Source organism: Acanthochromis polyacanthus, chromosome 21 (assembly GCF_021347895.1).
Source record: "Acanthochromis polyacanthus isolate Apoly-LR-REF ecotype Palm Island chromosome 21, KAUST_Apoly_ChrSc, whole genome shotgun sequence".
NCBI classification, from domain to species: domain Eukaryota; kingdom Metazoa; phylum Chordata; class Actinopteri; family Pomacentridae; genus Acanthochromis; species Acanthochromis polyacanthus.
In genome coordinates this window covers 16,658,296-16,780,191 of record NC_067133.1, presented here as the reverse complement: position 1 = coordinate 16,780,191, position 121,896 = coordinate 16,658,296, and the positions used below count along the sequence as shown (strand labels likewise).

General features: G+C 39.7%; 1 protein-coding gene across 2 annotated transcripts; it reads left to right on the top strand.

Moving 5' to 3' along the window:
* The first annotated feature begins 14,654 nt into the window (after positions 1 to 14,654).
* Positions 14,655 to 97,671, top strand: elfn1a (extracellular leucine-rich repeat and fibronectin type III domain containing 1a). Of its 2 annotated transcripts, none has more exons than XM_051941257.1 (3): positions 14,655 to 14,809; positions 70,230 to 70,320; positions 91,721 to 97,671. In XM_051941257.1, the coding sequence occupies exon 3, from the start codon at positions 92,109 to 92,111 to the stop codon at positions 94,476 to 94,478; it is 2,370 nt and encodes a 789-aa protein (XP_051797217.1). In that variant the 5' UTR covers positions 14,655 to 14,809; positions 70,230 to 70,320; positions 91,721 to 92,108; the 3' UTR covers positions 94,479 to 97,671. The 2 variants fall into 2 exon arrangements, with proteins under 2 accessions (XP_051797217.1, XP_022056028.1); XM_022200336.2 differs by having other exon boundaries at positions 14,655 to 15,292.
* The last annotated feature ends 24,225 nt before the right edge of the window (positions 97,672 to 121,896 follow it).

Sequence of the window (121,896 nt, the reverse complement as noted above, 5' to 3'; positions counted from 1 at the left end):
TGTATTTGCCTTTTATAAATACTGCATGTGGAAGTATTCAGAAGTCTTCCTGGCAAACTGAATAGTACCGGAGAGTTAGAGCAATTTTTAAAATGTACAGTAATTATTAAAATGTTGCTTTTGCAAGTAGAAGAGACCCTCTGATTTATCTTCCTTTGGCTTCTGTACAGTCTCCTTTAAGGGACCCCCCAGTGATGTAGTCACTCGATTCAAAGTGTTTTCCTCTGAGTGCGTCTCTTTTCAGAAAGTGATCTCCGCGAATCACAATCCTAATCAAAATAAAGTTCAGACGTACCGCGGCGCCAGCTTTATGGGAGACGCGCAGATGTTTCAGATGCTAAGAATCAGGTGTTACTCCTATTCTGCTGCGAACAAATGATGTGATTTGCAAAAATTGAAGAAAACATTTCAAATTTTATATGAGGTGCGAGGCCTGAGAGTGCTTTTCTGGGACTTTTAGTAGCAACATCGGGGTATCCGTCCAACTGCTGCGGTGTGCAGGGTTGGGAAAACACAGCCTGCCAGAGTATTTGTGGCAGAGGCTGTCAGGCAGTTAATACCTCATAAAATAATCCAGAGTTAAACAGGTGAGACCTGAGGAGCTATCAATATTTTATGACACTGTCAACAAAATATTAGCCTAGTGGAGCAACTGTGTAGTCTAACACACTGGCACACGCACACACACTATTGTTTTTGTCTATTCAGGACTACAGAAAGAGAACTTGGAGTGTTGTAAGATACATAAGGAACTTTATAGACCTGCCAACATTTATAGGTCCGACAAGGTTCACATAACTGCATCCCCCAATGAGGAAAGCAGGTCTGTTAAAATCCCTGAGCACTGGGCTCATTTTTGTGCAGAACCTAAGATCTCTTTGGCGGAAACTCACTATTCTGTATGAATGAAACATCCTTCATACTAATGTCACAGATCAGTAAGTGGAACTATCTCCAAAAAGACCCTGCAGTCCCTGTCTGTGCCATATCAGTGTTTGTCTATCCTTGTGGTGACTAAAGCCCCAGTGCCCAGATGCCAATTTGCAGTTTGTGCCACACAGGGCTCATGCATGACTTCATTTCATTCATAATTGTATTTCATTGTAAGCAGCCGTATCATATTTGCTCAGGATGGCATAGCTGGAGTTCGGGTGCAGCAAAAGTTCACCAGAAGCATTTTGCTGCACAATACATCATTGAATTATGAAACAAGTTCCTTGAATTCTGCATTGTAGTTTAATTAAGCTGTGCTGCAGGCCTGAAGCTATGGTTTCTTCAAATTAAAGCAAAGGAGGCTTTTTTTTTTTAAAAAAAGAGCTACACACAGAATATTAAAAACACATCCCTCCAAAATCCCTCTCGTGTAAAAACTTGGCAACCCACATGGAAGCAGCAAATGGTTGTATTTTCAATATTTGGATGACTTGGCAAGCAAAAGAGTCACATATCCTCACAACATAAGGCTGAATGCAGATGAGTTAAGCTTGCCGCTCATTCAATCAAAAGCAGACATACTTCGGCTGTGGAAGCAGACTGTTTAGTGGCCATAGAATCATGTGGCCTTGAATATTATTATTAATAAGTGATCTGCTGCAGTGAGGTATTTTTACCAGCATCTCTAGATTAATATTGAAAAACGGGTAATCTAAAATGAACAAAGTTATTACAAATAATGTACAATCTAATATGAGTTCATGAATAAATTCCTGTGTTAATGAGCTGTAATTAACATGTCAAACTAATAGGCTTATGAGGGATTTCGTGGTGCATCGGAACCTTGATGGAAATTTCTGCTGAGACTGAAGCAGTAACAGGGCTGTCAACTTAACAGAGACACATGTGCGGGGCTGTGTGTATGTTCATCCATGCCTTTTATTTTTGTGCGACCACCATGCTTTTATGCTTTATAGCTTCAATAACACCACCTGCAATAATAGCCGAACATGTGCCTGCTGCGTGTGAGTGCACTTCACTTGCCCTCTTGTCACCTTCGCAGAAGCAATGATGTTCAAAAGAATGAAGCGCTTTTAGGCCGAGTTTATCAAAACAATCCCTTTTCTCTGCACCATCTGTCAGAAATCATACACCGGCTCACAACCTTTAACCCGCCTCTCTTTATTCAACCAACTCTGCAGTGCGGTAATGAAAAGTTTTAGAGGAACTGAGGCAAGTATTTCTCTAAACACTTTCCAACCTCCACTGATCATACACTTCACAATCTGCTGCGCTTTTTTTCACCGTTACGTGAGCTGGGGAATCATTTAGACAACACAGTGTAGGCGGATGTCCTTTTGTCGGTATGCACAGCATCTGTGTGGGCTGCCTGCTGGGCTCAGCTCTCTTATGGATAGGGCACTGGAAGGCACCGGCTCCCTGGCTGCAGTCAGACAGATGCAGACTGGTGGGCGCCTCATTGCTAACTGCCTCCAGACAGACGCACAAACAGTGCACCGACGCTCAGTTTGAAACCACTGCCAGAGTGATGTGGGCATACCGCACATGTGTGCCGGAGTCCACTTCCCTGGCCTATGACCCGCCATCAGTCTGTTTACATCCTATACGATGAGTCAGATATTGTGAATGAAAAAAACAACACTGTGTAGGATGAAGGGGGCGTCATCAGCATGTATGCATTCATTAATATCTGAACTGTTTTGTTTGTTTGGACTCTCATTAAACTACAAAGACAAAAATGAATGTGGATTCAAAATAGCTCATCATTTTGGAAAATTCGATTTTTTGGTTTGTTGTCGAGACTTAGGAGAGAATATCAGTATCTCTCATGTATGTATGTATGATCAATATGAGGCTTCATTCAGCAGGAGGGCTTTGCACAAACCCTGGATTTTTTTTCTTCCATTTTCATGTTGTTTTTCTGATGGATTAACGCTAGCTAGCGTGAACAAATCCATGAATCCAAACTATAAGCCGCATCACTGTAAAAATCTAATGAGGTGGTCCTTGTGTCATTTCTGACCTTCCCTGAGAATTTCATCCAAATCCGTCATTCAATTTTTGAGTAATGTGCACAGACAAGTGTACGCTAAATATCACGTAACTCCGCCGCGTTGCTTGGTGGAGTAATAATGGAAAGAATCATCAGATTTTCACCTATACCATAGTCTTTGAACTAATTATGTGTGATGTGAAATTCCAACTGTAAAATTAACTAAATTTCAGCATACAATGGTGACATTTCATCAAAATCATGCTATACTACATTTAAACATTTGCAAAAAAGAAATAGTTTGCAGAACCAACATTCTAAAGAAAGCAAAAAATTCTGTGCTTCATGGCACAACCAAGAAGTCATTATGAACTCAATTCAATTCAAACACTTTGTTTATCCCCGAGGGGCAATTATAAAGGACACAAAGAGCAGCATCAACAAAGAACAGGATAAGCACAAACAGAACATCAGACAATAAACACAAAGTTCTATAATTTATACATTTTAAAAATTGCAACTGTGGCCAACAGTCACATAAGAAAAATTCTGAAACTTGTTAGCTGAACTGGGCTGATCTACAGTGCCTTGTGAAAGTATTCGGCCCCCTTGAACTTTTCAACCTTTCGCCACATTTCAGGTTTCAAACATAAAGATATAAAATTCTAATTTTTTGTCAAGAATCAACAACAAGTGGGACACAATCGTGAAGTGGAACGAAATTTATTGGATATTTTATACTTTTTTAAAAAACTGAAAAGTGGGGCGTGCAATATTGTTCGGCCCCCTTGCATTAATACTTTGTAGCGCCACCTTTTGCTGCAATTACAGCTGCAAGTCGCTTGGGGTATGTCTCTATCAGTTTTGCACATCGAGAGACTGAAATTCTTGCCCATTCTTCCTTGTAAAACAGCTCGAGCTCAGTGAGGTTGGATGGATAGCGTTTGTGAACAGCAGTCTTCAGCTCTGCCCACAGATTCTCGTTTGGATTCAGGTCTGGACTTTGACTTGGCCATTCTAACACCTGGATACATTTATTTGTGAACCATTCCATTGTAGATTTGGCTTTATGTTTTAGATCATTGTCCTGTTGGAAGATAAATCTCCGTCCCAGTCTCAGGTCTTTTGCAGACTCCAACAGGTTTTCTTCCAGAATGCTCCTGTATTTGGCTCCATTCATCTTCCCATCAATTTTAACCATCTTCCCTGTCCCTGCTGAAGAAAAGCAGGCCCAAACCATGAGGCTGCCACCACCATGTTTGACAGTGGGGATGGTGTGTTCAGGGTGATGAGCTGTGTTGCTTTTACGCCAAACATATCGTTTTGCATTGTGGCCAAAAAGTCCAATTTTGGGTTCATCTGACCAGAGCACCTTCTTCCACATGTTTGGTGTGTCTCCCAGGTGGCTTGTGGCAAACTTCAAACCAGACTTTTTATGGATATCTTTGAGAAATGGCTTTCTACTTGCCACTCTTCCATAAAGGCCAGATTTGTGCAGTGTACGACTGATTGTTGTCCTATGGACAGACTCTCCCACCTCAGCTGTAGATCTCTGCAGTTCATCCAGAGTGATCATGGGCCTCTTGGCTGCATCTCTGATCAGTCTTCTCCTTGTTGGAGGTGAAAGTTTAGAGGGACGGCCGGGTCTTGGTAGATTTGCAGTGGTCTGATACTCCTTCCATTTCAATATGATTGCTTGCACAGTGCTCCTTGAGATGTTTAAAGCTTGGGAAATCTTTTTGTATCCAAATCCGGCTTTAAACTTCTCCACAACAGTATCTGGGACCTGCCTGGTGTGTTCCTTGGTCTTCATGATGCTCTCTGCACTTTAAACAGAACCCTGAGACTATCACAGAGCAGGTGCATTTATACAGAGACTTGATTACACACAGGTGGATTCTATTTATCATCATCAGTCATTTAGGACAACATTGGATCATTCAGAGATCCTCACTGAACTTCTGGAATGAGTTTGCTGCACTGAAAGTAAAGGGGCCGAATAATATTGCACACCCCACTTTTCAGTTTTTTTATTTGTTAAAAAAGTTTAAAATATCCAATAAATTTCGTTCCACTTCACGATTGTGTCCCAACTGTTGTTGATTCTTGACAAAAAATTAAAATTTTATATCTTTATGTTTGAAGCCTGAAATGTGGCGAAAGGTTGAAAAGTTCAAGGGGGCCGAATACTTTCACAAGGCACTGTACATTACACAGGGCAATGATCAAAGATTAAAAATATAAATAGTAAAATATCTGATACATAGAGCCACTGTGTATCCCAATATTGGTTAAACCTGTGTGCACTTGAAAAAATGTCCTTTTTTTTTGCGAAATAAGTAGTGAGAAAGAACTTTTAATTTTTTTCCACTTTTATAATTTCTGGCATTATAACCTCATCACACTACACAAAAGACTTTAAAATTTCTCTCCACTTCCATCTACTTTTTTGCCGTTTCCATAGTGAACAACGAGTAACACAGTGAGTAAATGTGACAAGGGCAAAAAAATAAATAAAAAAAATCACAGAAACCACTTGAGGAATCGCATGTTAACTACTGAGCTTCAGCAGTCCTCGTAAGTGGAGGCTGTTACCATTAGACAGAACCTTGTCACTCATTTCCAACTGTTCCCAGTCTTTATGGGAAGTTAACCTAACTGAATTCATATTTAGGATACACGAATGTTTGTGGTATCAATCTCCACAACAAGAAAAACACATTATCCATATTTAACCAGAATGACATGAAGCTATTTGTTAACTTCCATCACTTGGCATTAATGAAACCCTTAAAATGCTATCTCCAATATGTTTACAAGTTTGTTTTTTTTGCCATGAAGATAATCCTTTCAAGCATTTTAAAGCTTAGATGTAACTCTACAGCGTTGCCTCTGTTACAAGTCTCCGCCTCTTCCTCCACCCACACCTCTGCTGCCGGCCTGCAGCTTGAGCATACCTGTGGCAAGTTGCATTATTGGAGTGATTCAAATTGAATGTGTGGGTGTGAAAGTGAGTCTCAGTATGCTTTTGTTTTGTTTGTTGTTTTGCATTCCTGGATATGCTGCCGCTCTATCGCAGCAATATATCCAAGAATACAAAGGAACACATGGATGCACGGATCAATGGCTGTAATATTGATCAATGTGTCACGTAATTGTTCAGGGAATAGTAGTCATGTGTTCTGCCTGCATTTTAAACTAAAAACTTAATATGATAGTGTCAGCAGTAATTATTTTTTGTACAAGGCCAGCATTTTCCTGGAAGCTACGGGTCTGGCATAAAATATTGGCTGATAGTAGCAGGTTTGTCTTAAGTCGGCTCAAATAATTACCACTAAAGAGGAAAGTATGTGAATGGGCAGCACATCCTTCTCGACCGAGAGCTCCCACCCTCCGCTACATCTCCATTGGTATACTGTATGTCTGTCTAGTTGAGATGTTTCTCAGGACATTCCGTGTGATGAAAGAAGGCATCAGTTCCACAAGATGAATAATTAACTAGTTATTTTTACCCCTCTGGGGCATGAAGCGGCTGCCAGTGTGTGTGCAGACAGGTGAGAGGATTGCTGACTGTATAAACGACGGCATTGAGTCAGAGGATCTCATGGCTTCACAGGCATGCAGCCAAGCTTGTTAATAAAAGGCACTAGTACGGGAATTGCGCTGCATTCCGAGTTTCAAATTTGAATAATTCAAATATAGAAGTTTGTATATCCTGTGTTGCTGTCCTTGCATATAAAACCCCTAAAGGCATTAGGAGGGAATCTAATAAACTGGTTTCCATTGTTCGGCTCTTAATGAAGCTATCAGGGCAAAGTTATCAACTTGATGGGAAACAACATGCAAAGCAGGCACTTTCCTTTCTCAAATTGTCATGACATTCAGGATAAATCACTCTGTCACAGTACCTCAAATGCGAGTCAAGTCCTTGTACTTATTGATGACGGATAAATTGAACCTACAAGGCAGAGCAGGTCTCTGAATCATGCGTGTAGTGCAATTCTCATCGGTGTGATGTGCAAAAATACAGGCATGGACCAATTTCCCCTTCTTGCCTCCAAGCTAATGGATGGGGAAGGAGTAGTAGGTAAAAAAAAAAAAATGACCAGAGCAGGCACATAGGCACTTAGGCATTTTTTAATTATATATGTTTTGCATTCCCTGTCAAAAATAAACCCCACTTTGAATTCCCTGTAAGCGTATATGAGCCGGACACTATTTAGAGATCTCCCTTGGTTGCCGGGGGGGAGGGGAAGGGCAGCCAACCCTAAACCTCAACTAGAGTAGCTCAGCTGGGAGAGCTGAAAGTACCAGCGTCAGGTATTTTCAGCCTTTCTTCCATCTAAACCATAAATAAACCTCGTTCGTTGCAGAGTCACAGGGTACAGGCTGCATGTCACAGCTGTTGGAATAGCCGTGTCTCTTTTGTAAGGCTTTTAGTGTAGGTGGTGTGTTTATCCCACCGGTCACGCTGAGGCAGCCACCATGGGGCCTCAGCCCTCCTCGCTGAGTGTTGGCTCGGAGTTTGCCCACGCTCTGCTCTCCACTGTGAGCAGTCTGTATCTTCCAGTACCCGAGCTGTCAACTATCTTCAGAGGAAGCACACAGCGAGGAGGGCCGCTGAAAGGGGACACCGTTTTCGCTAAATTATAGAGCAAGCGTGACCCCCACGCTTTAGTTTTCTCTCTAGCTCTTGGGGAAATTATGAGGTAAGTTTGACACCTTGACTGCTGGATGACGAGTGTAGACACACTCAAAGCTATGAGACAATAAACTTCACTGAGGGTAATACCTCCAGTTCAGCCACATCTCACTACCCCTGAAGAGCCGCTGATAAGACGATAAAATCTGAAATTGCTCTTCTCGTCTTCGTGGATGCACGATTGATTATTTCAGCAGAACAAAAGATGTTTCTAACCGGCTGAACCCATACCTGTGGAGCTCCATGAAATGAAAACAATTCCTTCATCACTGACAAGACTGTTAAGTCCCTTTTTCAGATCAGTAAAAAAAAAGTTTTTAAAGTGGCTTTCATGAGAGGCATTATTATCTCAGTTTATCTGTGCTGACTAAATATTTAAATGAATGCAAATGGTACTCCCACAATGGCTCATGGCTTGGGTTCTGTGTCGTAACCTAGTTCCCACTCAGTGCTCTACCTAGTGGTTATGCAAATGAATTCTTCGGAGTTGGTTCGCTCACTGCAATTTTTTGCTTGGTTCGGCACAGGTTAAACTGGTAGCTGCACGCATATTTCTTCTGCCTTTTAGTGCTCTGACTGGTTCTTCTTTTGCTGTTTGTTATGTCCGCTCAGTGCAATTTTACAGTTGAGCCCTTGAGGAGGAAAGACTTCCACATCTTTTGGTGAACTCGTGCATTGCTGTGTTAATGTTTAGTGGTGGAATGTAATTAACTATCAGTTCATTTTTATTAAATGCAGCTACAGTGTCTGAGGTAAAGTGAAAGCCACATTTAAAGGCATTATGGAGGATGTTTTTTTTTTGTTTAATTTGTCTGACTCACATAAAATGAATATACTGACCTTTAGTGGACTTGTATGTATGGTCTCTAAAAGAATAAAAAATAAAAGAAAATAACTGTGGACATGGCAGGACCTGAAAAACATCAGCCAATCAACGCGCTCGGACCGAGGCGTTTGGTTTGCTCCCTTTCCTGTCAATCAAAAATCTTCCGGCTCAGGCCTAGTTACGTAGATTACGTACGCCTTGGACTTACGTGTTTTCTGTATGTGTTGCTTTGGTATAGCTTCGTAGTTAGCTGGAGACTTGTTTTGGTCATTTTTTTAACATAATGGCAGATAAAGATCCAGGGGGACCCAGCCGTAAAAGACAACTTCACGAGTCCTACGCAAGTTTCTGGAGGGGGGCGTTTCTTCGTAAATGTTAAGAGGAGGGAGGTTAGAGGGGGGTGAGGGAGAGGTTGTATGTGCGCATGCGCATGCTACGTTCAAAGTCGTAGGAAATTAAATCTGCTCTAATGCCTTTAAGACTGTTGAAAACAACAGATTGCACCTTTAGTTGATGAGGAACAGAGATCTCAGAATGTTAACACAAGCTGAGATTCAGTTTGTTGCTTTCAGGTGTTTGCAGGAGTCTTTCCTCTGAGGTTATTAAAAGTTTACATCCACTTATAAAGACCATGTTCGTCATGCTAGTCTTGTGTTTCCAGTAACTCCTCCTATTCGTGGTGGGGTTTAAATCAGGATTTTTGTAAGGCCTGTTTAAACCATGACTGTATTCTGATTTAGCAATTTAATTGCCACCTTCATGAGCATTTGGGGTCATTGTCGTGTTGGAACACAAACTGTGTCCAAGACCAAATTTTCTGGCTGCTGATTTTAGGTTATTCTGAACAATGTGGAGAGAATCCTCCTTTTTCATTATTCAGTTTACATTGTGTGAATCATTATTTCCACCGGCACCAAAACAGCCACAGAGCATGATACTGCCACCACCATGCTTGACAAAAGGTATAATGTTCTTGGGGTTAAGGCTTCACCCTCTCTACTGATCAGATAGCTACATTTTTTTGTTTCATCTGAACACAGAACTTTCCTCCAGAAGGCCTTTTCTTTGTTCTGTTAATCAGCAGAAAAATTTCAGATGAGCATTTCTGGAGGATGAAGTTCCTTCTTGCACAGCAGCCTCTCAGCCAATGGCGATGTAAAACATGTTTGACTGTGCACACTTGATTTTGGGATCTGTACCTGCTTTGAAATGGCCTCAAATCTAGACTTGCTGAAGTCAATTATTAGATTTTTCAGATCAGACTTTCCCACTGTACTGTTTGCAGTTAAGTCTGATGAGAATATCAAATGGGCCCTATTTAATATGGTTATGGTCGTTTTAGTTAATTGTAACTCACAAACCACTCACAAGATGTAAAGAGCCAATGCAATAAGAAAATTTAACACAACTTTTTACATCACCAAAATTAATCATTCAAGTTGTTGTTGTAATATTTCTTGAGCACCAGTAATAAATCTAAGAAAGATCCAAAATTGATTGTTTTTCTTCACAAAGATGCATGTGTTTCAATGATTCCATCACAGAAAATTAAGAGTTAAAAGAGTCATTGGGAACTCAAGATATGCAGCGTCTTTACAAGTGCATGTAAACTTTTGTTCATGACTGTACTTTTCCCTCCAACATTACATCCAGAGATATTTATGGTGTTATTAAATAACATGATTTTCATTGCTGAATGGACAAAACAAAGCAATTAAAGGCACTACTTAAAGCTATGGCAACCCAAACAGTGAATTAATTTGTCTGTATTAAGTTAACCAGAAGCTTAATTACCTCAATAGCTGCAACTCCATGGAATTTTATTTGAAACAATTATCTTTACCTCAACTATAGGAATAGGCTGCATTCATCAATGATTAATTATGTAATAGTATTAAGTATACAGTGTATATCGAATGTTTAAATATACTACTAATATATACACATATTTTTTGGGGGGGAACTATCATTTTGGTAATTTAAATACATTTTCCTCATGGTTTTTATGCACATTAACTTTTGACTTTAAGATTTTGAATGCAGGACTTATAACTAAATAAGGTGGTTTTGCTACTTTTACTGAAGTGTAGGATTAAGTATTTTTATAACTGTATGTCTACATCCTTTACATGGTTTCCTAAAAACTTTTAAAGATTCAGAGCTAGCAATGTTGTCACTGGGTCAGAGTTTTGTATTTTACCAGAATTAAGTGACTGTGTTGTTTCTGTTTCTTACAATATTTGCCACGTTATTAATGTTGTCTTGCCTTTGTCTTTTGTTTTGTTCCTGGATTTGTTAGCTGTAAACAGGTGTGATGACAGAGAAAACGGTAACAACACAAAAACATTAGTGCCATCTCATTTGGACGCCTTTCCAAGGTGCAGCACTCCATCTGTTTGCTGTGTTTGTCCACTGTGTGGAGGACAATAACAAGGTATGTAAGTATGTAAGTCTGCAAGGCTGAGTGCAGCTTCCTGCCTCTTCCACAAAATATTATCATTGATGAGGGAGCTCCAGATGTCCCTCCCACCGCTTAGCCAGTAAGATAGATCTCCTGCACTTCCCTGACAGCAGATATTCCATTATATTACCCAGCAGTCACCGTCTCCTCCCCTGAATTATTGCCGGCCCTGTCACTTGCCTCAGCATCAAATTGGCTTAGCCAGTAAATGAAGGATTTGAATAATACAGTCCACCTTTATTCTCCACCCAGACTGCCGCGACTTCATTTAGTGACATTATAATCTTTTCATTTGTAGCAGTTTCTCCAGATACACAAAGCATTACCAGCGCTCCCCAGTGCAAAATGAGTCGAACTACCTGATAGGGAAAGAAGCATTACTGTCATTATTAAAAAATTGGTATTAGAGGTAAGTATGAGAAGTCTGAATTAAAGTTGTATTTGCTTTGATCTTCATGAAAACATCTAGTATTAGATGCTGTTATTCTACTTCATCTCAAACACAGCTGAGCATGAAACAAAGACCCCCTCTAATGTAAATCATCTTTTTTTCTACCTCAGTAGCATGTCCATATGAGTATTTTTTTTGTATGAGAATTATGAGGGAAATAAGCAGTCAACACCATAACTAAGCATTTCCACCTTAAAACTGGAGTGACAGGCCCCAAAACACAAACACACACCTTCAGGGTTTCATATGCAAGAAACCTAAGGAACCAATCCTGTCGACTTGTCGGGTCGGGTTTCCATATTACTACTCTGTTGCAGAATCAGTTCCTGGTTGAAATAGTTTTACTTTGTTTGATCAGAGCAGATGAGCTCGAGCTGCGGTGAGTGGGGAGTTCTTAGTCGAAGGAAAGGTGGATTCGCACATTCTAAAGGAAACAATGGTGCAGAGTTAGGTAGGTAGGATCTATTTTCATGGATAAAAATCTAAATATGCAACTTAGATACACAGATATGAGTTGTAGGGGTTTGTAATATTTACAGTTAAGTTTGGATCAGTTCCAACATCAGCTTCATAATAAATTCTTGTGTTGAACTTGCTTTTTATAAAAACAAAAACAATAAAACAAACAAACAAACACAATTTAAGTAGTTTCTTGTTTATTAAATGTATGTTGAAGTTAACCTAAGGAGAATTCAAATCTATATTGTTTGGTGTGTATATTGCAAATTTAGATTTTGCTTTGCATTTCAAAAAAACTTTTGAATATGAAATTGCTATTTGCCAAAAGAGTCAGAAAATGCACACTACCATTCAAAAGTTTGGTGTCACCCAGGCAATTTCACATTTTCCATGAAACTCACACTTTCATCCATGTGCTAACATAATTGCACAAGGATTTTCTAATAATCAATGAGCCTTTCAACATGATTAGCTAACACAGTGCACTGTTAGAACACAGGAGTGATGGCTGCTGGAAATGTTCCTCTGTACCCCTATGTAGATATTTTATTAAAAAGCAGCCATTTCCAGCTAGAATAGTCATTTACCACAATGTCTAGACTGTATTTCTGATTCATTTAATGTCATCTTCATTGAAAAAAAAATGCTTTTCTTTCAAAAATAAGGACATTTCTAATTGACCAAAAACTTTTGAATGCTAGTGTAGCTTTGAGAATACATAGACTGTCAAAGAGAGACAAACTAATAGCTGTGCTTCATGGTTTTAAATAGACAATTACATTGAACATAATGTGCAGCATCAACCTAAACCCCCCCAACAGTGAGATTAATAGAAAATGTCATTAAGCCATAAGTAGTAGGAATGAAACAGTTGCTGTATTGGAAATAAAGCAAATGTCACCAATAATTATATGGAAAATCAAGTATGATTTAACTTATTTCAATCCTTAATGTCAATAAAGCTAGCCGTGAATTGCCATTGGGTTGTATGATAAGAGATACACTCCCTTATATGTATTTACTCTGCAGTGTACATAATAAATTATTACCTTGTTATGAACAGACAGTTTTATCTACTGGGAATCAAAGCTTATACATGGATGACATGAAAGCAATTGTGCCCTGAAGGTAAATTGAGCTGGAACGGTTCATTATGACAGTCCATCAAACCCTCCCCATCTGCTGCACTTTGGATGGAGCAGAGTCCTCATTTTGAATCAGAATTAAAAATCAGCACAACAAAAAGCAATTATAAAGACTTCATTAAAAAGCAGGAACCTATGAGTCTTCTCTTAAGTATCGTTAAAAAAAATAAATTGTCATGCGAAGCTTCAGAGCTGAGGCAGACCACTGTTATTTGTCAGAATTCTTGTAGCTTTCCCTCTTCAAAAGAAGAATAAGACCTTTTGGCAGCGACCTGCTCTTCTTTATTCTGCCAGCTGCAGGTCCTGATATCTTTAAACCTTTTTTTTATTTTTTTTGGAATTTCGGGTGGTGTGCAGTGACAGCAGCGGGCTCAAAGGCGACGTCTGTGTGGGGTCACGTATCAGGCTCTCCTCAGGGTTGTGCAGATATTAGGGCGAATGATACAGCGTGTCTGTCATTCTTGGAGCTGCAGCTGCAGTGCTGTGACTTCCTGGGCCGGGCTGTCCATCTCCACATTTCACAGCTCCAACGTGACTGCTGCAATGAGACAAGGAATTGCGGCGCCTGTGCCAAGTCCTCACACAACCACTTGCTCCCTCTCAGAGAAGAGCATCTGCATCCTGGCTGCCACTTCCCGACTTGCTCGGGTCATCCCCCAGACTACGTCATTACAGAGGACATCAGGCTGCACTCTCCATAAATTAAATCTGGGACTGCATTTACACAGGGACAGACGATCTGGCTTTAACCCTTGAGGCACAGATCACATTTTGCCACAGCTAAGATGGAAATGTCATGTTTTCTTCTGTTTTCTGTATATTTACGGCTCTTTTTGGACCGTTCCTATTGAGTTTAGCGACATTATCACATCTCAATACCACATTTAGTATTTTAGCTCTGTTTAAAAACTCTGACATATCCTTAGATAGATCTCTTGTTTCTTTTTAAATGCCATCCTATATCACAGTGTCCGCATGGGTGGGAATTTGTATTCTGGAGCTTCTTGTATTCAATAATTTATCAATGATGTGTATTGATTTGTTCTCACAGAGCCCAGGGCTTGACCTCTTCTGTGAAGTATGGGCTACTTCAATAGTTTCCCTGGCTCCTCCCTTTCCTCCCACCTCAGTTTAACCCTGGAATGTACAGACCACTGCCATACCAATGGGGCGTTTTTCACTTGTCTAAGGAGACTCTTTAAAGGGTTCCATTTAAATGAGTGCATCTGCCATGGCACAAGCCTGTGATCCCATGAATAAATATATATATATATATATATATATATATATATATATATATATATATATATATATATATACACACACAAAGACATATCCATGCGCCCTGCAGGGACATTTCTAAAGTACAGTTGCCAAATGGCCATATTAAGCACTTATTTTGATCACTGAGAGGCCCCCTGCTGGTTGGAGCAGCATACCTTCATGAGAGGAAGAAAATTATCTCCTTTCACGCAACAGCAAATTAAACATACATCCAACCAGACTGTGAAATTGAGCGATTCAAAATCATCTCCAGCGCGGTGGTGCAGCCCAAATACGCAGAGGAGGAAAAGTTTTGCCCACAGATATGCTGCTCAAGCCCTGAAGCCCCCATGTGACGCAACTGACACTTTTCTCTTTTTTTTCTCCCCCCTCCCCTCCTCTCCCCTGACTGTCTTCATTAACTCGAAACTATTTTTTTTTCATCATCCTTTAGAAGACCCTGGCTATCATGCGCTTTTACGCTCCAGTCACAGGAGTTGCCGTCACCCTCCCGGCGTCCGTGTGTCGGAGCAGCCACCATTTATAGCCCTGGCGGTGAGAAACAATCTTATTATGAGATTTAAACTTTGCCAGACGGATCAACATGCGCTCCCTCTCGCAGTTATTCCCCGCAACTGATACAGTAATACCGAGCCTACCTACACGTCTCACTGTGATTGTGGTTAAACGCCGGTGTCAGCTCTCGGTGTAATAGAAGAGAGAGGAGGGGGGAAAGACACAAGCAGGGCTTCAGCATACATAAAGGCGAGCAATGAGAGGAGCTCAGCCCTGAATTAAATCGCTCACCGCTAAATGGATCTTTGAGACTCTCCTCCTTGAGGCAGGCTGCAGTCGCGTCTCCAAAACAGTCAACTGGGATTCTTTTTTGTTTTTATTTTTATTTTTGTATTATTCCTGTTGTTTTGCTTTTGCACCATCTACCAGAAACATCTCCTGTGTCTTTGAATATGTCTTGTGTTCGTGGTGAGCTACAGTAAGCTGCCAGCTTTGTATCGGGAAGAGGCGATCGTTAAGCAGGTAAGCTGTTACCGGTTTTTGCACTTTAAAATTGCAGACTTTACGCACAGGATTCTGCGCTCTGTGTTTCTGCATGCGCATATGAATTGAGGTGGATTTTTTTCAGATGAAAATGAGCAGTGGTGTTAGAATTTGAATATAACTGTTGGACTCGTGTGCATATAGAAAAAGAAAATATCTCAAAGCTCAACTTGTGCACTTGCAACCTGAAGTCGGAGCATGTCTTTCTGTGACATCTCCATGCGTAAGGAACTGCTTTTTTCGATCTACGTTGCGTTAACTTTCTTCCTTTCCACTTCTATCTCTGTCTTTTTCATCCGTCTAAACACTGATGCCTTTAAGGACACAGTAGATTTGCATTTTACCCACAAGCCTTCAATCTGATACAGCCCCCAGTTAAAGTATACCGGCTACTTTGCAACTGTAAACCCTCCAGTCTGCTCCAAATACCGCTTCAGCACCACGGACAGCTCCACAGCCGCTTCTCTCAAGCAGGAACTTATACTTCCCACCACAAATTAAAAAATAATACGAAGAATAAAAATAACATTACTTAGCATGAAAGTGCGAACTGGCTGCTAATGGGAAGCTTGGCTGTTACTTTGTCTAATTATAAACTGAAATAAATAAATAAATAAAATAAAGCTTCCTACATGGGCAGGCCTACTCACAAATCTGCACAGTCAGTGCGATTCGGGCAACTTAAATGCACAAATACTAAATGATTAGTGCATTGCATGGTCTGAACATACAGTACTGTATTGTCATTACATGCTCTTGTACTTAGAGCAGCCCTGTGCAGTCTCACTCAGATTAGCTGAGGATTTCACTGCATCTGTGCCATCTGTCTGGGAAGTGAATTCTATGTATGCATGCTAGATGTGTTGATTTATTTCACTTTGGCTTCATGTGGATTGATTTATCACTAATATTCAAGGATGTTTGGCCAGCTCTAGAGCTCTTTAGCACAGTTGAAGCTGGAGGAGGAGGTGGTGTTTTGTGGGTGGGTGGGGGGCATTTATAGTCTCCAGCATAGGGGGAGTTTAAAAAAAAATGTTGAAACGATGCCAGGTTTGATACAACCTAGACCTGTTGTCACACAGTCAAAAGAAACTACAAGCCTATAGGATAAGTTCTCCCCCTTTTCCACTCACTGTGGATGTAGGAATGCTGTATCACTCCTGCTAAGTAATGTGTTACAGCCCCAGTGACATTTAAAGTCTGAAAAAGCATCAATGATATAAAGCTCGGACAATCTGTCTTATGTCACTGAAACTGCAGGCGTTTTTGTATTAATTGTGAGTGTTCCGCCCTCGTTCCGGTCATTTCATAAAGCAAGATGAGCCACAGCCTCAGCCTCTACCATCAGCATGAATCACCATCTTCAAAACTTCCGATGTCAAGAGTTACAACTGTGTGAAAACATCTCAGTTTTGCTGCTGTTGCCAAAGCTGTCTCTCGCATTAGCCTTCACATCTCCCTTTTTCCTGTCCCCCGTCTCCCTTATCTTGATTATGCAGCTGGATGATTGAGTCAGCTATTTTGTATGCAAGTTGCCTTAGCTTGGTTCTTTGTGGAGGAGAGAGAGAGAAAGAGAGAGAGAGATCGTGCTGAGGATACTGAGAGAGAATTACAGCTTCTCATGACGATGAAGAGCAGAAAAGACGAGGTTGCCCTGTTCGATAAATTGCTATTTGAGAGAGATAGATATCCTGGGGGGACATCGGTTTTGGAAATGTGACCAACCTTTCTAAATGGAAATGGCAGTGCGCATTATAGTTTCCCGCAGCTCTGTGCTGTAGATGATTTGAAGCATCCAAAACTCTTCATTACCAAGCTAGCCTGATATAAAGTCATTTCTCCTTGAGAAAGACTGTAAAACCAACTCAATTTGCACTGCAAGCACAGATATTTCTGTAGAGAGGATGGTCCAAAAATCTCTATTTGTAGCATCATCTACACAAAATCCTTGTTTTGTTGAGACGTTTGTTTTTTTTTTGTCTTCTAGCACAAACTCACAGCCAAAAATGCCCATAAAGTGATGTTGCAGCACTTCTTGTGTCACCTAATCTGCTCATATCAACGTGTAGCATTTACAGAGAGTTGGTCTGTGTATTCGTTTGCTGAGATGCACATTTCGGAACACAAAACATTTCACATACAACACAAATATGGTTACATTTCACGCTGGTTTTATGTTGCAGACAAAGTCACTAAGGCTCAGCCAACTGTATGTCGAAGTGGCATCGCTTTGGTTGTCTGGTTAACAATGTGTAAAGTGTAATCAAAGGGACCGGGCAGGGTTTGTAGACAAAGCTGTGAAACATATGGTCCAACAGCATGCTATACTTCAGTTCCACAGCTCCCCTCAACCATTACATTGCATTCAAACCGAAACTTCCTGGTGCTGAGAGTAGTGTGTGCCATTTTTATTTTATTTTATTTTATTTTTTTTACATGAGTATCACACCACCTCAGTCTGAAGCGGCCCATGTGACACAGAGCCTTTTTATAAAAGGAGGAATGAGCAGGTTTGGGAACAATACTGAAAAAAGTAAGAAAATAGCAAGACAAAAATGCAATCTGTATGTTCAAATGGATTGAAGATGTAGTTTTCTAATGTTACTATTCATGGTTTGCATGTCATCAGCACTGTTTAGTATTTACACTCCATAGTTCTGTATTCACATGCAGCATTAGCTTTTATTGTTATGGGAAAGGTTTGCCATTCACGTGCTGCATTCAAATCACCTTCATTACAAAGAAAATGATGCATGTATGTAGCACAACTGTATGAATGAATTAACCAAGACTTGCTGCTTCAGTCTAACACCATTCAACTTGCATCACATTGTCGTCTGTTGTTGTGAAGGCCTCAATGGAACTGCAAAGTACCATCAACTAATCGCTCTTGTTCTGCTGTGTTGCTGCTCCTCTCTTGCTGTTTTGTTAAACTGCGTTTGCTTTTTACTGCCAGAATCTACAGGTGAACCTGAAACCGGTAGCCTGTTTGCACCATCTGTAGCTATCAGCCATTTATTACATCAAAAATATATAGTAATTCTTGCAGTCTGAAAGTTGCATTGAATTTTGTACTTCTAAACATTTCAGATTCAGCTGTTTTTCCAGTGCTAAGAGTTCTTTGTGGTGAAGGACAGGACCATCAATGGTGCTGTCAGAGTTCTGCCTGAGGACAACAGGCATTAAAGGGAAACGTTATTGACAGTCACTTTGCATTCAGGAAAGGAAGGCAATTGGTTGACGATGTCCAATGTCTAACGAAGGCTGTAACGAGCAGATAAGGGCGAGAATAGAAACTGCTGCCCCTCAAATGAAGCCGCCCTTGGACACATTTTGTTCAGCTGATGCAAAACTAAGATGCACCTTTTTGCTGAGATGATATCACTGGGAATGCATGCAAAACCATTAGCAAAACTTCACCTTGAATCAGCACCTCATGAGTCATTAACTGCCCATTGCATCCACAGAGCCCTGGCCTGGTCTCATCTCAGGGATGTATTTGAATTTACTCAGGTGGGCTGATTGAAAATGGCAGCAGTGGAACTCTGGATTCCAGGTGCATTTTAAGGAAGAAAAAAAAAAACATGGCAGGTGTTAACATTATCTCTTGGTAGCTCTTTTTCCCCCCTATTATTTCATGTGTTGATTACGGTCGAGAGGAAAATGAGATGACGGCCATTTCTGGTGTTTTGAACAGATTCCCTGAAAAACCTTTCAGTCTAAAGCAACAAGGAATATATATGCACTTCAGAGGAGAGCTGTAGAAAGACAACTATGAGTTACTGTACCACTGACAGATTGTGGGGATCAACCCAGAGATGTAGGGATTCACTGGAGGGTGTGAATCAGTCATAATTAATTTAGGAGAGCACAAAAATTAATCCACCGGAGAATGCCAGAAACGTTTCTGTGTAGTTTCCTCAGCCACCTGCTGACTGCCTTATGATAGACGAAAGCCTTTAGTAAACAAGCTTCGCAAAATGGCAGAGTGAGGCGTATTAAACATCGCTCTGTCGCTTACTTGCCATCTTCTCTGTGGAGTAATTAGATGCTGGGGATGCAAAACACTAAGCAGTGAATCTGCAGGCACCTGCGCCGCTTGATGAAGATCCTTTACATGAGAGCCCGTTAAAGCCGGCACAGCGGTCCTGTCGAAGCTCAGCTCAGAAGCAGGATGGTGGCGTGTCAGAGGACATCACTGATCACCTTCTATTAATGCTTTTTGTGACTGCACATTATGCATACGATGATGAACATAGCAGAGTGCAGCACATTATGCCGTGTGGGTCACCTTTTTATTGTAGTGTCGAGAGGACAGGCTGGGAAACTTTCAAAACTTCCAACGAAGTGGGGTTTGAGGATATACTGTACGCAAACATAGAGCTGGCTTATATATGTAGGGCTGTCGCAGCTTTGTGAGGCGTGCTGCTTATTTCCTCTGTGCATTGTGCACCGCACGGCACAAACAAATACACTGTACATAAATACACAATGCACAAGCACGGAAATCTCTATTTTCTTAGATATTTTATTTCATGAAACTTATATGGCTACTTTTAGTTTCACTTTTTGAGTTCTGGAATCAAACCGTAGCAGATGGTGGTTATGGTTTTCTAAGGGATCAGACTGGATATTAGTAATCAAAGAAACGGATACACATTTGCAGTGAAAATGAAAATCTATGTCTCAAAAATTCATAATTGTAACACAAACTCAAACACAAATTATTAAGAATCTTTTTTGGTTGTTTATGTTTTACATATGCAACATATACAATTTTAAAAAAAAGATTTATTCTTCACTGTTTATATGTTATTACTTATGATATCTAACCAATTGGGTAGTGCTGTGGGTGGGACATTGCTTGAGATCAAAGCCAAATTGGTTAAAATATTGGAAATTCATTGAAAAAAATGACAATAATCAGAAAGATGGTGAACTGGATAATCAACCAATAATCAGTGAAGCTCTATCTGATTGTGAGACTCAATAATATGCATGTTATATATAAAATATGGCTAAGAAAAAGCAGATATTTATAAGAGCACAAGATGAGATATGGTTGGTAATTAATTGATGAAGCCAGTTCTTTAAAAATCAAGCTTTATTAACTATGTTGTATTGTCTCGTTTTATTTTTCTTCATGTTGTGTTTGCGCTACGAGAGCTTTTCCTGAATATCTGAATAGTGTATTTAAATTTGTCACTGGCCTCATGACTTGAAGTAAAGCAAGTTATATAAATTATCGCACTTAAAGAATGTTTTATTTTAAATCAGGACTTTGATTTAGTTTTGACTCAATGAAATTACAGCTCTGGCAAAGACCAGCGTTCCTTACAGTCACACACTGTAAGCCGTCAATCTTAAAAGTAACAGCAGTTCTAGGGGATATTTTTAGCTGTCATTAAGGTACTTATGTGGATACAGGTGTAATTATGCTCATTTTTTTGTTTTGTTTTTGTTTGTCATGCCGGAAAAGAATGAAAACTAAATGTGATCCGATGACGCTCGCTCAAAGGCTTCGCCTTTTTGTAGCAGTTTGACAAACAAAGAGAGGATGAATAAATAGGTGAATGTGAGACAGCATACAGCAACTGAAGAGGAGGTGTTAAAAAAAAAAAGACAACACATCCTATTCTGCAGCTTGATGATGGAAAGAATGAATCATAACACTGTATCCTCCAGTGCTGACCACTGTCAACACTAAATGAACATGTGCAATACACACATTAGTAGAACACCTGGAATGGGATTAATAAGAAAAGTATTTCTATTTAATTTGCCCAAACTACACACACAGTCACATCAGACATGGGAATCTGGCCAATCATGTGGAGCCCTGGACACATGGGTGATTCATTTACACAATTTGACCAATCAGATGGAGCCTGATGTAACTGACCTGCAGGTTAATATGTGTCAATATGGTGGTGACTGCCAGGTTTGCTGGAATGATGGGAAAGAAAGGAGAGAAGAGTGGGGAGATATCAAAATAAGCAGTGGAAATTAAACTTTATTTCTTAGAATTTCCTATCTAAATGAATTTTCCGGCTCCCTGGTTGTATATTCATGTGAAGTTATTATTCAGTGGGCATACATTTTTCAAACTTTTTTTTTGTGGCCCAGAAAAAAACATAGATAATATGACAAAAGCGAATATGCACACTTTAATACTTATTTACTGCAAGACAAGTCAAACATTGTTACTGCATATTACAGATTCTCCTCATATCATACCGTGTCTTCTCATGTTTTCAGCACAAACCAGAGTTTTATTTTTTTAGTCTTGGAGTGCACTTGAGTTTGAATAGCTGTGCTCTCACCTGCTCTATCCAGCAAACTGAAAGATGAAATACTGAAGGATTTTCATGAATTAAATTCAACTGGCTGGGTGTGAATGCACCGTCAGGTGTGAATGAACAATGTGACATGATGACATTTTTTTTTCACTTATTGGATGTAGCGGGGAAAGTTGAAAGGAAACACAGCTTCGTAGCACAATACGGATTAGAGCTTAACATCTTAAGAATCACGAGAATGTTCGGTGCTCCATTCACTGACCGACATTTTAATGACTCATGACTACTAGAAGGAAGTCCTTGTATTCTGTTCTCAGACACACAACGAGGCGTACATGTGCAGAGGACACACACAGAAACTCTCTCCTTCTCACTCTCTTCTCTGTCACTGAAAAGACAGGACACCAAACACATTAATTGGTTCCTTGGGGAAATATAAAAAGCATGGATTGGACCTGTAAAGTCCAAGACACTCCAAGTCAAACAAGAATAATGGTAATCAGCTCAGATGGTAGAAACCAGCAAGTGTAGACTGGATTTTGAAAACATAACACTCAGTGTAGCATTTGCAACATTCAGAAGCTAAGCTAAGCTACAATACACACATAGATACGTCTAAATATACCCCCCAAAAGACACTGGAGGAGGGTCACGATCACAAAGAAAGACGCACAAACACAAATTGGTGCTGTCATTTAGCATATTTACCAGTGCAATATGTTTCAGATTTAGGTGGAAGTGTAAATCGTGGATGCATTCTGCTCACTTCGCTTTAGCAATGTGTCCGCCTGGCCGTGTGGAACTCCAGTGATGCCCAAAGAAGGCATGCAGGTAGGCAGCACAGAGTTAGACATGCAGTTAGGCCATCCAATCACAGGCTTGTAACAGGTGCGTAACTGCCAGAGCAGTTGATTTATTGATTGCTATCAGGATGTGAAGACACTTTCAACAAATACTACAATAAATTGCCGCTAGAATACATTACATATTCAAGCTTTAGCGCTATGAGCTGCCACTCAGTCAAACTAAAGCCACGCAGGAGACTTGATATCCTGCAAGCCGTGGATCTTCCGCTCAGATAATTACATTAGATTTCTGTGCAGCTACAAATAGTTGCGAGAAGATGCCACTGATTAGATCGCTGATTGGTAATGTGGCATGATTAGGCAGTTTGCAGTTTCCTACCAATTATAAAATTTAAACCAACAAGCCTTTAAAGATGACAGATGCTTGGTGAATAAAGCTGCTCCCACACGCTACACTGAAGGCAAAGCGCCTTTCATCAGGCAGGGAGAAAATGCTTTAAGGTTAATCGGTGCCAAAAGTGGCATCATGATAATCGATACACGGCCCTCCTTCCTATGAATGTCAACCAACTCCGGTTTGTGCTTGTACGCAGCTTCAGAAGTGCACTAAAGATGCACTTGAGGAAATTAACCCGTTCGATCAATTCTGTAAATATATACCGCTAAATATGTTGCATGCAGTAGTGCAGATATTTACAATTTGGACCCTCTGTACTTCCTTTTATTATCAAATAGTATTATTTTTCTTTTAGATTTTTAATTTCTTTGATATTAGTTTATAGTTTTTCTGTTTATGCCCCTCGTTTCATATTAATTCATGCAAAACATGAGAGCGAAGTCGCGTCAGGAGAGGACTTTGCACTTTGGCTTTCCCCTTGCAAACAGTCACACTGCTTCCAGGTTCCATTTTGTGTCTTTACCACCAAAAAGGTAAAAAAAAATAGTGCTCCTGTCAATCACAATCCATTCGGGCTGACATCTGCAAACTAACTTTTTTGCCGTATTTGACTGCACCGTTGCAGCTGATGTCGTCTGTAAAATGGAGCCTAAAATAAAACTCAGTAGAACTAAAAATTGCTTGACTTTTCGAAAAAGGAGTGTAGTAAAATGGATGTTCCATCAACACAGGCAGTCAATGAGCCCAACTTCTAGGTCAAAGAGCCTCTACACCTCCTGTATTGGATCAAACAGGCAGCCTTAAGAGATGCTTCAAAGTCTCCGACAAAGATCCACGATAAAAGAAAAAATTCAAGTGTGTTCTAATGTAATCAAAGAACTTTAGGGAGCAGACTTTTTTTGGGGAAAAAAAAACCTTTTAGATGCCAGAGGTGCCTGTTCGCATTTCTACAACAAACTTAAGGACCTCTGCCCCTCAGAGTCAAATCACACAGTTCTTGGATAACGTCCCTACTTCGTAACCTCGAGCATTGATTTCGAAGCAGTTTTTTTTCTTTACTCTGCGTGCCCAATTGCTCCTCAACAAGTGAACAAACATTTCTTTTAGCGGACAATCATGTGAAGTGAAAGCCACGAAGACAAGGAGCAATCAGATGATCAGCCCAGGACTAATCTACACTTTGATGCTATGTGAAGGTCGTGCCTTAATCTTCCGCCACACAGCGGCAGAGCACATTGTGGAAAAGTTTGATGGATGATTTGAGCAAGTCGATTGCTTCACATTGAGCCGACTGCAGAAAAACCACTCAGGGGACACATTGCAACGGTCGTGAGTGCTTGACGCGTGATGGGCAACCCCCGCAAACATCCAGCGGACCCATACGACAAAGTTACCTCTGTCAGCATCAAACAGGCTTCTTGTGATCACAGAAATGTATAGACTGTGGCTAAAACTTCTGAGTTGCTAACATTATTTTTTTTATCACTTTGCTTTGAAACCCATATGAGGAAGGAGCCTTATGTTGATTCAGAGGAAAAGAGGGGAAAAAACGAGCTAATACTACTAGCATGATGTTAGAGTCACCAAAACTACTAAAGATAATGTTTGTGAGCACATAAATGCATACTTTTTGGTTTAAAGGTAGTGTTAGATTGCCTGCCGCTTCAAATGCAACAAATAAATAAGTAGGTTAATCAGGAATGCAGTGACAAGAATGACTTTCAAGAGTAGATTTCTCTCAATCAGTAGATATCTCTAATTACCTCTAATTGAAGGCTTTTAGAATGAAGAAATAACAAAAGGCTGAAGTTTGAATAGGATTCTGAAATAGAAATATCTAAACAATAGTAAACAAATATTTATATCCAGGTCGTCTGTTAAATCCCCAAGTGTTTTTTTTGTTTGTTTTTTAAATCACAAAATGAAATGTAGTAAAGGGCATTTACTTCAGTAAACTCAACCGTATCATGTTTATCATATATTATATTTTATTTGTTTTCTTTATATCCGTGGTTACTTTTTTAGATTAGAAGTTTAGAAGTACAAAAACTAGCACTGATACAAATTAAAGTACCTAAATTAGCTAAATTAGCTCCACCTCCATCAGCTAAAACAGTAAAATGCTGATTCCAGAATAATGCGTCTACTTTAGCAATCCAGTTAATTAATATTTGACTCTGAAACATTCACATGGACACAGATATACTTCTTGATTTGCAACGTGGCATGCACATTTCATTCTCACTCGTAATGAAGAACAATGTCACACAAGTGATTGCAAGTGACAATTTACCCTTCCTGCAATAACAGCCTCCTGACTCAGTGTGCGGCTGCTGGAACAGAAGGCTTTTATCTCACAACAATCCCAGGATCTGCTTTACTACCCAAGTTCTGTATATCTGGCGGGAAAACAGCGTAAAAGCAAAAAAATCCTTACGTTTTGGTTTCCTGGACAGTTCTCTTACAGCAGGACTGATGCTGTTCTAAGTGTTTAAGGTTGGAGAAAAGCTGAGGTTTTTAACAAGCCGTCAGTAGCTGAACTGAGCTTTAAGCAGAGGCCAACAGCTTACAAGATCACAACAAACAGGATCTAGAAAGTCAAGCTGCACTGAGTAAGAAGATGGCTGCTGTAAAGCCCAGCAGAGAAGGGCAGGTTGTAAATAATGGGATGACTGACTCATCGATAATTTCATCAGCCATATGTCTAGCCTTTGCAACCTGCCAATGTCCTTGTTGGCTTTACTGCGTGGATCAAAGGTCAGTTTTGTGAGAAAATATCTAAGTGAAATGTCCTTTAATAGCAGCAGACTTACAGCAAGCTGCCTGAATACGTCTAATGCTTTCCTACATCTTTAAGCGCTTCTGTCAAGCTGGTGCACAGCCTTTAGGTTTTGGCTAGCGGGTAGTTTCGTTTATTTGAGCATGTGTCTCCTCATGATCATAGGGTGTAATATGTTCCATGTCCTTGCAATAACGCCTCAGTTGAGTTAATTGGTTTTCTGCTGGTTAAAATCTACAGATTGTCAGTAAGAAAGTGAAGCTAGGACGTTGTTACCATAGAAACTGCTTCCAAACTTGGAGCAAACATACTAGCATCTACTTATAAAAATGTGCCAGTATTCACACCATTAGCAGGCCACAGTGTACCATAACACTCATGTTGGAGAGCATCGCTGCATACTTGACTTACTGTTCAATGACACCATCAGGAGGCTTTAATATGATGCAAATTATGCAAAGAGCCCGATTTCGACACAGTCATCTCGCTGAAATCTCGAAAAGGTCTCGGTGTAAGTTCCCGAACAAAATGACAACCATAAGGGACCCTGAAGTAGCTAACATGATAAATTAATTAGTCCTCACACTGTAAAGAATCCCACTGAGTCACTCGTGTTTTCATCTTTGCTGCGGATTAAACAATGCAGCTGTTTGAAAAATGTGTCCTTTACAGGGAAGATTGATTGCAGAGCAACAAATAGAGGCAGAACACTGGACTTTCAAAGCAATAACTGAACCGAGCCACGTCAACTGGAAAAGAAAAAAAAAATCACTATATTCGGTGTGCCCAGAGCAGTGAAGTCAGAGTAGCGCCGTGCCAAGTTTTGAGAGTGCTGTTACCAAATACTACAGATCATGATTCAGATAGGATGCAAGACCTTTCCTGGCAGCTTCTTGGTGCTTACAGCAGCAAATCAGAAACATATCAATATTTACCTGGAAAAGTGCCATGCTGAGAGCTGATGTCTCTGAACAACAGCCAGATGAAGAACATCTTGTGAATAAAACTTACTTCTCCCAACAGCTGATAGAAATCACAGACTGATACCTCGGTAGCATGAACACTTTTCGCCAACATACTTTTTTAATGATTATCATCGAGGCCGACAGCTGGCAAGAGAAGCGGTCCATCCCCAGCTGCAGAGCATCAATCTGACGCTCCACCTGTTGTCTTTTCACTCACGCCCTCCATTGCTCATTAAACAGCGCTGCCTTTCAGGCCGAATCAGCTCAGACTGGTGATCACCCACTGTGAGACCAGAGCACAGAGAAAGAGAAAGAGAGAGAGAGAGAGAGAGAGAGAGAGAGAGATGATCTGGGGTGCCAGATTGTCAGGCCTGTGAGGTGCTATTCCTCAAATAAATATGGAGATTATGTGTAAAGCCTGTGTGCCAATTATGCTTTCCCACTTCTTCAGCGAGGCCACTTGGAATCTGTGTGAAGCTATGCACAATGAATAAAATCTACAGATAGGGCTTTTTGTGATTTGATGAATATGTGCAATAAAAGTGACCACAACCCAGAGAAAATTTATAATTGGGTTCTTTTGGTGGATACTTGTCAGCGCAAAAACAGACTTTCTGCACATCCTCTGTTGGAGTGTCAACAATCAAATTCGCTGGGACAATGAGTGCTTTTCATGACTCTGCCCTTCCTCGTGGGCATACATAACAGTCTTTTCACACTCTCCCTGTAATAACGTGTGCTGTGCTTCATCACCAAATCAAATCAAAACATACTTTATTCATCTCAATGGAAATTGAGGTGTCCAGCAAGTCAGAGATGTGCCATGCCAAGTTTAGAGAGTGCTGTTACCAAACACTCATGATTCAAGAAAATAGGATTTTCTGTTGTCTGATTCCAATTTGTTGCTCAAAATGGTGTCCACAGTGCACATATCTCCTAGGAAGGAGTTCGCTAGTCCGCCTGACCGAGCCTCTAAAACATTTTACTGCACGTTAGAACAATGAAGAGACGAGCTGGGGTCAAGATTCAAACATTTTTACTACCATGTTGTGCAAAGATATAAATAACAGAACTCTTTCATGGGTGCAGCCCACACATCCAAAAGCCCCATATTCATGTAATGGATCGCAACAAGCAATCATGGGTAAACAACAACACACAGCTGTTTTCAAGTCGCCGTTTATGAGATTCAATTTTAAAAAATGGCCCCCGTTGCAAACGGAGGGTCATAATCTTCTGCACAGTGTGATTCAACAGTACAAACGACTGTCTGCAGACTGTAATGATTCTCAACCACCGTCCCTTCATTGTTCTCTCTCATTGGTAGCAACGTTGGGGTTGTTGCTCTTACGTTTATTATAATTAGTTACACTACTCACTGCACGACTTTTGCATCACTCTGCACTATTGCCTGAGATGCATTTTCACACAATTGTCAGACCTTATGTGTCCACATATCTGCAGAAATTCATATTCTGATAAGACATGCACTACCGTTCCAATGTTTGGGGTCACTTAGAAATGTCCTTATTTTTGAAAGAAAAGCAGTTTTGTTCTGTGAAGATAACATTAAATGAATCAGAAATACAGTCCAGACATCGTTAATGTGGTCAATGACTATTCTAGCTGGAAATGGCTGATCCCGAATGGATATCTACATAGAGGAACATTTCCAGCAACCATCCCTCCTGTGCTCTAACGCTACATCGTGTTAACTAATGGTGTTGAAAGGCTAAGTGATGATGAGAAAACCCTTGCACAATTATGTTAACACATGAATAATAATGTGTTCTCACGGAAAACATGAAAATTCCTGGGTGACACCAAATCCTTGAACGGTAGCGTACATACATCACCTATTATATTTATTAAAATGTTATCACTAAACCAAAGACAAAGTTGATGCAAACAAGTCCAAAGAGCAATGAACAGAAAAATGTTGTGTCAAATTGACCTGTTTTAAAGTTTAAAAATTTGGAAGAATATATATATATTTTCACAGTGAAAATTTCCACATTTTCAAAATTTTTGGTGGAAAAAAAAAGAAATGGAAAAAAAAAAGTTTCTTTAAGAACATTCACCAAAAAATCAACCAAAATCCAGCGAAATTTGCTGGATTTTGGTTGATTTTTTTGAGGAATGTTTTTTAAAGAAAATATGAGAAGTTTTACTGATATATATGGAATCAATTTAGATATTTTTAGGATTTTTGGGGGCGAAGATTTTTATTCATTGTTTGAAAATATTTACAATTTTTACATTTTTTTTATTTTTCAAATTTTTATTTCTTGCCAAATTTGGGGACTTTTTTAAAAGTAAAACTTTTTAAGGAATTTTCTTCTTGAAGATTTTGCAAATTTTAATAAATTTGGGTAATTTTTTGCTGAATTTTTGGATTTCTTTCAGACAAGTCAACAGTATTTTTGGTGCCGTAAATGAGGACAACAGGAGGGTAAGGACACCTAAGCCTGACAATCCTGGTAAAATATAGCTTAAAATAAGTTTTCCCAGCTAATTTTAAGATCATAATATTCTAAATATCATATCTTATTTCAAGAAATCTTACCAAGCCATTTTTCACTTGTTCTATTGGCAGATTTTTTCACTTATTTCAAGCTAAAAGTTCTTTGAAATAAGTTTTTTTCCCCCTTGTTTTGAGAGGGGCATTTTTTTCCCTTGTGTAACCGTAACTCACTAGTAATCGTAATGAGATTACTGAATTTAGGAACTCAAATTTGTTGTATGACTGCATTTTAATGAAATGTATTGCTTCATGAATTACCCTGATATTCCTAGGGTAGCTTAATTTCTCTCTCCTATCAATGGTTCAACCTCTAAAATCTCATCATCATGTATCAAAGTTGAAGAACGTTCAGAGTTTCTCCACCAACCCCTCAGCTACTTGCCGCAGCTCAAGCACACCAGCTCACCCAGGATTCTGCTCAAACGTTGTAAAACTACTAAAATGTTTGTCCTAGATGCCAATTTTTAAGATTAGGGGAAAAGAAAACCTCGTCTTGCAAGTTGACAGGATTGGTTCCTTTTGTTTGTTACAAATGAAACCCTGAAAGTCTGAATCTGTGGTTTTTGGAGAGTCCATCTGATTTTTGTTGAAGAGAGCCTTTCAAAGCAAACCTGAAAACATTTTTCATTTGTAGTCACAGAGGTAAGACCTTTAAATACTGTAGATAAACATAAACACCTGGTGTGAAGCTACTCTTTAAAGGAGATGTATATTTTTTAACCCAAGACTCCGTCAGCATTAAGGCTCTGCATCCTCTGGGTTCTCTACACAGGCCAGTCTGAGTCACCAGCAAAATTCAGTCACACTGATCAAAATCTCAGGCACGGACCACTGAAAAGAAATTATTATCATCAGACATCTCTTCCTCAGTAATTTGCAGGAGCTAAATAATAATAGCAGTGTTCACTATGTAGCAATTTCAGCAAAGTGATTTCTGCCTTTCCCCAGAATGTTGTTGATCTGCTATTTAGGAAGCAGTTCAGGTTGGATGAAGACCATTTCAAGCTTTAACATGTCTAGAATTCTTTTTCATTTCATATTGCGTCATGCATCTCAATCTCAGTGAAATTTCACGAAGGATAGAATATTTTAAAAATATGTATGAGTAATGTGTGGAAAAGCAAGTTAACAAGCATCACGTTTTACACAAGCTTAATACAGAACTCTATGATTTGAATTTTTAAGAAATATTGGACTGGTATGTTGTTAGCTTTGAAGTAGCATTAAAAAAAAAGAAGAATCAAATTCTGGAAGCATTCCATAAACTGTCTGAATTTAGATTCAGTCCAACCACTTTAGGCAAAACACATGGGCCAGTGATCTTCACATTTACAAACTGCTGCCAACACTGCTGGCAAAGTCCACATAAACCTGAAAGAAGACATTTTTATGTAGGCGATGCACCATCAAAATCACGACGCTTGATAAAGGTATTAAAACTATAAAACAGATCATAGAAATGTCTTGAATACTGGGTGATTTCTCTATTCGATGCACATTATTTTCACTCCCTTCCATCCTACTGCACACACTGTGTCACTATGGTTCCTTAAAGTATTACTGACAAGTCCACCTCAGGATTTCGTATGAATCAAGAAGCTGTCTTAGTGTAAGTACACATTTGAAAGAGCAAGTCACACTTCACCCTGTCAGTGGGTGACTAACTTGATCAAATCTAGTGATAAAATCTATTCAAAGATGTAATAAGCAGTTGATCACAGATACAAAAGATCAAAAACCTGGACAAACTGAAAGAATCGGGGTGCTCCAGTGGTCAAAGTGCTACTTAGAGATACAAATAACAGTGTGTCTTAGTGTCAGCACACGAAAATAACCTGCAAATGAAGATTTGAGCAGAGTGCTGACCTCCTGACAGAACCGGATCCCTGCACCGTTGCACTAAGAGTTTTCATCAGCGACACGTCCCAACGCGGTGTCCTTGCAGGAGCAAATGTATATGTAAACAAGCAGAGGAAAAAATCATGCCATTTTCCATGCTACTCTTTGTTTCCTGGCATGGAACTTGGACCCTTTGTCACTGAATTGCCACACAAAGAGAAGAAGAACCCTCAGTGGGGCGAGAGTCCTCCCTCCAGAGGTCGCCTCACTATGGGAGCGAGTAGATGGCGTCAAAGAAAGGAAAGATTTCTAAAGAGCATTACAGCAACGTGGATCGGTTAACCTCCAGGGGAAATGAAGAAGTGGTTAAAGGAATCTAAGTAAAAGCAACCAGGCTTCAGCTAATGGTTTCTATTGCATAAAGCTCTATAATATGAAGGACGACACATACAGCTCCCTGCGCCAGACAAACAACACTCGAGCTCCTCAACATGCTCGGAGTGCTTCGTGGAGCGCTGGGTGAAACCGGCGGAATCAGTCTGAGCAGTGAATATTACCACGCTATACGCTGTGTGCTTTATTCGAGGACAGAGCCTCCCTTGAGGGCCAGAGTGCATATTAGCCCTGCGGGTGTGCCATGCTCAGACTTCAACCCTATCTGCCGCAGGCGCAGTCCCTCTGTCAATTCCTCTGTGCTGTGCCTCCAGTTCCTCCTCCAGGGAAGTTTTCAAAGAGGTACATCTGCCATGTCACAGCAAAGTCAGCGATAACACGATGATAAACTTGTTTTGGTTGTTTGTAGATGATTAATAAAAGGATTCGATTTAGATCTATTGCACAGACAAACTGGCCGACTGTAATGAACAGTTACTGTAATGATCGGTTCAATTCAAATGCGGTTTATGAATTTTAGCCGAGCCTTATGCACGAGGGAGCTGAAAAGCCTCCCTCTTAATCAATAATACATTCAAAATTAATTATGTATATTTGTAATATTTTAGTAATGGGAATAAACACATTCCTGGAAATGAGTGTGAGACAAGCCTTCAATACAGCATGCAATGTTAAAATTAGGTTTATTATAATTACATTAATCAGAGCATAAAAGAGGTTGAAATTTCAATTAATTTTTTTTCCTGATAGTCGGCTAAGATATGAGCCTGATTAAAAAGTATAATCCATTCTGACCAGCGTATAAATCCACATCAGAGGAAGCGGATATGTCCGTGAGGAAAAGTGCACACTGTAGTGAGTGTCGGGCTCTGTACCTTGTTATTAGAGGTTCAGGCTTGACTAACTTTATCCTTTTCTGTCTAATCTGATTTACACAGTTAAATGCTTATGCCTAGTGCTACGTGCCAGTGTCACTGCACTTTTAATTAGGTCCTTCACTTTTCATTATTCTTGCTGTTAAAGGATTTTCAGTATTCCCGTTTGCCTGATCTGATTACAAAGATACACAGTGCATCGGACTCTAGCAGGCAGGAAACACTGGGCAACACAAGCCAGTAGTCACTTCACTTTAATTAGAAATGTGTAATAACACTGGTGACTTACACAATATATTCCATAATCTGTATCCAACAACTGGCACAAAGAAGAAAACCGTGATAAGCCTTGTTTGCGTGCCAAAGTGGACTCACTTCTGGAACTGCGTGTCAGAATGCGGTTCAAAGCGGTACTTATCTTTTCCACATTAATTACTTGTGTGAAATCCGCTTGATGAAAATGTGTCGTCGGTGATGCATGGATCTTTTATGTGGACGGCGTTCAAAGCGATGACGCTGCAACTTCTATACAGAGAGCACAGGATGCATCGGTCGTTAAAAATGAAATATAAGTGGCCGGCGTGCACATCAAAGCTTTTAAAGTTTCTGCGTCTGAATACATCAGCGACTAAAGGCCGATGGACAGGAACTGGGTTCTGCAGGCGATCTTGGCTGTCGTCCCTGCAGCTCGGACTGTAGCCAGAGTTTCAACTGGGCTCCAAAGGATTGAAGGAACCTCCCATAAGAGAGATGCATTTGAACTTTGGATTTTATTGATTTAAAGAAGAGTTTTATGTGCAAATGAACTCCCTGATACAAAGTGACTTTGACCTTTTGTCCCAGCTTTTGTTTTATTCTTTGAAAAAATTCCCAATAAAGTGCACAAACTTGCAGTTTTGTCCAGCGGTCTATAATACATTACAAATTGGATGAGTGACAGCGAGAAAGGGCCTTGTCAAGCATGCGCTTCATGAATAACTTCACCCAGTTTAAACAGCGGGAAGAAAAGCTGTAGTGCAATCATTTTTGTTTGTGCCAAGAATTTCTAAAGAGGTCTGAGAGGTCAGTTAGCCTGTATGGGTCAGATGCTTATCATATAAATTGGCTGCTGCAAATGGTTTTACTGGGCTTAATGAGCTTATATGAGCTGTAAAGGAAGATTGAGTCATACGTGCTTGTATATTAACATATATTAGAGAGGTCAAAACAATATTTTGCTCAATCAAAATTCTTTTAAAATATTGAATATGATAATTTAAAGGATTGTGGGATCTGTGTGAAAGGAATTGTAATAAGATTAAGCAGTTTGTTGAACCACTGTGAGCTCATTACAACCCTTAGTTTAATCTGATTATTTTCACAAAGCACAACATTTGCTATCAAAACCGCTAATCTGCTTAAAAATGGCAAGTGGTAGCCTCTGTCCTGTATTGCTTTTATTACCATCTCAGAGCATAATGTCCAGTTTTAGCCGTTTATTCTTCTGATCCTCAGATTTAAATGATACTTATAAAATAATAAAGCAAAAGTCTTCTCCCAGTTCAATGTATTTTTATATATAAAGCCTAACGTCTGTGTCTGCTGTAGCCTGAACTGCCCTGCCATTGTTCATTTGCATTTATATGCATCACAAAAGATGCAAGCCCCAACCACACGGGGCTTCCTGGTGACCCATGTTGTAAGACCCGTACCATGTAATCACAGTGTCCTCAGTATGAATCTGGCTGTGGGGCTTTGTCACATGTCACGTCCTGTTCTGTCCCACCGCAGGGTTTGTCACTCTCCACAGCTAGCTGTCGAAGAAAGTAAAAAAAATGCTGAATAATGTACCCCCCCCAAAAAAAAAATTATTGAGAGAAACGGTATGTATTTGAACATGCCAGATACACAAATAATGAGCTGCAGTCTGGTAATCACACTGAATGCAGCAGTTATTCAGCATCAAGTTGGAGTTTTAAATTTTGCAACTGCTGCTTTACATATGAATGAGTTCATCCACTTATAGCAGGATAGACAGGCAGCGGTGGATGTTGCTGTACAGAATTCACCCCACTCTTGGTTTTGCAGCAAAAAAAAAAAAAAAAGCCAAAACAATGCTGTTCTTAAAGGTACAACCCATTGATTTCTGTTGTCGTTGCTCCTTGAAGCCTCTCGGGAGTGAAAAGACCAAAATTATAGGACAGCCTATAGATTTAAAGAAAGGACTCCACTTGCTCTGCTGAACATGTGTGCCGTTATGTTTATTTTTTTATGAGAACTGATGCTCATAGTAAAACATAGTACGTGCAGAATGCCCAGCTGCTGACTGATTCTTACGTTGCATGTGTGGCCCATATTCAAAAACAATACACTGTGTTCCTGGCATTATTCAACGCATGCACAAAGGCTACACAGAAGATTTATCTGGATTTACATTTCACTCGACAAGTTCACATTCACAGAAAAATCGTTGTGTCTGCCCATATTCTTTTATTTTGCTCTTTTCTTTTTGTTATTGAGCGGGTGGATTTTTTTGTCGACCGCCAGCCGTGTTGGTTTTAGCAATAGTCAAGTACGAGAAAACAGGCTCTTGTGAAATTACATAACAAGTCCTCTCACAAAACTGGAGAGATGCCAATGGCAGCTTTGAGGGACCAGCTAGACAGGGCTTCTCTTCTCTTTTTAATGTGTTCTGGATACACAGCCATGAGCCATCACACTTCCCCTGCTAGCCTACATAGACCCCCCCCCCACCACCACCACCACCCCCCCTTCCATTTATTTTTCTTTTTTCCTTCTGGATTTGGCCTCTATCTCCTGCAGTGTCTGCCTCTCACCAAAACAGCAGCATTAGTTTTAAATGGGCGAGTGGGAGGACAACACACCTGCGTATATTGTTTTTAGTGACTCAGACTGTTGAGGAACACAGAGTGAGAGACTTGGACAGGAAACAGAGCAGTCGGATACTGTACTGGAGGTAGTTTATGTTCTGTCAACAGATGCTATGACAATGTATTTTTTGTGCTGTATTGCTGAGTAGGGCACAATGGTAAATCTAAAATCTATAGCCTACAGTTTTTAGATTGCTGATGTGCTAGAATGTGTAAAAATGTACATATAGATAAACACAAAAGATTCTAGAACTTGTTCTGGCATCCTAATTCAGCCAAATCTCAACACAAAGACACAAAACACATATTCCCATATTCACTATGGGTCAAACTTTGCAGGATATCACTATCTTCAATGTCCATTGAAAATAAAACTCTCAAATAAGCACAGAAAAACATAGAAATCATCTTATTTTCTTTCCAAGTTTTTGCCAGTGTCAAAGAAAATGCAAACAGGACATAGCATTGGCTAATTCAATGTACTCTTCATGGTGTGAATTGATCAAATGTAAACAAATACAGCTAAAAAATGTCACAGAAGCTTCTCTGACATTGCATTTCCTTTTATTTTAATAAACCCTAGTTTTGAAAGCATGAGAAGCGAAAAATAGACAAATAATGCCCCATCAATGCATGTCATATATTCCTGAAATGCTAAAACTCACTTTTCTGGCTATCAACAAGCTGAAACTGCATACGATTTAATTTTATAATCACATTGCGAAAAGATTTTTACGTACAGTAGTCCTCTATTGTGAAAAAAGCCATGCCTAACTACGACTTACAGCAACTCTGCTAAAAGCCTAAAATAACAAAACCAAAAAGGAATAACTGAGTAGTAAAGCCTTGGTTTGTTAAGTTAACACTATGCACTGAATCCACTCAAAGTCTATGAACAACATATTGAATCCTGTACTAATATTCACTGGATTTTACTTCAGAACATGTCAAGGCAGTCATACAGCCACTGCCAAATGGACATGTAACCGTGATTTGAAAGATTTACTTTTTGCTCTCATTTATCATCATTAGAGCTCAGCCGAATTGGTTTTTAGCTCTTATAAAATACGCGTTTATCTGGACATGTATTGGAACTGTCAAGCACTTTGATTGCATGGAGTGTGGCAACCAAGGCCACACAAATGCCCTGCCACTCCTGCAAGCTGTGAGCTCTCCCATGCACTCCTCTGAATTACCTGTCAGCATCGATTACAGAGAGTCTATGTGGATGGGATCTTGGATTTTCTCTCCCTCAGAATTAAGATAAGCTCCTGCCTGCCTGTTTGAGATGCCCCTTGTTGACCCACCTGTTGAGTGTGATGCGAGATGTGTGTTCCGCCACTGTGGCCATATTATCCCCCAGCTACACACACAAACACATGAGCTCACGCCAAGCTGGCAGCACTCACTGTCCTCATCTGTTCATTTCTCCCCATCGCCCCTGCCCCTCATCTCTCCTCTCACCTTTGTTTTCAGTCCTTGTTTTTCTTCTCCCTTCTCTAACCCCTCTTGCTAAGCTATCTGTCAGCTCTTATTCAACCTCATCTCTCTCGCCACACCTCGTTGACAGCAAATTCCAAAGAGAATGTCCTATTTCTGCTGTTATCCGAGCAGATATATAGCATTCTGCTCATTTACTTTGTGAAATTGGAGAAGTAAAAATGTACATAGACTTTTACTGAACAATACTACCCGCCATGTCTTCTGAAAACAACAGATGTCTGCTTGTATGTGCAGTATCTGTCTGTATCTATATAAAAATCATACTGTACTTTAAGTTTGTCTTTAATATTTGACACCAAATTTCTGTTGAATTGTAGTTCAAGGTAGCAAGTTTACGCCAATCAGCAACAACCATTAAAACCACTGACAGGCGAAGTGAATAACATTGATTATTTGTTACAATGGCGCCTGTCATGTGGTGGGTTATATTAGGCAGCCAGTGAACAGCTTTTGAAGTTGACGTGTTGGAAGCAAGAAAAATGGGCAAGCGTAAGAATCTGAGTGACTTTGACAAGGGACAAATTGTGATGGCGAGATGACTGGGTCAGAACATCACCACAGTGGCAGCTTTTTGCGGAGGTGTTCCCAGTATGAAGTGTTGAGTGATTACCAGAGGTAATTCAAGGAAGGACAACAAGGGAATGGATTATGAGCACCCAAGACTCACTGATGTGGATTTGGAGCAAAGGCTGACCCATATGGTCCCATAGGGGAGCTATTGTAGGATATAGTTCTGAAAAACTCAATGGGAAACTTGGGTTCTGGATGGTACTTTGGCATCTGCCACCTACCTAAATATTACTGCAGATCATCTTCGTGCCCTCATGGCAATGGTGGTTGCTTTTAGCAGGAAAATGTACCATCCCACAGTACAAAAGTAGCTTAGATCTGGTCTGAGGAACTAGTTCAAGCTGTTGATTTGACCTCTACTGAACTATTTCTGGACCTTTTCCATCAGTGACGAAAATGCAGTATTACAGGAACAAACAGATTGGGGCAGCAGTAATGTGGACATTGTAATGTCAACATGGAGTTGAGCCAGAAGCCAAAGCTCTTAAGTTGGTCTTCCTTCCAGCCCTCATTTCTGGTCATGAACTTAGGGTAGTGACTGAAATAATGAGATTGTGTACACAACGGCCCAAATGGGTGACCTCTGTAGGGTGGCTGGGCTTAGACTTAGAGGTAGGGTGAGGAACTCAAACATCCGAAGGGAGCCAGTGTTCCTTTGGGTCAAATCCAGCACGCTAAGGCGATGCGGGTGTCTGATTAGGATGTCTCCTAGGTGCCTTGTTTTGGAGATTCTCTGGGCACATTCAACTTAAGAGGTAAACCCAGAACTTGATGAAAGGATTACGTATCTCACCTGACCTGGGGACAGAATAGGATCCTCTGGAAGGAACTTGAAAATGGTAAAAGAGAAGTCTCTGACACCATCATCCAACACCAATATGGATGGATGGATGGATGGATGCATGGACATTTCTGGTTCATGCATCTGCTCATGCTCAAAAAAGACATTGATCTATGGAAGCTCCACTTTGCAGGACTTTAAGGATGTTGTGCTAATGTCACATTCATTTGAGGTTCAACCATCATTCTTCTAATAACTATGTCATCTCTTTGTGCCCTTTGAAATTATTTAGTGCCACTTGACAATCGAATTAGTGCTAATAACTATCTTGATGCGTCAAAGTCCTAACATTCAGTCATCCTTTCATTTGTCACTTTTCCCATAAATGTACAATTTTGCCATATTTGAATGACAAATCATCACTGTCACACTGCTTCCTCTTTGTTCCTCACAGACAACAGTCACAATTCTTACAGCAGCTCTTTGTCACTTGTTCAACATACTGTATGTCGCTAATTTGCTGAAACAACTGATACTGTTATTTTGCTTGAAAAGACAGGCTTGAAAAGACAGTGTACACTTGACACTACAGGAATCCAGCACTGACAATTACTTCTACTCTCTGGAGGATGAATTGCAAGAAACTTCAGTAGCTATATATGTTGAGTAGCATTACTGGCAATCGAAAATAAATTAAAATATTTAAAAACTATGAATGTTAAAGATGAAAGCCTCTAAAGCTCTGCATCAGCACATACACTCAACAAAAATATAAACGCCACACTTTTGTTTTTGCTCCCATTTTTTATGAGATGAACTCAAAGATCTAAAACTTTTTCCACATACACAATATCACCATTTCTCTCAAATATTGTTCACAAATCTGTCTAAATCTGTGATAGTGAGCACTTCTCCTTTGCTGAGATAATCCATCCAGCCTCACAGGTGTTCCATATCAAGATGCTGATTAGACACCATGATTAGTGCACAGGTGTGCCTTAGACTGTCCACAATAAAAGGCCACTCTCAAAGGTGCGGTTTTATCACAGCACAATGTCACAGATGTGGCAAGATTTGAGGGAGCGTGCAATTGGGATGCTGACAGCAGGAATGTCAACCAGAGCTGTTGCTCATGGATTGAATGTTCATTTCTCTACCATAAGCCGTCTCCAAAGGCGTTTCAGAGAATTTGGCAGTACATCCAACCAGCCTCACAACCGCAGACCACATGTAACCACACCAGCCCAGGACCCCCACATCCAGCATGTTCACCTCCAAGATGGTCTGAGACCAGCCACTCGGACAGCTGCTGAAACAATGGGTTTGCATAACCAAAGAATTTCGGCACAAACTGTCAGAAACCGTCTCAGGGAAGCTCATCTGCATGCTCGTCGTCCTCATTGGGGTCTCGACCTGACTCCAGTTCGTCGTCATAACCAATTTGAGCGGGCAAATGCTCACATTCGATGGCGTCTGGCATGTTGGAGAGGTGTTGTCTTCACGGATGAATCCCGGTTTACACTGTTCAGGGCAGATGGAAGACAGCGTGTGTGGCGTCGTGTGGGTGAGCGGTTTTCTGATGTCAATGTTGTGGATGGAGTGGCCCATGGTGGCGGTGGGGTTATGGTATGGCCAGACTTCTGTTATGGATGAAGAACACAGGTGCATTTTATTGATGCATTTTGAATGCACAGAGATACCGTGACGAGATCTTGAGGCCCATTGTTGTGCTATACATCCAAGAACATCACCTCATGTTGCAGCAGGATAATGCACGGCCCCATGTTACAAGGATCTGTACACAATTCTTGGAATCTGAAAACGTCCCAGTTCTTGCATGGCCAGCATACTCACCGGACATGTCACCCATTGAGCATGTTTGGGATGCTCTGGATCGGCCCTTACCACAGCGTGTACCAGTTCCCGCCAATATTGCACACCTGTGCACTAATCATGGTGTCTAATCAGCATCTTGATATGGAACACCTGTGAGGTGGGATGGATTATCTCAGCAAAGGAGAAGTGCTCACTATCACAGATTTAGACAGATTTGTGAACAATATTTGAGAGAAATGGTGATATTGTGTATGTGGAAAAAGTTTTAGATCTTTGAGTTCATCTCATAAAAAATGGGAGCAAAAACAAAAGTGTAGCGTTTATATTTTTGTTGAGTGTGGATTTATACTGCCAGTTTGTTCGCACACCATGCATGATGGAGTTTCTAATATCTCTGGTGAAACCTCTGAAAGATCAGAGTGCAGCCTTAAAATATCATTGTTGCTTTAGAAGACTATGATCTGTTAACATTCAGTTTTTTCATGTCAGCAGGAAAAGACATTTTCCTGACCTCTAATCCAATGCACACTATGTTTCACTAATACACGGCCTGATAGAGAAAGAAAGTGATTAAACGATGGAAAAAGTGACACTGGCAGTAAAGAGAATATTCTATTCTTAGCACACAGATCAATTTCCTTACCACTGGAATAATGTAAATCTCCTTGAGCTGCAGTTCAGACAAACTATTTATGAGTCATCCAAGTTCGTTTCCTATTCATTATCAATGAGGGCGCTCCGGGCCGTGCATCAATATGACACTCCAGTTAAGTATTGGTTCTCTGGCTTTGAGAGGCAAGTTTTTCATCCTCACAGATTCTGATTATTCTCTCTAATACCCAAAGAAAATGATATGTGACTTTGTGGCGTTCCTAAACCATTGTAAAAGGTTTCATCAGAGAGACGAGAAGCCGGTGCTTAAATGAACGCTTTCCATGATTTGCGCGGCTTCAAGCCTAATGTTAAGTTGATGAGAGTCTCGCGGATGGGAGTCTGGAATCTAATATAATTTCAACAGAGGGCTGATTACACTCTAAATGGTGTGCGGACTTTTCAATATGTTGGGTTAAGGAGATACAGAGAAAAGGTATTCTTTGAATTCCTGAAGGATTTCAATTTTACACGTACTGATCGGACTTTTCAATGTGACGAAGACCAAAATGTGAGTTTGTAGGGGGTGTGTAAATACAATATCAATTGAAACATTGCACAATTGCTAAATATATGGATCTGGAACATACAAACAACAAAATATTGAAAATTAATTCAATTTGGGTTGCAATAATACCAAAACAACCTCAACAGAGGATTGTTTTGGCCTAGTATGTAGTATCCCAGCTCTTTTTGAACATTTATGTCACTATTTTTTACGGCTTGACAATCCCATGTGTATCCTTTGCAGTTTTGAATGCTATAATGTCACTAATAGTAGGTCAAAACAACATATTTATGCCTGGTAAAGTCTGCCAGGAGATTTTTTTGGTGAGCAGTCCAATTATTTGACCCTGTTGGAAAAATCTTATTTCCTCTCCATTTCCCTGTAGTAGCCCATTTTTAAATGTGACAGTGACTCAGGCTCCCACATCCACACAGCCTGCCTTTATCAGCTTGTCTCCAATGTGGCAGAGTAATTGTGTCCTCGTCAAGGCATTTTGTTATTGTACTTACAGTTCCTAATCCCTCCCAGGTAATCCCATCGACTTCACTGCAGCCACAACCTCCCTGCTTGAGCTCTCCTGGACAGCTGTCATCTGTTTCTATTTAACTGTCAAACGGTTTGGCCAAATATGAGTTTATTAGCAAGGCGTGAGGAGGTCAACATCTTCCTTTTTATATTTCTATTAGCTCTGGCTGGCTGACTAACTGCCCCTTTGAAGATGTAAGGACTTGTGAGGTGTGAGAACTGCCCTGTTATTGGATTCACTGGGACATGATCATTGTCCCCATTAGTGTCATTTGTGTACAGAGATGTAGACTCAGTCTTTCATTGCCTTTCATTGCCTCCTCTGTCTCCCCTTGGAAATGAACAATTATATGCCGTAAATTGATTTCTGCCACACACCGAGTCGCACATCAAACACATGCACATAAAAAAAAAAAACGCTCTGTCCAGCATGCCTTTTTCCTCTCACTTTGTGTCACATACAGGCACACCGGGCTTTATCCTTTCCTTTGTGCGAACACACATCTAGGTCACGAGGAAATTCAAAACATATGATTCTTTTCATGTTTGCCTGCTTCTAATCCCCTAATGATATTTGTCATGCTCAGAATGTGCTCCTCGTGTTTGAACTTCAGTTGGATCGAGTGATTCTGGAGGAGAAAGGGACTCAAGAACTCAGTGGCAATCGTTATCAGCTGATAGTCAACACCGCCTCGGGCACATCCTATCCCGAGGTTGACACCATTTCTTTTGGTGCCATCACTGATCTAATGTGTCTGGCTTGACTTGGAGGGTCAGTGTGTAAGCCAACTGTACAGAGAGGATTTTATAGTGCAGCTCCTGTGCAACAGAAAGACACCAAGATGCTCAAATCCTATTAGCTCCTGAATTGTCAGGAGCCCAAATCAGCTGATTCTGTAGCTTGGTTTGATTTCCTACAAAATAAAAGCGCAGAATACCATAAACCTAAATCACATTGTTACAAATGACATCAGAATGTTTTCTTGTATAACTGTAGTCTCTCAAATTGACTATCTTTCTTGAATATTTTATTGGTTGCTATGGATTGTTTACATATTTATTCTTAACCATTTCTGATGGATTTGTTGTCTGTAACTCCATTTCCAAAAAGTCAAAATAACTATTTATATATGTATATATAATTCTAATTTATCCATTGTGTCATTTTATCTTATTTGCTTTCTTGTTGATGAGATTAATACCATTCCTGCACTGTTTTGATGACCGCTTGTTAGTGCAGTTTAGCACAATGACTGGAAAGCAGCAGGCCTTGGCTCGGCACCATACTTCTAAAGCTCACTGAAGAGCATGCTACATGACATCCTGTTTGCTGCAACTACCTGTAAGTGTAAAAGCACGAGTTTAACAGCTTTCATGTATGTACCGGCCAGGCACAGACCTCACTGGGTGTTTAACAACTGCTCAAAGCTAAGAAACGGTCCAAAACACATGCTAACAAATGCACTTTTGAAGTATTGCATAGGTGGACTACTGTATGTTGCCTCTGGACAGAGAAAAGCGAGCCATTCACCCCTTTCTCCAGGCAAATAAGCTGCAGCTTTACAGGCATCATGCAGCTGTAAGAATGGATTTCTACCAATTAATACATCAATCGTCTCATCTAACATCAAAAAGCAAATAAATGTATTTCTTAATATTCTGCTTAAACCAATAACTGCATTTTTCTGCATCAGAGATGGGCAGAATGAGTTCTTTGTTCCTTGGCTCCGATTAACATAAATGTATTACTGTGATGCTGGTTATAACGCAAACTAAACAATGAAATTCTGTAGTAAATATCCCTGTGTCTTGTAGCCTTGTTTAAAAGATTAGAGGGAAAATCCACAGCAAAGTATAGCTTAATCTCTGCAAAAGGTCTTCATGATCTTGGGATTTTTCTTTACATGCAAACTGGGAAAGAAAGTTAAGCATTATAATAAAGCATTACTACACTGCCTGACGGTTTCTGAGCCCCAAAAGACAGTGTATGTTTAGTGCCTTTACAAGCTGAGCTAAGGGGCAGGAGGTGCTCTGGAGGTGCATAAGCTCGCCAGGTGTTGTCTAAGATGCAGTTTAGACCTCAGCCTCCCGTCTGCGGCTGCCTCCAGGCTGTCCAGCCTCGGCTTTACAACACAGACACACTGTCTCACTCTTTGTTTATCCTGAAGGCCTCCACAAATTTGCACCACTGAGAGAGAGAAGCACTGATCGCCACTGACAGAGAGAATGTCTAATATCGTCTGTAACATGAATGGGCTGCACAGCGGCTTGGTTAAACTTTCGCCTTGGAGTGAGAAGATCCTCAGTTCATGTACCCGTCTTCCCAGGATCTTTCTGCATGGAGTTTGCATGTTCTTCCTGTGCGTGCAAGGGTTTTCTCCAGGCACTCTGGCTACCTCCCTTCCTCAGTCCAAAACATGCTGAGGTTAACTGGTGATTCTAAATTGTCTGTAGGTGTGAATGTGAGTGTCCTTGTTTGTCTCTATATGTAGCCCTGTGATAGACTGGTGACTTGCCCAGGGTGTCCCCTGCCTTCACCCTAAGTCAGCTGGGATAGACTCCAGGCCCCTACAACCCTAATGTCGATTAAACGGTGTATAGATAATGGATGGATGGATGGATGTTACATGCATTGAGCCTCAGCCTGAAGAAAAACAGTTCACTCATTCTTGTGTGACTTTTTCCACTTCCAACCTCACACCGAGTGTTTACAGTGTTTTCTGCCTCTACTGAAAATCCAATCCTGTTTTTGTAGTTTATGTTTGTTGTTCTGTTGTTTGCACATTTTGAATTCATGACTGAATATATTCAAACTTTTTTTTTTCATTTTTTCCCCTATGTGAAACAAAAGCTGAAAAATAAATGATCGGAAAAGAATTCGAAAACTGCAGACTCTAACATAAATGAAATATGAAGGTGCAATTGTAATACACGTGCAACACTACCAGAATTTCTTAGAGGAACGTGGCAAAAGAGACTTGTGTTGGCATTTTTAGTTTTAATAGTTAAGATAGGGTCAGTTTAGGAAACTAAAACTAGTTGATTGAGGTTAAAATAATACCAGTATTCTCTAAAATGCAGCTTAGACAGGCTAAGAGAATGAGCTTAAATTTTGATGGCTATATTTTGAATTTCCTTCTTAGATATTCAGGTATGATTCATGTGACATACCTACTAAGCAACTAATGCTCCAACACCAGAATCCAATGCTGGTCTACACACTCCAGAACAACATTTTCTTTTTTTGTTGAACTTACTTTGTGGATTGTTAGTGTTATGCTTGAAATATGAATTCATTTTATAATAGTGCCAAAGCATGAAGGATGGTGTAATGCAGCCAAACAAAAAACTATAATTTGTTAAGCGGACTAAAGAAAACAAATAAAGAAAATTGTTTCAAAATAACTTTTGATTGTAATTAGGAAATAAGTGAGTCTCCAATAAAACAGAAAATGGTTGTTGGTGGAAAAGAGGACATAAAAAGTAGTAAACTAATGCTATGGTTACCGATACATTAACTCCAATCTATATTTTTTTTAAAAGTATGGTTGGGGTATTTGCTAGTAAGAGCTGATGCTGTTTATGATCTATGGAGAACAGTCTGCTACTAAGGTAGAGGCTGTAGCTGATGAAACCTTTCTCCAAAATCCATATCAAAAAAAGCCTTTTAGTGTTTTGTTAATGGCTGCAGGAGAGAGGCAGGAAATGGTTGGGTGAATTCTGAAGTACAAAAGTTCAGCAAGGGAAGTAAAAAGGTTGTGGCACAGCCCCCCGAAGTGTAACTTTTGCTCTGTATGTGGACAAACTCAATAGTCTGCCTGTCAAGTGCCAAGTAACCTAAAAGCTATGCCACGGTCCACTCACACTACTAGGAAGCAGTCATGGATGTCATGGAAATCCTACAGTATGATTCAGATGTATGGTATCTCTGACAAATTCAACCATTTTTTTTATTATTTTTTTGTCATTGCAAATTGTATTGTTCATTGAGTGCGTTAAAACAGTGCAAAAATGTGTTTGCGTATTTCTACACATGCAATCTTCACTGGCAAAAGCAAAAATCAATAGAAAAGCTGTGATAATTCTGCTGAAGTCCCTTTCAACTTACTTCTGTAATCATATGTCTTATTATTTTATGCAACTGATCAAAATAATGATCTTCAAAGTGTACACACTCCTAAAGAAGCATGTAAATTTCAGTGTACGTCGAAAAAAAATGGAATGGATTCACTTCACGTTATACTAGAGGGACAGATAATCTAGAGAATCAATTTGTTTGGCCTACAGTGACACTAGTAAGGACGTTTTATGGTTATCATTCACCGCAGCACTCCTGCTCTGGTGCTCAGGTGCCTCATTTGTTGCAGTATAATTTTACAGGATTTCAGACTTCTATATGTTAGGCTATGACCTGCATACTGAGATAACACGCTTGTCCTCCGACGCCTGTTTGGCTCCACAGCAGCTCACATAGTCGACAAGGCTGACGAGGAAGGGAGGAAGCAGTAAACTGTCACGGTGATTTTTTTTTCCCAGGCCCCGACAGACATGCAGCACCTTCCTGAGTACTAAGGCATGAGTCAATCAAAACTGGAAGCACAGGACATCTCTGCATATCCTATCGTCCCCAGAGCTCCTCCAGCACATTACAGTGATGGACATGTGTCAAGCGATGAGAGAAAAGTCAAGTGGCTTACACCACTCATTTGCTGCCTTACATCTCGGCGGTTCGGCGGCCTCATGTGAAAGGGAAGATAGACAGAAGTAAAGTGTTGCTCAGATTTCTTGGAGAAGACAGACCTCTTCCTACAGATCAGCTGTTAAACTCATTGAGCTGACAGTCGGCTCCTTCTTTTTCCTCAAAGAAGCCGTAGTCTGCGTCTGCCACGGTGTGAAAATGTTCCATTTTTGAAACGCCGTTTTTTTCCTCTGAGTACATTTCCTATTTGGATTGTTTTGTCTTTTACTGGCTTGTCGAGGAGGCTCAAATGTTCTGACAATTTGTGCAGCCAATAGGTACAATCCCACACTGCACCACGGCTGCTGTTTTAGGGGAAGCCGTGTTGGACTTTGGGGCATCATCGAGCACAAGTTTTGACAGTCGGGTTGCACAAGTTTGGACAATATGATGATATGAGCTGCGGGGATTTTGCCAAACCTGCTTTATCATTTCCATCACTGCTGTCAGAGGCCACTGAAGGAAACGTTACAAATCAATGGAGAGTGATTGATGGCAATACTTGATTTAGGATTTCTGCATCGATGCAGAGCTTAAAGGATCAGCCTGTCAGTCAGAATGACGGACAAAAAATGAGTCTGCAACTACTTTGAAAATCAATTGATCATTTTAGCTTTTTCTCCAAGCAGAATGTTGAACAATTTCATCGACACGTCTACTTCATAAACCGGACTTCTGGAGAAAAAACAACAAACAAACAAACAAAAAAGCAAATTAGAAAACACCCTACTGGGTTTTTGAAATTATTTTTCACTATTTGAAATTGAAAAATAGAAATAAATTTAATCAACTAAAAGAAAATATCCACAATAATTGAATATGAAAATATGCAACATCTCCATGTCCATAAAGTAACTTGATTGGTCGAGATTTTAAGTCAGCAGGTGGACATCTCTTTCAGCAAATTTAAATTTTCAAGTCACTTTTCAAAAAAAAAAAATTTTTACAATACACATAAAAGTATTATGATTTTCTTGAAAATATATTTATTTAATCTCAGTCTTCTGGCATCAATTAAACCCATAAAAACATCTCTGTTTTTGAAAAATTGCACATTTAACCCTCAAGCGACCAAGCTATTTTAGCGACTAAAATGACCGACTGGGGTCATTTATGACCCCACTATATTTTACACAGGAATACGTCTACTTTATTGCCTCTTTTTGTGCTTTCTTACCTATTCCACTCCACTGCATTTTAAGATGAATATTCTAAAATAACCTTCTTTTATTATTCATGGATTTTAATCATTTTTGACTCAGAGCTAAAGTAAAACCATATGAGCAATATGATGCATTGTAAGAACGCAGTAACATTTATTTAGACACTCTTTGTCTGCCACTTCTTTTAAAACTTTATTCCTTTTGTTTCCTCAATAGTAAATCAAAAGTACATAAACACAAAATCTACACAAACATCTTGTCTGTATGTGTGCAATGTAACATGCAGAGAAGTATTTAGATTAGGGGCGGCTGTGGCTCAGGTGGCAGAGCCGTTCGTCCAATGCAAGACACTTTACCCACCTTACCTCCAGTGCTGCCACTTACACTGGTATATGAATGTGTATGCTGTGTAATGTTGGTTGAGGTCAGAGGGGTTGTAGGAGTGGATTGGCAGCCAGTCAGTCTGCCCCAAAGCAGCTGTGGCTAAAAATGTAGGTCTACCAGCTATAGTGCACTGCAAAACACTGAAATATAACAATCAGAGGTAAAAATAAATACATAAAACTAAGGCCTACAATAGTGAAAAACCTATACATCTTTCTGGGGTCATAAGTGACCCCAGACAAGTTTCCATTATCCTTATCACACCAGTTGGCCGATCTCTACAAAAAACTATGAGCAGCTGTAGGACAAGTAGATTGACAAATTCATGGTAAGAAACATTTTTCGGATAAAAGATATAAAAACGGCAAATATAATTATATGGCTGGGGTCATAAATGACCTCACTCGGTCGCTTGAGGGCTAACAGACTTTATTTTGGTCTGGTACATTAGCCGACTCTGTCACCTTGAAATATGTAAATGTATTATTACATTGTTTTCCTATTTATGTCGTGGTGGCATGTGTAGTTGCAGGTACCACAATCGTCCCAGACAATGTTCTTCTGAGTGTATGTAGCACTGCTGCAAAGGAGTATTAGAGAGGATGTTGGGGTGGATGGTGGGTATACAAAGAGCATGACAAAGGTAGTGGCTAAGGTTAAAGTCACTCTTCAGTCATTGATTTCACTTGATTTTTATTGAGGGGGTTTCTTTTTTAGTTTTTTTTTTTTTGGTGGTGGTGGTGGTGGGGGGGGGGCTTTTTTGACAGCAGTGAGAGAAAGACAGGAAAGTGGGGAGAAGGAAGGATGTATCAAAGGGCCATGGGCTGGATTAGAACCCTTGGCCGATGCGTCAGGGACTATAGCCCCTGTTTATAAGGCACCCATGTGGAGGGTTTCTAAAGCATAAAGGTGCACATATTGAATGGGATTTTAGTTTGTAGTACTAGTAGTAAATCATCAGCAAATAGGAGGGACAGGCACAGTAGTATTACTTATAATGTGTAGGTTGCTAATTTTTAATAGCAAAAACAGGATGTCCTCATTCTCGGTAAAATATAATGCAATCCAATAACTCAATCATACAAAAAACACAGTCAAACTACCATTTTCTTTCCATCTTAGGCCGTGTTTTGCAGTGTATGTTATCAAAAAATGTTTATCTGTTCACCTTGTGGAATAAAGAGCATAATACCCTTTATGACTATGATTATTTGCTTTGAAAAGTTACACATTAAAGTACTGATTGTTAAACCTAAGCAAACAAACGCCAGCAAATGGCAGTGAATGTAACACAACTGTTCCTCTGAAAGTGAGTTTGTTGCTGTGATTCCCTAGATGTATTGTCCCTTTTTCATTGTGTTGAAATTTCCGTGCGCCCCTCCGTCCTCATCACTCAGTCGTTATCTCGCTTTAATGCTGGTAATGCTCAACGTTCAAGGGGATATTTAGCACTCATCATTAGTTGAGTTAGAAAATTTCTGGTTTATTTGCTGATTGGGACATCATGAAGTGAAAGCCACCAAATGGGCGGTCATTAAGGAAGCGAGCCATTTGTAGAGGCAAGAATCCTGCTGACTTTGACAGCACTTGTGGACCCATTGTTCGAAAGCGTCCATTAAGCACAACTCTACAGACTGAACAGAATGATTAAAAGTTGCCATGGTGATGAAAGTTACATATTGGAACTCTAGCTCTGTGATCACAGACGGAGCTCTTTAATGGGACTCTCTGCTCGGTGAAATTTGCATGCGCTCAGCCAAGCAGCATGGTCGAGCACAGTCCTACAGGGGCTACTTCAAAACATCACTTCTCTTAGGCCCTTTTGTGGTAAAGTGCAATTACTGAGCCTCTGCCTCGACACCGGCACAGTGATGTTTATTATCTCTGAAGTTGGTCCGATGCACCTTGCATTGCTTCACCCCCATGTGGCAGGTCTGCGGGGATGCTCTGCCAGTCCCCATCTACACTGACAGGCAGAAGCCGAAACAAGTTGTGTATCAACTCTGAGCGACACTAGATAACTGCCTAACAAGTCTGACAGGAACAATCCAACACATCCCACCTGTGTTAAGAAGCTGGTGGGTGTCCTGACGCAATTTTTCCCTTGCGGGTCAGAATCCCACTGTGAAGCACAAAACACGGTGCAAGATAACGACACTGATCTAAGTTTCTACAAGATGCTGTACCTGTAACTTCCAATTTAAAGCAATTAGACACCACGTTCTTTAACACTCAATCTTTGAAGCGTTTTCATCGTTGGACTCGCACATAGTGATTCATCAAGCCTGAGCCCCTACAGACGGGAGAAAATGTGAGAACCTACCATTTTGCTGTGCATGCACTCTTATAACAAAGCGAGGAACTACTGCTGCTGTGGCATTAGCAACTTGAAATGGTTTGTTCCATTTGAATCGTGACGCTTTGTGCTTTTCAAAAGATGATTCAGAACTGGTCGATGCCACTCGGCCACCGGTGAGTTTAAAAGGGTTAAAGGTCACTTATTAAACTGTAGAGGGAAACATTGGGCAGATGTATCAGTGTCAAGCCTCACATATCTGTTTCTGACACGATGACACATTTGTGTTTTTATTAATTCCACAAGACCTAAAGATTAAATAGAAATGTGCTGCTGGTGGAAGCATTTGTCTTTAACCTATGGCAGATATAATCCATCTGCTTTTGGTGTTTTTGTTCAACATTTTCTAAATAAATAGGTGTGCTGCTCCTGTAACGTCGCACTGGCTTGTGTAAGTAATTCACAATGATCCAAGAATGCATGTTTGTGCTGACTGAATGTGGATAAATATTACCTGAAAACTAATTTTCTGTTGATTGCTAGGATCCACTTCAGTCTCTGGCTGGTACCTAAAGAAATATTTCCCTCAACCCACAAGTTCTCCATTTGGATTTTGCATGTGTTTAGAGTTTAGACCATCACTCTTCCTTGATAAACAATTCAATATTTTACTCAAGAGTATATTAACTGGCATCAATATATGTTAGCGAATACCTGACTACTCGTTTAAAGGCTACTCTCTCATGGAATATTGCGGAAATTGAGGTTATGCTGTAAATTGAATAGTGGATTCTTTATCACCCCCTGAGCAAGGAAAGGAAGTTCACTGCATCTTGCTTTTATTGCTTTAGAGATCCTGCATTAGGCATCGTAAGACTTTTAACCAATCACTGAAAGTTGATACCACCTGAGGACTCCCTAAATCACAGTCTTGTGGGAAGTTTTGTAGTGTTTTCATTGAGAGAATATTTAATTGAGGTTTTACAATCCTCCATGTATGTCACATGCCCTTGTGTAGTAACCTAGCCAGTGTTTTCTAGCGTTCTTCTGAGTCGGACGGTTCAGGACATTTTGGCAAACATCTCTTCCCAGCAGAACGATGATGCAAGCACACAGGCTTTTAGTTTGCTGGTGTGCAGCCAGGTAGAATGACATATGGCAAGGAGGCATGAGCAATATGCTGCAAATCACACTTAGGTGAACACAATCTCTGCCTCCACTTTCACGTTTCATAAATAATTCAGCGGAGGCAAAGGAAAACATTTGGATTTCCCAGGAGTGAAGACAAATACCTTTAAAATTCCACTTTGAAGTGCACTTGTATCCAAAAAAAGAAAAAGAAGGGGGAAGGAATATTCTTGTCGGCTGTCACTACACCGTAGTAGAGGTTTCTATCCAGGCGTTTAGTAGAGTAGGCTGGAAATAACACTTGTTTAACTTTGACCTGAAAACACTCGTCTATTTTAAAACACGGCATGAATCCAACTCGAGCGGGGCTAGAGGGCTTTGGCGAGACCATGCTTGCACAGAGCAGCGGCTGGTTCACGTGGGTCAGAGTTCAAACAGACTACAAATGAAGTCAGACACATTCATGATGAGTGAGTAGTTTTTCTGTAAATAATTGGTCACACATTTAAACAATCTATACTGATAAGTTTACTACAGCATGATGACAAGTAAAATAAGCTGCAGGTGAAACAACAGTGTGAAAAACAGTGTTAAAAGTGGGTAAAAAAATACTCAAACTGTTGTGGTTCTTGTTTTAAACTGGTTATAATCATGACAGGAGGGATTGTTAAGTGATCATATGGCTTACTATAGTCGTTTAAATCATGTTTTGGTGTTTTGGATGATTTGAATATTAAACAAACTAATGGGATAATGGTTGCCCCTTAGGTATCACATTCATTTCTTTTTCTTTTCCTACTGAAGGGGGTGGAACAGGTATTTCTCATTGCACAGAACAGAAAATAAGCATAGATATCTCAAAAGCCTAAAACCTGACTTTAGGGGGGACAGCAGATTTCAAAGGGTAGTGACACGGAAATCACCCCAATAAGACGTGTAAGATCACAAAAGCAGAGAGGTCAGTGCCAACAAATAGAAGTGACAATCCAGATAATCAAAAGCAACAATGAAGAAAAAGCCCCACGGTGCAACAAAAATAGTTTTAGAACGTGAGCAACACAAGAAAACTTCACATTTAGATGAGAAAAATCAGATTACCGCGATTGTTCACTGCAGTCACTAGTTTCATTTTTAAGGACTATATGTTGCTTTTTTTTTCATATTCAAACTGAAATGAGCACGGACTGCATGCATTGTGTTTGAAGGGTGCACCGCTAACACTGTAGCACTGGACACAAGTCGACGAATAAATGAGAGCAAAAGTGAAAAGGAGGGGGAAGAGAGACAAATGAGGAAAGAGAGAGCGAGAAATAAGGCTTTTCTCTCTCTGACAGCTTGTGGGCTTTTGTGTGATAGCTGGTGGAAGGCAGTGAAAAGATAAGGTTTACTAATGGGCTGTTCAGGAGAATGTTTCATTTATTATGATACTTTAGTAATGCGACTGTGGCAGCGCTATTCATACGAGCCCTGAGAGGTTTACATTGTAGGCACCGTTAGTGCTGCTTCCAAAACGGTTACCCCCCGGTAGCTGCAGCCCTGAGAGGTTTGCTGTGAGGTGTGGCTTTAGAGCAGCGATTGGAAAAATCACATCCACAGACCTGATAGAGAGGCTTTCTTTCCTATCCATACTCACACTGTCTCTTGTAGTTTTGTCTTTCATTGTGACTATGTGGACTGGATCATGTTTGATTGTCCAGCCGTCTACAACAAACAACCACACATCTGTCATCACATTCTGATTCAAGTACAACTTCACTGTAGATGACATGTTTGTTTGTTTTTTTACCACCTGAGCTTTTCCCACCTCAAGCCAGCACTGGCAGAAAGTGAAATAACTAACACTGTTCTAAATTCTGCAGGAAACTGTATTTTCATATACAGTAGGATACCATCAGGAATAAGCGGATAGAGAAAATAAGCTTCGGGGACCTTTAAAGCAGCCGTAGTATGTAAGATTCAGCTTGTTTTTCAATATAATTAAGTGTCCTCTGTGTGTTTAAAGACCCACAATAAATGAGGAAAGACCACATGTCTCTCTTAATGAGCTGTTTGCTGCATGTTGTGATGTCAAAATAGGATAAGCACTGCCTTCGGTTCGTTCTTCTTGTTTTTCTGGACTCCTCTTTGTCAGTGGAGAAGTGGGTAAATTAATCAATCTGTGCACTTGAAATACATGTTTTAAGGACATGTGAGACTTATATTAACCTTAAAGGAGTGTAATATGGGGTCATTTAAGACATTTTATTCTGTATTAAACTGTAATTTGACAATATATGTGTTTTTTTTCTGTGTTTGATAATCTAAACTCACTAATTTATCAACAAATGCTGTCTGGACACATTTTCTAAGAAATTCTCATGCCCACAATAATGCAGTTAGCAAGCCGCCATCATTCCTACCAAGTTTTGATCTCAAGCCAAAAAGCAAATGAGAGGGCAGCATTGTTACTGCAGCAGCATTGTGATATACAACATTATAGCCTTCCCTGTGTTTTTGTTAGGCTTCTCATTCATCGCATGTGGCTTTATTATTTTGTTAAGATACCATAACTGGGGCTGCATGTCTCAGAGTTTCTGCTGGAGCCATTAAGCAACACCAGAAAGATTGTTGATCACAAAATAACTCTAAACTATTATGAAACGGGAAATTATCCCTGTAAATGGAGGTGCAAGTCGTGCATTTTGTATTTGGATGCAGCAAAGTGTGCAAAAAAAAAAAAAATCCCCCAAAACACTTGTCATATCTGGAAAAACCCAATTACAGCCACTTGATTCTATCCTGTAAGTTTAACTCTGTAAATTTGAAGAGCTCAAAAGACACAAACGGCCTAATCTTAGGTGTCTGAGTCAAGATAATCAAGACACAAGAAACAGATGCTCAAATGACATAGCAAATAAAGGATTCCACGCAGAAGAAAATCAACAGGAGGAGAAACATGCATGTGTTGGAAAAGATGTTTCCCACAGGTGACCAACCCTGAGGAGTTCTGGAGGCGCAGAAAGAAAAGCAAAGCCCAGGAACACAGCCAGAACAAACAGATGTTGGAAAATGTACCAAAATTATATCCAAAGCAGGTGCTGGATGGCATAAGAATGCAAGAAATGTGCAGAAAGATCACTGAGAAAAAAACATTGCCAGGTCAAGTAAGCCAAAATGTGGTTAAAGGGAAACGGAAGCAAAATGATAACAAACACATACAAAAAACCCTCCAAAACAAACAAAAAAGATCAAGCTAAAGCTGTATAAAAGCACAAATGCAGGCTGCGGTGATCAAACTTTGTTCTTAGATAGTTCAAATCTAGTAGTTTTTCCTCAAGCTGCATGCAACGAAAGTAAGCGCAAGCCCGTGGAATGTCATGTAAACGTCAAATGATTCAAAATTGCATCGTGTTATTTCTGCGTTGGAAAGCAGAGCACAATGTAAAAAGATCTGTGACCGACAAAAAGCAGTCGCCACACAGTTGCAGAAGTAATCAGGAGGTATAGAATTTGCCATAGTAGCCGTAATCAGGGCTGCAGTGCTTCCTAAAATTATGTCACGAAGAGTGCACTGTTTGCACAGTCTCGCTCTGAAAAACAGATGGACAAGTGTTTTACCGCTGGCAGTCAGAGTTTCTATGGCAGCTCAGACAGTGTGAAGGACAGTTCATAATGTCAGCCTCTGTGGACGTTATCCAACTTTAAAAAAAAAAAAACTTGCTTGCTGTTCAAATTGCAAGATGAAACTTTGGTAAAGACCATGAAAAGAAATCTGATGAATGCTGGAAACACATTCTTTGGTCAGATGAGCTCAAGATTAATTTGTTCAGGTCAGATGGGGTTCAGTATGTTTGGCATGAACCTGTCGCCAGAACAACCAAAATGAATGCATCGTCCCAGCAGTGAAGCACAGAGGTGGGATAGTAATGAAACGGGGCTGTATGAGTGCAAAAGGTGATGGGGAGATGACATAGGTGGCACCATGAATGTTGATGGATATATCAAAATGCTGGCTGACAAGATGACTCCCAGTCTGCAGGGGCTTGACAGAAGAAGAAAAATCCAGCATGATAATGATCCAAAGCACACTGCTAAAGTCACATGGGAGTTGCTATTAAAAGTGAAAACTATGACCTGGCCAAGTATGTCGCCTGACTCAAATCCAGTAGAACAACTCTGAGGTAAAATCGTCTCAGAACATCTGTCCACAAATTTGGTATTCTTCCAAGGAAGAAAGATCGATTCCGTAATAAAATGAAGATGGGCCCATTGTGCACAGGAAGAACAAAACAAAAACGATAAACTACTTTTGTGCCAACAGTGGGGCCTGCATTTTTAATATATTTAATCTTGAGTCTTACTTTTTAATTATACACAGTGGCGAAAAAAAGTATTCACCCCCAACCCTCGAGAGTTGTCCCTTTTATGACTTGTCAATACTGAATCATGGTCAATGTCTTTTTTAGCAGAAATTTACAAAAAGTGAAAAAAGAAAGAAAGAAAATCTGTGTGGCTTTGAGTGTAAGCTTCAGGTCATAGTCGTGCTGGAAGACAAATCTTCTCCCAAGTCTCATTTCTCTTACAGACATCAGGTTGTCCTCCAGAATTTTCCTATAATTTGCTGCATTCACTTTACCTGCTATCTTTACAAGCCCTATGAGGGTTTCATGATCACAGCATGATGCTGCCACCACCATGCTTTACAGTGGGGATGGTGTGTTTGTGAAAATGTGCAAACATAACGTCTCGTCTAATGACCAAAAAGAAGAACTGGAAGAAACATCTTCCAGTTGATTTCAGAGTCTCCCACAACAAACAACAAAGATTTAAAGGCAGGTTTTGTTGAATTCTCTACACGAAAGGCTCAATCAGTTTAAACACATAGGGAGCAATGATGAAGGCAGCCCCACCATGCAAGACAAATGCAAGATTACACAGAATGAATGATTAGGAAGCGGCAACGAAATTGACAGTGCCGCTATGCACATGTTTTGCATGATGAAAGGGGAATTTATGTTTGACTACACAATGAGGAAGTAAAAGAAGCGCATGATGTTTCTCACAAAGACATTATTGCAGATGTCTCCAGCAGTCATCTCATCGCTTGATGCGGCCTGTGGATTTTGCCAAATCCCACTGCATTAAAGCAGCTAGAGTGCAAGCTGTTCAGTGATACTGCATTACATGGGGTATTTTTACTAGTGTAAACTTGTGCTGTTAACACCCTAAAAAGGGAAGCCATAAAAATTCAGGTCAGTAAAAAGATGACCTACACTTCTATGCTGATAACCAAAACTTCTTTATTTAGACTGACAGATGAAAAACCTGAGATACTATATAAGTTCACTGGACATCATTTGGTTGAAAGTCCAAGGTTGAAATTTGCTACAAAACATCTCACTTGTTTTCCTCCTTTCTCACTCAAGTCCTGTTAGGCAGTAAAGCCTCTTGAGGGAAAACAAGATCAAGAAGAGATGAGAGAAAGAGGCAAAGTGGAGGAAAATGGGTTTGCTTCTGTGCCTCAGCATTAGTAATGAGACCACCATGTACATGGAGCACTCAGAAAACCCAAGTACCTGAGTCACTGATGGGGAACTAGAGATGTTACCAAATTCATTGATCTACATAGAAAGAAATGAAGTCTGACAATATAATAACTGTATCTTAACGTAATATGTATCAGGTGCATATACTGCTTTTACAATAGATATATCGCTTTTCTATATTTCTGTCATTTTGAATAATTTATTGTGGAGAATTTTCTCAAATCCTTCCTCTTGTGCTTCTTGGGGTCCCATGTGTTGTCTTGATAAATGAGCCTCAAACTGAAGATGAAAGTTTTACGAAGAACTCCTTCCTGTGATGCAGGACGACAAGGTTTCTTAGATATTTAGTACGTAGTGACATTTAAACTGCAGCGCTATGCAATGAAACTTTACAGCTTGAGGCAGGAAGTGGCCAGCCCATCTATATTTAGTGACTTTCATCATCTTGTCTCAGAGAACCCAAATAAAATAGCTTAGTTTGTGCTGATGTTGGCGAAGATAGGTAATCAGATAGGTAATCCATCACAGTGACCAGCATCTCGCCCTGATTTATGTCAGAGTGATGTTATTGTTGAATGTTAATATCGTGAAAAGCACAATGAAGACTTCGGGATATTAAAGTGAATATTTTTTGTGTGTATGTGTCCATAACAGAGTTCAAAGCAAGTATAATTTCTCCATTTATTCATGCGCATATATATATATATATATATATATATATATATATACACACATAGCCAAAACACAGTAATACGGGCTAGAAAAAATAATGTATGAAAAATTTCCAGGACGAAACACGAAAACACTGAAATATGAGTTTGGGAGTATACATTTCTGCTATTCGAAAAAGTGGTTATTGTTTCAGAAAAATTTTGATCCTTCGATGTCGGTTTGTCCTGTCATTATAGAGCAGAGTTCACTGAGCTTTGAACTGCTCACCCACTCATAGGGAATGTGAGCCGGCCTTTGCTTTGATCGGCCTCGGATAGCTGGTTTTGGTTGGCGCAGAAAGCACAACATTGTACAAGGTCTGAAGGTCTGAATTACTGCCAGAAGTAGCCCAGAATATATCTCACGTTGCATGTTTGTGGAGAACCTGCTGCTAAATCACTTGCAGACGGCCTGGTAATAAAAAATGTAGAATTTTGATTTAATTTTCACAATATTTTTCGAATTATACAATTCGAGTAAACCACTATTAAGACTTCCAGTGCATTACTTTACTCTGAATAAAGTAACAAATGCATTTTTCACCTATTTTCACAATTGGAGAGCATCACAAGTTTAGTTTAATCAATATCCAACATGGGGTGCATGAAGATAACACAAATTTAAGTAGAGCATTAATTTGTTTTGTACAAAATTACAATAGTGTCATCCGCAGAAAAACAAGCTGTGGGTTCAGCATGATAGACATAAATATATTCTCGTCAGTTCTTTGTATCTCAAAACAGATCCCAAATTATCTTACACTGTTGGTTTGAGCCCAACAAAAATGTACTTTAAACTAGTCCTAGCACCCAGCGACTAAGTTTCACAGAAAAACAACTAAATTTATGACAAGTTCATAATGATAATATCCTAAAAGAGAATCTAGATATTACATAAAATCATGCAAAAATACAAACTAAGTGCAAAGAGCATGAACTTAATGTGCTAAAATAACAAAAGAAGTTTTAGTGGGTGAATAAACTCTGCTTCAATAAGTCAGTGAACACTTCTGGGCAATGAGTTCTTCTGCTCAGAATTTAATTACAACTTCAATCCTGGGCTACTGTCGGTAATTTACCATTTATGCTTTATTACCGCCCTCTCTCTTTCTTTACGTGGATGCACTGTGTTCACTAAATTACATGCTATCATTGTGTTCTCAGGGCTTTACTATACATTTGCGAGATGTTTCCATTAAGATATAATGCAATCCTCAGCAAAAAAAAAAAAAAAGAATTAAGAAAATACCAGTCAGTGACTGTTTAAATATTTACACAAATTCCTACCTATTCACATTTTTCACTGTGCTGCAGAATATAAAATGCAATATTAAGTCTGAAACATTTATAAGTGTCCCTATATCATTAACATACCAGGAGAAATGATAGAAGATTATTACCTCAAAATATTACCATCTGTGTTTCTGCTCAGTCATTTGTCGTGACTGAAATAAAAATAAGAAAGTCTCAACTTGCACTGAATGTTGACACTGTAGCCTCATCAGACTTCAAAGTGCATTACCAGCTCCACTCCCAGCCTTTAATGAATCAGCTCTGGCAAGACCCATCAATATGAAGGCACTGAATAATGCCTTTAATGCAGACACTGTATTCATTCTATAAGTGCTGAATGAGGAAACAGGGGAATAGAGCTGCAGTGCTCTCATTTAAGGTGTCAGCCTGAAATGTATCAATGGTAGGATTATTAATTTGATTAACTTCTCATAGAGATATAGGCATTTCTACAGAGAACGATGTGCGGTTACTCCTATCGATGGAACATAAAGAGATTTTAAAAAAAAAGGATTTTTCTCCTCCATGCCACACTGTAAATTGAACCATGAAATGCAACACCCGTCTCTGAGCAGGTCTCTCCCACACAACAATGCCTTTACATGCATGTATCTCGAGTTACTTTCTACTCTTTGTATTATGGATGATGTTCGTTCATTTTCCCTTTTTAATTATTCACTTCATGTAATGGAGCGGATTACATTCATCATCTTTCATGTTGGAGTAAAAAAAAACAAAGAGGCCATAGCGTCCATTTGTCGTCATTGTCAATAAAGAGATTCATTTTGCGATTTTTGTTTTTAGAAATCTTAAAATAGAAAGCAAACCTCTCCCAGCCAAGAGGTTGCTGAGTCATGACTATTTATCCTCGCAGCCACTGACATTGGTGTCTTAGCGGCTGCAGAGTAAAGGCAGCGCTTTGCACTGTGATTTATTGAGTGGGCCTACTGCAGGGGGAAGCGGGGAGAATAAAGTGCTCTCACCTGGAAAGTGAGGCTCACTGTGGTCAGGAGCGATTTTTTTTTTTCCTTTCCAAGGCTTCGCTGCTCACATTACTGTAAAAAGAGCCAATGAGGTCTGAACGGCTCCATATTCATGAATGGATTAATGAACAGTTGCAGGAATCTTGTCTGCGGAGGCAAATTAATTCTTAACATTTATCAGTGTTGAATATATGAATGGACAAGTGTGCAGGACGACCGCTGACCACTCGCTCTAAATAATGAACAGAGGAGGGAACGTTTGCATCTCTCTCTCTCCAGCGTGTTCACTTGAGTGCCCGGGACATGCCCCTGTAAACTGCTTCAATGCACTCCCTGGTCGAAGGCACGCTGCACGCTGTGTGTTTCCTACTTTGTGGCCTCGCAGGTTTCCGTGTTAACATATGTACAGTGGTGCCCCACGGGCCCATACCCCACTCTCCCTTGTGTCTGCTGAGCTTCCGGAGGTGAAGAAGGCAAGAGAAAGTGTGCCAATTTTTTCATGTCAGATCACATCACAAATACCCTACAAGTACGGCGTGCTCATCACTTCATGCTGGAATTTTTAACATAACACAGTGAAACTCTCAGTCTGGGCCGGTTCGGGCTCAGTAATAAACTTAAATATGAGCACTTTATGGCTTTCTATCATCTTGACAACCTCTGCAAACAACTCAAAGGCCTGAAGGGTGCTCACCAGGGATGCAGCAATTCCAGGCTTTTTACATCCGACAGTCCTCTAAGTCTCCTCTGATCCCATCAATTAGACTGCAAGCTTCTCTTTATGGAGGGCTTATACCTTTTGTCCTTTACACAGGGAAGCCTGCCTTTAAAGCTATCCGCATAACCCGACTGTGGCTTAGCCAATCGCAGCACACTGCCATGACGGCATCCATATACATTTTATAATATTGACTATAATATGTGGTGACTAGCAAAGAATCAATTCCATTAGGAGTGAAGAGTGCAGATCATTAAAATATGGACTTGGGCTGAGCCATATATTCAGTTCATTTGATTATTTACAATTCTTATTTTGGTGCAAAGTTAAACATGGCAAAATTATGTGTAAACGAAAAAGTGTTAATCTTGAGTATCTACAATGTAGAAAATAATACACATCAATAAAAAGCACTGAATGAGAAGGTGTGACCAAACCTTTGACTGGCAGTGTATATTTGACATATGTGCTTCCTCACTGTGTTGATAGTCACTATAAAAGCTGCCACCAGTTCTGTCTCCACACAGATTGCTTTGCTCCTTCATTATTTTTCCGACTGCATTCGCCACCCTGACATCCACATCTCGTCTCTCTTTTTTCAGTTTGATTTATGTTTTGCAAATAGCAAAATTAATTACATTCGGACACTAGTTTATATTCCAAAAACATAGTTTACAAAAAAAACAAACAAACACAGATTTTGTTTCTTGTGTCGACAGGGCACTGGTGCAAGGAAATTACAGAAGCGCTGGCATTTAATATCGGGACAGCCACGGTGCCCATTTTAAGTAGTGAAAAAAAGTCTGATTTGTCCATTGGGCAGAAAAAAAAAATCAAAGATTTAATTTTACGGCTATATCATCCCACCCCGGCTGAAATAAAGTAGTTTGAAGAAGAGGAAAATTATGATATTTTGGTCCATTTTCATTCAGGCCTGAACGTTGATTTTCCAGCGATGATCAATTAGACAGATTAGATTGTGAAATGCTCCGAGCAAATTAATGGGATGCTTCATGGACTTCTTTTAGCAGTTTGAATTCAGTGATGGTGCTGATGACGGGACTCGTGGTGAATGACTGCTGAGGCTGTTGATTTGTTCCGCTGCACGTCTTAACTGAGTCTTTGCGTTAGTGCAGGAGATGCTCGGAAGCTTGACATGGCTGTGATTGCAGCGTCTAGGTGTCCTCAGCGTTAGATCGTGAGAATATCACAGAAGGTACAACCTCTGTAGGGACACTATTATCAATGCTACTATGCTCACAGTTACACTACACATTCTGTGATCAGTTAACGGTCCACAAGTTGCAATGCTCGTTTATTCAGTTGCTTCGCTACTCAGAAAAGTAAAAGGAAATACAGTAGGCTCTTCACATAACTTGCATCTCTGAGTGCACATTGTACCATGAGTCCTTTCTTTTCCTGAAAAGAGCTTCAGTGCATTAGTCTGTTCCCAGTGTTCCTCTCTATTCTTCTCAGGCAATCCTAGAATATCAGCGTAAAAAGCCCTCTTTAGCTGGTCCTGCCTTGAAGAAAATCTGCCGTAAAAACCATACAGAGCCCCTGTTATTTTTGTCATCCTAATCATTCTACCCCACTTATTGCAGATAATAGCAAATTACTGCCCATGTCACTCAAGTGATCTGACTTTGAACCAAGAATAAAAAGTCATTATGGTGCCTCACAAGATGTTCCTGATGAATAATCCTGGAGTGGAGAAAAAAAAAAAAGGGAGCACATTAATGCCTTTGTCACATGCATGTGTGCCAGGCCACTCTTCGTCACACACTCCGTTGCTATTCATCACTCTTCAGAGATGCCCTGGAAGCAAAGAGGAAGGAACTACGAGGTGAAGATCAGACATTAAATGAGTGATTCCCTTGGCAAAACAAAAGCGCCTTGAGTTTTTGCCACTTAATAGCTTTCCTGCTTTGGTACCCCAGGGTCCAGTCTGTTCACGGAGCACAGAAATGGCTTCAGCAAAAGATTTTAAATGCACTCGTGAAATGCAGTGTCAACAGCAGGGTTTCTTTCAACACGGCAAAGGTTAAGTGCACAGCTTGTCCATGAAAAAGCAGCACAAGAGGAACCGCACGAGATCTTTAAAGAGAGCCTATTCAATAAAGTACTGACAAAAAATCGGAGCTCTACTATTAATGTCGAAAGTGAATCTAAATCATAGTCTTAAACCCTACATTGTACGAAAGCATTGTTATATAGAAGCAGGACATAAAATATATAGTGTTTTCTGTTCATATTTCCTCCTTGAGTTGCTCCTGAATTGAGCCAAGTTACTTCTCACCTTTGAGAATCTGAAAGCTGCAGATCTGACACCACTGCACACTGGAGATAGATGTTATGAAATATACAATGAGACATATATGTTCCTTAAAAGACTAATTAAACTAATATGAGATGGCAGTTACACTATTTAAATGTGCTGCCACTGGAATCAATCTACAAGTGGAAAGAGCTACTCTGGTTTTATAGAGATTCAATTTAGGGTCGAAACAAAATTACTAAGGATGCAGAAAATAGGGAGATGTACTCGTGCTGAAGGGATGCTGCAATTTCATTTTATATTTGATGTTTAATTATATTTAGAATTTAAAAAGACACACGCCTTAGTTTATTACCCCTGACAGTGACTTGAATTATGAAACTCAACATGACTATAAAGTAGTATTTTTCTCAGAGAAGAAGACCACAGAAGGAGATTTGCAGCGGCACATAAGCCTTGGAATGTTAGCATACTGAATATCTTGGTTAGCAGGCATCTGAAGCTAAATCACCAATGCTAAATGAACAAAAAAACGATATAATTCAATAGATCAAGCTTCAACCACGATATGTGAGATTAAAGAGTGAATGAAACAACCGCTGCATTGAATTCCATCTATTTTCTTCAATTTTTCATAAGGTAGCATTTACAATTTATCCTCGAATACATGACATTTTAAAACAAAGTGTAGGATGCGCACATAAGCCGAATTAAACTTCCACGAGTAAATCTCGGTAGTATAATATTCACTATGTTTTATTTTTATGTTTCTTGCAGGGAGGAATGCTTTCACTTCCATGTTATGCATACGTTTGCCACTTTAGCAGCAACGCCATGTTCTATTTTCTGTCAAGCCATTACAGCATCATTATGTGTGCTCTGGAAGGCATGCCATGCTACTTTAATATTGAATGAGTGAAGGAATAGCACACCAGTATCTTGGCTTTCATGAAGCTATCAGGAGAGCCATTCTGCCTCCAAATGTGTTTTTTTTTACTCTAGATAGCATTAGCTGTGGTTGAGGGTACAGTAAGTATGCATGGCTATTTTTAGAAAGGCAATTTCAAAGTTTACTGTCTGCATATGTGTGTAAGCGGAAGAACTCTTGTGTGCTGCACGTGTGTGTGTGTGTGTGTGTGTGTGCTGCTTTGCTTAAGGCTTGTTTGTGGCTTCAACAGGCAGCGCATACTTTCCCGTTCTCCATAGGGGAAACTGGCTGAGTTGCTTTCCACTTATATCTTCAGACTTAACTGAGAACAGGTCACTCAGATGTAAAATCAAGAATTTCACCTCCGGAGGATTAACAGAATGTGTACAGTAAATCCAATAACTGGAATGCTTTGCTACTGTAATCGCTAGATTTCGACACAACCTCAGGTGGTGATTTCCCGCACCAGTAGCCAGCGCCAACCCAGCACAGGTCCGCTCAGAAAACCTAAAAAAACCAAGCTGCGTTCACAACACGCCTCCTATCAAACACACTCTCTACATCAGAGTGGGCCTTTCAAAGAGCAGCGATACCTTCGGCCAGTCTGCTGCTCGCTCTGTGCAGGCTGTTGCGTGTGACTGCAGCAGGCTACAAAGATTTGTTGTGCTTTTTTGTACACCCTCCTCCACCCCAGCTGCCACGCTTTTAAGTGCGGCTAACTTATCGAGACACAACTTGATTGACAGCTCTGGATCAGTGAAATGCATAACAGGAAATTTATTCACCAGCAACCTTATCATCTTGCCAAAAATGTCCTAATCTAATACGAGGGAGTCTGACTCGGCGTGTACGTTTTTTGAAATAAACACTTCTGTCACATCTGAACACTTTGTTACATTCAGATTTATTTCTGCTGTCTGGCCAGTGGCCAGTGGGAGTTAATGCATTATATTACAAGACAATATAACACGTTCAGAATAGCCATTTGAATTTATTCTACAAGCTGGATACCACAGAAAGCTGTCTACAGCATAACATAGCATATGGTACCAAGGTCAAGACATTTTTAAGGACGCTATCTCTAAATTGCGGATGGCTGTTGGTAACACCTGATGCCCACAGGGTTCACCCAGAAGTACAACACTTGAGAGATGACTCCCACGAGAGGCAGAGGGAGCGCTGAAGTCATCTTTTTATGGAAACACTCTGAATCAGCCTTGGAGTTGCAGCCAGTAAATTTAAACCTTTCTTTAGACTGCAATATTTGAGTTTATACACAACACAGTGCTAAAAATCTAAGTGGATCTTACTGCTAAGCACAGATGAATATCTGACTCACAACCCAATTTAATAAATTCAATCAGTGGCTGAAAAAAAGACACAATCTCAATAAAATACTTGAGTATGATATGATTTTTTTTTAAAAATACAATCAACAGTCTATACAAAGTTCATCATTATTGAGATAAGTGTTTAATATATGAATTGCTCTTATAATGATGACAGACCAATTCAATCATCCATCCATTATCTATACACTGTTTAATCCTCATTGGGGGCTGGAGTCTATCCCAGCTGACTTGGAGTGACTTTATGGACAAGTCACCAGTCTATCACAGAGCTACACATAGAAACAAACGATCACACTCACATTCACACCTACGGACAATTTAGAATCACCAATTAACCTCAGCATGTTTTTGGACTGTGGGAGGAAGCCGGAGTATCCCTTGCAGGAAGATCCCAGGCCAAGGCTAGGATGCAAACCAGGGGTCTTCTAGCTGCAAGGCAACAGTGCTAACCACTGATACACTGTGCAGTCCTTCAATCCAATCATTTATTTACAAATTCATGATACTAGTGTAGACAAATTATTGCTTTTTCTTCCAGACCTTGAGTTGATGCAAATAAGGAACAGCCCTGTCTCCTGAAACACAACACACTACAATCCCAATGCTTTGATGTACCGCAAGATTGACAAAGTAATTCATGCTTTTTTCTTAACACGAACATGGAAGCACTCAGCAGGGAATTTTTAGAGCAAGTGGAACAGTAATTCAGAAACAATAACCATGGACTGGTCACCTGTTGGACATCAGTACAGCCGAAGCTCAACTGCTTTTTTCTTCTCTCCTGCTCTCTGTGCTCACATACGCTGTGTTTCAATACAGCTGAAATCCCAATTAATCTGTTCTCTATCTATTTCTGTTTCTGTTGTCAGACAACAAAATGAGTATGAACTAGCGACTAAAACGCTAATATGTGAGACAGGCAGTCACTTCAGAGCCACTTCCAAAGTTGCGTCTCTCCAGATTACAGGACAGCTGTATTTAAAGCTTCAGAAACTGTAAAAGCCCATTTAGAACATGACCTCAATGTGAAATGAACAATCTTTGCGGTATTTTGAGCTTAAAAATCGGAAAACACATCCTAGAGGCATTTGATGCTGCTGAAAAAGGGCACAGTATGGAACCTTTAAGTGCTGCTGAAGTCAGACTCTAACACTTAATGTGAAACAAATGCTCAGCAGCTCACAACAGTTCTAAGCTGCCACCGCAAAAACATTATGTGCAAAATCAAAATGAGCTGAGGTGGTGCTGATGATGGCTGTAACATCTAATAGCCTCCACTGTCACGACTAACAATGAAGGGTATGGTACATTATACCTTATATTGATGAAGTGCATAGGGTTGCAAAATAGATAAAATGAATAAACTTTATGCTGTGGACACCTACAGTATGCCACACAGCTGGGTAATAGGAGAATGTCCATTTTACAATAATATTAATTTAGGAAAATCTCCCTTTCTGCTATCTTTATTTTATTACCGTCCTAATGCAGAGGCCTTTACTCTGCAAACCACTTAAGCACACTAATCTCTCACACTAATGAAAAGCCACAACAAGGTGGTTTGGCTTTTTCTGAGCAGGAAGAGGAGGAGGGCACATATAATTTGACTCGGGGTCACTTCTTTTTTGAATATATTAGACTGCACACGAATATCCTTCTCTAGGAAATCCAAAACACCCTTCCTAACTCATTACAAACTGGGTTCTTTTGTCTATAGCTCCTAGTTTAACACAGCAATAGTAGGAATTATAATAAATGAACTATAAGCATGATGACTTAATATTGCTACCTTGCAATAATTCTGTCTTTCTTTGTTTAAATTTCATACATACATAATTAAACTTTCTACGAATCACCTCATACGAAGTTGACGTGCAACAGAAGCGTTTCACACTGATTTGAATTGTGAACAGTTGTGTGAAGCCGTGGAGCGTAGCGAGCTATTTTTGTCCTCATATCCATGCTGCACGTCAGGAGCTGCAGCAGAATCACTCCGATTGGTGCCAATGCTCAACCTTTCTATGCCCTGGGTCAGCATCCTGGAGGTGTGCCAGAATTTCCAGCTCCTCAAGACCATATTGGGACTGCTTCTCCTCCACCTTCTGCACCTCTTCCTCCAGGGCTGCAACCTGACCCATCCTCACGTACATCATGTCTTATGAAACGCAACACAAATGGAGAGAGTCTCAGAACACTAAGCCTGTCTCTGTTCAAAAGAGGGATGTATACTGCCCTGCTCCTCCGTATTAAACATTCCATCCCTCTCAGAAAAGGGGTGTTAAATATTCACTGTATATTTTTAGTCAGTGTTAATCCCAGAGGAAAACACTGGAATTCATGGTTTCATAAATTATTGTAGGAAGTTTCTTTTTAAGTGGAAAATTCTCAGTGCAGTTGACTTACAAATGGAAACATGTGATTTGATTCTGAAATCTGCAGCATCATTAGCACTATTCCACATCTCTTCAGTATTACATCAGTGAATGAATAAAAATCTGCATCTGGTAAAAGAGGTAAATACCCTCAGACTACACCCTTACACTCTTTACCTCCATCTAACCGTGACTTGTGGGTTTGTACAATCTCTGATTTTCACCATATGAGGTTTGGACAGCAGACAGATGGGTACCCAAGAGCAATGGACCCCTCTTGTTCTCACCTATAGCAGTGTGTAACTCTGAATATAAAACCAACCAGCGCATCCGGAATCAATAATGTTGCTGGAAAAACAAGTGAGCAGTCAAAGCACAAAGCTGACTTCTGTGGCCAAACAAATGTAGTTTTGTTATTGTATCTCCACATCTCTGTTTCGGATGCAGATTTATATTGCATCACTGCTGGTGTTTACTCTCAACTGAATTTGGGGGTGACTGACTTTTTAAAAACTTTACTCGACCATGCTATTTTTTTCCATATTCAACAATACATTTACGTAAATAAAAACTTTGATCTGAAGCCAGGTGTACCCAGTCGGATTAGGTTTTGAGCTAACGTAGTGAGCTAATATTGTGAATGGCAGTGGTAAATGGTTTGCATACAGTGCTACTCTTAGTAAAGCAATGCAATGTTTCCCATTCATCTGTCCACACCTGCACTCACACACCGATGGCAGCAGGTAATATATGTTACTCATGCTGTTGTTTCAGACTGCAGAAAGGTGGTGAGTTGTTCTGGTTTGGTTTGAAAAGCTATTTGTCTTGGTTTAAAAGAAAAAAAAAACGAATTATGCCGTGACTTATAGCGCAAAACATGTAAAGACCGACCTCTTGTGAAAACCATGTTATTTTTGTACATTGTTAGCACGTCCATATGGTGTTCTATATATGGTAGAAAACATATCATTAGTGAAAGATGCAATCGACACCATAGCTGAGCATTTGCACCTTAAAACTATTGTTCTGTGCATTCTAGACGATGCAACAGGTATTATTTGATGGAAAAAAACTTCTAAATATGTAACCTGGATACACATACATTAGGTTTTTAGGAGTTTTAATTAATGAACTGTAATTGTTACTACCTGTAATTGTTTTTGCCACACTGCATTTTGCCCACCCACCATCCACCCCAACATCCTCCCTAAGACTTCATTGCAATTGATGAACGTAGCGCTACATTCAATCAAAAAAGCATCGCCTGTGCACATCACGGAGCCAGAAATTACATTTGCCACCGCAACGTAATTGGGAAAACAATTAAGTAATATTTCTAGATGGCAGAGTTGGTTCCAAATTAACCTGTCAAGTTGGGCTTCAGAGAGTTACAACACAAGAAAAAATGTTGTCACTACTATAGATGGGGAATCATTACATAACACCGTAGCTGCACATATGGGTCAGATTGTTTACATTGCATCATGAAGGAACAAAGTTATTTACATACACAGACGCCTATCTGTGCCAGCTTCGTGGCCGGTGCCAACATGGCCAGCCTGTCTTAATCTGACGCGCAGCGACATTCATGATGAATAATTATTTTCTTCCATATAATGAGCACCTCTTTGAACTGAATTCCCGCATGGGGTGACTTTCAGTCCATATCTAATTTGTGATGATGAAGCCAGTGTACACGTGTGTTCGGAAGGAAAAATTCACGAGCGACCTGCCTGTTAGGACCCAGTGTGGGTGGAAAAAATGTTCCCTCTTGGTAGAAACATGGCAGCAGGGGCAGCTGCAGAACTGACCCTGCCAAGGACAGAGAGCTTCCCATGCCTGTTCAATGCCGTAAAATGGGTCATTGAACAGCTAAATGGAGTCATTATGATGAGTAATTAAAAGAATACGGCTGAAGACTCCCAAAGTCCCCTTTTCTCTTGGTTCCGCTGCTTTTTGTGTTGTCATGGGCCTTTGCTGAAAGGCAGCTGCCTTGGGCCACTTTAACTATCACCCCTTTCACTGGAATGCAAATAGCAGCCTTAGCAGCTAATTGAATCACATTATCTATTGTCCTCTCATTTACTGAAAATCTAGCCATTTTGCAGATTTCCATTACTGATTGTTGGAGATGGGATTTTGCCTGTGCTTTTCATCTGATACAACATGTCATACACTCTGAATCACAAGGGATGAGAACACGGAATTGTTTCATTAGAGCAAGAGCAGTAATATGAATACTGAGTGTGCAATAATCTGCGAGCTCGTCTTATGCAGACATTAATATGTATGTAGGTGGGAAAATTGCAGCCTTGCACCGCTGCATTCAGCAGAGACTCTGTAAACGAAGTCCCAACAACAGGGATGAAGCATGGACAAAAGGCGACGAAATCATGTTTCATTTCTGTTTCGCTCATTGTGGTGAATACAAAACATCCCTCTCGCTTTAATACAAAGCTCCTCTTTCTCTATATTTTAACCTCCAATAAAAATTCATGAAGATGTGCACTAGTAGCCCCTCCCTGGGCTATGTGAGCAGGGAGTGTGGGGTTATGTTTGATTAATTAGCAAAACTAACTTTGGCAAGGCCGGAAACTGAAACAGAGGATTTCATTAGCTTGTGCTTGTTAGATAAGGTTAATGAGGTGGTTCCGATTCTTGAAGAAAAGAGAGGGGAGGGAAGAAAAGAAAAAAAAGAGAAGGAAAAAAACCCATCCATGCTGCTGAATTCATTTTGGAGACAGTGCTGCCAGAATGAGGTTATCCTCTGAACAAGCAGCTTTTTTTTTTTTCACATTCATACTGGTCTCTGTGGATGTTGACTTAAATGTCTGCATGTTAGAAAGAAAGGTGAAGTGCTTTCAGGTGCTTGAAAACAAACTTCTTAAAAATTTACATGCCTATCTGTCATTTCTCATCTTCCTCAGAGTTCAACAAGAAAAATCGGCGAACATCTGCACTGCTGGAGGACGCCGGGGATGCTTTCTCACACTGACGATTTCAGCCGAGATTACGGAGGTAAGTGCAGGTGTTTGGTTCAGTTGCTCACGTAGCTTGTGTCAACTGGAGCTCTGCATGAGCAAACGTCCCCTAAGAGGATCACTGGGAATCCATAGCTAATCCACCGGTCAATACACATGACAAGAACAGTACAGAGCCAAAGATAAGTCACCCAGAGGACATGTCATCCTGAGAGTGGACAGCATGAATATCCCATGTGTTCTCATCTCCTCGTGTCTATTTTGGTTTGTTGTTTTTCCTTCACACCAACAACGTATTAGCAACAGAAACGTCTGTGTTTCGTTACTCAATTTTGCGAGAGGCTTCAAATACTAGACTGTAATTATGTTTTCAACCCCGTAATGAGACGACAAATTCATTTTATTCTTTAAAACAACTATCTTGCATGATTAAAAACAACACTCTAATTACTGCATCCGTCCTCTGAAACTATTTACGGATTAATCTTAAAAAAAAAATTGGCTACACTGTAGCACTTTAATTCAATTATAACAGGAAGAGGCAAATATTTAAGGAAAACTTTTAACAGGGCTTTCATAACCCGAGTTGCAAAGTACCAAATGAAGAGGAAACCAATGCCAGGTTTGAAAATTATTTTAAATTAAATTAAATAGTTGTATAGTATAATCGCCCCTCTGGCACCTTTTAGTTTCAAAACAGAAATGGGAGTCACTAAGAACATAAACGGTGATCCGGTAGTATTATATCACACCATTGATTAGAGTTGTTTTACCTGACATGGTCTAATGGTTACTCCTCCACTGTGGCCTTTCCCCCTCTTTTTATTAAGATTCTTTTGAAAAGCTTGCTTATGTTATATTGAATCGAAACTCCTAATGCACCCTGCCATTTTCATGATGACTAGAAACCTCTTTAGCAATCAATCACAGCACAAATGTGAACCAAGATACAAACTTTCTCGAAAGGAATAAATCACTTTGCTCGCCTACTGGGGCCATAATTCATTCGAATGCCCTCTTGGTGACATAAAAGTTGTTGTTTTTTTTCTTCCTTCTGCTATTACTTAGTTCTGTCTTCTTCTCTTTTAATTTTGTGATTTTTTTTTTGTTTGTTTTTTTTTTGCTCGTGGATGAACAAGTAAGTCCGTTGAGTGGCCGGTGTGAGTGCTGTGACAGGAGGAGTGTGCACACACTGAACAATTAGTGCTAATTAAGTGACACTTCACAAAAGGAATGTGGTCCCGTGAATCATCCTCACTTTCTTGCAGCATATTTCCATAACCTGTGCTGCCTTTCAACTGAACTGACTCACTAATTACTCAGCTAGTCAGTCATGTAATGCAGTGCAGGAGGTGAGTGCACCGTGGCTTCATTACGGCGCGAGGTTCAACAGCGACCACGAAGTTTGTCAAAATCTGACACGTCCCTCTTACCCTTTACTTACTGTAATTGCGACTGAACTCATATGCTGTAAAACACTTTATACCTAAGCGGAAGATAGGTGACAAGTGGCATTAAAGTTGCCGTAACAAGTAGAAAAGATCTGTCTTGCTATGAAAGGGAAAAAATAATTAATTGCTTAAGCTTTTTTTTTTTTTTTTTTTTGAAACTGCAGTCCTACAATGTATTAAAAAGTCATTCAAAGCAGGTAAAATGTCAGCATGTCAATGGCAATTTATTATAATTAGCATGTTAGCAAGATATTAGCGCTAACTTTTAGATGGACTTGAGTAACTGTAATATACATTTCAATGAAGATAACATTAAAAGAATCAGAAATCCAGTCTAGACATTGTTAATGTGGCAAATGACTATTTTAGCTGGAAATATCTCCATAGGGGTTCAGAGGAACATTTCCAGCAACCATCACTCCTGTGTTCGAATGCTACATTGTGTTAGCTAATGGTGTTGAAAGGCTAATTGATGATTAGAAAACCCTTGTGCAGTTATGTTAGCACATGAAAAAAGTGTGACGTTTTATGGAAAAAATGAAATTGCCTGGGTGACCCCAAACTTTTGAAGGGTAATGTACATCTGAATTTCCAGAAAACATTTTCACCAATTTCTATTAATTATCGACTATTTAAAAATCAAACTACAATATATAGATAGATGCGGTGGCAAAATTAAGATGTCCCTAAATCAGAATCATAATAATAATGCTATAGAAACTACAAAACCATGAGTCAATACATGATTTAAAGGTTTCACACCGTAGATAATTAATTCTCTAATCTATGAATCATCACTTACATCTCCTTACAATAAGATGTTCTGTATTTGAGCTAATCTGCCAGAAAGTGCCTAAATTGAAATCAAATCTGATGCCTCAGTTACTAAAAAAACCTCTTTGTTGCATTATGATATGTTTCTTATAATTTTCGGTGTTTTTGTTCGAAATAGGAGCATTTTGTTAATCAAAAATAAAGTTGAGAGACAGCAAATCTTTGCATATTTATCATTTGTACACATCCTTGTCAATCATAGAAGTAAAAGTATGTTTGGACAGACTTCAAACATTCAATCCCCGTTGGACACGTCAGTGTGTCTGAGTGCTGAATCAATTGAATGACTTTGATTTAATCCCAGTTGCCTTTCAAACGTGGCTAAAGGGATAATTTTCTTATGTTAATTTGTCCGGATGTATTTCTGTTTTACCAATTCTTAGGGTATAAATATGAAACCACATTAAACAAGGAGCACAACAAGCCAATATACACTATACATACTATTTATTGCAGCCCCTAAAACAAGTTTGGCAGCCCATGAAAGAGCAGCACAGCTAAGGTTTTAGCCACAGTCAATAAAGCTGAAGATGTGGTGCTTTTGAGGTTTAAGTGACAGGTCTGTGGGTCCCGAGCTGGAGAGGGACCACAAAACTCCCAGTTTAATTATTTTATTTTTAAAAAGTGTCCAGAGCAATATTCTTTTAGGGGGACCCATATTTCCTTGCTCCTCTGGAGAGATTTTTTACTTCGCTGATTTGTACAGGATGTGCAGTATCCTCAACAAGAAAAAGCATTACAATGTACTTTGACAGGCTTTATTTTATTGTAAATGTTATGTAAACATTCTTGTTTCCTTATGGGATTTTGTGTTTACAACAAGAGCAAATGCAGCTCTGCTCGTTTGCTGTGCTTAAAATCTCTCAGATCTTTCGCTTTACCTATTAAATCAAGAGTGAAAGTTGACACAGGATTCAGAATATTATCAAGTCATTGATCATTGTAATGATCATTCTCCAGTCCAGGTCACAACAGCTTTAGCCCTATCAAGCTGTTTGGTGTCAGCTCCTCCATCAACCTGGATTCCTAATTGATGGCACTAGAGAAGAGTTATTTGAATGGATTACCGTAAAGAGCATCATGGATTAGCCTGTGAGAGACATGGATCCTGAGGGAGCCTTAAACTGGTCACATAAAGTGATTATAAAACATCCATATGGCTGGCAATTATTGGAATCCCTCCTCATCAAAGCAATTTAACCCTTCCTCATCATTTGCTCGGTGCATCGATAACACTTTGGCCCGTTTAAACCTCATGTTGGCTGCAGTGTTCATGTTGGCTGCAGTGGTGTTCGTCAATGCCCGAACTGTTTGATGCGATCAATGCCTACAGGATGGAAACACAACTGATTGTAAATATAGCTTTGGTTTATGTAGTTGTCACTGATGACTTATTTACAAGCACGTCAAGCTGGTAACACATGGAGACCATATAAAACCAACCTGTCCTTTTGGAACCATTATGGTCTTTTAGGCAAGATTGATGCAACAAGCCACATTCTCCATGACAGCACCATCTATATTTAAAGACTAAATGGCTGGTTTACACTTCTTGATTAATGATTCATGTGATTCCATTATTACTGGGAAAGACAGCGCTAAATCAGCACGAAAGAAAATTCGACAGTGCTGCCTCCTCAGTGGTACCGTTGCAGTTTTGCATTGGTACATTTCCCAGATTTTGACTCCATCCGCTTGCCTTGCCCAGGCTGTCATCAGCCCTAATGTACTGTAATTTTTAGTGATCACTTTATTCAATTGATGCTACCTCAGTACATTAATTTGTCGAGGAGAGCCCATCTATCAGGAATACAGCCAGCGTTAGTAGATTAGCCAAATGAAAGGCTTTTGCTATGTGAAAGGATGAGAGAATCCAAATTGGACCATAACATCAGAATCCAACATCCTTCAGCAAGCACCATGAACATAGTTTAGGTTTCGTGTGTCAGCCAGTGTTAATATATGGGTATTATTTGTGGAACAAAGTTACTAAACTCGAGGAGCAAAAGTACAAAAAGGGAATTTATGTGTCTGTATGACTGACTTTTCTGGTAGTAAAATGTATGTTCCTTCTGGGGCCTAAAAGTTTGACCACACATCTAAAATCTGTCTTGCTCAGGAGGGAAATTCATGGCCCTCTGAAATGGCTCAGCTGTGTCCAGACTGAAAGTGAGAACACCCTCAGAAGATCAAGCTTTAGAGCTTTAGAGATGGAAAAGCAGCTTCATTACAGATACAGAATTTGCTAAATATAGAACACAAGGCCCCAATCAGCCAAAATCCTGCCAACAGAAGGCAGTCTCAGAGGATCAGTATCGGCCTTTAGTCACCACTCAGAAATGGAAACAAGGCCTAATGACTTGGGGTTGGCTAAGAAAAACAATCATTTTATAACATATGACTGGAATATAGTGGTAGTCACTGCTGAATCCACGTTTGAGACTCATACGCAAGGGTGACAAACAAAGAAGAAATGATGATACCACAGTGTATCAAACCCACGATTTGATTATGCCAGGAATACTCAAGTCTCTGAGGGAGTTTGGTGTCTGGAGTTAGACACCTGCACCAAATTGACTCCACACGGACCAAGGAAAACCCTTCCGAGACACGCTACACCCTCTGGTTTGCATCTCTGTGGAGAAGGATTCCTACTGCAGCAGGATAATGAGCCCAAACACGCCTCAAAGCTTTGCAAGAACTACTGAAAGAACACAGAAGACCAAGGGGGGCCTCTTGGCTTCTCACCACAGTTACCTGAACTCAATCCCACTGAACATTTATGAAACATTCCTGACATCATGCAAAGATTTTTGAAGCACTGTCAGATCATGTTTGGATAACATGGGCGATGAGAATGTGCACATATGTGTAGGGTTGATACAGTTTGCGTGATGTTCTCAAAAAAAGCAAAAGAGATTTCACTTAAATGGTACATTGTTTTGGTAGTTAAAGCAAAAATGTACATGTGTTGTCCTATATAGTTATGTTAGTTGTGTTTTGGGCCATTTAACACCCCTTAAAAGCAAATTTCTATCAAATTTTGGTTCAATAAATCAACAACGTGTGACAACAAGTGCAACGTCTAGGAATATACTTAATGCATAAGCCAAAATTAGACCTAGAGTCCCATGAAAAACTATAAAGCAAGTCAACACACATCCTCCATCTCCATTGCTTTAATCAGATCCTATATTTTGCTAATAAAGACGTGCACATTAAACCAGCCTGTGACATGGCAGCAAGAAAGGCAATCATGGAGAAAATGAAAAGAAGTTAAAACACTTCATGACAGCGTTGACAGACAGCTGTCGGCCATTCATTACAAACTCCCTAATGATTTTTTTTTTTTTTTTTTTTTTTTTACAGTTTTTCCACATCACTGATTAAACGCGGCAGCACCTTTCTCTGCATGACAGGGGACTTTTCTCAAATCATGACACCTCAATTCTTCCCTCTTATTACATGCCATTCATTCCGGTGAACACAAAAGCGAATCGTCTGCAGCTGAGTTTAAAGCGAAGCACAAAGACACTGCACGTTTAATACGCCTACTGTTTTAAAACACAGATTCAGGTGTGTTCCCCAGTAAAAACAGAGGAGATAAGTGAGGCTTTGGTTTATCGCTTACAGAGGATTAAAAAGCCAAGGCCACTCACCTTTAAAGAAGGATCTCTGACCATCTGCTTTTCAAATCTGCCCTTGATTTCTGTCAGTTTTTTTTTTTCCTTTAACATACAGTTCCATTGAATTACCTGGGTAAAAGATTGAAACATTGGCCACTATGTTTGGTATTTAAGCAGCGAATGAGTAATGAATTTTGTGAAGATAATTAATATAACAGAAAAAAAAGTCATGATGGTAAATGGGACTTTAGCCTGTAATTATAGGCGCCTGTCAGCTATAAATGTTATATGACTCACAGTTTACAGAAAGTACCTCAAAAAGGACTTGAAAACAGGTATATAGACTTTTCGTGGCGCTTTCAATCCCATTTAGTGATTTTCTTAAGAAGTTTTCTTTGCTCTGAAAGATAACAAGATAAGAAGGAGATAAGACAGCAGGCTACTCAAATGAGAAAACTGTCACAGCATCATTTGATTTGCTTGTCGCATTTTATTAGCTTTTAATCTCCCTGACGCTCATCTTCTGTCCATTTTTTTTGCCACTTTTCGGAGACAGTGGGAAAAAAAAGATTATCTGTAATTTCCATCATGCCCCGCTGTGTTTGGTTATTCCTATTTAACAGGAAGTGACCTCACCATTTGAGGATTGATGTTTTTTTTTCATCATTATTGTGCTTCTCGACTCCCCTATCCCCACGGAGGAAGATAGCACCAAGGCTGAAAATTGCATCTCAAAAGGATTATAGATCGGTATCGGTGTCTGACTTTCCAACTTGTGTGGTAATGTTTCAGGATTGGATTCGACAAAGAATCACTCGGTCCGGTGTGTTTTGGAAAACCTGACTGGAGCAGTAATTCATATATGAGAACGCTATCCTGCTGATATGAGTAAAAGAGTCAGTGATATTTATGTTGCGTTGAACACATCCACAGCAGCCTCTAAGTTTACTGTACAGCAGCTGTATTTACTTATTGATACACCCTAAATAAGTGAGAAGCACTAAAGTGATTAAATGAAAAGCTGTAATGGTTGACTGTAATACTCTAAGACAGTGGCTGGGTGCACTTCATAAATAAAGGATCGGACCCCATGAGGAGTTACATCATTTCTAAAACGAGCACAGAGGAAAGTGCTCTAAGCTGCTAAAATCAAGCACTTTTTTGGCCAACATCTCATAAATTACATTCAGAATTACATCACAAAACACTATTTGTTTATAGGCAATGTTTCAGATCTTCGTGAATTCAAAAATTTACAAATGGTGACCTCACCTGTACACAGGAAACACCATTAAACTGACAACAGTAGTGTACCATTTAGTCTACCCAGAGGGATAAACACCTCAAAATCCCCATGTATACTATGAATAATTGGTTAGTGGACGTACTCTACCCTTCAAAAGTTTGAGGTCACCCAGACAATTTCATGTTTTCCATGAAAACTTACAGTTTTATTCATATGCTAATATGATTGCACAGAGGTTTTCTAAGCATCAATTAGCCTTTCAACACCATTAGCTAACACAATGTAGCATTAGAACACAGGAGTGATGGTTGCTGGAAATGGGCCTCTGTACTCCTATGTAGATATTCTATTAAAATCAGCCATTTCCAGCTAGAATAGTCATTTACCACATTAGCAATGTCTAGACTGCATCTCTGATTCATTTAATGTTGTCTTCATTGAACAAACCTGCTTCTCTTTCAAAAATCAGGACATTCCTCAGTGACCCCAAACCTTTGAATGGTAGTGTATAATTGTAAAATATATTAAAAAATATCAGTTTTGAGAGTTCAGATACATATATGGCATCTTGTACATGGCTGCAATTAGTTGTGACCAAAACATGCAATACTATGAGAACATTTTCCACCCCTTTTACCTGTGAAGAAGAATTGAGGTATGATATCCCAGAGCAGCCATGAACACTGAACTCCGGTGTTTAAGCAAGTTGAAAAGCAGCACAAAGAGACTATGTTACAAGCATTATAACCTGATGATTCTACAAGTTAATTACGCCTTAAACTTAATGGCATTTTGATTAAGATGCTTTATGTTATGTTGATCTTAATAATAATTGTAAATGTACAATGATGGTTCTTTACTGGGCTGTGTTATAACCTGTTGGTCTTATCAGTCATGACAAAACTTAATGACTTTGCGATTAGCCAGGTTAAAATCTGTTGAGTTGTAGGTGGTAAAATAGTTTTAGATGATTAGAAGATCTATAGGCGCCTGGATGACGGGGTGACCCACGAACAGGGCTATAGTCCCCGATGAAGCGGTCATGGGTTTGAATCCAGCTCATGCCAGTTTACTGCAAGTCATTCCCCCACTCTTCTGCCCATGTTTGCTGTCTCTCTCTCTCGCTGTCCTATCCAATAAAGGTAAAAATGCCTAAAAATAATATTTTAAGATCGATAAGGATTGATAGTTAAAGTGGTAAATATCAAGACCAGGTGTTAGCGTTTCCACACTGTCCTCATTATAATGGGGTGTTGTTAGCCAAATAGTCGGCAGTTGTAATTCCTTAAATTGAGCTATTTTTCAGCAAAACAGGGAAATGGGTGCGGGATGAGACACTGCAAGGGCAAGGAAAGTGAGAAAGGGTGCAAGTTCAGAGGGGGCAGAAATGTTGTAATGCATAAGTGTCCATGGGTAATTCAGTGATGGTAAAAAAATGAATGGCACCAGAGTTTTTGCGAGAGTTCTTCGCAGAAAGCATCTGATGTCGGATCATGTCAGATAACCTCTGAAGAAGAGAGGAAAATACTTTGCAACCAGAGGGGTGCTCAGTACAGTCTGCACATCTGCTCAATAGTAGGAAATGGATTGTTTGCTCTGTCCTGCTTGAAGAATACAGAGGACTGTTTACTCAAATGGACTAGAGGAACAATACAGATACCAACTGGATTACAACTGTTTGGCCCACACGGAAAAAGGATATGTACGGACTTAATTTGGACTGAGCCTCCTCTGCTCCCTGTGAATGAAGGAGAGCCTCGGCTGCGTCGGGAAACCGGGATTTCGTAATCCCCCTTCGGAGGTATTCTTTGGGCATGAGATCCGAACTGAAGCAGACAGCTTTGGCCGGGCTGTCTGCTCTCACCCTCCCAATGACTTATTCTGGCAATTTTTTATATAAGCTTAGCTTTATTCTGCCAATCAAAACAATTAATTGAAGCATTTTATATATTTCTTTTTTTACTGAGAATCATTATCAATTGTAATCATGAATTATCTCTTTTCCATTGCTGAAACTTTATAATGACAACATTTATCTTGCGGATAAAGCTAACAGTTTGGAAAATTAGTCAATTCCTATTATGTGTGTTAAGATTCCATGGTGGTAAAACATTAAGTTAATGTGTGCAGGACATCATACTGGTTCTTATGTGTTGCACTAGTCAATGAGGTTAAAATAGATTATTTAAACTTATCACTGAGATTACTCTTTCCAAACCTCTAAACTTTAAACCTAGCAACTCAATAAGTGTCAGACCCATTAGGAGGTAAGCTGCCATTAACAGACGTGACTGATAGGGTCATTTATTTGCAAGAGGCTACTCAGTTGCAATTGGCTATCAGAGTAAGCGGAATAGGCGTCTACATACAGGCAATCAGAAGCTAGGCGAGTTATCTCGTGTCCAGCTTAAACTGTTCCTTATCAGCCTGCGGGGTTAGACCCTCAGGGCTGGTGGAACTTACCACTAAAAACAGAGAGCTAAGGCAGTGACCCCTGTACTGGGGTGTAATCAGGATCAACACACCCTAGAAAAATTTCACATGTGCAAAACACGTGATCCCACGTGCAAGTGTTTCTGCACATGTGGAATGCATTGTGTGAAAACGTGTTAAAATCACTTGTGAAATATGTGGAGCACATGGGAAACAAGTGGTTCCATGTTGTACAGTATATCTGTGAAACCTATTTTTCAAGTAAATATCCACTTATGACGTCACATATGAACATCCAATTTAAAAATCAGCATACTAGTGAGAAATTTTACCATCATTCAAGCTTAAAATAGAGTAGCTTTCGATGACGTAACCCTCTCTGTAAGTAAAATGCTGTCTTGCAATATGCAGCTAAATTGAGTGCTTGTCAGATCATGGACAGTAGAGGAAAGACACTGGGGCACACTGATGGATTTGCTTTGTCCAGACTTGTATTGAATTCGTACTCTGAAAACAGCTGAAACCTCTGGCCTTCATGAGTGGAATCTGCCAGGCCTCATTCACGACATGCATTTGCTTCAGAACATGCAGCTTTTGCGCTCGACATGATGTAACCCAGCTCAGGGACTCTTGTTTTTCTGCCTTACTTTGTTGTGGCGCTTTAAAGCCTCGTATCTATTATCCATATTACATTTCTGTACATCTAACTACTTACAAATATGCATTTATAAGTGTTTTCTCTATGCTTTTGTCCTCGGACCGCAGTGATGCAACACTAGCCCATTTGTACTATTAAAGGCTGCAAATCAATCAGTGTCAGCCAGACATTCGGCTTTGCTGTACCAAGTCTCTTTCAAACTTGAACCTGCTGCAAAACCAAGCTTTTATTAAACCGTGTGTCATAGTGATAATGATATTTCTGTCGCCTGACTCGTTTTAACACGGTAAAAAGTCAAATCCTTCCATCGGGTAAACGATTAATCACACCACATATACCACCTGTCCAGTATGTAATATATCATGTCATGTGACCTTTCGACTTTGTTGTAGAATGATAATTGCCCTCGCCTCATCTCCTTAGTAGGTTTTGACACAGATGACATTTATTGACTGTACACCCTTGCACAAAGTATTTTACAAGAAGTGTGCAGAAGGCAATGAAGATGAGGAGCATAATATGGAAGATCTGTATTACCCATGTCGGTGATGGAGGCTGCTATTTAAATCCTCATTGTCGAGTTTGTTTCTTTAAATAGCGGATGATGTATCCTCATAAAATACCTGCCAGACAGGAGGCGTGAATGGCTTTTTGACTGTGACAACTATAGCATCACTTTAGAGAGCTACTCGAGCACAAGGGGATTTTTTTTTAAACCACTGTCTGCTGGATGTAAATGACAGTTTTCTTTTCCTTCAGGAAGAAACAGAATTGCAACATCAGCAAAGCAAAAACTCGTGTGACAGTAAGCTCAAATGGACATTTTTTTCTGTTTAACTCCACTAATGTCCATTAGGATTTACACCACTTATTTGTTACGTCCGCCACGCTAACTGCGATAAAAGTCCTCCCAGCGGTGCACCTGTCATCTCATGTTGAAATCTCCTTCCAGTCCACATTTGGCTGTCTGTGGTGCACGAGCCAAAAAAGAAACCTTTCCCTCCTTTGATAGTCAAGCTCAAGCTCTCTGTTGCATCCTCTGCCCCTTATTGAGCCTGAGAGAATTTGCCCTGTCAGAAACAATAACTTTCCTTTCAAGGCAGAGACACTTTTATTTCGCAGCAGAGCTATCACACAAGGTGGTTGTTTCCATTTGCCACCCCGGTGTTCCCTTTCATTCCTGCACTTGTAGATGGATCAAATTGCAGCAAAAAGTCAGACTTTCCTAACATCCTTGCTAGCGCCGATTGATTTTATTTCCTGTCACCTTGTCCGACTGTAATAGTCTTCTGGGCTTTGGAAAAAGGAGGTACTGTAAGCTGAGGCAGGAATATGAAGTCAATATTCCACCCTAAATCAGGTAGCTGATCCCCCTGACCACCACTGATACACATGCATTTACATAACAGATAACAATGCCTGCTTGATGAATGCGTTGCTATTGATGCTCCTACTTACTGTCATCGATCACCAAATGCTTAAATGGACGATTCATGGAGGGATTATTGACCAGGTCTTAGAGCATCTCACAAGAGACTTAACATATGCTACTTAAAAGTCAGTTTAGCTGAACTAATGTAAAAAGATCAAATTGTCTGTTAACCAAAGCGGCACTTCACAAAGCAGATTAACCAAAGCCGTCTCACATTGTCTTCGAGGAGCTAATCTCAAAGTGATAATGTCCTCTTCCTAAATGTGTCAGATAGTCAATTGGGTGAGACGGATATAAACATTCAGCTCGGGGAATGGCCGCTCTTGTTCGCAGCTCGTCAATCAGAGCACGATGGCAGGTGGAGCCGTCAGTCAGAAACAGGGTCCTGCCGTCCAGTATAATTGAAATAGCTCCAGTCTTTCTTTTTTTTTTCTGAAGGTTAATTGGTGGGGAAACCTCAGCTGAGAATGGCGAGGTAATTGACGAAGATAAGGATGGCTGTCTTATCGCAGATTTTTGTCAGATTTTTGTCAGCACATGTGAACTTCTCCCAAACATCAGATATTTAAATTATAAAGGCGTTAACACCAGTTAAAAACCCTCCCGGATTGTGAATCTTTTCATGACTTTGTGCCACGCTCAGGGCTCGGCAGGAGCTCCAACTTTTTAGTTCGATATGTCATGAGTCAGCAGCCAGAGACACTGCTGGCAGACGCTTTGGCTTGGAGGGCAAAATAACGTGGCGAGCTGATGGTCAGTTGATGGTCTGGAAAATTGCATTTAAACCTTCAGGTGTTATTCCAAGTTGTATCTTACTCTCAAACATACAGAATTAAATTAAACCCTACTTTGCTCCCGTCCCTTTGATAAATGCTATCTATAGTCCAGTTCCTTTCTCCCCCTGTTCTGTATGCATCCTGTCGAGCTGAACTGTTATGGTTTTATTACAGAACGGCAGCTTTTTTTTTCTTTTTTTTTTTTTTAATGTCTGCAGCACAGATATCATAGCAGAAATGTTAAGAAAGAGCAGTGGAAAGTTGAGCAGGATGAACTTTCCGCTTTCTTGTTTTTGTGGGAACAAGTGCTGTGCTGGGCTGCTTTAATTCTCCTGCATCTGTTTTCATCAGTGCGGCGCGATTCCGTGCCATTCTCCATGGCTTATCATCTTTATAAGAGGTGTCACCCAAAGTAGAGCTTTTAGTTTGTAATGAGATTTTTTGCTCTCGTCTAAGCTCGAATCGTACTAGGTCATGAGCCTGCTGAAGGACTCTTGATACACTGAAGAACAATAGAGTGAGATATTGGGAATTTACAAGAGATGGCAGGGCAGTAAGTCATTTAAAGTTTTACAAAGTATGACACCTGTGTGGAATACCAAGTAGTAAGTGAGCTGAGTGTAACTTCTGAATACACCAAGAGGCAGTTTCCATTTCAGGGTGTCTGCGCATATCTGTATCAGCCCAACCTTCGCACTCGAGGCCTTAATTATCCAAAAAAGGATCCGATATTTGACATTTAGTGCTAATGTATCATCAGCACTAATTGATATCTACGAGGACTTCAGCAATACTTATTATCCTGATGCTAATTTGGAGCTAATTAGTAGAGACCGGTGCTAATTGGCAGCAGTAAGCTTGTGTGTCCTTTATTAATCTCTGCAACACATTAATGAACCAGGGGAGCTCGATAACAGAGAAAAGTAACCAATATTAATATTTGGTTATGTTCTTGTTTCATTCCTATTTTAATAATTATGGAAATATTACAGAACTCAAGCACAAGTCAGCCGTGAATGGAAGACGAGTCCTGTGTTGAGACAGGAGACGTCAGTTGTGTTCCTTCAACTGCGTTCTGCTTTTATTAAACAGAATTTATCTCTTTTTCTCTGTCATTTGAGCCTAAGAATTCCTTTTCCACACAGTAGGAGTATAACAAATCACAATTTCACATGGTGTGTTCACTCACTAGATGACTGACTAATGACTTGCAGCACCTGAATACATAAGAAGTGTTGCTCAGTTGAACAAAAACTTCATATTTGGCTGTTTCACATCATCCATTTATGTTACTGCAATGTGTTTTGCAACATGAGTACCACTACAGAGAAATATCCTTAGTGAATGACTGGAAGAATATAAATGATTATCTTCTAAGCATACAATTTATTGGTCCAAACATGCATTTTCTTGTTGTATTTACAAAAGCTTTAGTTTAAGAGGAACTGTATATCAAGGCTAAATGTCAAGGAGTTCCAGTGACAATAAATGAGGTAAAATTTTGACAGTTAGGTTACCATTTTATTTTAGATTTTGCTCACAGCTAGCAAGACTTAACCAATCCACACATGCAATTTTTTAAATTTTGTCAAAGCAGAAAGATTTTAAAGAGCCCATATTATGCTTTTTGAAATGTCCCTTTCTGAGCTGCCTTTTGTGCATGCAAAAGATCTGCAAACGTACAAAGCCCAAAGTGCATACCAAAGGGACTTATCACTCCATACCAGTCCTAGCTTTTGTGACAATATTTATTTACGTCACCATGTAACATATTTGCATAACGCCTCCCTAGGTGCTAGTTTGGCACGACCTCAAAAAACAATGAGAATGAAAGAATGACTGCTTCCTCACAGACCTCCATTGTTTCCTGACTAGAAACGCTTCCAATAGAGCTTCATCTCTCTGCCTGCACTCATAGATCTGCAGTTACAGCCATTGACTGTATAGAAAGATGGATGAACCCTCTGTGACGTCAACTGTAGATTTCCTTTACAGCGGCTTTGTGGCTCAGTGCAAAGGCTCCAGCCATGGCTGTCTTGGCAGTGCCTGACTGTCGTCAATATCCATCTCTTTGCTTATTCAAGAACGCAGAGGTTGAGCGTCAGTGGAGGTGAGGTGGAAGCAAATGTCTGTCTTCCAAGTCCTAATTATGCATCTATTTAACAAATCAGATAGAAGAGTTCAATAACAATTTACTCCTGTGCAGCTGTCGTGCATAAAACAGTCAGCTATAGACATTAAAACAATTTGCAGTATTAGGCTGTAAACATGTTTATTTCTTCTATAAACTTAGGCATTCCAGCATGAGGCTCTATGGGGATTGACTCACTTTTGGAGCCAGCCTCAGGTGGTCAGTTGAGGAATTGCACCTCTTGGAGGTTCAAGCTTGGTTACAGTACATAACAACTGACACCTTACTTCTGCCAGCTGACCAATCAGAGCAGACTAGGCTTTTCGGGAAGGGGAACTTAAAGGCACAGAAGCTCAAATTGAGCATTTCATACCAAGGGTTGGATGACGGGCTTGAAGAAATGCAGGTGATGAGAAAAATAATGTTTTGTAATGTCAACATTAAAGAGAATACAAACAGAAACCTGTAAAGGTGTGAAATAAAGTCCATTTCTTTGTTTACTGGCGTGAGGAACAAAGCCATAGCAGAACTACGCTTCTGAGAGGTAAAGTTCAAATGTTGCTGTTGACGTTTAGTGCTACTACAGGTTCAAAATTCTGCCGTTAACCTTTAAATCATTTACACCAGGCCTTTCTCACAGATATACATCAAATACAAATTTCATAACATTGTTAGTATGCTCTCACTTCACTGTGGGGAACAAAGCATTTCCAAGGAAAGTGTTGTTCTCAAGGCTTCTCACAGGGCTCGTATTTAATCAGTGGCACATCATTTATATTAACCAAGTCCAAATACAATCCCTTATCGCTAAATTTATCACCGCTTATCAAATATACAATTTATGACATTATCTTTAATTCAGCCTCAGGAGGTCACGTTGAGATTAATCCTGCAGCGAAAGCTTCTTCTGCCGCCGACATTTACAGTGTGAGGAAGCAACTCCAATTGTCATGTGGGAATAAAAGGCTTTGTCGGGAAAGCAAATGAATCTATTGCATCGAGGTAGCACACAATAACCCTCACTTATATGAGGAGTTGAGTTAAGTAAAAATCCATTTGCTGAGCTCCTGCCCACTAAAAAATACATGCAAAGTCCAACAAGTATATCACTAAAGCCATGAAAGGTGCTCAACTTTTAGTGAACACCATTCAGAGAAGACAGAACCATCAATTCTTTTCCAGGCAATATTCCCTGAGTAATTAATGCATAAGTTTAATAACCTCTGATATACCTCCTCCAAAAGATGTGCCCTTGTTCTCTATCTCACTAAGGCAATTCAGTACCTCAATGAGCACAATGTTTTCCTTCCCCAAGAGAAGTAGTTCCATTTCAACTCAATTGATTCTCCACTTCTGGTTTCCCGTCTTTACTTTTCTTCATTCCCAGCAAGAAGTGCATGCATTTTCAATGACATCAAATAAAGGGCAGTCATTGGTATGGATGAGGAGAGTCCTTGGAGATTGAGGCACCTTCACCGACACAAAAGCACAAGATAGGAAGCAAAGGGAGAAACAATAAAAAGCAGGTCCTCAAACTGTAAAAACAGATCCTTTGATACTGTGCCTCTTTTGTCGACACTCAGAGATTGAACAGAAAACTATGAATTTAGTATGCACAGTGAAATTGTTTAGACAGACACACCGACAAGCAGAAGGGGGACTGACGGGCGGAGATAGCCTGAGAGGGAGGCGAGGTGCGGCGTTGTGGTTTGCATACAATCAAGTGTTTGAGGAGACGGAGACGCTGTTTTTTTCAAGATCTGTTTTGTCCATGTGGCGCTCTCGAGCTTCTGTCAAAGTTTGCCTTGAAGCTCTGGCTCTTGTGGAGGAGCAGCACTCCTGAGGCTCTGTGTGAGAGACTTGCCCTGCTTCACATTTAAAGAGTCCATCCAAGCACGCAGAGTCACTGCAGCTGAAAGATTTCCCCCTTCAAGTACTACCCAACCTGTCACTGTCGCTACTTCAACCCCACCATCCAAAAGCATTTCACCTGTCGTGTCACGTTCCACTGGACAACTCGAATAAGTCAGATTGTTTCCTTAAATTTACTTGTGAAAAATCATTCTGTGTGAGACAGACCTCTGTTTTTCCACATTTATAGTCGCTTTTGTAACCTTTGTTCCCTTCATAAAAAGGAAGCTGATGATGGGGCCGTGAGCAACTGGAACAGAAATTTACAAAGCTGTGTTTGAATCGTTCTTCAAGAGCAGGGTTTCAATAGGTTATCCACAGAAGAGGGAAAGAAAAAGAAAAGCCTTCATTACCCAGCGCATAAAGCCTAAATGGAAAAGAGACTGTGGAATGGCTGCCTGTGTCTGATAGGGGAATATACTCAGCTCTGATGCCTTGGGTGTTCTGGCCTGCTGCACTCAGGGCTAGCACTGGACCATACAGATTGCTGCCATTATGGAAAGTGGGTCTGTGGTGGCAAATAGACCTAAGCTCTCACAAGGCAACATACACTCCTGACTGCCTGGGGCTCATTTAGAGATGTGAATATACAGTATGTTGTGATTTGCATGGAAAGTAAAGCTTTGGAAATTAATTTTAATGTTGCTGGTTGCTTTGTTTATCCCTGAACAACTTAACACTGCAGGCGTTGTTTTTGTTGGCATATGCTGTGGATTCATTGGGACATGAGTGCAGGAGTTAAATATTACACAATATTTAAATGCACGGCCTGTGTTTTGTCAAGCAGAAGTTCTGGTATTATCTATTAGCGCAAGGACAGTTGTGTATTTGTGTTTACCCGTGGAAGGGGAACTAGCCGAATCTAATGTGTGGAGTGAGACAGTGAATCAGTCAGTGGCTTGCAAAAGTGAGTCACTATGGACAAACAAAACACAGCCAATGCATTCCAAATGAGGAGAGACCTCTCAGGTTTAACTTAAACTTCCATTTAGCGACTAAAAGGATTTTGCACCAGCGTCACGCTGCGAGCAAGGGGAGGCCGAGTCACATGAACTCAGCCTCTGCCTTGCGGTATTTGCGATAAAGGTCAGAGATTGAGGAATAATAAGACACCATTTTTCTTTAAGAGATCTCTTGCCTTGCCAGATATTCTGCAGAGCTGTATTTTTCATATTCATTTCATGGAACATTTGATTTGGAACCTCTTTCCTCCCGGGGGCTTTGAGAGTGTTCCTTTCTTCAATGCTCCTCTGCCACTGCTCTTTTGTCATCATGAAGGTGGTTTTGTAATGGCAGCCGCTGGCATTCTGTTGCAGTGCCCTCCAACATAGCATTTATTTCTGCTCTTTATCTGTGCTTGAATAGCTGACCGGTGCTTTTACTTGATTATCTTAGTGTCATTGCAGATAATTTCTTACTACTGTCTAAACCAAGGAGAACTGGGAACTGAAGGCTCCTTTTGTACTCCAAAATTGCCCTTCATTCGTGTTTTAAAGTGCCATGCTTTTTTTTACACTTCTGAATACAATTCGCAACGTGCACTTTGAAGTGAGTACATGAATGGTCTTGCAGAAAGCCACTGTTGCACAGATCTGAACATCAGCGACTGGAGCACAGTTGTGAAGCCGATGAAGTCCTAGAGCCGACTGCCACTAAACAAAATATTATCAGAGTTTATTCAGCGTTTTGCATATGCCACATAGCTAGACAGCTTGCTGTACTATGCATTCATTTAACAGATTTGGTGGAATCAGAATGGGAAAGCGGAAATAGTGAATTGGCAATGAATGAAGACATAGCAGCTTCCCTATTTACAGTGAATTTATGGAAAATAAAGCACAAATGGGCTAATCTTTAAGCTTTGGATTGACATATAATCTCACCCTCTAGGCCAACTGCAATCTTTGTGAAACATACAAAGCCTCAGATTACAGTAGCAATGTCCCAGTGTCACTTTATCAGCATACTGGGCCTGTTTACTGCTGGAGATGATTCAGAGCTGGAATGTACGATAACATGCTGCACATACCAAGCTCTGGATCATTTCTGTTATTAGTTATTATAATGATAAAGTTGTTCAGTTATTTTAAAATAGCATGTAGCATGCAGTCCTTTGGTACTGTAGGATTTTGTCAGTGTATTAGAGTTTGTTGGGAACATAAAATATGTGAACAAAAGGGGATCTGCACTATACTGATTTTACTTGCTGTGCTGTATTTGCAAAAAACGGGACTTTCCTTAACCTTAAACATACCAAAGCTACCACAGCCCAAATATTGCATTCTTGGTGAAGACAAGATGTGTTTAGCTTGTCAACATTTCATCCAAATCACAGTCTTTTCTTTCCTTAACTAAAGTGTCTTTGTTGCTTAAGCATAACCACACAGTCCTCAGTATGCAAAATCCAATATCCTATGTTACAGTCCTAAGCTTTGGACGCCCACCAACCCTTCCAACTGCTTACCTATGACTTGCACAAAAATGCAGCATTTCCTTCACTTGAAAAAACATTACTTCTGAACAGAATTTGGCCAGAAATTCAAAACTCAAAAAGTGATTGGCAAAACCAATACACATAAATGCGACTTCAAGCAGACAGAGCTGTTGAGGTGGAATATAAAGTGGAAAACCCACCTAGAACTGAAGATTTTTATGTAAAGCTTCTGTAGCATTTCTGCTATCTCCCTCACCTAAGGTACTGTTGATACCATCCTATTAACGGACAAACAAAGGGGACAAATTAGGGATTATGATTTAGTACCGAGACAATCGCTTCCCCTCAGTGTGTGACAAGAAAAAACACAATAGGAGTGGGACTGTAATGTGATAAGCTCACACAAAGGTCAAATGACAGTAGGGATGGTTTTTAGATGCACAATGGCAAGTGGGGGTTCAATTTGAAGTATATTCTCTCTGCCATAAACTGTCACATCTACTCTCCTCTACCAGTGAGATTATCCCTGTTGTATAGAGTCACGTCCTCTAACACACAAAAAAACACCTCCTGGTGGCCCTCCTGTGAGAGGATTTTTGTATTTTCCCATGTTTTTGAAGTCATCTCTAAGTATTGTTGTTGCAACGCCACATATATAAATGACAATGAGGATAGAGGAAACTATGAGGAAGGGTACTAGCTCCACTGGCTGTATTTTATATTGTATTGTTTTCAGAGCAACAAATGGTCTAATTTGTCTTCATATATAACTGAGGCATCAGTGATTAAAATCTATTATCTGGTAGCAGTCTGATTTACTAATTTGTAGATCTCTGGAGGAAAATCCAACATGATGTGAAAAAAGCCGTTTTCTTCGAAAACATCACCTCAGATATCAATTAATATAAACATCCCCTTGCTGAAAGTTAAAATCAAGCCGACAAATTACTTCAAATGACACATTATAACCAGTGATTGCAGCCTTTCAACCACTGGTGAAAACCTGTGCACCAGGCGGCTTTGCTGTTTTTAGATTTTTTTCTATTTTATTTCCTTGCAAAGCAGTGGTACGTTGACCCTTCAGCAATTAACGCTGTAATGAAGGCTGTAATAATGAGTAATTTAGCGATGTAATGGAGGAAGGTTGTGCTCTGAATTCATTCTGAATGAATCTCTACACTTTACAGAAACATTTTGGAACTTTCCAAAGACGAAACAGCAAGTTTATGAAGTAAAAGTTGAACACATGAGCAGTAAAACACGTGTAACACACTGAAATCTTACTGCTGCAGCTTTATTATATATATAACATTTTGTGCATTTAAGAACTGTGCAAGATCAATTTTCTACATTTACAAAAATCTGCATATAGTTTGTATTTCTTATATCAGTATTTTCTATTAATGGTTAATTAATCTGAGCAATATCTGAATATCCACATGGAACAATCAATACTCATGCATATATTTTTTGTTATTTTTCACTTTTCACTGAAGTTCCTTAATGTGTTTTATAGTTATATAACATATATTAATGCAAAATTTCAGGTAATTCAAGCTAGATATTGAGGCACAAGTGACATTATGGAGACAGTTTTCTGACTTTCTCGATTCCCTATGCTTACATACGCTTCTATGCTTCTGTTACACCACATTTTACAATTTAGAATTCACCTAACAGCAACATGTGGCTTCAGTAGTCCATTTTCATCAAAACCCACTTAGAATTGCTGTAAATATGGCGTGAAATTACCAGCAGACATGAAAATACTGTAAGACGAGGAAAAACTGAGCCTTTTCCACACAACATTTAGGAATTAACATGTTACTGCAAGCTCTATAGTGACTAACTGGTATTAACAGAGCAAACAGCAAAAACACAGTATTAGAAAGAACACAGAGTGCTTGTAAGGATGTTAATATTACAAAAACAAAACTACTTTTCATTCTGCCATGGCTTATTCTGCAGATTACAGAGGGAGAGTTGCTGCTCCTTTTCCCGTCGTCCTTTGCAAACGATTTTAATCTAATTTAGAGCGAAACGGTAATCACACCTTATACACGATTTTCCTCTTTTCTCTTGTATAATTCAGTGCTCAGAGAGATTTTCATTTATGCATGAAGGTTTTCAGGACGAAAATGCTAAATACATGATCCAAACTGTCACTTCACGTGGTGCTGTATAATTGATTTAATGCAGCTTCTTAACATCGGCCTCCCTCAGTTGCATCTGACAGTCCTCAGGTTAATGGTGTGAAAACAGAGACCCTGCTTTTCCCAACCTGTCAAGTGGTAATTGGCCAACAGTTTCCTTTAATAGTAGTCTGCCACAGGGAAGGCAAACACCTCCTAAATTGTGTACAAAATAATTGGTGGGGCATAAACAAGGAGGGCTTTGGTAAACACAGAATCTCATTTTGAGTGGAATACTTCAATATGTAGCTGAAGTACATTTCACATCTTGTGTCGCTAATGTCTACTTTGTGTTCTTGTCTTTATTTTACAGGTAATTCGTCCATGCACATGAGAGAGATGCAGAAAGGAGGGAAGCGGCAAAAACAATAAGATGAGACCACTTAATGATGGTTGCCTCTAAGAGAAAAAGCACAAGCCGAGCTGAGGTGGTGAAAGCTCTTGTAAGCATCTCCACAAGTTCACCGCAGGCAAATCACAGTGAAAGAGAATAAAGGCAAGAGACTCCACATTTTTTTCTGATTGGTACATGGGGACAATATCCACCATTATACACCCATCAATGAAGAGGAGGCAAATAAAAGGATTGTTTCTGGCTCTGAGAACAGTTGAACATCCAGCTGCTTCTCTGACAGGATCATCTGAGCTGTATTGAAACCACAGCGGTATCACCCCTCCTTTCCTTTTTTTTGGCCCTTCACATGACTCTCAGAGAAGCACCAATGGCCTGCAGCTTAGGCATGGTGATGAGTGCCTTGTTTTGGTCTGTAGCCATTGTATATTTCACTCATATTGGCAGAGTCAACGGAGACTGCTGGTTAATTGAGGGTGAAAAGGGCTTTGTATGGCTTGCGATTTGTAGCCAAAACCAACCACCTTATGAGGCCATTCCACAGCATATCAACAGCACCATCGTCGACCTTCGTCTGAATGAAAACAAAATCAAAAGCATCCATTATTCTGCCCTTAGTCGCTTTGCCAACTTGACCTACCTGAATCTGACCAAGAATGAAATCTCCTACATAGACGACGGGGCCTTTTCTGCTCAGTTTAACTTACAAGTCCTCCAAATGGGCTTCAACAAGTTGCGGAACCTGACGGAGGGGATCCTCAGGGGTTTAGGAAAGCTGCAGTACCTCTACCTCCAGGCTAACCTGATTGAGACTGTGACACCTAATGCCTTTTGGGAGTGCCCCAACATTGAGAATATTGACCTCTCCATGAACCGAATCCAGCAGTTAGATGGGTCCACGTTTACCAGTTTAACTAAACTCACCACCTGCGAGCTGTACACCAACCCCTTCAACTGCTCGTGCGAACTTCTTGGTTTTGTGAAATGGCTCTCAGTTTTCCCAAACAGGACGAATGAGCGGATGGTGTGCGACTCCCCATCTGGCGTGTCTGGCTATAGTTTACTGAGTCAGAACCCCAACAATCCCACATTTCGAAATGCGCTTCACATGCTCACCACTGTGTGCACCGATGACTATGTGACGCCTTTTGTTACCGTGTCGATGGAGTCCACAACGCCACCATCAGACTCAACACTCTGCGGGATGGACGATTGTCCCTCAGGCGCAGGACCGGAGGAGATTCCAGTCAGTACAACTGAACTCCCTCAAGTATTCCCTTTGATGGAAGTGAAGCAAATAACAAACACCGGTGTCACCATCACGGTTAAGATTCCTAATCCCTACAAGAAGATGTACATCCTGGTTCTTTACAACAACAGCTTTTTCACGGATATTCAAAACCTGAAAGAATTAAAGGAGGACATTGATCTAAAAGACCTTAAACCTCACACTAACTACACATACTGTGTTGCTTCGATACGTAACTCCCTCAGACAAAACCACACTTGTCTTACGGTTTCAACTGGCCCAAGGAATGGAAACAGTCGAGTCGCAAACAACGCAACTGCTACTCACTACATCATGACAATTTTAGGCTGCCTCTTTAGCATGGTCATTTTTCTGGGGGTTGTTTACTACTGCTTGCGGCGAAAGCGTCAGCAAGATGAAAAGCACAAAAAAGCAGGTAGTCTAAAGAAAAATATAATGGAGCTCAAATATGGACAAGAACTAGAGGGTGGGACTATTTCTCGAATGTCACAGAAACAGTTGCTGGCTGGGGAGAGCATGTCACGAATGCCATATTTGCCATCTGCAGGTGAAATGGAGCAGTACAAATTCCAAGAGATAAGCGACACTCCGAAAATGTTGAAGGGAAATTACATGGAGGTGCGAAGTGTGGACCATCACGAGCGCAGGGAGTGCGATATGGGAATGGCAGGGAATAGCCAGGGGTCAGTGGCGGAGATTTCCACCATTGCAAAAGAGGTGGATAAAGTAAATCAGATAATTAACAACTGCATAGATGCTCTAAAGTCAGAATCCACTTCCTTTCAAGGGGTGAAATCAGGAGCAGTGTCCACTGCGGAGCCCCAGCTTGTGCTAATATCAGAACACCCACAGAGTAAATCCGGCCTTCTGTCTCCTGTGTACAAAGACAGCTACCACCACTCTCTGCAGAGGCATCGATCCTCTGATGTCTCACCAAAGAGGCCCAGCACTGCCACAGGAGGGCCCATGCGAAGCCCCAGGCCTTACCGCTCCGAATCCAAGTACATAGAGAAAACCTCCCCCACAGGAGAGACCCTCCTCACTGTAACACCCGCTGCCGCCATCCTGAGGGCCGAGGCAGAGAAGATCCGTCAGTACAGCGACCACCGGCACTCGTATCCCGACGCTCAGATAGAGGAGCTCGAAGGACCCGACAGCCACAAGTCCTCCATGCTGGAGCCTCTCACTCACTCGCGCTCCAGAGACTTAGCATATTCCCAGATGTCATCGCAGTATCACAATCTAAGCTACTCGTCCAGCCCCGAATACTACTGCAAACCTTCTCACAGCATCTGGGAGCGCTTCAAGCTCCACCGGAAGCGGCATAAAGATGAGGAGTACATGGCGGCGGGGCACGCGCTGCGTAAGAAAGTCCAGTTTGCAAAGGATGAGGACCTGCATGATATTTTAGACTACTGGAAAGGTGTATCAGCCCAACATAAAACCTAACCTATTTAGGTGTTTTTAAAATGGACCACACATTGCAGAAATGACACAAGAACCTCATCTGACAAGCGAATCAATGGATACTTCCATATTATAATCAACTCTTCACGTGTATCACATTCTCTTTTGACTGTGGAAAATGGGGTAAAGATTCGTTCAATTTGTCATATTATGTAAAGCATTCATCGGGAAAAAATATATTGCAAATTAATAATATATATGTTACAATGGATAATAGGTTTTTGGGTATCGCATGGCCAAGTCCTGTGACAGTGGATTTGCTGTTGTGTCATATGAAACTATTATATGAAGATATGTCTACTGAAACCTCAATATTTTTTGAAGAACTATCTGGACCCTTCATTCAAAAAGAACTTTTTTTTCTTCCTTCCCTGCATATATTTAATTCCAAACTATGTACAGATATGGGTTTCTATATTTGCAATGTTTGCTGTGTAAATGGAAAAGTATTAGTGGATGAAATCAGGTTTAATGAAACGGACCGCTGTTCATTTAGACAATCGTGTTGCTAAAGAACAGCCACTTTATGACCTGTCAGAACATTTGTCATTCTCAACCGTCACCGCCTGTTTCTTTTTTGCTTCCTTTTCTTACTTTTAAAGCTTTTTACACGATTCAGACGGATTCAGTTTTCAATCCCCTGAATCACAGCGCTCACCGGATGGATCCTGAAAGACTTCATGCTGGCAAAAAATTGCAGTAACCTGGAGATCATGCTGTACTGGAGGTCTCTGTCATCAGTTTCATGACCCATCGTTTAGTACCAAAGTAGAAAAAGCTGAAATGTTTACAATATTTCTGCACAGTCTGGAGATGGTATGAGCATACAGCAGTAGGTCCATATTCTTTTTCTTTTTTTAAAATGCTATTTTGATTGTTACTCCTTCAAAAGAGATAACATTGGGAAATATCTACACACAGAATATGGTAAGAAAGCCTACTATTAGTTACTTCAAAGGAAAGGCAACTGTACTTTGTCGCCTGTTATTTACGTACACAGACAGATGTTCTACCCTGCAGGAGAGCCCGATGGATGAATGTAACAGATACATATTCTGGTCTGTCTATGGCAGCTTTTATGTATATTTTCAAGGAAATAGTTATTTAAATGCTCTTAACGACTGTGTTTTTTTCCCCCTTTGCTTCAATATTTCTTCCAGTGTATTATATTGCATAATGTCTGATCCAATAAATGGAGGAAAGTAGTTTGTTATTCAGATGGGCCTTGTTGCTTGCTGAGAGGTTTCATTTGTTTTTTGTTTTTTTTTAAACTGCTAGGCTGTTCGATCTTTTTGTATATTATGGAAGCTACGTACCAGGCGAAATATCAACATGCTAGAGTAAAATTTGAGAATGTGAAACTGAATCCTCTGACTTACTGGCTGTGAATTTGTATATCATGAAAAATAATTTTTTGGAGTAAATATAAGACTTAACGCTTTTTTCTTTGTAAGATGTTTGTATAATTTATTCCAAAACAGGCTCATGATGACTCATTGCATATTTATGAACGAGTAATAAATATGTACTTTTGCTCTCTTTGCTCATCTGAGGAATTGTTATGATGTAACTCTAATGTGCCGTCAATGCAGGATTTGGGTTGATTAAAAAGCAGAGAACGCGTCTTTGTGGTTACACACTTCAACGTCACGCCAGTCATTTTAACCCTTGCACACAGAAGCAAGTATTAGTATTTTTTTTTACATGTGCATTCAAATTTGACGCAAATGGTACCTAAATTTCCATAAAATTTGCAAATTAGTGCACATATCCACAACTGCCATGTGATTACTAGATGTCTGTTCATGAAGATGAACATTTGGTGGCGCTAATTGTCTGGTTGGGTGCCATTAAACCAGTGTAGAAGAAGAGGACACAAGATGACATGATTAAAAGAAATGAAAGAAAGCAATGCAGAAACGGTTTCCAGTTATGGTAACATGGCATCTACGTTTGGTTTATGTATCCATTTGGGGAATGTTAAAGTCTTATCATGCCTCCAAACAAATCTGTCCAAATGCTTGTTTCAAATCTCTTCATTTGACAAACGCCACATGCTTCGTGATTAATTCACTACACCTGTTTCCGATGCACTTTTACCTCACCGGCCTTCCCGCTCTCTCGTGTATTCCATTTAAATAAAACCAATTAACTCTTAGTTTTCCTGGATTCAAGTGCAATCCTCAAGTAACTTTGTCCCAAATCTGCGGTGGTTTGCACTAAACAGTGTCTCCAAGGGACAGACGATGCTCCAGCTAAAATAGTTTCTGGATTTTCCTCCGTAAGCCTGGGCAAACCGATTGTTTTCATTGTACTTCCTGCTGAATTTTACTAAAGAAACCCCACCTGCCACTCCACCTGCACCTCTTATTTCAGCGGCTAAAGAAAGCGAGACTAGTGACATCTGCCATTTAAGTATTACATCAGTGGAATGAAAAAAAAACATGAAAGCAGGGTAGGCACTCTTATGTATGCTGTGTGTGTGTTACGGTGAGCAATCTGATAGCAGAGCTGACCTGAGGAAATGACATTTTTCTGTCAGCTCTTTTGCTTCCCATTAGACATTGAGTATGTAAATATGGCTGCAGGTGTTTACTAGTCCATTTGCATTTTTTCTGTGTCGTTATGCTGTGTCCATCTCATGTAAGTGTGTCACCACGCCGTTCTGATTCATTAATGTGAAATGAAGCATTCATGAGCCTGATGTGAATGTCTTATGTAAACATCTTGTAAAGTGTTAACTGGGTTGTCTGACTTAATATTTCAACCGCCTTAAGATTTTGGGATATGTGTACAAGTGTAAATCTCCTTTTCTTTTTTTTTTTGGTTTGATTTCCAATGTTGATACTGTTGTTGAGTCTCCATTTGTTATTTTTTATAAAAAAGCATTTCAGTATCTTCTGAGAGCTGTCAGGTTTCTAGTTCATTTAGCTATTTAGCGACATGTTTTTTATACTGCATATTGTAGCACTTATGTGTCTAATAAGAGTTTAAAGTGTCGAGAAATCCTTTAGAGAGATCAACAGTTGTTGTTCAAGTGCATCAAAAACAAACAAGAGCACAAAAATGTGTGTTTTATTTTGTTTTGGTTTTTTTTAAATTTAATTTCTTAATACTATGTTATCTGCTTTCAGACAAAGTACTGTGAAATAAAGTTAAGGGTGCACATATGGTATACACTCAGCATCTTTATTATGAGTTTTTATCACAGAATAACTTTTAATTTTACAACCTTTAGCTTCTCTAATTTTAAACACACACTTGATCACGGCATCCCATTGAGGTTAAGGTACCACTGCCAGAGATGGCGTGCTAAAATCAGTATTAGAGAGTTTTTAAAAGTTAAAAGAAGCAATATATCACAGTATTGCTGTAGCTATTTATGGTTTTCTACTTCCATTTTTAATGTGTTTCCATGCTTGTCTCCTATCTAACACAGCCTGCAGTTCAACTGAGAATAATTTCAGGCATGTCACTCTTCTTTTTGGTTGTTCCAAGGAGCACAGAATAGATTTTCTTTGTAGAATCTGGTGTAAAAAGTAATTGTTTTGATGATTTTTGTACTACAAATCAGGTCAAACCTAGGCTAGCATTACTCTATTGTAGGCTGTAATGTAAATGAATCTGGCCTTTGTATCAATCATTTTATGAATTTGTTTATTTTTCAGTGACGCATTGGATTTTTCCTGTCTTTGTTCTGACACACAGTGTGTACAGTAAAACTGTATTTAATCTTTGTGGAAAAGGCTCAAATGGAAGCGAAAGGAAAGCACTACTGTGTTGACTCCAGCTCACAAAATAGCTGCTAATTACATATTTTTCTGTTGCTGTTGTGAGAAAGCGGAGTGAGTCTGAAATCTGATCAGGGCTCATAAATATAGTGTTGACCAAGAGTTATTACTGAGCTGCTGCGCCGCAGATAAATTCTTACTTTATGAACACAACAGACGTGGACGAAAACAAACAAAAATCTAGGTTAATGACAACATCGGTGTTATATCATCAGCCAAATTGCCACTTAAAATGAGTGATGAAAGAGAAAGTTAGGCAGAACAAAAGAACAGCCATAAAGCATCGGTTCCCACTTCTAAATGAGCTTGTAAAACAGCTAAAAAGAAAAATGTCGGCAAAAGTTCAACTGAAAGAAGAGATGTTCCACTTTTGAAGCATTCCCAGTAGACAGTGATAATTAGTCAAGCACTTACATGCAACATTATTAACATCAACTGAGAAAAATCTTGAGCAAACATATCCTGTTTCAGTAAAATATCACCCCAATGTCCAGCTTCTGTGACTGTACAAGAAATCCACACTATAACACAGTTAAACAAAAGCATTCTTGCTGCTTTACCTCATTAAAGCACAGATTCAAGCAGCAAAGCACTTCCTAATCTAATCAAATCATCTCCACTAAAGATCAAACCTGCAATTAAAGCATAAAGTTTGTGGTATTTAAGGAACTGAACTCTTTTTTTTTTTCACGTCAAGAGAGTATGCAGGAGGATTTTGTCACCCTGCTTATTCCCATCTTTTAAAATTATGTGTTAGAGCGGGCCCTGCGTGCACTAAAGATGTGATTTAACTCAAAATAAGTAGGCTTGTACACCTGCTGATGATGCACAAATATAGACCTCCCCAAAAATCACATCACTTCTTTCATGTTGGTTATGCTTGTCTGACTAAATTTTGTATAAATTCGTCATCCAGCAGGCATGTTTTTATACACACCAAGTCACAGGTTTTAAATGATTAAGGTAATAATGACGCTAAGTACTGAGGGTTGGATTAAGCCACTACTTTAACTACCTCGTGTTTTCTGAACCCATGTCGCTATTTATTTATGTATGTATGCATGTTTCTAACTGGTTCGACAATGTGGTGCAACCTGATGGCGGTATTTGCGGTGTATCTCTTTATTTCTAAGTATAAAAACACAAGCAGCAAGTCTTTTAATGTCATCTTGCTGCCTTAGAGTGACACCTTTCCTTGCCATTTTGCATCCGTCATAGAGAAACAAAAGGCAGAGAAACACATTTTTATCTCACCAAAGTGGCTTCAACAGACCAAAACATAATGTTCATATTGCAGGAGCTCTGCCAGTGTCGTGACTGCATACTCGCAACTGTGACAGATGGCAAAAAGCTACATTTTGAAGCTTAACTTCACCATTTTGCGGAAAAATAAAAGCGCGTTCACAATTCAGAATCATCATATTAAAGATTGTGTGCTCCCTCATCCTATTTCTGCTCTCTGGGAAACACAATGCGAGAAGTAAATATCTGCAGGGGTTGCTGATTAGTAACGGGAAGTGAACATGGACACTATCCAGACTGCATTCAGAATCATGGGAGCACTGGCTGCGTTTTTGTGTTGCTCGTCTCCATTAGTTCACTTAAAATGTCTGTATGCCACAAGCTACAGCAGATGACATCCTGTAATTCTCCAGATAAAGAACAGAAAGAAGTTGGAAGCTAAAATTAGCCAATCAACGTGTTTCATACACTGTACACTGCCTGGTAAAGGCTCATTACTACTTTCCAATAAAGCGCACGCAAGTTCGACAAGAAAGCAGCGACCATATAGATGGACTTTGCTCAACTCACCTCTGCCATCGATAGCTTGTTTACAGTGCTTCTTTTGCTGCCTTTCTATTGCACTTTGCTTGTTTGGCTTGCCTGGAGGGAAATGAAGGGGAGAGACTGTGGAAGGCGTCTGCTTTGATTTGTTGTTCACATCACTGAACAACAGAGGCTGGCGTTGAGGCAGAAATTACACACAGACTCCACACATAATTCCTCGATTAATCTTTGTGTGGCCAAAGCACTGACCCCTGGAAGCTGAATGTTGCTTTGCTAATAGTCAGTTTTGGATAAAAATGCAAATATGGGATGATGATGAACAAGCAAAAAACTGCTTGTTGGAACAGATTTTGCTCTCCCGACTGGGTTTAAAGTCTCTGAAGGTTGATTTTTCTCAGGAAACAACTACACCAACTAGCAACTACTAATGATGTCAACTTTACTGATGCAGAAATTCGCTGCCTGCGATGGTGAAAAAATGATGATAAGTGTCTGAAATCTGAACTTATCGCTCTAATATATGCAGTGTTTACTATTTAGGGAATGAGTGATCAAGAAAGTGATCTTAGACACCGCCACAAACTCAGCTCTGACCAATCGATAGACTGGCATCTCCAAAAACACACCGCTAGCATGGCGTAAACCTTAAATTGACTGTTTTGCAATAGAGTCAGTAGTGGGGATGGTTTGCAACATGAAGAGTGCTTTCTGCCTGGTTGGGTAACACCGCTCTCTCTGTTGGGTGCTCTTTTACAAAGCTTCAATTCTTGCGACCACACTCAGCCACAATGTATTTTCGGATAATGGGAAGATGACTCAGAAAAGTCTGAAAATTGCTGGAACTTTAGCGAATAACCTATCAAGTGTTTGTTATATGGGAATAATTAACCAGTGAGTGATTTCTGACACAGCACAGACTGAACTCGGAGTCGCAGACAGAATCATGAGAAAACAGAAGCGGGGATTTACCCGAGAGTTTATGTAGATCCTGAACAAACAAATATTTTAGGGGATAGCAGCTGGATAATAATGAGAAAAAGAAGGTCTGCGTAATCATATTTGTTTATGTTGTTTCCAGTTTTCTAACCAGGAAGAATAATACTCTGATTGTTGAGGTGGTGCGGAAGAACATGAGCTACATATAAAACAACTAAAGAAAACTGCAGAAACAACTGCTTCTTTCTCATAAGCACCTTCCTTGTCATCCTTTCTATGAAATATAGCGATGGAGACCCTCTACCCTCAATCCCTGGACATGGCAGAGTGCATTAATCAGCTGTCAGCAGAGCTGTAAGGCTGCGAGTTTGAAGTAGATGAAGAGAGAAAACACCAAAGTTCCTCGGCTCTTGTCAAATTCAATGTCTAATTGGATATGGGTGATCAACTCTGAAGAACAGAGTATCTACAGTGGCCTCTAAAATGAGATCTGCACAAAGATCAAAGCTCAAATAGCTGGTATAATTAACAGATTGAGCTCGTATAAAGCTGCTTTGGAGGGTGATGAAATAAGCTAATAGCATTGCCAGCAGTGACAGTGACCGGCACGGTCTCAGAGGAGAGTACGCCTCGCAAATAAAATTTTATTATGTTTAAAAAAATAATATGCATTTGGCAGCAGTTGTGAAAAGTTACTCAGCACATTTGTTCAGATAATTCCCTTAGGTACATTTTGGAGGTATTTGTGCTTTTACCTATTGTGTGATTCTCAACAGTAAATTTCAAAAAGAAAACATAGTACTATTTTTGTTTAAGGCTAAGGCTTTTTTTCCCAAGTGCTTATTAAAAACGCAAAGATGTCAACTTAAATACAAAACTAAGACAGAACAAACTAAGTCTAGAATGGTTGACATTTTTGCTGGTAGTGACTAACACGTTTTATCAATGATCAGACAAGCTGCTGACTAATTCTCTGTGCCTCAATGTGATTAATCATTGCAGTTCTACATATTCATGCATTTTTGTTAATCATCTCACATTTACTCAGATATATTTTGTGAAGCAGCCCAACCAGTAGAATTAGAACCACTCAACCACTATCCAATAGTAAAGCAGCCAGCTTTTAGTAACAAATGTATAGGGTTTATATATCCATCAGAATGAAGCGCAGGAGAACATTTGCTTGTAATGGAGTATTTTTACATGTGCATACCCATGCATCATCTTCATTGCCTGGAAAATCCAAACTGACTTTATTTATGTATTAATATAAATACAAATAAAGGCAGTTTGGCATTGCGATGATACGAGACGATTTCAAAAAGGAGGGGCTAACGAATGCAGCTTGAACGAGAAAGAACCAATCAGCGTAACACGGATGTGACGCACAAACAAATCGACCTTGAAGTCCATGTAATTCAAACAACAATGGCATGCAGCCGAGAAAGCGTCACGGTGCATGATTACTGCTGTTTTTGTCACAAAAATCTGCGAATACATGGGGTACTCTCAAGTACAACACTTATTTTTGAAAAGGCTACGCAACAAAAGACTCCTTCCGAACGATTAGCGGTGTTAGGAATAACTTTAAATCGGAGCCAAACCAAGTCGGTGCGTATGTGTAAAAGTTGCTTAAATTTACTCACATGTTTGGAACGGGATTTTCTTCTGTACAAACAATGGCAAGAAGACAAAAGTAACGAGCCATCCACTACCTCCTCATCGTCGGAAACCTCAAGTGAAAAGAGGCAACGACTAACGCCATCCAAAACGCCAAGAGACCACAAAAAGATTTGCTTTGGCCCCCCTCCTCTCTCTCTCTCTCTCCTTCTTGTTTTACGGCGGTGGCCCCCCTCCTCCTCCTCCGGCATCATCTTTATGGGTAATCCAGGCGCTGAAAATGACGCAGCATTAACTCCCGCCTCCCGTGCTATGATTGGTCGTACCAAACTGTACCGGGAGGGAAACGCGATTCAATTCGCACAATGCCAAACTGACTCTCCTGTATCTCCTAACATGGAGATAGGAGATTACATGGAGATTCAGTTTGGATTTTCCAAGCTGCCATCTTCACCAACCCATCCTCATTACACTGGCCCAAAATGTCCTTTGGTGTTGGTACTGAATGCAGACAATCAGTTTAGAAGACCATCATGAGAAGGTTGTAGAGATGGAGGAAGTGTAAACTACAGGACTTTAAATCCAGCAGACAATTCTGATTTCGTCTGATCAACATTTTCTTGCACCTAGTTTTGTTTTATTTTGTGGTTCAAGTCTTCTTTTCACTCAGTGTATGCAGCAACATTAGCAACATTAACCAAATGTTACAAGGCAAACTTCTCATTTCCTGAGAAATGAACAGCAGAGAACATTCGAGTGCGGACTTAACAGATTTTTATGGTCCATCAGACTACCCTACATGTTAAAAAATCTCGCTAAAGGGGAACCAAATGCATTCAAATGTGACACCAAAGGGTTCTGACAAAGCAGCAGTATGGGCTCCCATGTAGCTAAGTGACTAATACTCTCACTATAGAGCAGCTTATTGCCAAAGAAAAAGCATTATGAATGGATCTATCATGCCTTTACGAAAGGGTGTTGAAGCCTGTGATCTATGAGCACCTCCTTGGTGATGGGCTGAAACTCTTCATTCTTGTTAAAGGAGATTTATGCTGATGGATGATTCTGGAGCCAAAAAGACCCAGGACCCGCTCATTAATAGCGAGCGCAGCAGCTCGGGATGAAAGCTCCGGTGATCGCCAAGTAGAACAAGTGAATGATCCTTCAAATGAGAGCTGTGCAGAGGCAGGTCACAGGGACAACCAGTCAACACTGCTGGCAGCGAGGAGAAGAGGAACTGCTGAGCACGGGAGCAGGGAAGACCGAACGGCTCATTATGATATGAAAGTGAGAGCAAATCAAAGAGTCTTCACACGCTAGAAAATATAAGACATGTGCCCACACAGGTCACGTGACTTTTGTACCCGGAACTTTTGCTTCTGGCGATAATGAGCCAGCCTGTCTCTTCCCCACATCTTTGGTCGTCTTCTTTTTTCCTACCAAACAAAGACTCCTCTGATCATGGCTGAGTACAAACGAGAGGAGGCTCAGACGGGAAAAAAAAAAAAATCAATGGTTCCATTCTTGTGGAAGATTAAAAGCTTTTGGATTTTAATTATTTTCCCCTCATCACCTTATGAATTTGCTTACTGCTCAATTCAGAGGTGAGGACTCTCTTGAACACACAAAGAATAGGCCAGATCAGTACGTTTCCTGTCACCATATTTAAGATGACATACTAATCATTTGCCTGCATTAAAGCCTTCTGATCTATTGGGACACACATGTATATTTCATAGGTGGAATATGCACTAAAAAAAGCTCAAAAGACATCAGTTTATTCTTTGCTTTTCGGTCCTTCCATCTGAAATCTGCAGAGGCCTTCAGCTGAACCACATCTGATCTGCTTTTTTTTTTTTTTAAATATCCTGAACTATAGCTATCGAAAATAATATTGGTGAAATTGTAATTTGATGTATTAAGTTCTTTCTGAGAGTTGTTTTTTCTTGCACATTGAAATTTGAGACCATGTTTGAAAGACAAAATCTCAATTAATAATTAGGAATCTGCAATATTATAGCTCAACTGGTATCTGATTATGGAATTGGAATATAAAGAAAAACTCAAGCGGTTGTAAAAGTTTCATCTTTAAACACATTCACAAACAAAATTGAATGTTGCAGGAATAAACTAGTATTGTTTTCAGAACACATGTAGTTGCATGTCCCAGCAATACAAAGCAAAACACAGGGGATACTTTATACTAAGAAACAGATGGTCAAGGAACTGGAAAAAGCTTACTTTCGTAGAATTTTCAGAACTGATTGAGCAGGTATGACAAATTGCACCACAAAGAAAAAAAAAATTACTTAATAGCCTCACAAAATTGAAGAGATTTCTTGAAATCCAAACTCAGAATTCACATATAAACAGGGGGTTCTCAGTTTACGACGTCCTCAGTTTATGACGTCCTCAACTTACGGCGTTTCGTCACTGTGTCAGAACTGGTTACATGGAACTAGATGATGAGCAGAGCGGACGAATACGTGGCCTTGGATTGTGCAATATTCCTTAACTTTTTGCCCTTCATTATGGCTCCCAAGCTTAAGTCAAACTCTTCTGATGGCAGTGCTTTGAAGAAAAGAAAAGCCAACTCCATGTGTGCTGTCTTCACTGCAACGTAAAAGCTGCAGCTGTCCAACTAGTTCAACTCCTGTTTGCAAAATGAATTGTGAGTAGTAGCAAACTAGACTTCTTTACTGTGGCTCTTGATACACATTACAACGGGCGACTTCAAAAGAAAGGCTTCTTCAAAACAAAAGTACATCGATAATTCAGCTTCAAGGGAAACACACCATGAAAGTAAAATGAGATATAATAAAATGCTCGGAACAGGATGAAACACCAACGAACCTCAGCATTATTAGATCAAGTTGTAAAAACAGTACAACATATTCTGTTATCGTCTTGTAAAATGACTCATACAAGCCTGAAAGTCTTTGTTATTTATGACTTTTATGAAGAACTGATCAATATTGTGATGCACATAACGGCTTTGTTTACATTTTCTCCGAAGTTCCGACTTACGGCGAAAATCGACTTACATCAGTCTGTAGGAAAGAATTCCGATGTAAGTCGAGGACCTCCTGTATACAAATGTCACTTTTGGAATATGTCATGAATGGCATGAAATTAAGGCATTTTATCTTTAATTGTTCCTGAAATAGTGTCATTCAAACATCAGATTCAAAACAATCGCGCACACAAAATGTCCTTCAAGTGACTCAACGGGAAATTTCTTTTATATTTTTGATCTTGGAAAATATTTGATATATCAAGCTAAACCTTCACAGATAACTTTATAAACAGCCCTATTTTTGTGCTATAACAATTAGGCAAATCAAAGATGGTCGGGCAGAATTTGCTTCTAAAAAACTGATAAATTGAGATGGAATGATCCTTTATCTTTAGAATAAAATCAGTAATACATGTAATTGAACAAAAAATTTAAAAGTCAGTGCCAAAACAAATTCAACCCTCCGCGACCCTAGTGAGGATAAAGCGGTGTATAGAGAATGGATGGATGGATGGATTCTATGACACAGTAGGCAAAGACATCTGATACATGAGCTACTATAAAGATAATGCGTATGCCTAAAGATAAGAGTCACCTCTAGTGGACTCTTGTTTCAGTCCTTTCTCCAATCAGAGAGGAGGGATCAGACATTAACTATCTGATCAGCCGATTAAACAAAAATGCATCATTTGCCTCTCGAAATTAGACAAAAGAAAAGTGGATGGAGAAAAAATTAAAGAAAAATATTTGTTAATAGCAGGACATTTTTAGAAAATACTTCAAAGTCATATTACACCCATCTGTGAAAAATACATTTCCCAGAAACTAAACGCATATCCTGGTGCTTCTGAATAAATTATGCTGAGCTATTTGCAGGTAAATGTCATCTAAGGACTTCAACATGGAAAGCTTTAAGTAACAATGCCTTTCATAAATAGTCATTTGATAAAGTAAGTACATAAAAACAGTTGGCATTTGCTGAATGCATAATCCTTTTTGGAACACTACTTATTAACATAAATATACTCAAAGACCTGACTTGTTAAATTTACATTTGGCAGTAGTTTTAATACTTTAAATATTTAAAACAACTAAAAAAGTAATTGCAGCTTTTTCACACCTTCGAATCCATAAAATTGCAATCACAGGTTCCAGATTAGGTGCCAATGATTAGAACCTCCTCAGGGAGTGACAGGAGGAACGTGTATTATTTAAACCTCTGACATCTGGGGGTCCGCTATTCTCTTTTCTACTGAAATGTGTGATGTTATCATGCAGAGATCTCTCTCGGGAGCCCAGTATAGGACTTCAGATAAAAGGCTGTGGATGCCTATGAGGAGGGTCTGGAATTGAAATAGGTCTATACGTTATTTGAAATAAATCATTCTGCTGTGAGGTAAATCATCAACAAGTTGTTTAGATTTCAAAGAGTTTGTTCAGGACTGGCTGATCCAGAAAACTGAGCCAACGAGCAGTCTGTTTGATGCAGAAAAAACAGTCTCAGGGAAGTGCAAAATTTCATCACAGCAACTGTGAAACTGTTGGTTTCAAAGTGCGTGATCTACAATTGGAAAGAGATTATACAGATTTGACTTCCATTGGAGGAATACCAACAAAAAAAGGCTTTTTCTGTCCAACTAGTGCACTAGAGTAAAACTAAAGTTTGCAAATGGTCATACAGGCAAAGATCAGGCATTCTGGAATAGCAGACTGTGTTCAGATAAATCAAAGATAGAGTTGTTTGCTTACAGTAACAGCAGAAAAGCTTTGTGCACACCAAAGACAGCTTTTCAGGAAACCTCAAACCAGCTGTGAAATAAGCTTGTGGATATGTGCATGGTATTGGGGGTTGTTTCACCGCCTGGGCAGCTTGCAGTCATTGATTCAGCGATGAATTCTGCATCATCAAAGAGTGCTTGAAGATAATGCGAGCCCATCTGTCTGAAAAGTTGAACTGGAAGTGGACCTTTCACTACCCGATAATGATCCAAAGCACACTGGTAAATCCACCAAAGCTCAAAAAGAAAAAATGGAGGGTTGTGGAGCAGCCTTGTGGAGAAGAAAAGCACACATTTGAATCCTATTGAAATATTGTAGGGGGGAGAGGACTTGAAACAGCCAATACATGCGAGAAAACTCTCAAACATCTTGAAAGTGAAGGAATGTTGCAAAGAGGAGTGGTTGGTAATTTCAGAAACTGGCGGACAATTATGCAAAACATCTACAAGAGGTCATTCCTGCTGAATAGGGCAAGATAGAGCGTTTTTGCTCAGGAAAACATTACATCTATTACTGTTTTTGCCTCATAATGGCTGAAGATTTGCATTTCTCTTTATGAAAAGGGATTAAATGTGTCAGAAAAGTCAACAATTCCCATGGGATTTATGTTTTTTTAAAGAAAACATTACTGTAAATTTTCAAGTGAAATGAGGTAAAGCCATTTAGCTAATCATAGAAGTCCATTCCTGACCATTTGTACGTAGCTAAGAGAGCAGTAGCTTGGGTCAGAGCGTGCGGATCTCGTCTATTTTCTATATTTTCTCCCTCCTTCTCAAATAAAGCTGGTGGTGAGGTGTGGGTGGCAGCGAGCAGCCCTCCTCATATCTCTCTCCAGCTCCATATTACTCCATATCCACTGAGCGGTGCCCATTTGCGAGTGATCGACTTAAATCAGGAGAATGTGATTTAAATCCCGCCATGTAATTATGGACCACCCTCATATCTTTGTTTCTCTCGCAAATACATCACAGACGCTAAAGGTGCTCCTGTGACTTTGGATTGATTTTGAAATAAAGATTTGAAAATTTAGAGGCCTTATACAGACGGTCCCTCCCACACACTTATTCCTGGTCAGACTGAAGAGTGTGCTGAGACATGGAGGTTATGCTCGACTGACATCCGTCTAATCCTGCTATTAGTTTGCTTGTTAGAGTGGGTGAGGTTCCACCTTTCTCCTTCTGACCGGTTCAGTGACCAATAGAGGCGATTATTATTGTGTGTTTACTGCTGTGGCCTCCAGCTTCACACATGTGGCACTCTGATGCGTTTCATCATTAAAGGAATTTGTTCTTGCCGCTGTCGCCTTAGGGTTTGCTCTTGGGGTTCCGGCACATTGGTAATCTGAATTGTAATTGGCAGTATATCAAAAAATTGAATTGAATTCATTGATTTCTGTTCTGGATTATTGTTCAGATTAAACAAATTAACTTTTTAAAATGATTATAAATTGCAGGTCTAGCATGGTCAGAATAAGAGACTGTTGTTCATACTTTTAAGAGGTCTTTGCTTGCAGTGTTTTGCTGAGTGGATGGATTAAAGTAGCATGACGATAGAAAGATCTGTAACTAGAGGGACATAGAAAGGTGGCATTTCAAAGTCATTACAATAACCTGCTCAACAACACAGAAATAGAACTGGAAGAGATATTCACACCTATATAAACATCTTAAATAGATCATTACTCTGATTTTTGCCATAAATTGAATATTAAACTGTACATGGAAATCCAAGCAATTTCCACACATCCAAGGCCCATTTCCAGCAAACATCACTCTTGTGTTCTAATGCTACATTGAGTTACCTAATAGTACAGGAAGGCTAACTGATGCTTAGAAAACCCTTGTGCAATTATGCTAGCACATGAATCAAAGTGTGAGTTTTCATGGAAAACATTCAAATATTTCACAAAATATTCAATTTTTTCACGATTAAAATACAGATACCAGCCTTGATGTTAAATGAGCTCATTTTTTGGATTTTAAATTTTCACTTTAGGATTTTACATGTGGAAAAGCCATGGCTAAATATTGCTGTCAGGAATTACACTGCAAAAAGCGTCAATACTAGTTGGGTTTGATAAAATGATTCCATGTGAAGAATCTTGTAAAAACATATCAAAATAAAAATTAGAATACTACTAATTCTGTTTCAAATTACAAGTATAAAACTTTAATTTTAAATTATAGTAAGCGTAATGTGAAGTTTACATGTAATTTTAAATAAATCTTTTCAGTTTAAGTGGTGTTTAATGTTTAAAAAAGTACCTCCACTCTTAAAATTAACTGTTAAATAATAGGACAAAAACACTGAAATCTGGAGTGACACAACTTATATAAAAATGCATACATTCAACTTTTTTACTTTTATTTTGAAAGCTTCTGTATCTCCAATTTAAAAAATAATCTATGTAAAATTACAGAACCAAAACTTCTTTTTCTGTTGTTACAATTTGTGTAGAACTTCAGAAAAATACCATATCAGAATGTTAAACGTGAATTTACCAGTTTCATTTATTGAATGAAAAATAAATATTTGTAAAATTATGCTAAATTTTGCAAATGTATTTTAACTGTTCATGTTAGTTGTACTTTGTAGTTTTATATTAGACAGTTCAATTTATTGTTGTTTTTTGTTTCATGCATGTGCTTTTCTATTAAGATTTTTCATTATTTAAAAAGAAAAAAGTAAAATAGAATTGAAAAACTCCTTGGTTTTTTTTGTGTTTTGTTTTGTTTTTTGCTGATTTACAGTTTAGATACCCTTTAAACATATTTGGCTGATGTGGGGAATGCATTGCTACAACCTGTTAACTGTTTGTTTTCATGCACAACCACACATTCCTTTTTTTTTTAATTTATTTTTTTTGCCTATTTGCCTTTATTAAAGTGTACAGTGTAGAGAGAGAGAGGCAGGAAACGTGGAGAGAAGAGTTGGGGAAAGATATGCAGAAAATGGCCATGGGTCGGACTCGAACCCATGACCTCTGCGTCAGGGACTACAGCCCCTATTTTTATGGCTCAGTGGTCACACTTTCCTATTCCTGCCTAGTTTCATATTACATCAGTGACAGCCAACCAGCTAAAGGAAGGGGAACTGAAGGGCTTCAAATACTTTGAAAATGTTATTAAAGGAAATCAGTGCATTCAACATATTTTTTTAGGTCTTTGAATGTGAACAGTAGCTTTCTGTATTTACAAGAAATCACCATTTCCTACCCTGGTACGTGAAACAGCACACAGAATGAAAAATGCTTCAAAGATTTTGCTATAACTCAGTTTGGGAACACATCAGATTTAACTGAGTGACTAAATCATCTTGTCTGAGGACCTGCTGAGCGGTAGTTTCAGTGCATTTTCACTCTGAGCTTGAATTCGCTGTGTTTTGTGAAGCGACGTCCTGCTGTTCCACAGTGTTTTCTTCAGCAGTGATGTCACACGATGTGAGATTTCATTCCGTCTCACTTTGCTGGCACTTTTGTCCCAGCTGGGAATTCACCACAGCACTGTCCTCAGTGTGATGTCTTTTAATCTCAAAGCGCCGCAATCACAACTTCTTTTTCCCCCACCGTCTCTCCCGGAGGACACGTTTCTGATTGCTGAGCCACTTATTATTTCCTGGATGGGGCTCTGATGCAAAATGCAGTCCTCTAATCTGTTCAGCAATCATAAAGTCACTGGAAGCTCTCACTGATTGCCCTGATAGTGACATGATTTGTGGAGACATGTAAGAAATTAAGTCATTCACTTATTGTCAAAGAAAGACATTTTTAGCTGCTATCTCCTTAAATCCAACATCATCTCATGTATTTGGAACCAAATATTTATCATCCAAGTTCATTTTAAATGCTCTTCAAAAAACACCAGTTGTTTTATAGTCTTTCCATAGGACCGCATACAAACCTTTATCTCTATTGAGGCTCTTTTTTGTTGTTTTTTTTTTCCAGCTCTGAAATGACTTTGTGGTGCAGAAAAGAATCCAATTAGGCAGAAGCTTCATGACTTTAATAGCTTGGATTGGAATCCATTAAGAAACCGCATTTTCCATGATGTGCTGGAAACATTTTTTTTTAAATTTTTCTGAACACTTGACACTTTATTATTTTCTCTTTTTCGTAAGAAACAATTCATTATTATCCCAATTGTACTGTCTGTTCAATCACGCAGAAAAGGGAGGAAGCGCCACAATTTTCATTAGCAGGAGCACCCTGCATTCTGCTATATATTCTACACCAACAGCGCACTTGTGTTTTCCCTTGTCTTTTACTCTGACGTATGAATCCAGATATTAATGTGTGACAGCAGCTCAGAATCATTAGCAAATACAAAAAAAAAAAAAAAAGGGCTGATTACCATGAATGGAACATCTGCACAGAGTCGAAGTGAAAGTGACTCATTATTTGGATCAGATATCATGCCACTGTTTGGGACTTGGATTCATATTCACACATTTACATTCTCTCTTCATGCCAGCAGGTCAAATGGGGGTTAGTGATGGGTAGAATTAGCAAAAATGCTTTCACACTCAGATTCACACCCCTGCTATTCTGTAGTGAGAAAGTGGAGGTTATTAATAGTTACAATATTTACTCAGTGATTCTGGAGAAAGATTGTCGATACACAGCTAGTTGGTATATTTAAATAGCTGGTAAGTGCCAAATTTGCTATTGCTCTCACTCCCACTGCACCCTTTACGCCCGTACTGCTGTGGTAGTGCAAACATGCATTGGACACACTGAAATAGTATTGTGGGGATTGATCTGACCCAGTCTGTTTTATTCCCCTTTACAACACCAGATGTCATCTATGTATGTATTCATATGTAAATTCAGAGTCTTAATTATATCTTTATTTTTAGCCTTATTGTTCGTTATTTTCCCGTCTTGCTCTTTCCATGTCTCATTTGTATCTACACTACTGTTCAAAAGTTTGGGGTCACCCAGACAATCTTATGTTTTCCATGAAAACTGACACGTTTATTCATGAGCTAACATAATTGCACTAGGGTTTTCTAATCATCAGTTAGCCTTTCAACACCGTTAGCTAACACAATGTAGCATTAGAACACAGGAGTGATGGTTGCTGAAAGTGGGCCTCTGTACCACTATGTAGATATTCCATTAAAAATAAGCCGTTTTCAGCTAGAATAGTCATTTACCACATTAACGATGTCTATACTGTATTTGTGATTCATTTAATGTCATCTTCATTGAAAAAAATTGACCTCAAACTTTTGAACGGGAGTATAATTGCTGCAACATGTCAATTTCCCTGGTAAGAGATTGGTAACGTTTAATTTATCTAATCATAACCTATGTTTTTTTCAGCACAGCTAACAGACCATGAGGCGATGTTCACTGAATTTGACAAAAAAATCTAAAATTAAATACTCTACCTTCAATGATTGCCTATGTAAATACCTTTAGATATTACTCTGTAGATTCTCAGTCATCTAGGTAATCCTGAAATCTTCAAAATAAGGCAGCCTGACTACACATTTTGGTCCTAGAAGATGTTTTGCAGCTCTTTCAAGAGGCATTGTTAGTTCAAACTGACTGATAGGAAGTCCTAGTCCTAATTATTGCACCCCACAAATCACATCATTAATGACTCAAGACCCACATGCCTAGGGAATGACTCAAGGAGCTGAAACTTCCTGGGGAGAGATTTCAATACTGCATTATAAGTACCTGATAAGTCATGCCATAAACCATCTCCTTTGTTTAAAGAAGGCTGCTCAAGTTCAACATATTCTAAGTTTTGGGTCATCCAGGCAATTTCAGGTTTTCCATGAAAACTCACACTTTTATTCATGTGCTAACATAATTGCATGAGGGTTTTCTAATCATCAATGAGCCTTTCAACCCCATTAGCTAACACAATGTAGCATTAGAACACAGGGGTGATGGTTGCTGGGAATGTTCCTCTGTACCCCTATGGAGATATTCCATTAAAACTCATCTGATTCCAGCTAGAACAGTCATTTATTACATTAACTATGTCTAAAATGTATTTCTGACTGATTCAATGTTACCTTCATTGAAAAAAAATATCATTTTCTTTCAAAAATAAGGACATTTGTAGGTGACCCCAAACTATGAACGGTAGTGAATACTCTAATATGAAACAAATAAATACTTGCATTATTATTATTATGTTTGTAGTTGTTGCATCATTTTGTTGCCTCTTTGTACTCACTTTGCATGTCTTTGTAGTCATTTTCCATTACTTTGTGGAAGTCTGATTGACCTCGCACCAAGAAACGTTAGCAGTCATTCCATAGAGAGGTTATCATACAAACAAGTCACCTTCTGAATTTGGCAGAGGAGGCATTAGGGGCAGCCAAGCAGATTCCACTGGTGGCCTGTGCCCCTTTTGACCACCTCCCTCTGGCCATTCATCTGTTTCGCCTTCAGTCCTAAGGGCACTTTGAACATGCCAGCCTCACAGAAATGACAACAGATGACCAAATACCGTAATCTAAAAAGAGTCTCTATGAAAGATTATAATAATCACTTGACATTTAGAGTTTTTGATCTTTGTATTTTTCATTTTTAGATCTGAAGAATGTGCTTTGTCACTGCGACAGAAACTTGTTTTGAAGGATAAAGTCGGAGGAGAAAAGAAACTAGTGATAATTTGAACTGAGCCTCCTCTGTATTCTATTTAACAACAACGCTCATGCTGAATAGAGAATGAGATGCATCAGACCAGGGAATGGTGTGTTAGTATGCATTGTGACTGAAATTAAGCTTTGTTCTTCATTTTACATCCTTGGCATGCACAAACATCTGAATTCTACGGATATAGCTCCTGTAGGTGGCTGTGAATAAATTCATTACTTCCAGTTAAAAAAACAAGGCGTTATCGGGGCCAACATTTCGTTCATGTTTTACATTAAAAAAGGAGCCTGAGTTCCTATCTAATAATGAAGTTCAAATATACATATTTCAGAGTATCAAAGGAAGGAAAGTCTCACTATCTAAAGAACTTCAAGTTTTCTGTTGATCAATATGTAACAGAAGAGATACTGAGCTTGGTAGTAAGAGAGTTCATTTCATCTGTCTCCGTGTGAGTCAGGGTGTTTTTATGTTCTGTGACTGCTCTGGTTTCCACCCACAGCACAAAGACATGCAGGTCAGGTGAAAGAAACACCAAATTGCCTGTAGGTGTGAATGTAAGAGTGAAGGTGTTTCTCTGTCTGTATGCATTAGCCCTGGGATGGCCTGGTGACCTGTGCAGCAGTGTACAGCACCTCTTACCAAGTGCATGCTGGGATAGGTTCAGGCCCCCCACAACCCTGAGCAGGATAAGGGTTGGATGGAGGACAGGAGCACCATCTGAAATGCCTGCAAATGCTTCAGCTGCACTGAGTGGATTCCACACTGACAGACTGATATGCTTCATTTTTGATTCAGCTCGCCTTTCACTATGAAAATGCTTCACGAACAACCTGTTTACATCTCAGTATAGATTCAGCTTTAAAGGTCCCATATTGTGGCCCTACAGCAAATTACCATATTACCATTTAGCCCTGTTCTAAATGGGATATTCAGTGTCTGTAACTTTAAACTGTTGGCTAGCAACAACCCCTTTCAGGAAGAAGATTCTCTCGACGTATGTAATTGACAGTGTGGAGCACAACAGCTGAATGTATGGAGATCCAGCATATGTGAATAAGTGTGAGAAACCAGGACTTTCTATCAATTGAAAATTGCAAAATTTTCTGCACAGCTGCAGTTTTCAATTAATGTGTACGTGACGATATTGCGGCTATAAAACCAGTACTTTAGTGGTGCATAGTAATTATTTGGAAATGTCCATGAAGTTACAAGTGGTTTACATGTGGTCCTAATAGACTGCATTTCTGTCATTAGGTCATACTCATGTCGCTATCTGACAAGAGAACCAAGAAATATATAACTGAAAATGTGACATTTGTGAGCACAGAGAGCATGAGAGAAGCCAAATAATACAAGCACTGGCCAAGTTGAGGTTGCACTGACCCAGAATCAGCATCATGACAACATAGTAACCCACTCCTTGCTTACTGGCTCTAAGGATTTCACCATTTCTGAATCTCCCTCAGAATTACGTTACAGAACTCTTACCTGTGGGCATATGATTGACGCTAACGGTAAAATTGAATTCAATAACAAAAATGATCCATTAGATCTTCAGATCCTCCGATACCGAGTGTGCACAGAGACTCTAGTGTTCACTCTTGCATCCAACAACAGAACACTTTGCATGCTTTGCCTAAGGCTGAGAAGTTTTAGACTTTGCAGAAATAGCTCTAGAAAATGAATAAAGCTGGTGGACTGGTAGACAACTACTCATTTAAAATAGTTGATCTCACAAGTAGCAGATAGTGAGGGGGCATGAACATGGTAAATCTGAGCTGGAAAACTACTTTTTACTCAGTTGGAATGGAGCTGCTGAGCAAAATTCTTACGGGGCTTGTAAGCTGGGAGGCCATTCAGTTGTGAGGGGGCTTGAGGAATGATAAAAGTGAATGTCTTCCTATCTTAACAGCTTTCACTTTACACCTCCAAGTTTCTAAAAACCACAAAACCCAATAAAAATGGATTTTCTCCATATGGGACGTTCCATATTTCCTCAAACTTCACAACTGAAAACATCAGTGCAGTGACAAAGTAGGAGCTCAAAATGAGCAGTTGCATAGTTGAAGAAGATGATTTATGAAGTGCCCGAGGGGGAGAAAATGCATTAATATACATAAATATACAATACAAAGACTCGCCTCCTCTCAGTAAGACTCCACGCTTTGAGGCTGGATATGTACAGTAGGTGTGTTTGTGTTGGGATACATTATCCTACATTTACCAAAACATTTCTTGGGGTGGAAAAGGGACACTTTGTGTGAATAAACCATGAATACAATGCAAGCCTTAATGGGAGCACTTACTGAGCTACTAAAAGTTCTCAAAAATGATTTCCTTGTTGAACTGAGCGTTGTGTTTATGATGACATTTCTATGCAAAACACACTTCAGATGAGCCATGTTAAACTCTTTTGTTTGGAAAAGAGTTGCAGCTGATTAATACTGTGATTGTATTAATTGTATTGTAGTAGAGTATTGTTAGAAGTTGCAGCTGCAGGCTAAATTTATCTTGGAACTGGCAAGTTAGTCCCTGTAAACATATGCTTTATTATTACTGCATTATTGAATCACTGCTTCAGCGGCTTTTTCATTAAGGACTTTTTAACATGTCACTGTAAAAAAAATAAATATTAAAAAAAAGAGTGCAGGTGTAAATAAGAAAATTAATGAGGGCTGAACTCCATTTAACGGTTTTAGGGTTGTGGTACTGTGCTTGCTGGCTGGACACACTTTGTCACTTCCTCATTCACTCAATGGCTCCTTCATATATAGTATAATAAACATTCAATTTGCTCTCCCGTGTGCACTAAATTCAGATTTTGGACATCACTGACAGGTGGAAAACTACACTACATGGTCATTTTTGCATCTATAAAAAGCCCCGCACTAAATGGTGGGTTGGATCTTGGTGGATGGCAGGCCCAAACTATAACCATAATCATGTACTAAAAGTTTTAGTGACAGTTGGTATCAATATTGCATTTTCAGCCACAGTGAATGAACACTCCTCAGGCCATGACAACTCGGATAATTCACAGTGCTATAAAAACGAAGCATGCCGAAAAAATGCCTCTCTAGCCACTTCCAGACGGGACCTAATACCTTTATTATGGCTTCATCTCTTAGCAACTCCATCTTAAATTGCCCAGCATTGTGCATGCTGCTTTACTGGCATACTGGGGCACCCGAATGACATTATTAATAATGTAATATTGCATCTCTGCCACAGGTATGAGGGAAAAGGTCTGAAACAAGTTCAGTTAACAACAAACATCGCTCCTTTAAGCAGTTATGTCACGTAAAGTGAGAATAATCCACAACACTAAAGCCATTCAATGTCATTGATGCCAGGATGGCACAGGATGTGATTAAGACAATTAGATCCACCTGTTCTCTGCTGTCCCCTGTGTCCCTGTTGTTCACCAACCAAACTGCGCCTGGTGATTAGATGCTGAAGGCAAAACACTGTCTAACCGAACACTGGACCACTTTTATCGAAAGAGTGTTTCTCATTTTGGGAAGCACATCCGCTCCAGGCCCCATACATGTATTTTTCCAATCCAAGTGGCTGCCTTCTTTAGTTTCTTTCCTGTTTTTCAGGTCAGTGTATTGTAAATGGGTTGTCTCAGTGAGAGGGTCAGGTATATATCTATAGCGGGATGTATTCACGAAGATCATGAAAGTATTACATTGTTTTAAAATGGTGCAGATAGTATAGTGTGTCCGACTCTACTGATTGATCTTGGTTCGCCTGCTGCTCAGAAACAGCAGGAGACCAGTCCAGGAGGTCGAAGACAACTACAGAGAAGATGTCTACGTGTTATAAAAATAAATAAATCTGTTGATTCTGTTTATTTCCAGGATTTTTCTTGGCTCAAAATGAGGCTTTCTTCAGGCGGAAGAGCACACGAGACAGTAAGAGCGATCGGTCCGCAGAAATCTACGCATTTTCTGGTTATTCCTGACCATTCAAGGAATAGAAATATCGATTAAACATGAGTAAAATAAAATTTATGGAGTTGATGAAACTTTTTGAGGGGAAACAGAAATTCTTCTAAGCAGGAAAAACCATGATTCTTGCTCTGAGCAAAAGACAACTAGGCATGACTTCTTGGGTTCTGAAGACCTTTTACCTCTTTTCCAAGAGGATTCTTCAGTTGTACCTGACTGATGTAGAGCCCCAGATTTGTACTGTCACCCACAAATCACCAGACTAATGTCCCTTTAATGACTCATGTGCCTGAGGAATGACTTAAGTATATGTAAATGATGGTGAAGATTTCTGGTGAGAGATCTCAAGACTGTATATTAAGTACCTGTTAAGTGGAGCCATAGACCCATCTCCTGTTTCAGTACAGCATACGTGGCTTCCTAAATCCTAATTTCAATATTCTAATATGAAGAAGGCAAATAGCTGCTATTCATTTTCACTATTACAATGGGGAGAGATCTCAAAACTGTATTATAAGTACCTGCTAAGTGGTGTCATAGACCCTTCTTGCTCATTTCCAGCTTAATGACCCTATTTGTCTCCAATTTCAATATTCTAATTCAGTTACATTCAGTTTAGTTCAGTTTCTTGAAGTTTTTTTTTTTAGAAAATGGATTGCCATTCTTCTTTCTTTCACTTCGAAGTGTTGCTCTTTTTCTTTTTCTTTTTTTTTTTTTTTACAGTAAAATCACTCTGTTGTCCACATACTGTATCTAAAATAAAAATATTTTTTATCAAATTCTGAATTGTGAGTTGTTGTTTCAGCTCCAAATTGAACAGCCTCCAAAGCCCAAAGGAAATGTGTCTGTGTTACCATATTTGACAGAAATCTACTTTACTGAGTAAATAAAACTTCTCTGGGGAAGGCACAAACATTTCTCCGAGCAGGAAAAATCCAAATTCTATTTTTGCCTTGAAAACAAACATCTTGATTTTCTTAAATATTCATAGTCCTCAGTGGATTTCTCCATACTTTTTTGGATCTTTGTTTACTGCACTGACCCTTCCTCTGTCCCCATCATCCATAACTGTCACTTGTCATAAAAAAATACTGCGCTCTTAATTTGGAAACCCATTCAGCTTCCCCTCCATGCAGCACTGCCCTCAGCACTAACATTCATAATTTAAAGGGCAGATCTCAATTAAGTTTCATAGCCACATTAATGTAGTCTTGAAATGATTAGGTGTTTAATTGATTAGTCATCAGAAATTTAATTCCAAACAATCTTAATAATTGATTAGGCATACTTGTAATTTATCAAGCAAAAATGGCAATGACGTACTGGTTCCAGCCTCTAAGGGCTTTTATGCTGATGTCACCTTGAACTCTGATTGGTATTTTGTGAAATTTTGTGACATTTTAGATTTTTAACTTTAATATCTGTATATCCTCTCATGTAAATCCTGATACATTCTATTATATTATTAACTGCTGTTATCAGGGATAACATTGTTTCTTCTAGGGGCTATAAGTGGAACCGTAACATTAAAACTCATATTGAAGGACAGCCACTGTGGTTTTTAGTGATATTTACTCCACCATGGAACGGCGGAGTTATGAGACAATTGGTGTCTGTCTGTCTGTCTGTCTGTCTGCCACCAACATTACTCAAAAACGGACAAACTGATTTCGATGAAGTTTTCAGAGAGGGTCAGAAATGACACAAGGACCCAGCAATTAGATTTTGGCAGTGATGCAGCTTATAGTCTGGATCCACAGATTTGCTAAAGATTTCTGTATCATTTCGAGATAGCAGCACAACGTCACTGTAACTATGACAACAAGTGAATAGTATGTAAGCTGCCTGCTGACAATCACATGATTGTAATACTACTACAAATTGACCACTGCGGACTTCTCGGGACTTATCTGTCGGAAATGAAACAATGAACAACTGATTAAATTTTGGGGGTGTTTCCGAGTCCCATCAATTCCCGCCGCCCGAGGCATATTTAGGTAACATGATTCGGTATCCGTATATAACACACACGCAGAACACACACTGTGCTCACCCAAGGTCGTTTTGTTTGTGGGTACATCTATATTAAATGGCTACATTCTATGGTGCCGTGATTTTTGCCACAAATTTTTTTAAGATTTCAGCCATCTGAAATGATACAATGACTGAGCAGCCTTTGAGGAGAATTGCACTCTGACTGTTTTTCTTGTTGATCTTGTGTATGCCAAGTGACAATTGTTTGTCATTCCCATTTTTGACAGATCTTTTAAAAACAAATTTGGACTGCTGTATTGGTCATTGCTGTAAAATACCATTAGCTTCAGCTATCACTGTAAATGTATCCAATCTTCAGGCACAGTGAACCTTAGCCACTGCTCCTTCTGCTCCTACATGTGTACTGTTGTTCACTTGTGAGCAACGATTTTCTCTGTGTACATATTTAAACTCAGCCAGACTCCTTCACAGCAGCTGCACCCATGACAGCAGATCATCAGTCTCAGGTCTGCAACGTCTTCATTGACCTGCTCTGACGAAAGACACTTACATATTCTCCACCGGCTAATCCGTCTCGTTCACTCGTGTCCGTTTGTGATGCTCTGTATCACCTGAAATGTTTTCTGGAAAACACTGAAAATGCAAAGTACTGTAAATCTGACTTACAGTATTATGCAAAATGTCAAAATAAATACTCTGAGAGCCTTAACCCACACACACGGAGTCAAAGTCGTGAGCTCCCTCCGCCGTCTGATGCAGATTTACTTTACCTCCTGGGGGTGGGGGTCTAAGGAGCCGAATGTTTTCATATATTCATTAAAATTTCAGGTAGTTGCCTGACTATCATAATCCATCATTTTATTTAATAGCATGTCAGCTGTTCCCACGATGTCTTGAATGCCACAATCACTGCAGCTGGATCAAAAGCAGGGAACAGGTCTTGGAGATCATTATGTGAAGCAGCGAAGAAGTCTTTTTCTACACCATGAGCTTTACTTGAGCCAAGGTAGGGAGAAAATGATGGGTAAAAACTGAAAGATATAATCAGGAAGGTAAGTTTTAACTTCTGTTTTCTGAGTAAGTTTAAACCTGCTGAAGTAAAACATACCAAGAACACCGTGACATTCCATTAAATCATTAGGCTATTTGTTTTATTTTAGGCAGAAACATTGAAAGTAAGATGCAAATAATCGTGGTTCTTGTGTTGTTTTCTTTACCCATCAAAAGACTCGCAAACAGCTGACATATACTTGTTAGGAAACCAGCAGATACATTGTCAGTAGTCATTACATTCAGCCACACTGTTGTCCCTAGAGAGCGCCTGTTAAAAAGAAAACGCTACATCGCAAAAGATACTCCAATTGTGCCATTCAAAATGTAGAAAAATGACTATTTATTTATTATATTTGGCAATCTGCACTCTGCTTGATCTTCAATTTGTTAAAAAAAAAACTCCTTAATGTGTATCTTTCATTGTCTTTCAGTTAAGTTAGTAGCATCGTGTCATACAAGAAGTAGAATGAGAACAAACAATACAGTGTATATTCTTGCAACTTTCTATAGAGTAGTGATTGAATGTTGAGACAGAGTGGGCTGCTCTGTCTGCTCTTAAAAGATTAAAAATCCTCCCATTTGGCCTCACAATAAAGTCCAGAATTACATAGATACACAGAAAGAAATCAAAAGGCAACGTTCGCCCTCGTCTTTTGTATTCAGGTTGACAGATGTCTGGGACCTATATATTGGTACAAAGTGGGCAAAAGGATGGAAACACACATTGCCAGCCTGTGACAGAGCTAACAAAGACAAATACATCACCTTCACATCTGTGGGCAACGAGATAGATTAGAGTCTGCAACTATGACTCGCTGATCTTTAAACTGAGAGGAGGCAGAGACAAACC

What these genes read in the sequence shown, in the direction of transcription:
- elfn1a (XM_051941257.1), top strand. Translation starts at nt 92,109, where the DNA reads ATGACTCTCAGAGAAGCACCAATGGCCTGCAGCTTAGGCATGGTGATG.